Consider the following 142,910-nt stretch of genomic DNA (forward strand, 5'->3'; position numbering starts at 1 on the left):
CTGTTTTCTCCTTTAATGAGTCGACTCTTCTTGTACTTTCAGACCAAAGAACTACAGACTCTTCACAGCCTGCTCAAACTCTTGGTACAGGACCTCACCACACGGGTCAAGAAGGTTTCTGTCTCATTTCTACTCTGAAGCTCACCTTCTCCTGCTCAAACTGCTGACAAATGTTTCTGCTGCTCTAAAGTCTGGTCTCCGGAACTTCCTAAAAACTCTCAAAGTCTCTTCTGCTGCAGGTAGCTTTGTAGAACTGTTCCAGAAAACCTCACTAAACCACATGGAGGGGCCTCAAGATAGTTTTCCAAATGAAACCATACAAAAACCAAACTAGCACAACCCAAACACTAAAGTCTCCTGCAGCCTACCAGAGAACCTCTGAGAACAAAGAATCAGGACAGGAACTCTTACCTTTTGGACAACCAACGTTGGTTCTCAAAAAAGAATACAGAATGTGTCTGACCAAAAACCTCTGAAGACTCACTACAGCCAAGATAAAGACACAACTCACCTGCACCAAATCCACTAATCACTGCACACATTAGCACCATGTGCTAACTGTGGCTAAAGAACCTCATTTACCAAGACAACTATCCAGTACAAAGCCCTAAAATACACCAAGAAACACATTAAAGACGATTTTACTGCTGGAAGCTGCAAGCCAACGCCTAAAGAACAAACTAAAGCAATGGAGCCAAACCTCAGTGGTGAACAGAAGCAGAGGAAATGTTTGAATGCAGCTAAATAAAGCAGGAAGACACTGAGCTGCTCAGGTGTTCCTGATAACACCAAGCAGCCACCTGAACAGCCAATAGGAACACAGCTTACTGGAAGTCCAGAGGGCTGGCTTAGTGAAGGAAATTTAGTTTAAAGTTGAAGCAGAAAGTTAACAAAGAAAGTTGAAAACTACCTTCTGATACCTGAAATCTCTGAGTTTTCACACAAAGAACGCCTGAACATGTCAAACTGGTTCCATAGTAGAACCATCATTGTAAAAACGTCATAGTATGGTGTGTTGCTCAAAAAACATTACGACCCGGCTGTCGAGGGTCGCCGAGGAGCAACACAAAAACAAGACAAACGCTGGTTTCCGGGGGGTTAGGCGGGTATTTTACAACAACACAACATGTGAGCAGAAAAATCACAGTCTGTCTTTAGTTCAGCTGAAAATATTGGTTTTTGTCTTTTTTATTGACCAAACTTTTCAGGAAGTAGATGAAGAATAATTCAAGCTCTCATGTATAAGTCCAACTTATTTTGGATCCTTGTGGAGAGTTTAATCTTAGAGTTTGTAAAGCTGTTGAGTTTTTAGAGTCACATGGATTGTTTTGATATTTAATAACCGAGTCCTGAAATAAAATTACAGTTGTGGATTTCTGTCATTTAGTCTGGACTAAACAAATAACAGCAGCATAAATCTCAAATGTCCTTATGAGGAGTCTGGATTGAGGTTTCTCACTTGATTATGATCAAAACATGAAATTTGGGTTAGTTTAAAGGAATATTCCACCTTAAATCTTTGAATGCTGACCTAAAATGTTGGTTTCAGGAAGTACTCCACCTACAAGGTCCTCAAACATCCACCTTAAAGGAACATTCCACCAAAAATCCTTGGACATGCACCTAAAATGTTGGTTTAACCGAGTATTCCATCCAAAATCCTCAGAGACCTGAGGGAACCACAAGAACATTCAGTAGCTGTTGGAGTTCTTCCTGTCAGGCTCCTGGTAGAACGGATCTGAAGAATCTTGTACTTGTCTTATCTGGAACAATCTAACAGCCTAAACTGTTAACAGCGGTGTAAAGAAGCAAACACTCAGGCATAGATTAGGACTCAAACTAGATTTATTTTAGAAAACAAATCAACTTAGAGGCATTTGTTCACACATGTGGCTGAATAGGAGGCCGTCCAATCAGATTTGAGGTCTTCACTCTGTAGGTTGTTTGTTCGGTGAGACTCTTGGACCTCCATCAGCTGACGTGGATGTTTGATGGTCTTCCTCTCTAGTGCCAGATGATTCATCCATGAATTCAGCAGCTACAGACTGAAATGAAGCTCATGCTGCCGTTATTGAATTCCTGTTCCAGATCAAATGTTCAGAGCTCACCTTGAATGCAGCCATCTGCTGTTTGGATAGTTTTTCCTCATTGTAGTCTTCAATAAAGTCTTTTTCCTCATGTCAGGATGTGGTGAGACTCTTTCTCAGTCTCTGCAGACGTTCCTCATTGTGCATCTCCACAGAAGAAACAGAAAAACTGGTCACTGCTTCAGCATCACAAACGCTCTCCAGCATTGAGAGTGTTTTAGGAATTTAAAACATTTGGCTGCAAGACTAAAATATGCATCAATCTCATACAATGTTGACACCTCTTTTGTGGAGTTAAACAATGAGAACAAATGCAGACCAAAAAAAAAAAAGTGTTTTAGGAATTCATTCATTGTGATGTGACCTTTGAAGGAGCAGAAACTTTACAGCTGCCAAAGATATGAGCTCCAATTCTGGATGTTTTAGGAAATTAAGTTCATCAAATGAACACTTGATTTTTGCTGATAATGCTCATTAAATTACTGAAGAAATCTGACATAAAAACCTGTAAACTCTCAGGCAGCTTTTGTTAAAGTTTGTCTATAATTCTATCATCATGTTCTGGAACCAGGACTCTGCAGAAGTTCCTTCAATCAGACCCTTGTGTGTTTCTATTTAAGGCCTCAGGTTTGAACGTACAGCAGAGGATTAGAAAGGAGTGCTTTTAATGTTTAAATCAGTCCAGTAAATGTTTGGCGTGAAAATTATTAAAATTTTGATTTAGATAGATTTGTGTCACATAATATTGTAGAGTCTCACTTAAATATATCCAAATGAGTTCAGTGTATTTACATTTTATAGAATATTTGATTTCTTAATCTCAATACTGTAGGGTCTGACCCTAAATATTATAATAATGATGTCAATTTAAATAATATTTTAGTGCAGAGTCATAAACTTTAATCAGCTAAACTTGCATAATAAATATCACTGTACAATCTTAACCTGAACATTCATATTATTGAGGTAAATTTACATAATTCATGATATTCTAGAGTCTTAACTGGAATATTTCTAACATTAATCTTTTTGTATTGTGCTGATAAACAACAATAACCCGACTTTCAGATAATATTTATTGTCTGTGATTGTGAGACTAAATTCCTCCACATTCTGGAACTGGACTGCATTTCCCAAAATGGAAACATGGACAGAATTTAACACTCATGTATCCATGGCAACGCAAAAGTTTCTGCTTCTTACCAAAGTTCACAACACAAGTAAAGACTTTAATGTAAAACTTCAGGGATGACTGCTAACCATAAGTATTCTGATCAATACTTCATGATCAATATCAGGACAGATGTTACAACTCCAGCTGTTGCATTACACTGCATTTATTCACAGAGAAATTAAAACATCACATTCCTCATAAAAACTAGATGGGACTTTTATTAAATAAAGTGTTGGTGAATAAACAGTATAAAAAGTGCAAAGCAGCTCCATTAAATCAGGAGATGTGAGACTTCCACAGCATAGATCACCATCTGCTGTGTTGATTCATAGCTGAATGTCAGAATGAACTGAGCTAGAAAAGCTGCTTTGAGCTGCAACATTACGGTCTGACAATCCAATACCATCACAGTTTTCATCTGGTTGTTTTGCTCCAACATGCTGTGAAGTTCAGTTTTTACCTGAATCAATACAGAGATTCTATTTCCAACCAAGACTGGAATAAAAATTAGAATGTTATGAGGTTATTAATGCAACTAAATCCTTTCAGATGGAAGGATTTACTTCTAAGTTCTAATTCAAGTTTCAGTTGGAGCTCATTGCATTCACAAAGAAAAACAGCGATACCTTCACAGCAACATTTAATAAACCTAAAGCTTCCCTGTTGGCTCATTGGTGGAGTTTGTTACTGAGCATCTGAACCTTAAATCCAGTGAGACGACCATCTTCAGTCGAGGCCAGTCAGAGAACTTCAAGACCTTCCATCAGCTGGACCAGATGTGGCATCATCTCCCTCTGAACATCTGGATGACAGGAGAAAAGACAGAAATCAAACACAGATCACAGAAATACAATTTATTCACTTTCATCATTTTATAAAAGTAGCATGAACTTTATTAAAACTTGACAACATCAGTAATGAAAGTAAATGTCTTGTGTTGAAGCTAAATTTAAAGTCAATTGTAATGACAGTTTATCCTGAGTGGAGTGAGAATGGAGCTTTTCTTTCCTTTTTAGAATATTCCCTCAAAATATTTTGTTTATTATTGGCTTTAGAAGCATTTTTCTTTACTTATTTATTTTTAGATACCTCAGACTGATGCACTTTGCTGGTTTGCAGATAATTTCATGTACAATGACAATAAAGATCTTCTATTATAACATATTTTGCTAAAACAAGAACTGAAAACCTTCTCAACCATCTCTCAGTCTGCAAAATTCCAACTGCGACAAAGAATTATCTGATGTAGTTATTATTATAATCTTTACTGAACCAGCCCTGGAATTAATAAAAATCTGTATATGGATATGATTTTCTCTAATGAGACCACTATGGAAGCCGTAGCAACAATTAACTATCCTTTGAAGGGAAAGATTGGGTCTTCATTCAGGTGGGTAAAAAAATGCTCTCCCTTAAAAAAAATAAAATAAAATAAAAAATGCATACAATAAAGTAAATCTGCACTGCACACATACTACACTTTTGTATAACTCTGGATGTCAGAGTAAAGGCAGACAGATCCACCGATCAGCCACAACATTCTGACCACTGACAGCTGAAGACAACAACATCCATCATCTTGTTCTAATGCAACATTCTGCTGGGAAACCTTGACGTTCATGTGGATGTTTGACATGTACCACCACCTAAACCCTGCAGGACAAACAACCCCCTAGTCTCCATGGCAACAGCAGTCCTTGATGCCAGCTGCCACCCTCAGCAGGACAAATTAAAACTGCTCAGGAGTGGTCTGAGGAACACGACAGAGCTAAGCTGTTCACCTGGGTTCCACACTCTCCACATCTGATTGAGCATCTGTGGGATGGTCCAGGATCAGCCTGGTCTAGGTAGGACCCACCCTGCAACCCACAGAATCCACAGGACATTCCCAGAGGTTCTGATGAACCAGTGGATCAGAGGAGTTTTAGCAGCATAAAGGGACCAACACAGTATTAGTCAGGTGGTCAGAATGTTCTACTGTTATATTGTCATGCTGATTATATGATCAGTAAATGTTACCATCAATTATAACGTCCACATTGACCAGGAAAAAAAAAAACAACAACTATCAGTTCATTCAGAAACTGTGGGGTTAAACCTAAAAACACAGACCTCAACAGCAGTTTGTTTCAAAGCAGAACACCAGCCAGTTTTCACTAAAGAAGCTTTCAGAGCAACAATTAAATGACAGTTTTGTTCTCATTAAGTTCAGTCAGCCAAAATAATGTATACACACATCAGGAAAAGAAAAACTTTTATAAATATTTCATTTGTATAAGTGCTTCTACACATATAGATACCTCTTTCTAAGTTTGATCAAATCACGATAACTCTGTGTCCTGTTGTACGATGTTTTCCCAACAGATGGCATTACCTCATGAATGGAGCATCAACAAGTGACGTCTACAACACAACAGAAATGTCTGGAAGCCAGTGGCCACCACTTTGAGCACCTCTTGTAATTGTAGAGGCCAATGATAACTTTTATTAATCTGGTGATGTCTGAATAAATTCGGTATTGAAATATTTATGCAAGTTTTTCTTTTCCTGATGTGTGTAAACATTATTTTGGCTGACTCTGTATAATGGGTTTCTGACAGGTCACTAGTCAACAGCTATTTATAATAATGACAAACATACCTGCATTCTACAGGAGTGATTTTCCTCATGTGCAGGTAAAGATGTGTGAGGAGCTTAGAGATGACAGGAGCAGGAGTCATCCTCACTAATTCAGCTTCCACCTAGAAACAGAAAGACCACAAACAAACACACTGATATACTCTCAAACGTTCAACCTCACAGCCTCAAAATATCTGTTTAGGAAGTGTTGTGTTTCTAAATTCTGCTGAAAGCATTGACAGACATTCTCTTACAAGGTTGTGTAAAAAGCAGCCTGTCCTCTGAGCTACTGAGAAATCTTCCTGAACAAAGTTTCTACGTGTAAATCGGCTCAACGAAAAATAAAGCCTCAGTCAGAGATAACAGGTATTGCAAATTATAAACAACTTTCTTTGTTAACTCAGACTTTCTGCTTCAACCTCACATAAAAAGGGGAGTTTAACTCATCAGGTGACTGAAAATGAAACGGCTTGTGCAGTTCTAGATCCAAAAGTAGGATGTTTCAACTCATGTTTTACTATAAATACATGCAATAATAAATAAATACAACGGCTGGTTGTTAGTTTATTCACTATTAATGTCACTTTATATACTGGATTGAACTTGATCAGTGGAAGAGAGAAGGAATTTAATGAAATTATGGAGATTCAGAGAGGTAATGTTGAACAATGTTAAGGGCGGTTTAATCCAAACCAGCTGAATGTTAAACTTCAGTGCAGCTGAACAGGTTTCAGTTAACTTTAAAGTAAAATGCCTTTTTAAAAGCTAAAATACACAGCAGAGAAATACAGGTTGAGAATTTCATTCTAATAATGACGGACAGCTGTGGCAGCAACTAACGCAGGTGTTCAGCGGTAAGTTAGCCACCTGTGTTCATTAGCCCGCTAGCTAACTTAGCCGCTTAGCTAGCTAACGCGTCCGGACCAACTGCTCAAACACGACAAAACACAACTCTTCACAAGTCGCTGACTTAACGTACAACAAAACAACGCTATTGGTTAGAAGTATTTATCTTCTTACCGTGTTTTACTCCAAAAACAAGGTCAACAGCAGCCAGAGATGCTACCAGACTTCCGACCATAGCTATATATAGAAGACTAGATGCTAGCGCGCTTGTCTTCTGCAGATATATCTATGGTCTGACCAATCACTGCTCTCTGGCTCCGCCCTCTGAGAATCTTCTTGTCGTTTGGCTCCACACTTGCTGATGACCACTTCCGGTCTCAGAAAATGAAAAAAACCGACCTTTTTTCCGTTTCTCTCTTGCTGATTTTTTTTTTTTTTTTTTATTCTAAACATAAAATGAAAATGAAAGCATTTTTAAAATTCCGTATATCCCCTTTTGATCATGAAAAGGAAAAACACCTTGTATTTCAATTTTAATTTTTGTATTTTAAAACGAAAATCAAATAACCACTCGTTTTTTGTTTTTCAATACCCGTTTCAGAACGGAATATCCAATTGCCGGATAAATACACGGACCGTTCAGCCATAGTATGTTAGTATTGTTCTGAAGCTGTAAAAAATTTGGCTATTTACTAGAAAAGTGGGTTCTAGTAAACAACGTTTTTGCCAACTTTATTTTACTGTATGTACACTTGAAAGTACATGAAATTTGATGAAGCTGCTGCTTTGTTTAAACGGCAAAGGGAAAGGTCATGTGATGTAATTACTGAGTACATTATTGCATTAATGCTTCTGTAAACAGATCTAATACATACCCACAAAACCAACCCAAAATAGACAAAGAAATCTAAAGGTTACATTACTTTTGTAGCTTTTTTTTATCAGGATGATCTTAGTTCTATAGCTGACAGAAAAATTTAGGGAGTTTTTTTTTTTTTTTTTTTTTTTTTACTGTTTGACAAAAAGCAACACCATTTGCTGTCATCTGATACAACTATGAAACACATGAGGAATAATATCCTAAAGGTTCGTGTTCCATGATTTTAATAGGTGACACAGGCAAATTAATTAATCTACATCTAATAAGTCAGGTTAATACACACTTGAGAAATGTACTGCAGTTTTAAAACTTTGACAAACTTCTATACATAATGTCCTATTGTTAGCAAGTTTTGCCCCAAGATACAGATGAAATAAAAGTAAAAAAACAAAGGAGCCTAGTGGAGCTTAGTGATGAGGTCTTTATTAATCTGAAGCCAGTTTGCACATGTGCAATTACATACATATCCTTGTTGCACTCACAAACACACACATGCAAGCAACACCTGCTCCAGTCACCGCAAACAGTCTCAAATGCGACAACAGCAGTCGAACCTGTGTGTGTTTGGTTATCAAACCTGCTCCTCTCAGTGCTGAGTTTAGAGTCAAGTTGTCATTATCACACACAGAGGACACACACTGTTGTCCGTCATGTTTGAGGCTCACTGAGGCGCCTGAACAGGAGAAGCAAATGAAGCTTTAACACACCAGTGATATTTAAAAAGTACCACTAACACATAATAAATGTGTGCCTTCAGATTGAAGCATGTGGTTTTCTAAACGGCAATTTTCAAGTAACCCTAAACTTATTGATGACCCTGAATGAAAATGCTAACTCTACGTCCCTTACTTTTTCATACCCGTGTCAAAAATCTAACTTATCATTGTCTGCAGAGGGAAACAGAATAATCAGTGACAAACGCTGCAATAACATTGGTTCTTTTCGGCATTTCACAGCTAGATTTTTCATACCCAACAGGAAATTATTGTGCAAAAGACAGAGGTAAAAAGTGATATTAGACAATGCAGAGTTAAATGTCAGTATAATATCTACTCCTAAACTGTACATTATTTCATAATTCCAGTTTTGAGCTAATAATCGACCTTTGTCTGATGCTACAAAATATTATTTCGCTGGTACAATTTTTTTAACAGCCTCTAGCACATCTGCTGTCTCCACCTTATTACCAAACTCCTTCTCACGGTGCTCCAGGAGGATACCCTGCAAAACACAGCATGCAAGTAAATACAGACATGTACTAGAAAGCAGTGATAATCAGTTTGTGTAGCTGAGATGTTTGCTGGGCTACCTGATCTCCTGCTCCGATGACAAACACCCCCCCCAGGATGAAGCCCTCTCCGTTCATGTTGCCCTGGTAACCGGACCTCCAGGCCCGGATGAAGTTCTGCCAAACTCCCAGACGAATGAACCCCAGACCGCCCATCTTCCTCTGCAGCGGGCCGTAGAAATGTTTCTACAAACACAGTTTAAATTTAGTCAGACTAATCAAGGAAAATGAAACATGCAGCAGCAAAGGAGACACTCAATGTACTTTATCATTCAATGCAATGGATTTTTCCATTCCAAGAGCCACAATTGCTTTATTACCTCATTTGCAAACTCTTAAAGTTGATGGACTGAAAATGTCTCAATTGAAATTTGGATGATAAATAAATAGTTGCAGTAATATTTTAACACAAATGTCCAAAACTCAAAAGCTCAACATTGCTAAAAGTGAACAACAGGAGAAAGTATACAACAATTAGATTCTGCATGTCACTAATGGCTGACTGTTTTAAAGAAAGCACTTTTATAACCCCTATTTAATAAGGAAGTGCTTGAGATTAAAGCCCCCTTTGTGATGTACACTTGCTCAATATGGTCTTTGAAAAATTATAATTTTTCAGCATTTTCTGATATTCCATAGACCAAATACATGACAGTGACTGTTTTATTGCTAGGCTTTAAGACAGATTGCCATTACTACTGTTACTGGTCTTTAAAAAAATACAAAAAAGAAAGACTGGGTACTTGTAACTACGGCTCTGGTAGATCTGATGTTACTGGCAGGTGCTAACCTTTTCATCTATATAGATGTCGCCAGCAAAGTGCGGTCTGAAGTCCTGGATCTCTGTGCCGACGTTCTCTTTCACCACAGCGACCAGAGGGACCCCGAGCTCTTCCAGCTGGGGCTTCAGAGAGGACAGCTCAGCGGCCTCCTACGGCATGACAGAATTATACCATGAGGGAAAATGTAACTCATATGCACTCAAACTTGAAAAGAATAGACTTTATATTCATATTCAGGGAGCTGTAAAATCACCTCTCTGCACAAAAATCATCCAGGTCTTCTAACGGCCATGACCACTGCCCCGTTCGTCTCCCACAGACTCTTTGCTTTGATGACCTTGTCATCTGCAGACAAAACAACACAATCTTTCTACTACAAGTCTCCAAGCTGACACATTAGTGATAAAGTAATTCACAAATATTTAATGTATTTTACTGCTATAATAATCCAATGAAGTGTACAAGATAAAAGATATAGCCTTCAAGTAGAGAGAAAACTAAATGTCCACAGTCACATGGAGCATGTGTAGGACATGCTTATTTAAAACAGTAAATGGTTCTTCAGTGCTTTACAGTGATCTAATCTGTAATACCAGCAGATTTTAAAAAGCTGCTTTTCCTTAAATGCTACACAAAACCGCATTCACTGCATGTACAATACATGTAAACATGCAACAGTAAAGAAAATTACGCATGGCTGATTCTAGTGCTGATGTAACACTAATTTTCCTCCTAATGGGTTTAACAACGGCTGGTGTTAAGACAAGCAGGCTTAGTGGTGGGTGACATTACGGAACTGCATCAGAAAGCCGACCGACCATCTGTGGTGGAGCGCAGGTCTGCATCTTCAAGGTATTCCAGCGATGCACTGGCAGCTTTAGGAATACACAGATCAGTGTTGGCCAGGAGGATCCCGGCTAGGGCAGCTCCGACGGCGCCCAGACCCAGCGACCACATCCCCATTCCGAATAGCTCCCCCTCCAGCCCAGACTCAGACACTGCAGCATCAACACAGAACCAAAGAAAAAAATTACATATTTTTGTTTTAACAAATTAACAAATTAAACAAATTTCATTCACTGCCTCTTGTAGCTCTCAGATGTGGAGACTAGTTGATACTAGCATGTTTCATAGAAAAGCAGTTTCTCTTTCTTATCACTTCCACAGGAAGAACTCAAATCTCCATGAGGTCGAGACGCCAACAAGACCCAACATGCCAACTCTGAACGTGCTGCTGTATCTGTCTGTGAGTGTGGTACTATTTGCCAGCCTGGCATCTCAACTAAATATCAACAATGAGATTAAATACCTGACATTAAAACATGCATAAGCTCCTTTTGCGTGCAGCCAGTGTGTTTCTGATAAGCCACTCTGGGACAGCAAACTACTATCCAAATATAGAGATAAATAAAGATTACTGTTTGGTCTATAAAATGTCATGACAGCCCATCACAACTTCCCAGAACCCAAGGTCTTCAAGTGTCCACTTCATCTAGAAATTACTCCAAAAGTCAAAGATATTAAGTTTTCTGTCACAGGGAGCTAATTCTATTTTCTGTGGAATGAAAAACAGACCATATGGAACTCCACTCTGAAATTACTCCTAAATTTACTAACTTGATTGATAACTTTTACCCTCAACAATATGACTGTTAGTAAATTACACATTTATTTGATCTGTTTTCACAATGGTTGTTTGTTCCAGCACAAAGTTGGTGGGAACCAAGGAATCACTATAAACAGGTCACCACTAACATTGCTACTATAACCAACATGGAGTTTGGGTTGTGAAAAAAACAGCTGGCTGTGTAAGCAGTCGAATAGGTCCTTGCCTGAGGCAATCTTGTTCGGGTCAGGACTTGCTTTGGCTTTACTTTGGTGAAACAGAGCATTCTGGTTTCTTAAAATCGGGGGCCTGGCTGGGATGGAGGGCTGTCTGCTCATGGTAGAGTTCCCCAGAGAGAGCACAGAGCAGCGCAAGGGAAGTCTCCACCTCAAAGCGGTGGAACATCTGGACAGTGCCAGCATCGGGGATTTTGGAAAAAGTCTGATCCTCTGACTACACTCTCCCTCAAGGTTTCACTGAAAGACACAAAACACAGGTGTCTTCTAAGCAGGGTTAAACCATGCCGCCGTGCTGTAGAGCGTTAAAAAAATAATACAATGCATGTCATCTGCAAGCCCTACTTTCAAGGGTAACTGAATTGGCAGCTTTAAAAGAAAAAACATTCCGTCATGGCATTTAATTTCAGTGTTATACCTACAGTATTGTTAAACCGGTTAGTCGACTTTCACTTCTGTAGACTGCAGTGTATAAAAACAAAATGAAAAAGGCAAAAGTAAAACACATTTGGTTCTTATCTTAATATTTTACAGCATGACTGTTCTCCTTTTACAAATAAACTTCCTGTTTCTTGCACCCTCAGCTCTCTCTTGCATATGACAAGATGCTGACACATAAATTTGACAGCATACACAAACATATACATCACTTTACAAAACGCTATGCAAAAATATAAACAGCTTAAAAGTAAGAATGCCATATACTGACTTGTCTCCATTGCCAAGGAGCAAATAAATGCTTTCTCTCTTTCTCTAGCTCATCCAGGTTCAAATGACAAATTACCAAAATGTACTGAGCTGAGACACTTTATATCCCAGGGGACAAAGAAGTGAAAAAAAAAGATAACGTAAGCAGCCAACAGAGACAGACACACACGCCTGCAACACAAACAAGAGGCTGGGTTTTTGGAATGCATCTGCAGAGCAAGCTGTGAAAACAGCTGTCAGCATCGTTAAACACAATGTGGTGTTGCACAATACTTGTAAACGATGAACAAAGCTACTAAATTATTATAGAAATGAGATGTCTGGTTGGTTCAAGGCCAATCACAAAGAAGTCAGTCGTGTACCTAAATTAACTTAAAATGCAAGTAAAGTTTTTCAGTACTTTACTTGACTGTTGATATATGTTGTTACTGTATTTCCTTCTTTAAACCACTGCAAGAGGGAACTTCTTTTTTTATTCCACTTCATTGATGTGCCATTCCTCCTACACAGCTCTTTTACTTTTAAGACTATAAATACGTTTTGATGAGAAAGCCTATGTTGTTTCACTTGAGAATTTTAATTTTATACTTCTTTTCAACTAAATTTTAAGGGTAAATACTGCAGAAATTGCAGTAAACTACAGTTAATGGTTACTTTGAACCTTAAGATGTTTCACACAAAGCAGACATAGGTTTATAAATTATGGGTATTTATCTTAGATTAAAAAACAACAGTATGTAAAGAAGTTCAATTTAAACTTGTACTTAAACCACATTAGATAATATTACAGGCTTAACGAAAATAATCTGCATAATCAACCTCTGAGAACCATTTTGAATCAGTTAATAGCCCAATTTGTTGTTACAAGCATGGTAAATAGATACTGCGCAACACAGGTTACCCAACTCTATTTGTCACTGTCAGTAATGTGTTGTTATTTGTATAATAGCAGCTCAGTGAAGGTGTGTGATATTATTATTTCATACGTACTTGTTTTGGCTTAATATTTTGTGCTACTGACTTTACTGATGATTAAAAAAAACACTAACTGTTAAAGTATCCTGATATCGTAGTCAGAGCTGACATTTAGTCTGCTTGTGAAGCAAAAGGTGAGGTGGCACAAACTGACTGGTGACCGCCCCTTATGACAAATTATGCAGTTAATGACCTTGATACTGTAATTGTGTAACTTAACCAATGACAATAACTAAAGACTCCACGAGCTACACTTAAAATTGTAACTGAAACAGACTGTTTAATATGATTTAGCATTTTGAGAGCTGAGCTGATGACAATTAACTACAATAAATATGCACTTTGCGTGTCCTACAAAGTTGTTGTGGTTTGTCACAGATATGACGGCGACGGCGTCGTGGCAAACCGTCGATAAATTAGCATTTATTAGCATAGCGTGTGAGATAATGTCTTCGGTTGACTGAGTCATGGCCCGGAGCTAGCTAGGTTTGCTACTGCAGGAGCACGTATTTTGAGACGACTACTGGGACCTAAAGTTAATAGACTAGTTTCATAATAAAGGCGCACTCACCAGATTCAATGAAGCGACAAGCAACGCCTCTCCGACCAGACGTTTTGCCAACAGATTTCGGCGCAGGCGTACTAACCGATTGGGAGCGCAGGCGAAACTAATCGAACAAGATGGCAGTGAAAGTAGATTTGACCGTTGCCAAGGTGAGGAGCAAGCGAGACGAAGCCAAGCAAGTTGCACAGGCAGGTAAATATGTCGATAAATGGCAGCATATTGGTTTATTGTTAACAGTTAAATTCCATATGTTCCCCAGAGATTCAGTAAAAGACAACTACACTTATTTTTCATTCTTGAAACATTTCAGCTTTTATCCAAGAGGCTTCTTCTGTTCAAACTGAGTGATGGAAAATCCCAGGTTATGTATTCTCAAACCCCATTCACATGGCTAGTAGCCAGTTAACAATGTAAAACTGATGTGCCTCAAGGTGTAAATGATTGTTAAACTCCTAGCTGAAGAGTGACTCAACTTATTACTGGTGGTAAAAATGTACTGGGAGGAATCCCAAGACTGTATTATAAGTACCTGATAAGTTATACTCAGGGCATGACTCAGCTGTTCATCTGCATCGAAAGGTTAATGGACACTTCTTTTACAACGAAAATGTACAAATTCTGCACAGAGAAGAGTTAAGAAAGCCACAGAGTACTTACAACACACTCTTGAGATCCCTCCCCACACAGTCTTACCACCATTAAAGCCTTTAGTCACCCCTCACCTGGCAGTTTTGCAACCACTCATATATTGAGGCATGTGAGTTTTGACAATGCATGACCTGCAAGTCCCCATTAGTTAGTTATAACTGAACAAAACTCTTGCATGAGAGGTGAAAACTCCTCAAGAACCAAAAATAGAAATCTCCTTGTCTTCTACTAAAGCTCTTAGGATTACCATGACCTGGATGATTGAGAATCTAACAGACCAAGATGCTGAATACCCTTTATTACTTCAACGATTTATTCTCTGCCATGTAAGGCCCACATTTAGTGTTGGATTTGTGTGCTGTATAGCATCAGAACTGTTCTCTCAACAGAGTTTGCAAACAAATCGTCATTAAAACACACAAAACACAATCACACAATAAAGACCAGATATGCAGACAATAAACAGGTAAAGTGCCACATTTCAACCGCAGAGTGATGACATTGCCTAAAACATCAGCATATTGTAAATGCAGTCAAAATTAGATTAAATTCATGCTTCATGCAGATGCAGTAGAAGTAGAGTTTAACATGTTAGAGGCCACAGAGTGATGTAGGAAAATCCTGGCTGAGACCAAAGTCATGCATATAGGAACAGGCATGCAGCCACTGTTACATAATGTCACACAAGAAGTCCATTCATTCGATCTATCTTGCCATGTCATCTCTTATGTTGCGGGCTGTTCTGAGTATGGCCAGCATATTCACTTTATCCCCAAATTCCTTCTCACGGTGCTCCAGTAGAATACCCTGCAGGGACAAAACACGAATGTTAGTCCATGAAAACATCCAGATTTACTTATCCTGAAGTATTTAATCTGTGAGTTGCATCCTACCTGATCTCCTGGCCCAATGACAAAGACTCCTCCCAGGATAAGACCTTCACCCCTTAGGTTTCCCCTGAAGCCCCTCCTGTAGGCCCTCCACAGGTTCCTCCACACACCAACACGCAGAAAGGTGGAGAGGAGCATCCACCTCTCTTGTGGACCATAGAATTTTCTCTGAGAGAGAAATGCGAAAGCAGTTTATTGGCTTAAGTTTTTTATTACTCAATTTTTCATTGAATAACTTTAAAAATTTTGCCCGAGCAGACCTGCTGATCCACGTAGACCTTCCCAGAGAAGTACTTCTTGAAGCAGTCCAGCTCCTTGCCAAGGTTTTCTTTCACCACAGCAAAGAGAGGCACTTCAAGGTCCTGCAGCTGAGACTTGAGAGAGGACAGCTCAGCAGCCTCCTACAAAGAGGAGGACACAGAGAATCAAATAGCATGAATGAAAGTTAAACAGTTCTCAGCTCACAGACAGGCATTTCACTTCATACCTCTCTGCACAATAATCATCCGGGTCGTCGTACAACCATGACCACGGCTCCAGTCTTCTCCCACAGAGTTTTGGCCTTGTGTCGCTCGTGGACTTAAAAAGACAGCAGATTGTTACTGAATCCTAATGAGTGTAAATATTATTCAGATGCTATAACTCATATATTTCACATGAATGAGTTATGTAATGCTGTCCTACAAAATCTCAGGCACCTAGAGCTTAACCAGTCTAGCTTCACATTAGTGTTATCAGGAAGTATAACTGGGTTTTGTGTCAAACTTAATTGTAAGACATTCAGAAGGAATAAAATTTAGCTTCACATTTTTTCAGTTGCTAAATTCATTCCTACAGTTCCTACTGGCCATGAAGAGATCTCTTCTTGATACATTTCCGAAAGAAGTGATGGGAGACAAAACATGCAGGTCTTGTTTTGTGTAAAAATGTATTCCAGAGTTGCACAAATCAAGTTCTTGCCATCGTTTTAGTTTAAACTCCCCTGTTTTACCACAGACCGGCAGGCAGTTTCCTCATTAGGCTGCAGTAACACAAATACAGGCTTTCATACTAAAAAAGACTCTAAATTTGAATTGAAAAAGTGCAGCAAGTTTGTTTCTGCTTTCTGACTCACCACCTCCAGTTGTCTTCAGCTCTGTGTCCTCCAGCACTTCTAGTTTGGCCCATTCTGGTTTGGTCTGGAACCAGTCTGTGATGGAGCTGATGAGCTCTGCAACAAACAGGCTCAGCACCTTCAGGACTGTGGTCACAGTCACCATGATCCTAAACTCGCTCCACAGGCCACCTACAGAGAAAACATGTGACAAAACTGACTTTCAAAAGTGCTCTCGCTTCACAAACTTTTAACAAAGATCAGGATGCTTTAACCTTTTTCTGTCAGCTCAGTGTACCGTGGTTATTATCTGTATCTTAAACTGGCCGTGTGCATGAGAAACAGATGCATGTGTGGGGTTTGGTAGTTTCTTTATCTTACTGATGTACACGATAATCAATAGATTTTACCCTCAAACATCAAGAGCTGTTAAGAAATTTCATGTTGTTTTCAGATTCAGAAAGCAATAATTTCCTCTTCTGTGTGTCCCTTTAGCAGTTATTTAGACTTTGATTGGATTAACAACATGCATGAAGTCTGTACGTTAGCAAAAGACAACTGCAATGAGATAAAATTTTAATGGCTGAACATTTAGCCTAACATTTAATAGTGAATAAAAGTTGATACTCACCGGTCTGTGCTTGGCTGCCAGTGTGGAGGAATCTGATGTTTCCAAGCCGCCCCTTAAGCCCTCTAAACTGAGATCAGTCCAATCACAATGAAAGCCTTGCTTATGTGAACAAAACATGATAGGAATTCCTCAAAGATTGCTGGCTCAAGTTGAGCCGAAGCCTCGGTACCAGGTTCAGCGTGGTGCAGAGTGGACTGCTCATCAAACAGCCTCAGCAGTGTTAACAACATGTTTGGATATTTATTTAATCAGTTATGTAGTCGTAGTTCATCTATAAATGTAATAAATCACATTTACAATGCAGCTTTTTAGATGGATGTCAACATACACAATCCTTCTGTCTCAACATTTTTTGAAGGGAAATTGACTTGCGTCATCTGAATTTTTTTTATTATTTACGTTACTGAAATTTGCACCTATCAGCAGAGGTCACAATAAGTGTTTCTTTGTTTGACAGCAGAACAACCCCCAGTAGCAGCAGAGGCCCAGAGATCAAGTCATGGCTCAGAGCAACACTGACCTCTGCAGGAGATTCGTGATCTCAGAGAGCAAACTTATAAAGTCTGCAGTGGAGGACTTAAGACCTGCAGGTAACAATAGTTTCATTTACTTACTTATGAATCTCACAATTATTTTCTTAGTTAATGTAATAATTGTTGTTACTTTTTCAGAATATAGCGATCATAATTAACCTTATAATTGCAATATTTTATTATCACATCCAGTACTACTCCATTACTTCAATATCATTGCCAGTAATATTTCTTACTTCTTCTATTCTAAACTATTTTAACTTACTAGTTTTAGTTTAAATATGGTATTGCACTCATATTTTATTGCTTTTCTGGTAAGCACTGCATTAATTGCCATGTCATTGTGACTTTTTTATGACCAATATCTGGCACAAGAATTTCCTTTCGGATATATTAAGTTCTGTCTTATCTTATCTTTATTTAAACAGTTTCTTTCATCCAACAATGAGGCCAGAAATCAAAGCTACTCGTACATGACAAAGATCAAATCCTTACGTATCATTCATGAATTGACCTTGCATGAACGTAAAATTACTTCATTTAATACAGTGTTTGAGAACATCTTCATTGTTGTCTACATGACAGTGTTTCCATTTTTTCTCATTCAATGTGGCTGCTGTACCAGGAGTTCCAAGTTTATTAGGCTCTTGCATAATAATTCAGTTCAATACAGCAGCCAGATAAATCTTACTTTAGTGACAGTTGCAGTGTTCAGTTGTGTTAGAGAGAAGGTGAGCTAACTCTGCGGTCTTGAGGCCTCATGTAGTTGGTCAGTGGGTGTTTTTTATAGGGAGAGTTACAAGTAATGGTTTGCCAAGAACCTATTTATACACATATAAATACAGTTTTTCAAAATAGTGAAAGACTTAATCTTAGAAGAGAAATGTGTAACATTATATTACATAATATGCATTCATTACATAAAGTAGCAGTGGTTCAAAAACATCCTGTGTCTGTTTTATGACCTTTTTATTTACAACCACCACCCAGTGACAGCTTTATAAGAGGCGCTATTGATAAAACCACCCCGGAACATTGCAATAAAGAGGGGATCAAGATGTTCAGGAGCTCAAAGTGCATGCCCTGAATGAGTTCAACTGTCTCTAATCATACTTTTCTGCAACGTATCATCAACACACAAGTCAAATGAGGACATTGTTTTCCCCCTGCATAATATCTGTGAAGAAAGTTAATTGCTAAAGTGACATGGTGGTAATATTTCACTCATTGGTGGCAGCTTCACAGAGGAATGTGCTGAGGGTCCCAAATGGGCTGGAATAGATGGGATAGGATGACACTCTATGAGCCCAGCAGCTGCTCTCCCTCTGGCTGATCTGTGCAGCCATTTGCTGGGGTGTGGGTCTGCCTGGATGCTTAGTTGCAGAATGAAAGGCTACTGGTTTTTGTGAGAAAGTGAAACTCGTGCCTGTGAGTCAGTCCCTCATCAGACAATCGGCCATTTGGAGTAAAAAATATGCTACTAGGAGTCAGCATACTGTAATCATTTCACACCTCACAACGCACAAAACCCTCATTTGTGAGATTCAGTGGAGGTCTGGGGTTGTTTTGGCGCTGGTGTTCTCATCACACACAGACACACATGCAAACGTATACACAAATGCAGCACAGTCTCCTCTTGGGCCTGCGCTGTTCCAGTGGGGAGTGTGTGGGACTCACAGCCAATCACAGCTGCAGCGCTGCACCCCACCTCCTGTGTGGTGTTTGCGCTCACAGACATTGGTTGACATGTCAAATTCTTATTGTGCAAGTGAAGCCAATCAGAGAGCAAAGTGTGCAGTAGTAAAAGGACTGCGAGTATGATAGCAATTACAGTGCAACTTCATTTGAGAAGAGAGATCTGCTTATGGATCTGTTTCAAGCAATGTACAGCTTCCTTTTCTTTGCTCTGAGAGAACATCAAGAACTCTGAGAGAAAAAAAAATTGGTAATATAATAAAAATTTGCTTAACAATGCTGTAAAATTCCTGTGAAACAAGAAGCCAAAACATAAACACAGTAACAGATTACAAAGGCTATAAAAGTGTGTAAAAGTACAGTCCAGTAATGATAAGAAGAAATATCAATAATCATATATAAATTATTCTGGTGACAGGCTTCATGCATTATCTTTTGCTTATTGTAATGCAGCTGCTTATGTAATAAGTTGGACACACCAATTGCTCCCCAATCTTTCCCTGTTGCAATAAAAGTTCATGTCTGGCAAGATCCAACTTATTCTGCCATCTCTGAACGCCATCCAGATGAAACTGGTTGGTAACCAGATGAGCTCAGAGGACAGAGAGGCAAGTTATGGAGGTAAACTGTGTGTCCTTGAACCTGGGACAAACAGGTGTTAACAGCTCCTGAGGCCGCCAGCGTTTGGTTATCTCATCCTGTTCTGTCAAGTTGAGTCTGACTGACCCTCGGATCCCAAAGTGACCCCGAAACCCTGACTTTGGCTTGTAAGTTGAAACACACTGGGGTGCAGTGTGACACACATATCACGTAGCCAATCGGACGCTGTCACGTGGCTTGATTTTTGTCACACTGACTTGAGACTGGGTTAGATGATATGAACATAGATGATGATTTAAACACACTAGAAACTTGAGAAGTTGCAACACAAAGTTCATCTGGTGTTTATCATCCTGCTCCTCACCTTCCAAAGGCCTCAAAGGCTCTATGGGTGAAGGTTCAGGGGGATTTGAACTTAAGACTTTATCTAGAGGGGATCTCCAGTTTGTAGGTTTCATCCGGCCCACCACTGTACACTAACGTAATAAACATCTGACGCTTCTTCCATAGGATTATGTAAATTTATTGATTGCTGAATGATGTGTAGTGGACATACACCTCTGTCTTGTCAGGATACAGTAGATCTTAAACTTAGTGTAGCTTAACTCAGAAGAAACCTGGTAATCCTCCATGTTGTTCTTTTAGTATAATTTATTTGGAGTGCAGATGTAGTTTCTTTGGAATCGATCATGCAGCACAAGCAAAGCACGAATCACTCCTCAGATTTGGGTTCTTGAAAGTAATGGATGCTATGTAGAAGAAAAGAGAGACATTACACACACTTTACTTGTAAGAGCAGGAATATTAGAAATCTACATCAGCAAACAAGAACGCCTGCACAGTGACTCTGATCAAAATAATCCTTTAAATCCACAACTTTTCAGTCATTTTAACCTGTCATTGTTCAAATTCAAGTTGGGATGTGGTCTATTTAAATGATAAAAAGTGTGGTATGAGGAGAGAAAAAGTAAATAACATTAGATAAAAGAAAACTATTTTTGTGTTGTAGGTTCCATTTTAGGTTAACTTTGTCACTTTTTTTTTTATACAAAATGCTTTTTTTCCCAATATTACATCTAACCTTAAATCTATAAAGATCAATAATTGGCACATGCTTGATTAAAATGGGCTTTTATAGGTGCAGAATTTGAATGAATAAATGAATAGCTGATCCAGCTATACGATGGTTTGCTACCACCTCTAATTTACATTTTATTCAGGCCTTCCCAAAAGAAAACTAACTAGAACAAACTGAGTAAGAAAACTACACAGTAGATTTGCTATGTGGAATACAGGATGAATAATTAATTAAGAGATTTAGTCATAATTATCCTGAATTAATTAGAAAATCATTTCAAGAAGTCAGTATAGTCCCCAGCACATACTTATGCTTTTCATGCTTCAGGCTCACATGCTGTCAGAACCCTGATAACAGTTATCTTTCAACATGACCAGAACAATCTTGTTGTTGTTGGGAAAAAAAAAAAATCATTTTCCTGGTCAGTCATTAACATGTGCTTAGAGGCAAACCACACAAACTCAGAAAAGCCCATCTCTAGTGCACGTTCACGTGTGCACATGTAACAAGTGCGGGCCTTGAGTGGTTTCCTCCTAGCAGACTCTGGTCAGGGCAAAACAAACAGAGGTGTATCGTCCAGAGTTCGTTCTCTGTGCCTTCAGACTGGGTCTTTGCTCTCTTCAGCATCAGGCACGAACTTTCATGTCGTCTCCAGTTTGATCTAGTTCATGTTTGTTGCATTGAAGCACCTCTGGCCTCGGTTTCCCTGTAGACAGCTGTGTTTCTGTGCCATACAACAGACCAAATATATCCAGGTTTTGAATTTGGAGTGTGACAGCTCAAGGTGTGACAAAATACAGTGTGGCACAATATAGCAGAAAAAAAACACATATCTACATATATCTATATCTATATATCTGTATCTCTCTCTCTCTCTCTCTCTCTCTCTCTCTCTATATATATATATATATATATATATATATATATATATATAAACTATTCATTTATTGATTTTTAGTTAATTATTTAAACTCTTGATCCATGTTTTATAGTCAGTTATTGCAACTTCTGACTTTTAGACAACTCTTTAATATTTTTATTACTATTTCAATTGTTAATAAATTACTTTCAGTTAACTATCAACTATAGTTAATGACTTTTATCTATCATTGTTAACAGTAGTACATTACATTCCATTCAGCAAATAATTTTAATAGTTTATCCATTACTATTAGCTAACTATTTTAAATGTCAAACCATTACTTTAAGCTAACTTGCATTATTTCAAATGTTTATCTATTTTTTTAGCTAATTATTTAAAATATTTACTTTTAGTTTACTAAATTGACTCGTATTCAATATTTCTGTTACTATTTCAACTGTTAATAAATTACTTTCAGTTAACTATCAACCATAATCCATGACTTTTATCTATCATTGTTAACAGTAATACATTACATTTCATTCAGCAAGTTAATTTTAATAGTTTATCCATTACTATTAGCTAACTATTTTAACTGGTAAACCATTACTTTATGCCAACTTGCATTATTTCAAATGTTGATCTATTATTTTTAACCAATTATTTAAAGTATTTGCTAAATTCGCTCAATTCAATATTTCTGTTGTTATTTCAACTGTTTTAAATCACTTTTAGCAAACTATCAACCACTTATCCAGTACTTTTATCTATCATTGTGTTACATTACATTTAGCTCAATGTTTATACTTTCAAACCATTACTTTTAGCTAGCTAGTATTATCTTAGCTGTTTATCCATTATTTGTAGCTAATTATTTCAACAGTTTACTTTTAGTTAACTAAATTTATTAACTTTATTAACTATCAACTACTTATAAATTACTTTTATGTATCACTGTAAACAGCAATGCATTACTTTTAAGCCAGTTAATTTTAATTTTAATTTTGTCATCTTAAACAACTATACATTGGATTTAACTGGTTACTTTTAACTGTTAGTGATTTACTTTAAACTAACTACTACTGCTCTGCTTTCCTGCAAACTAGATTTTTTCACATTATGATGTTCTGCCATTCTTCAAAGACTATTATTTTCCTTTTTGCTGGAGTGGTTGTGTGGCCATTGTTTTCACTTTAGAAACTCGTGCGTGTTGGCAATGTGCTTTGTCATGGTGGAATATTCCTCTTCTGCCAAGCTTCTGCAAACTGGGAGTCATTTTGCAAACCACTGTTTTAGTTCATCCACAGACATTTCCGATCCCATCTATAAATGTCATCTCCCAAACACCGTTTGCAGTCATGCAGCCCCACATCACATCACTCCCACCTCCATGCTTCACTGCCAGGACGATGCATTTACTATGGTAGTCCTGACTAGGTTCATGCCAAACATGCCAGATCTCATCTGAGCTGAACAAATTATCATTATCTCATCCCAGTATTCATCAGGCTTATTTTCATGTTCTTCGGCAGAGTTTAATCTGGTGGTTTTGTGCCAGAGAACATGCAAGAATTTTCTTGAATGCCACCTATATTAGGTGGACATTATGTAATGTCCTTGTCACTATCTGAGCTGAGTCACAGGAAGGGATCACTATGCCAAGTCTTAGGGACCTTCCCATCTGTGTTTCAGAGCTAGATTGTTGAAGTACTATACACTATCCATGACATTATTTTAGGAGGCCAGCCATTGTGGCTCTGATTAGTGGTAGTGTAGTGTGATTTGTTCTCCTTCTCCTCATTACTGTTCAACTGTGTTTTAGCTGATTTTAGTTGGTCACCGATCTTCCTGCATCCCTGTGAAGTGACACAATCACATTTTTCAATTTCTCTGGCAATTCTTGTTCATGTGGAGCCACGATGCAGATCACAGGTCCACTTTTCTAATGTTTAATGTACATACTGTAAATATTATTACTACTATTTTATATTATTTTATTACTATTACTATGTTTATTGCTACATAGGCTGCTGTAACAATGTGACTTTCCCCTGGCGTGGGGAGAAATAAAGGACTATCTTATCTTATCTTAAGGTAGCTTTTGATTGTTCATGAGAAGAAATACTGTACTGTTCAGCTTGGAAATAATGTATTTCCTGAGAGGTGATAACGTTTTGAATTATTTGAAATTTCACTGATTTTGTACAGCAGCACAGTATACTGCAGTTGTATGCTAATACATCTGTTTCTAATTTTTACTCAGAATTATCCCCTCTGTAATTTCACAAACTCTCATTTAGTGCTATAATATTGTGTACATGACCTGTGGTTCAGCCAGAAATTCATTTTATTAATTGTTTTTGCTCCACATTTCGTTATGTAAATCACACCTGCAGAGCTTTTGTTTATTGTCTGAAAAAAATAAGTTTTTCCACCAAAAGCGCTCAAAGGTCCTGCAGCCTTACTGTATTTTTACCAATACGTTGAAATACAAATGGAAACTAGCACATGGGATCTCATATTTCAAGCCATTTGCAGACTCTCTACAGAACTGGAGGAAAGAAACGAGTTACACAATCACTGCTTCCCCTGACCGTATGGGTAATGTAGCTTTTTGTTCTTCTGGTCAAATCTCCTTTAAATGAGCCTTAAAGCAGTCAGGAAGAGCGGTATTTTATTCACAACAGAGAGCTAGTTAAAATTCTCGTCTCATTTCACGAGGCCAACTCAACACCAACTGAAATTAGAGCCAGATGAGGGAAGGATGGATAGAAGGGGTTTGTCCCTCTGCACTGTTTACACTACAGTAAAGAGAGATTTGTTTATCTCTCACTGCATGCAGAGCTTGTATACTATATGGAAAGGTGTATATTTGTACATGCACTTACGTCTGTCTGTGTGTATCTGCTTAGAGCATCACTTTCGCAAAAGGTCCTATACAGTCCCCGATTTTCTGCAAAAACACAGACGCACTGAGTCACCTGAAAGGCCATGAGATATCACAGAGACACATCTTCATTATTTGATCTGCTCCCTGGAAATGGCTTGATATTTTCTGCAGTTGTGTACAAAGACAAGAGCCTCAGGCAGGGATTTGGAAAGAGATGGAAAAGAGCATTTAGACAACAGGTGACCGTCTGCTCTAAACTTAATTACTGCCAGTGAGTGAAAGTAACTAATTACATTGAACTGTATTGAAGTAAAATTTTAAAGATTTTTTTCTTTTATATGCTGCTGTAAAATTTCTCTTTGATTACATTTTAAAGATTTTTATTTTTTTTTTAAATTAAAGTTCCAATTTCTGCTTTGTTTCCTTCAAAACACAATGGTTATTCAACTCATACATTGTACACAGAGATTCCCATTTTATCCCATGTAACAATTATTTACAGCTACATTTCAAAATTAATGTTTCACTTTTTACTGAATTACTTAGTAATATGATGCAGTAGTCAATAACAGCAATCCAGTAATTTAACATAATACCATTTTGACTGGGGACATTTTGAATAATGAAATCTTTTGATACTTGGGGTATTTTGCTGATAAAGCCTGTCATTTCAGTGTAAATCTCTCTTTACAAAGACATATTTTATTTTGTTCACTAAGATACACAAATGCAGAAGTAAACTACAGAAAGGCTTTTATAACAGTACTGCAATAATAAGTATTGCATGGGTTTGAGATGTATATATTTGTATACACATGTTCTAATCAGATCTATGGTCATATGTTTTTCTTTATAGTATTATAAGTACAGTATGTCCAGTTTTACCTTCTACGCATTTTTTAGGGTGTGACATTTATTTTAATCACTGATTAATGTGAGTATTATTTATTTAACTAACGGAAGAATCATCTGGTTTATTAATGATCAGAAAATAGTCAAAAATACATGACTGATAATCAAGAGTTAAAAGAAGTAATTAGATAAATTACTTCAGTAAATCAATGCAATGAAACACAAGTATTAAGAAGCACAAAATCTAACCTCTCATGCCCAGTACGAGTACATCAAAAAAGTAATTCACTAAATGTACTCAGCTATTTTTCCAGCACTTCAAACGATTAAGTTATCATATAATAAGTTTCATTCGATTACTTTTCTCTGACTAGGTATTGTGACGCTCCATATTTTACATCATCATGTTTTTTTGGTCCCTGTTTAGTCACTTCCTCCGTGTCTTCTCTCATTACCACTGAACACCATCGCTTTGCTCAGACGATGTAAACAGGTGTAACTGCATCATTTTCGCTGTTGACAACAATAACCTTTTCCTCTCTCCCTCTGTCTATAGGTTGTCCCCAGTCCGGCCTTGTCCGAGCAGACGGAGCTGTCCCACCAGTGTGATGATGGAAGAGAAGGGGACCCCCTGTTCATGATGCTCCTGCTTTCACCCAGGAAGCGTCGCACCCTGAAGTGGAGCAATCAAACCAGGTGATGACTGTAAACACTCACTCAGGCCTCACGCTGTACACAAGGGGTTAACAAGCAGCTTCCCCCAGCTGAAATGCCCTCCCTTCATCCACTCCCCCCTGGAATGGACTGTCCCACGGATTCACATGACATATGTGTGTGTGTGTGTGTGTGTGTGTGTGTGTGTGTGTGGTGTGTGTGTGTGTGTGTGTGTGAGAGAGTGACAGGATGTGTGTGCGTGCGCGTGCGTTGCCTTAGCCATATATATTGGGCCATGTGGACACAGACGTGGAGTTTTGCAGGATAGACTTTGTATTGGCTGCAGGGCTGTTGGCCTCCTGTTCTTCGTTTCTGTGGTGAAGAGAACCAGCAGGAATATAAAGCCGCCTTCAGGTCTTTCTGGACTGCTCGCTGGTGGGAATTGAGTAACCTCGCAGAGTACCTGGCACCCGTAGAAAAACATGAGTGATCACCTGGACGACGGTTCTTTCATGTTCACCTCGGAGTCCGTGGGAGAGGGACATCCAGGTGAGTCTTTAATCAAACATAGCTATGTGTGTGCACGCTGAAAAAAATGTACAAAAATACACCACAGCTTGTCACACATTTGCACTTTTGTTCCCAAAACATAAAACTTCACACTTTTCCTAGTATATACAAAGGAAGAGCTTTTGACATTTCTACTGTAGCTGCAGATATTTTTTTTACAGAAGCATAGACATACACATGAATTAACCTGATACAGGTGTTACTATCTGTCCAAAATAACTCCCCAGTGCTGCGTATTTACTCTCCAAGCATGGTCGGTATTCCATTCACAGCCACATGTGTTTACTGCCCCTCACTCTCACTCATGGGTAGCAGGAGGTGAATGTGTGTGTGACAGGCTGGTGTAAGGTTGCATGCTGAAGGAAAAAAAGAAAAAAGAAGAGAGATCAGAGTGACATGATGGTTCTGGAGCAGACATTTAATGCTTATGTTTGGAAGCAAATCTAAAAGGAAAAATAAAAGTAATTGCTGCTACAGAGCAACCTTGTCCTTTACTTGTAACCTAGTTAAAATGACAATAACAATATCAATTTCCCTGTCACCTGGCAGTTTTTTGATAAGACATATTCTGATGGTGTAGACTGTAAGCAGATTTAAACTTAAATCGACTCATAGATATAGATTTTATATATAACTTATATGTAATATGTAGTAAAATAACCCAATTGTAAAAGTTAAAGTGCACTCTGTCCTGTGCACCGCTGCCTTTAGCCCCCTCCATCAGCCCACCCCTGTCCATGTGTTGTAATCCACAAATATGTAACTTACGAAGTGCCCTGTGCTCAATCGATTATCAGTAAATGCAGCAGACGAAACCAGTTGTGCAGCTTCACAGATAATGTCAGAACTTGACCATTAGCCCTCAGTCTTATGTGAAACTGTCCCGTTAGACAATAAATTACGCTGATTTTGAACTTGAAAAGTTTAGATTAGTGTCGTTGTTTTTTGGATTCAAGTTTAAATTGATTTTCGAAGACAAGATGTGATCGCATGAGAAACTTTTCGTAAATACATAGTCACATTAACTCTACAGATCATCGAGAAATCTAACAAGTTACTCATTCAACAGTTTCAAAGTAAATCCAAATCTCTGTTAACAGCAGGCAAGTTGTGTCTCTGTGTTAGAGTCATGCTGTGAAAAAAGAAAACGCAGAATTTTGTAGAAAAACTTGAAGTAACTATAGTGTTTGGTATTTTTTGTTAATTTTTTCTATCTGATCTCCAGATTTCCAAATGCTGTCTTAGTTATTACAGTAGATTCTTTTTTTTTTTTTGAATAATCTGTATTTTCTTACTATTAAATATTAGTGCAGACTATATGAAGCCAGATTCTAGTGATAAAGTTCACAGGATTGAAACTTCCCTCACACACTTTGTACATTCAAACATTGTGCGGCCTTGGCAAAGGGCTACAGTACACACCTTTTGATTTGATAACACACCTCGAGGTCTGGGCTGTTCCCACAGATAGTGGCCTTTTTTTTTTTGCCAGACCTGTAAGTAAGATACGTGGCTTCACACCTGCAGACTGGAAACTAACAGCAGAGTCAATCTGAGTCAAAATGAAAACCATTTTCTATCAGAAACCAAATGCTGATGCTGTTTCTGATGCAACTTGTGTGGGGGATTGCTTAGGCAGCATGACAGAGTGGTTTGTGAGGCATTGTCCTGCTGCTGCACGGAAATCAAAAGGATACAACTAAAATCCAACACGCTTCCTGTTTAAAATATTAATGTGCAACCTTTCAGAGAAATGCTCAAACTATCATCCTCTATTTTTATTTTTTATGCAAAACATACAGTTGTAACTCTAGAATCACTGCCTTAAATGCTAATGTCTAATAAATAAAGCCTAGAAATCATAATGCAACTTTAAAACTGTCTTTGTTACTTAATGCTTGTTGCTTTTCCCCAGATAAAATTTGTGACCAGATCAGCGATGCTGTCCTGGACGCACATCTGAAGCAGGACCCTGACGCCAAAGTGGCCTGTGGTGAGTGAACCAGAACTCAGATTTAGTCAGTATCACAAAGAAACATATATGTCAGTATCACCTCATCAACAGCTTAAAAATGACTCATCTCAGCTTGTTTATTACATTCTCCAAAGATAGACAAAGAGCAACATGTGGTCAGTTTTTGCCGGGTATAAACAAACTGACTTACTAGCCTGAATTTGGAATGAAGTCATCAGCAATGTTGAGATATTTCAGTATTGACATGTGACCATCAAAGATGACCACTGTAAGCCCCTCAGCATGTTTGTTTTAGCACTGCTACAGCTAAAGGATTTTTTTTTTTAAAGATCACAAGATAATTAAATATCATTGCTTATATTATGTGTTATTCATATTTGCAGAGACGGTGTGTAAGACTGGCATGGTGTTGCTCTGTGGAGAGATCACATCTCGGGCCAATGTGGACTATCAGAAGGTGGTGAGGGACACCATCAAACACATCGGCTACGACAACTCTGACAAAGGTGGGAGAATAACATGTAAAGCAACAAAAATAGAGGTTCTACAGTATGTGTTTCCTTTTTCATCAGCTTTCTCTCTCTTTGTTCACTTTCCTTCTGTAGGTTTTGACTACAAGACTTGTAATGTGCTGGTGGCTCTGGAGCAGCAGAGTCCAGACATTGCTCAGGGAGTCCATGTGGACAGACTGGAGGAGGACATTGGAGCAGGAGACCAGGTAGGACTGTTGCAACAGGAAAATGTGTCCTTTGAAAAAACAAATATCACAGTTGGTCTGACTGCCATGTTAAAGAATTCAGGCAACATCTGGTGAAATGGATGTTTTTAAGGTCAGAAGTGCTGGGAAAAAATGCTCAGATTTTTTTACTTAAGTAGTTATAAGTAAAGTTTCAACATTTTAAATCTGCCTCAGTGAAAGTACAGAAATATTATCAGGCACGTGTGTTTAAAAACACTTATTCTGCAGAAAATTGTCCCCTGTGACTGATATAACATTATACACGACATTGTTAGCTTAGACAGACACCGATTACTCTTCACATTTTACTGTTGTAAGTGGTTGTGTGAGACTTGTTTTAACTCCTTCATACACCGTTATCAGTGAAATCACTGTACAATATTTTCACTGAAATGATGTGAAGTACAAATATAAAGATGTTTAAAATTGTGCATAAGTACCGTACTTAAGTAAAAGAGTGTATTTCAGTCAGGAACACCATAAAAACATTCACGGTCCACCAAATGAAAACAAATAACTGATGGAGTTATATAAAATAGAGCTGGCCGAATCAGGATCTTCTTATAAATCTCTTCCCAGAACTTTATCTGCTAGATATATTGGGCTTTATTTCACCCATAGTGACAAAGGTTTGCTAATAATTAAGGAACATGTTTGGAATAGAGATTTAGGGTTAGAGTTGTTTTTTTTTTTAATCACATTATTATTAAATGTCTCTAAACTGCTTTTGATGTCAGGAGTGTCGGACGGAGGTGGCTGCAGTCAGATAACCTCACCAACAAATTAAATACACTGTACAGGGAAACTGACCACTTCCTTAAAACTATGCCCTGATCAAGATTTAAAATCCAGGAAAAAATACTCAGTAAAATCCAAACACCTGATGGGATGAAGCCTGCTGTCTATGAGACTGATAACCTTTGTTCTGTAGAATTGTGTAGCCAGTACCAAATCATCTTTTAACCTGAAAACACCAATCAAAATAAAGGTCCAAAGCATAACTTCATCTGGAAGCATCTTATTTTACTTGTTTTATTGATGGTTTTTTTTCACTTTTTATTTTTGCTTTTATTGCATGTCTTCTCTACATTCATAAGTAAAGTACTTCAGCCCTTTTCATAGAATATATCTTGTCTCGGGTATAATGCGGATAAATGATATATCAATATAACTCTAGTGGATTCCTTACAGGCGACGTTGTTGCTCTGTGCATATTCACATTTTAACACTGCCTACCTTTTTGTTGTGCTTTGCTTTTTCCCTGCCGATGATGATTTGTGTCATCAGACTTCACTGTCAACAATGTTTCCGATTCTCTCTCTCCTCTGCAGGGTCTGATGTTCGGCTACGCCACAGACGAGACAGAGGAGTGCATGCCTCTCACCATCGTCTTAGCTCACAAACTCAACGCCAAGATGGCTGATCTCAGACGCAATGGCACCATCCCCTGGCTGCGTCCTGACTCCAAAACACAGGTGAGATTATGCATTACAGCCCTAAAACAGAAACAACTACAGCCGTCTCTCTGTGAATTAGTTTTTTGTTTCTACACTGGATGTCTTCCAAGAGATTATTTTTATGCCAGCACTGAAAATCGGATCAACGGTGGCTATTGCAAGTATTTAAGTTAAATCTGTCTACAGAAATAATCGACTTTTTGGCTGATTTAGAGGCAGTTAGCTGCTGACTGCAACTTTTTGGTAGAAAATTGCTGTGATTTTGTCTTCAAGGTCAAATGTAGATTGTTAGGTGAGATTTTAAATCAGGTATTTGAAAAGAGCGTTTTATATTTACCTTTAGCTCTACTAAAAAGTGATGCGAGGAACATAAGGAGGCAAAGACAGAAAGTGACGTGTGTGTTGTTTGAATAAATCATTATGATCCTAACTCTGTAATTACCTGATCGTAACACCAGCCAACAGAAGCTTCATAAATCACAGGATATTGGAGATGTAGTACCTTTTTTCTGTGATGTAAGAAGATAACCAGGAAAAAAAAACAAAAAAAACCCTGAATATATCCCCTTTGCACCCCACAAGTCTTGTCCTTTTCCACAGTATGAGCTGATCCGTTCCAAGTGTCTGAACATGATGGAGAGCCAAGTTTGAATCATTCTCTGGAGTCGTTGAAACAGCAGCAGTGAATATGATAAATTAGAATTAAAGAAAGGGAACTGAACATCCATAACAAGAGCCATTTCCAATGTTGCATACCAGCTAGTGACTTTTCCTTTGTCCCACAGGTGACTGTACATTATGACCAGAAGGACGGAGCTGTGATCCCCAAAAGGGTCCACACCATTGTGATCTCCGTCCAGCACGACGACTGCATCACTCTGGAGGAACAGCAGAATGTCCTCAAGGAGAAGGTACAGCCTCAGAAACACAGATCACTGGCCCCCGACTGATGTCACGTTCAGCAAATAAAGTCACATATTTGGTTTTAACGCCGAGTTGTTTCTCTCAGGTGATCAAGGCCGTGGTTCCTGCGAAATATTTAGATGACAAAACCATCTACCACCTCCAGCCAAGCGGTCGCTTCGTCATTGGGGGACCACAGGTGACCAGCACACACAAACGGCTGTTTTAGTTAGAAAAAATGCTGGTGACAAATGCTCATTTTCCACTCTTTTTTTTTTTTTTTCCCAACAGGGTGACGCTGGCGTGACAGGCAGGAAGATTATTGTAGACACATACGGAGGTTGGGGAGCTCACGGCGGTGGAGCTTTCTCTGGAAAAGACTTCTCAAAGGTGGACCGCTCCGCTGCCTACGCTGCTCGCTGGGTGGCCAAGTCTCTGGTCAAAGCCAAACTGTGCAGAAGAGTTCTGGTTCAGGTGAGTGCACAGCTCCAAACATGCTCAACAACTACGGTTTTGATGTAGATTACCAGTGTTGTTACTGAAAGTATTTCCATCGACGTGTCTGCATGTTCTACAGGTGTCTTATGCTATTGGAGTGGCCCATCCTCTGTCCATCTCCTTGTTCACCTACGGTTCCTCCCAGAAAACAGAGACAGAACTGCTGCAGATCGTCAACAAGAACTTTGATCTGCGGCCAGGCGTCATCGTCAGGTAAACAAATGACTCTGACTTGTGTATTTGACAAATACAGAGGAGACTGTTTCTTCTAAATCCGCTGTGTGTAGTAGAGGTTTAATCAATCAATCATGTCAGTTGTTTTTCAACTGGAAATGAAGAACTGCTGCTTCTTTATATCAGACATATTAAAAGACAATGAAAACTACTTTTTGGCATTTCATAAACTTAAAGGTAATCAGAATATCACATGCTTAACAGTTATTGCAAGTGCCTTACACGTGACTGACAAAGTGGTAAAGTGATGAGAATTTTGATTAGGAAAAACAGAAATAATTTAAATTTAACAATACAACCATTATTTTTATATATATATATATATATATATATATATATATATTGTGAATTCCTAAGGCCAGTAACCTCCTAAATCAATCAAATAAATTAATTAACTATCAGAGGATTACTGGACCAGCTCTCCATCTAACGGGTCCGGTTCCCGTAGCCCATATGGTACAACCCAGATGAGATCTGAGGAACGTTTAAGCTGGTAAGCGAGAAAATTCGCCTAGCTTCTAACTGCCTCCATCCAGACGCCTATCCTGCTTCCTCTGATAACTAACTCAACTGAGTAGCCACTTTCGAATGGTCAAATTAATTACCAGTCACGTCTGTTAACGGCAGCTTTTCTCTCATCGGATTCTGCACTTGGTAAGTTGCTAGGTTTAAGTTTAGAGGTTAAGGAATGGATAACCCCAAGGATAAGTTTAAAAAAGGCCACCCTCGGCCCCAACGACTAGGTAATCTGACAGAACCAGTTTTAGATGTAATGCACACAATAACCTGACTTTTTACAAACTGAGAAGATATATGTGATTAATTCATTATCATGATAAAAATAAATAGAATTTCCAATCTGTTAACTTTAATTGCAGGATAAATGTTTTATTATAATTTCAGCAAGGGCGTAGCATAAGCTCCTAAATCACAACACTCAATTAAACATTAATTTCTATAACAATCCTCTAATATGACCCCTAACTGGAACTATGCTTTTATCTAAGAAGAGCAATAATCACCCAAATTATGTAATTTGGAGGGGGAGAGCAGACGGTGTGATCAGAACCGGCTGCTCACCTGAAGACCGATGCCCCGCTGGGGCTCTGCTCCAGGGAGGAGGTGGAGGGGGTTCGGTCCAGATTTAGATCTGCTTGTATCCATTTTTGTTCTTTGGGCCAGTAAAAACTTTGTTAATCCATTCTGGTGTTAATCCTTTGGAAATAGTAGAGTTCAGTTATATTCCTTCAGTCAGCGTTATTTTTAGATCACAGTCTTTTGTAATCCTCAAACAGTGCAGAAAGAGCACTCCTTCAGTCCATAATTCCAATAGAACAGATATTCCTTTGCAGATCATGTTGAATCCCCCGTCCGAGTTACGTGGTAAAATCCCCTTTGCTCAGAGCATTTCTACCCTGGCTTGCAACGAGTGACCACCTCGCAACGACTCCCAACTCGTGTCTCGATCCAGTGCAATTTATACAACAACTGAACCTGTTGCATATGCAAGAACTGCACCCTTAATTAACATACGTGATGACAGCATCCATCCCCCTCCTTACTCGTGCACTGCTCCCATCCACTGACCTCATGGCCTCTGCGTGCTCTGGGGGAACCAAAACCTTGGACCGCCCGGCCACCGCCCGGCCCCCGCGTGCTCTGGAGGAACCAAAACCATCTATTCTGGACTGTTCCACCAGCCCCCCCCCCAACTCATCCTAAGACCCCTCCATGTTTGAGGAACTGAAACTAACTGTTTGGACTGTTAGGACCCTTCCACTCAGTCTCACTTCTCTGTTAATGTATTTGTTCCATCTGCAGCTCAGAGCAGGCCTCCGGTCAGGAAACAGATGTCAGACTCACAAAAATCCCTGACATTTATTTTGAGCTTAATAACCTTCACTGTGAACACTTGACCCCAGTTCACCTCAGCTCTTGACTTCTCACTTCATTACTAAGTTAAAAACCTTAGTTTAACAGTAATCAAAACTCTTTCTAAAACATCTCAGTTTCATAGTAATCAAACTCTTAAAAGCATTTCCATTCAATAAAGCATTAGTTCCTCATATTTGTCATATCAAAAACATCAGTTTCCCTGGTAACCAAAAACATCACTTTTCACAGTGAGTTGCTGTTCTGACTTAGTTACTTCTTAAACAAAGATTATAAAAATAGGTATTTGTGTTAGCTTTAACACACTTATTAGGTTATAGCATGAATCAGTTACAAATCACAGGTTATAACATCACAATGTTCCCTTATTTAGCTGTTTTCTGCCAGAGTCTCCCCCTTGTGGCTGATTCTGGGATCTCATACCTCCATGTTTCTCAACATGGCATGGTGTTGCTCTGTGGAGAGATCACATCTCGGGCCAATGTGGACTATCAGAAGGTGGTGAGGGACACCATCAAACACATCGGCTACGACAACTCTGACAAAGGTGGGAGAATAACATGTAAAGCAACAAAAATAGAGGTTCTACAGTGTGTGTTTCCTTTTTCATCAGCTTTCTCTCTCTTTGTTCACTTTCCTTCTGTAGGTTTTGACTACAAGACTTGTAATGTGCTGGTGGCTCTGGAGCAGCAGAGTCCAGACATTGCTCAGGGAGTCCATGTGGACAGACTGGAGGAGGACATTGGAGCAGGAGACCAGGTAGGACTGTTGCAACAGGAAAATGTGTCCTTTGAAAAAACAAATATCACAGTTGGTCTGACTGCCATGTTAAAGAATTCAGGCAACATCTGGTGAAATGGATGTTTTTAAGGTCAGAAGTGCTGGGAAAAAATGCTCAGATTTTTTTACTTAAGTAGTTATAAGTAAAGTTTCAACATTTTAAATCTGCCTCAGTGAAAGTACAGAAATATTATCAGGCACGTGTGTTTAAAAACACTTATTCTGCAGAAAATTGTCCCCTGTGACTGATATAACATTATACACGACATTGTTAGCTTAGACAGACACCGATTACTCTTCACATTTTACTGTTGTAAGTGGTTGTGTGAGACTTGTTTTAACTCCTTCATACACCGTTATCAGTGAAATCACTGTACAATATTTTCACTGAAATGATGTGAAGTACAAATATAAAGATGTTTAAAATTGTGCATAAGTACCGTACTTAAGTAAAAGAGTGTATTTCAGTCAGGAACACCATAAAAACATTCACGGTCCACCAAATGAAAACAAATAACTGATGGAGTTATATAAAATAGAGCTGGCCGAATCAGGATCTTCTTATAAATCTCTTCCCAGAACTTTATCTGCTAGATATATTGGGCTTTATTTCACCCATAGTGACAAAGGTTTGCTAATAATTAAGGAACATGTTTGGAATAGAGATTTAGGGTTAGAGTTGTTTTTTTTTTAATCACATTATTATTAAATGTCTCTAAACTGCTTTTGATGTCAGGAGTGTCGGACGGAGGTGGCTGCAGTCAGATAACCTCACCAACAAATGAAATACACTGTACAGGGAAACTGAGCACTTCCTTAAAACTATGCCCTGATCAAGATTTAAAATCCAGGAAAAAATACTCAGTAAAATCCAAACACCTGATGGGATGAAGCCTGCTGTCTATGAGACTGATAACCTTTGTTCTGTAGAATTGTGTAGCCAGTACCAAATCATCTTTTAACCTGAAAACACCAATCAAAATAAAGGTCCAAAGCATAACTTCATCTGGAAGCATCTTATTTTACTTGTTTTATTGATGGTTTTTTTCACTTTTTATTTTTGCTTTTATTGCATGTCTTCTTTACATTCATAAGTAAAGTACTTCAGCTCTTTTCATAGAATATATCTTGTCTCGGGTATAATGCGGATAAATGATATATCAATATAACTCTAGTGGATTCCTTACAGGCCACGTTGTTGCTCTGTGCATATTCACATTTTAACACTGCCTACCTTTTTGTTGTGCTTTGCTTTTTCCCTGCCGATGATGATTTGTGTCATCAGACTTCACTGTCAACAATGTTTCTGATTCTCTCTCTCCTCTGCAGGGTCTGATGTTCGGCTACGCCACAGACGAGACAGAGGAGTGCATGCCTCTCACCATCGTCTTAGCTCACAAACTCAACGCCAAGATGGCTGATCTCAGACGCAACGGCACCATCCCCTGGCTGCGTCCTGACTCCAAAACACAGGTGAGATTATGCATTACAGCCCTAAAACAGAAACAACTACAGCCGTCTCTCTGTGAATTAGTTTTTTGTTTCTACACTGGATGTCTTCCAAGAGATTATTTTTATGCCAGCACTGAAAATCGGATCAACGGTGGCTATTGCAAGTATTTAAGTTAAATCTGTCTACAGAAATAATCGACTTTTTGGCTGATTTAGAGGCAGTTAGCTGCTGACTGCAACTTTTTGGTAGAAAATTGCTGTGATTTTGTCTTCAAGGTCAAATGTAGATTGTTAGGTGAGATTTTAAATCAGGTATTTGAAAAGAGCGTTTTATATTTACCTTTAGCTCTACTAAAAAGTGATGCGAGGAACATAAGGAGGCAAAGACAGAAAGTGACGTGTGTGTTGTTTGAATAAATCATTATGATCCTAACTCTGTAATTACCTGATCGTAACACCAGCCAACAGAAGCTTCATAAATCACAGGATATTGGAGATGTAGTACCTTTTTTCTGTGATGTAAGAAGATAACCAGGAAAAAAAAACAAAAAAAACCCTGAATATATCCCCTTTGCACCCCACAAGTCTTGTCCTTTTCCACAGTATGAGCTGATCCGTTCCAAGTGTCTGAACATGATGGAGAGCCAAGTTTGAATCATTCTCTGGAGTCGTTGAAACAGCAGCAGTGAATATGATAAATTAGAATTAAAGAAAGGGAACTGAACATCCATAACAAGAGCCATTTCCAATGTTGCATACCAGCTAGTGACTTTTCCTTTGTCCCACAGGTGACTGTACATTATGACCAGAAGGACGGAGCTGTGATCCCCAAAAGGGTCCACACCATTGTGATCTCCGTCCAGCACGACGACTGCATCACTCTGGAGGAACAGCAGAATGTCCTCAAGGAGAAGGTACAGCCTCAGAAACACAGATCACTGGCCCCCGACTGATGTCACGTTCAGCAAATAAAGTCACATATTTGGTTTTAACGCCGAGTTGTTTCTCTCAGGTGATCAAGGCCGTGGTTCCTGCGAAATATTTGGATGACAAAACCATCTACCACCTCCAGCCAAGCGGTCGCTTCGTCATTGGGGGACCACAGGTGACCAGCACACACAAACGGCTGTTTTAGTTAGAAAAAATGCTGGTGACAAATGCTCATTTTCCACTCTTTTTTTTTTTTTTTTTTTTTCCCAACAGGGTGACGCTGGCGTGACAGGCAGGAAGATTATTGTAGACACATACGGAGGTTGGGGAGCTCACGGCGGTGGAGCTTTCTCTGGAAAAGACTTCTCAAAGGTGGACCGCTCCGCTGCCTACGCTGCTCGCTGGGTGGCCAAGTCTCTGGTCAAAGCCAAACTGTGCAGAAGAGTTCTGGTTCAGGTGAGTGCACAGCTCCAAACATGCTCAACAACTACGGTTTTGATGTAGATTACCAGTGTTGTTACTGAAAGTATTTCCATCGACGTGTCTGCATGTTCTACAGGTGTCTTATGCTATTGGAGTGGCCCATCCTCTGTCCATCTCCTTGTTCACCTACGGTTCCTCCCAGAAAACAGAGACAGAACTGCTGCAGATCGTCAACAAGAACTTTGATCTGCGGCCAGGCGTCATCGTCAGGTAAACAAATGACTCTGACTTGTGTATTTGACAAATACAGAGGAGACTGTTTCTTCTAAATCCGCTGTGTGTAGTAGAGGTTTAATCAATCAATCATGTCAGTTGTTTTTCAACTGGAAATGAAGAACTGCTGCTTCTTTATATCAGACATATTAAAAGACAATGAAAACTACTTTTTGGCATTTCATAAACTTAAAGGTAATCAGAATATCACATGCTTAACAGTTATTGCAAGTGCCTTACCGGTAAAGTGATGAGAATTTTGATTAGGAAAAACAGAAATAATTTAAATTTAACAATACAACCATTATTTTTATATATATATATATATATATATATATATATATATATATATATATATATATATATATATATATATATATATATATATATATATAAAAATAATTTTTATATATATATATTTATATATATATATATTTTTATATATATATATATATATATATATATATATATATATATATATATATATATATATATATATATATATATATATATTTACTTATTTATTTATTTATAATCGTTAATTAGAATTCTATAGAGAGTTAGAAAACGCTGTTGTTGTCTGCCTTTTTGGATTCTACCACTAGGCGGCACTAAAGTTGGACACATGGTGGCTTTAATATAGTATCTATTTATTATGCATCTGCATTTCCACTTCATAATCTATTGCTAATTTCAGGTTGATTTGTATAGGGACAAATACTTTACCAGAGTCACATAACACAGTTCTTACCTTAGTGAGCTGCACTGTCAGTCAATAGATCCATACAGATCAATATATAATTGAGGGATTTTTGAATTGCATGTAATATATCTTGCATACATTTTTATTAACAGTAAAAAAATATATATTTTTATGTTCATTATGATCATCTCTTTACAAATTCCATAGTTATTTATTATGGAAACAATCACTTATTAATAAAAAATGACTGAATATCACTAAAATGTTAACTAAATAACCATCCCAATTTAATAAAACCACCTTCTAATTAGCTAAACAATAATAAAATGAGCTTATTCAAAAATTGTTTTGATTGTGTTCTTTTTATTAAGTTGGGATAATCATGACAGACGTTTCTTTTTTTGGCAATATAGCAAATTTTATATGGAAAATAACAAATTGTATCTGTGTCCGAGAAATCACTTTCAACCACATTACAAAAACACCTCAAGGAAGTGTGTTAATTCCAGATCACATGACCTGCTCCACATGATGTCATTTCCTCCTGAGTTAAAGACTGGCAAGACTCCAAGGCTTTCTGAGTTATTTAATATAAAGTAGTGTGTGAGTCAAGTGTAGATTTATCACATATCTGTTACGGGGGGGTTGGAGAACCCAGGCGCAGGCACAGATATGACAGACAGGTGGCAACGGAAACAGGTCTTCGTTTAAACCAAAACTAACTAAACCAATACAGAAAGGGGAAAAACAAACCAGGAGATAAACTAAACCAAATCTAAGACTAGAATCACCTACAAACTAGACCTACAAAAAACCCACAGCTCAACTACAAAAACCAAATGGATAAACTAAACCAGACAACAAAACAATGTACTTACAAAACCAGGGGGAAAGCAGGCAGGCTCAGGGAATCCAGAAGTTAGTGGGGGAACAAAACTGGCAGACAGAATGCTGAGGAATATCCATGAACAGGTTGGAGCAAAACAGAGTCCAAGTGGAGAAAAACCAGGATGGGGGGAAGCAGGAGAGTCCAAGGAGCTGAAGCAGACGAGGGGTTCACAGGGCTTGGTATGGAGAACTAAATCCAAGGGGGAAAACAGACTGTGACGGAATGTGAGTCGATGATCCAGCAGGGAACGAATGAAAGGACAGAGCTTAAATAGGTGGAGGTGAGGTGGAGAACAGGTGAATGGAGTGAACTGATTACTGCAGTTAAAACTCATTGTAGTAATCAGCAGGTAGCAGAATGCAGGCAGGTGAAACAGGGAGAGAGAGAGAGAGAGACATGAGGAAGAGGTGACAGACAGAGGGAGCCAAAGAGACAGGTCAAAACAGAAACAGATCAGGACCCAAAGGAGAAAGGAGGGAAAAGAGGAAGAAGGGGAAAAAAGGACAGGGGCTGGAGCAGGATCATAACAATATCAACAGGTTTACTACGATATCTTTGTAAATAACTTTCAATTTCAATTTTACTTAATTGTGTATATAATATTTTAGAATTATCTTTCTCTAAAAATACCATGTGGTGTTTGGTTGTAGGCAGCCATGTTGATTTTAGGCCTGAAAACAGCAAAAATGTCAACTATGTTACAAAAAGTCCCACAATTATATATTGACCCATACCCATAAGAACTGATTATTCATTGCTAAAAAATATTACTATTTGCAGTTGTAGCCATAATACATTTCCAGTTCAGTGGGTAAATGTTAATGATATAAACATCATTTCATTCAGACAAGAATGTAACAAAAACGTTTACCATCTAATATATTCCCATCTAAACCATGCATGATGCAGCATTTTTCAAGGAACAATTTCTTAATGAATGAGTTTGGTCATAGAAGATCACTAAAAGACAAATACAGTTGGGGTTTTCTAAAAAAAATAATGTGTCGGACAAATATTTTTCTCTACTTTATACAGTCTGCTGAGCTCATAGGACTTTTATTTATACAATCCTGTATTGTAATCTGCAATCTCTCCTTGTTTGGGTAAACTCTGTACTGAGCACATAAAATCCAGTTGTCACCTTTATTTACAGTATATAGCATGTTTAAAACAGACATTGACCTTAAGTGCTGTCCAAATGAGATAGAAGATGACCAAATATGCATCATTAACATAAGTAGACATACTTATCTCACGGTGCTTTAAATGTTTAGGTCAAGTCGACTTAGTCAAGACAATACAGTTTTATGGAGAACAGGTAGAAGGTGAAAGTGGAGATGACAACTCTCTTTTAAACAGGAGGAAACCTCTGCTTCCAGGGTCATTGGTTGAGCATCGTCCTTACTTGGCGTTTCATTGATAAACCCTCAACACCTCCAGAGGGCTCAGTGGTGACATATGGTGACCCTGCTGCACCTCCCTCCGCTTTTTTCCCTCCTGTTGTCTGCCCGTCATCCTGCTGTCCAAACATGAACTCTGAAATTGTGCTTACAGTCTTTTCTCACTTCTAATGTTGCCTTTCTTCTGTGTCCTCCTCAGGCAACTGAACCTGAAGAGGCCGATCTACCAGCAGACAGCCTCTTATGGCCACTTTGGCCGAGCGGAGTTTTCCTGGGAGGTGCCCAAAAAGCTTGTCTTCTAAATACTCCACCTGCTTGTCCTGATGCCCGCCCGGAGGCTGAACAAGACGCCTCTTCATGGGCTGTAACTGCCAGCTCCATCAACTGATAGGACGTTTTTTAATAGAGAGAATAAAAGCCAAAGTTAGGGAGGTATAAGTCAGCTTTAAAGAGGTCAGAAGATGATTATATGAAAGACGTGTAATGGGAGATGCTCCCAATGAGAAGAGACATTTTTTCCCCTTTGTCCTCTTCCAGGCCACAAAAAATCAAATCACTGGTGCTTTATAAATGTATGTACAATCTATAGCCAAAGATCTTCCCTGATAACAGCAAATAAAACCCTCTGAAGATGCATACTTCTGCACCACTTGAGTGTTTTACCTCCAAGCTGTTTATGTTGCTTTATGTGACCAGTGTGATGCATTGAAATAAACTCAGTGCTTCTTTTTCAAAGGGTGCTATTGACAAAAGTGACTACCATATTAATGTTCGGAAGTGTAATTACTGCTCAGCCAGAGGTTTTCTAAAATAATTGAACCCTTTCGTTGCGACTGTAAAATGTCTTCTCTGAGTCTTATTTTGTAATGTGTGCTACAGCAAGCTGTTCACACTGTTACAATCACCAAGTCAGGTCATTGAAACGCGGGGAGAGTTCTGATCTCTGAGACATAAAATATGTTACAATCAGTCAGATGTAAAATAGCCTTGCAGTTTTATGTTTTCACACTGCTCTTCTTTGCTGTCAGACTCAGCTTTGGGATCGTTTTTTACCTTCTGCTGTAAATGTGAGTCATTTTAGCAAAAATTAGAAGTTTGAATCCTGACTTGATTGTGAATCAGTCTCTTCTCACTTTGCTCTTAAAACTGTTGAGACCGACGCATTTATTGGACCACTGATGTCTTAAAGTTGCAGCTTTTTTACAATGTTAGAGGCTTGTGCTGACGTACCTTGTTGAAGATATAAATTTCTCATTGTATACAGTCTGATCCTCTTTTGAGGTATTTTAGCTAATTTCGTACTAGTTACACTGCAGCTCTGTATTGTAGAGTGTAAATCCAGGGATTCAGAGTGGAGAAAAAAAGGGAGTGTTTATTGAAAGATTTCCCATAGAGCATTTAGAAAATGTAATTTCAAGTCAGCTTTTGCTATTGCTTAATCACAAAGTATTTAATTCTATCCTTCTGATGGGATTGAGGAAGTATTAACATGTCTGTAGAGGTTCAGGACTTTTGTGGTGAGCAGAACAACTCGTGCATACTTTTACAGCCGACATTGTTTTTGTAATAGGAGTCTTCCTCTAATTAACGTGTTATCTATCGGTGTCATTTTCTGTCAGCTTTGTTGGCAGAGAAACTGATGAATGTAAATAATTAAACAATAAAAAAATAAAGATATAAACCACTCTCTGGCCTTTATTCATAACACGCTCATGGTCATTTGTGCAAATACGTTTAAACATTTGCTTTTTTCAGTTTTTCTTTATTGAACATTAAGGCATACATGTATACAATCATGACTTTTCATCAAAATAGAATTTGCAACCAAGACATCTTTGGTTTTCATTATCAAAATAATACATAAGGCACAGGGAGCATTTCGCTGTCCGACTGAGAGTGACATTAACATTTCTGTGAGGTTTACTAGAGCTGTTTAGTTTGTCAGAATGCTCTCACCAGTGATCTACTGATTACACGAGGAAGCTCATTTATTCTTGCCGATATTTAACCACGTTTGCGTGAGCAGCATAAGCATTCTCACAAGCTAACATTACAAGAATGCTTATGTTTTAAGCTTTTATTTGATTAACAAAAACGTTCTATTACACCACGGCTAACCATCAGCCCTATAACTGTGAAAAAGCAGTTGCACCTATACTACACAAAACAAATAGACACGAGTCCTCATCATCAGAAGGCAGAAGCAAACGGAATCAAACAACGTAGCTGGTGTTGTAACATTTTCCTGAGAGCGAAGATCAGACAGATCCATAAACAAGAACAAAAGACAGAAAGTAGAGATGGTGGCACAAAATAAAGAGAAAGATGTGTAGCAGGCAATGCAAAATGTCAAACTGTTTAGCGTTAACCGGAAACAGGCATCAATGATGTAAAATTAAACACTTTTAATAAATGTCAAATGACAATATGTTTCTTGCTAGAGCAACATGAGCAGCACCGTCATTTGGCTAAACACACGAAACGCATCAAATTTCCACTGTGATTTGTTAGAGGAATGCATATTGTAAAAGTAGTGTATCATCACAGGAGACCTCCCTACTTGTTATGACAGTAACTCCATATCTGCAGATTTGACCTTAAAACTGTCGCCAACTGAATATTCTTGGCTGTGGACACAAACATGTAGAGTTTTTTTTCAAGTAGAAAACAAGACGTCCCGTGAGCTGAGATACAAAACCACAGCTCTGACTTTTACACAAACTCAAGCAATAAGCTGTTCGACCAGTAGGGAGAAGCAAGTGATCAAGCGGCGAACCTTCCAGCTCGTTCCACGTTGCAGCGTCCATGAGCTTCTCCTGTTCAGTCTTTTTGAACGTATACATTCAGCCTGATGGTGAATTACCACATTTCAGTCCATTAGTAAAAGATTGTGAAACTTGAGTGAAAAGTTTGCCACTGAACCACTTTTACTGGCACTATAACCAAACCTCTGCCCAACATGTGGCCGGCTATGGTCTGAGGGCGTAATGACGGCCAACTAACAAGAGTACGACTGTTGTAAACCTTCTGTTTGACCTGGTTTTCAGCTCGGACCTCAAAATGTGTTAATATTACACTGAGATGTTAACAATTTCCTAAAAATATGAACTGTGTTCTCTCAGCAGGGAGCATTTCTCTAGATACTAGTCTTTCTGGCACTCACAAGGACCTTCTCTATGCAGGCTGTAACTGATTGACTATGTCTCCCCTTATTGCTTTCATAATCACAACTAAGAAAGGTGGAAGATGACAGAATAAGGCCTTTTTGTGTTTTAGCACCGATGCCATAGGCAAATTGATATTTGGCACATTTTAAACAGTAACACAGAGTCAGGACAGTGCATCTCAGTCTTACATTACAAACCTTTTCCCTTTATCCCACTGCACCAGCTTGACATGCTGAAAAAAACTCCAACTACGCAGAGCTTTAAAGAAAAACAAGCAGGTAAAGCAACGAGCACATTCTCCTCCTTCTTGACGGGGCATAATAAGATGCAGACCTCCATCCATAGAGGACCTGAAAGCACGTGTGATGCCTCGTCACTAAACTCAATAAAGTCAGAGCTCTGGCTTGAATTAGCTGGCATGCATTTGACCTCTGGACACTCTGTCACCCCTCTTTCATATTCTTTTACAGAGAGGAAACTGAATCCAATATTATTTCAGGTTTATCATCAAGCTAACAGTAAGAAGGAAAGACAAACTCATTTCTAGATGCAGTTATGATTTGAATTTATGACTTTAAAACAATGAAACCTCAACCAAAGCAGACAGAATAAGACCCTGTGTCCAGGGACTAGGCTTGCATATTTGGAGCTGTCCTTTAAACATAAATGACGCATACTTTAAAGCTGCATTAAGGTGATTTTAACTACAAAACAAACCAAAATAAGTTGCCACAGCTAACACCTACGTACACACCCATCAGAACACCAGCAGAGCACATTATTCTTCTAATGTCAACCTGAAGAACATGAGCCCAACATTCACTTTCCATTCAGCTTTGGCCAACCAACTCCTGAGACACATATCTGGGTCTTCGGCTTTATCATTCACTCATCTTTGACCGGGAGGTAACATGCAGTCGAGTATGCAGACTGAATAACTAAAATGGTCAGATAAGAAAAGCAGCTGAAACCTATGTAGAATCACGTGTTAATAATCAGAGAGTTATTTGATATCGCAAATATCGCTTAAAGGAGATTCAAATGATTGTAAAATCTAGACGGCTGCCTGGTTCTGACTAAAACATTTCTATACTTTCTATGTGACAGACCGTTTCACTGAATTTATTGCATTCATCCAAACTCTGGCAGGAAAACAAGCCTGAGGTCTGACCTTGCTCCCACTGAAACACTCATAAACACCTTCTCACTGTCTGACTACTGTAATACTGTCAGCTAGGCCGTCCAGCAGCCTTCACTTCTTTACATACACTGAAACCATCATCAGTCACTAAAGAGGACACGGTCCAAGGCCACATATTGAGATAGTTTACAGGAACTCAAGGGGAGCAGCACATTATAATGATCTGATTGACAACTACTTCCCTGCTGGTCACTGACGACAGGACAGATTCGGGAGAAAATTTGGTTTGTGCAATGTGCAAAATGCAAACAATGTTCTTTAGCTTGATATGAGCACAACACCAACCGAGCTCTCCGCTGTGGCGGCAGATCTGCACCCGCTCGGCCATGAACAGCTGCTTCACTGGCCTGGTTCGTTTCAAAGCTTCAGGCGAACGTGGCTGGAAATGAATAATTAAACTCATCCAGCAACCAGAGTTTGAAAGGAATAAACAAGGCAACTGCGTGGCATCGAGACGTGCCAGGAGGCTACAGGATGGACATGTTTTCAGGTTGGTGTGCATGTGGTTGTGAGTGCGGACCAAGCCCTCCCAGTGCCCCCAGTGCTCCCAGTGCGTCCACCTTGTGTTCTCTCCCAGCGGGTCCCAGGGTCCCACCTCGAGCTAGAACCACCATGGTGTCTCCTGACATGCTGGCAAACTCAAAGGCAAACGTCCCGTAAAACAGCATGATGATGACGCAGAACACCCATTCAAAGATGGCAGAGGCGTGCTGCAGGACGAAGCTCTCCTGACAGAAAAACACGCCACCTGAAAACACGGTTAAGGAAAAAAACAGCAAACAGTGTGAGAGTGAAACTGTCTACACATGACGGGCAGCCGGAGTTGTCACCATTCTGCCACCTTAAATTATCTCTAACTGCTCCTATAAAGGCTGCAAAATTCAAATCTCAGCCCAGTTATTTCAAAACTCAGATAAAAGAACAGAGTTTGTTTTGATTATGAAAGAAAATGTTCTCAGTGTTCTCATTAAAATGCATCCTGATGTCTGTGCTTTCTGGTCTTCTGAGAGTCCCTGCTGGTGTTAAAAATGACTAAATCACTGCACCCTGCCAAGAAATAGTCATGAACATTGCCCTCTTTAACACTGTGTACTGCAGCGTTAACACTTCTGTTTTTGACCAGAATAAAGAAACAACACTAATGATGACCGGCTCTTCTGTCTGTTATTATGGAAATGTTCGCTCTATGGGTAATAAGATGGAGGAGAGGTGAAGGACTTGCTCTGCTTGTGAATGACAGATGGTGTAACCCTGCACACGTTACCATCAAAGAGCAGTTCCGTAGCAGGACATTGACCTGTTAGCAGCTAGTCTGAGATCATACTATCTGCCACAGGAGTTCACTGTGATTGTCATCATTGTTGTTTACATTCCTCCTTATTGCACACACTGAGACTGGAGAGACCAGGTTGACCATCTCCTCCCACCCTCCTCCTCCAACCCAAACGTCTACCTTCATCCTCTCAACCTTACCCCTCTCCTACCAGCTCTGAGACCTCCATCAGCTCAGTCCCACCTCACCTCACTCCTCCTTCTCTGTTGTCTTGGTAGTCCATGTTAACATGCTGCTGTTGCAAATTAATTTCCTATTAAGGATCAGTAAAGTAAGTGTTATGGACCAGCTACCAGATACAATAATGTAAGTAAAAGAGTGAATGATTCTGGCCGTTTTGTCTTCGCAAAAATCTAAAAAGAGATCAACAAAACAACTGTGGAGTGTGTGAGTCGCACCAGGAGGACAATACGCATTATCTGTTGTTTGTAGCCTGCCTTTGGTTCTGCCATGTTGCTTGCGGGAAAACACTTAGGGATCCAGTTGGTCAACGCCACAGACACACTGTGGAAGTTATCATATAAGGAGAAAGCAGGTTAAATAACTCTGTCAAGTCTTTTTGTCTTCGTCCAAGATGTAGCATCTGTGGTTGTTTGCTATTGTACACTACATCAGATAATCGTCATGTCTGATACTCATTTTAGGTCCAGACATCCCACGTCTTTCTGATCAGGTTATTTTTGAGCCAATATCTAGCAGTCTGATTCCAGAATAAGAATTTCGGAGGCTTTACAGCACTGAGTGACATGTAAAACAGATCTAAGTGCTTGACAGCATGTCCTCTATAAACACTTGGATCTACTCTCGTGTACAGCGATAAAAAAGTAAGCCACAGACAGCACACAGCATGTAATAGTGAAGACTGGAAGGAAATAGTTCCTGTATGTCTCTGTCAGCACTTGCAGTACAACACACTAGTCTACAGCACTTGACAGCACTGAAGGCTGCCATCTGTTATTGGCTGGAGAGGATACTGAGCACCAAGGCTACGAAGGCCAGCAGGGTCATGCAGAGCCGGAGGTGGGCCAAGCTGTACTCCCCCTGGGTCTTGGCCAGTCGGTAGGTCAGCGCTGACTGCAGGCACACAAACAGCATACTGGTGGGAAAGGCGATGCCTGCTCCGACATAGTGGAGAACTTTGGCATTATCAACCTGTCAGATAAGGAGAGAAGATGGGAGAGGAGGGTAGGGAAGAAAGAGGGGCTACATTAAAATGGGTAAGACAAAATCAGCAGTTTAGTCACCACAAGAACACTAACAGAAAATAATAACACTATGTGGGAACGATCAGAAGGGGGCAACATCAGCTAAATTCTGCACCGAGCTGTTGGGTCTGATCATTCAATAGAGGGTAATACTCTGCTTGAAGGCCAGTTTAGATTTCTTTAAGTAAGAAGGCACAGAATGATAAGTGAATGAGAAGCGACCACATATAGGTTATGAAGGGAGCAAGCAACACAACAGAATGCCTCCTTTTCCCTGCTGGTCACAACAATGATAAGAAACAATACACAAAAGAGCTGCTCACAAGCACGTGACCACAGCTCCCACTGAAGAGTGTACACACACTCAGACACACACACACACTCACAGACACACACACACACACACACACAGCTCAGATGTACTGATCTGAACAGATAAGAGATTCAATGGTGCAGTAACCATAAGTAGAAACACATTTAAGGACTAGACTAATTTATTCTGATGAAAAAGAACTGCTTTTCTTGGATTTTCCAGCCATTTTGGAATAACAGTATCCTTCTGCTTTACATAGTTCTCAGGGATCATTAGACCAATAACCTAGAAGTTATTTAGTCTTGGGTTCTAAGCCACTTGTTTATTGACCCGGCTAGTGCATGCTGAACATTCTTGTGCAGTGGGCTATTCCTGGAAATGACAACGTAAGATTTCCAGACAATTCAGCAGGAGTAGCCCATACACCTCTGTCTCCCAAACCGGAAGTAAAGATGGGAAAGAAATCACGGCCAGGTCTTACACATTTTACATTTTTTGTTTCCAAAAAGCAGTGCATTCTTTCTTGTGATATTCCTGTTTTAATCTAGTACCTTACAGAGTAAACAGGTTATTTCACAATCACATTTCTTCTCCTGCATCACCTCTACAGTTACTGTAACCACATCCTATTGGCACTGTTAGAATTGAGGGCTGCCAATCTGTTACTCAATAAACCAGGCATAATAAAACACACACATGCATGAACAACAACCATATGCTTGTTCTCTTGGCATCTTCATCATCGTGTTCTAACTGATGTAACTTCCTTCCATACTAGTGTTGAAACAGTTTGTTCTGCAGAACATAAATCTGCACCTATTTTGATATGGAACATGACAGAGATAAAATTTCTCACTTTCAACTTTAAGAAATCTGAAGAAGTCACTGGAATTGAGGAGTAAGGGGGCTTTTTAACCATTTAGTCCACGTACCACTTAATAATCTGTATTGATTGTGTATTTGTGTCTTCTGCCTGGTGTTGCAGATTAAGTCACTAGCTGCAGTCCTTACCTGCTGCCTGAATAATGCATCAAGGCATCAAGTTATCTTTTGATGCCGTATGTTTTCACACTTTATACAGCATACAAGCACCCTGAGGCATGTCAGCAATGTATATTGAGATAATGGTAGGGTGGGGTTGGGAGAAATAAATACAAGATACAAAATACAAAATAATGACAAGAATGACAAATTAATAGATTACAAGAGAAATAAGAGAATAAAAAGAGAATAAAAATGTAAAACAAGGTCCATAAAAAAAAGAGCAGTAAAAAGAGAGAAATGATGAAGAGAAGACTGGGCTGCATTAAAGAGCAACATATTTTATTACAGCTGCATGTGTTCATCAGAAATTACTTTCCTCCGAGCTCCTGCCTTTGGTGAAATTATATGCAGATACATCAGATTTTCTAACAATTGGTCATGTCTTCTTCACTGCATTTTTAAAGCGTTCAGACATGATCCTCTGCAGTGTTTGTCACAACATGAAATACAGCTTGATGACTAAACAAGATCAGCTTGATAAATCAGTTCCTGCAGGCTGACACTGACCAGCAGTTCGCCTGCATAAATGAATAGTAATCGCGTTCACATTGAGTTCACACTTGCTAAAGAAAGGAGTCATCTGCATGTAGTTGCAATGGTTGTCAAATACAAAATACATTACAAACCGAAATCTAATTATCTACAGATATATAATCTTTCACAACAAATGTAAGGGGCTGGGGAAAAGCAAACCAGATCTGTAGCAATTTTTAGCTGTCTAATTGTTGTTGTTTTTTTCTCTTACACCCCTTACGCATCATGAGTAATGTATTTTATGATGAGTATTTCATTGTACTTCCATGCCTATAGTTTATGGCAGTTTTATGAGAATGAAAGTTGTGTATTTTAATTGCACATTGTGTGTATAAAAGCCCAACTACAGAACTGAACTGAGATTAGAAAATGAGCAAAAACTATAAACTCTCCTTGTAACACATCAGTTTCATGCTCTGTATAGGATTAATGTTAAACTGCAGCATCCATATCAAATTAACAAACTAATCTAAGCAGGTGTGTGTGCATTTCAGGGATTCTGAATATGTGCAGGCTTTACTGGCAAATCATCTAAAAGAAACAGTTTTACTGAGTGTTACATTTAAAAACACTGTTTTTAAATGAGTGTGTATTGCAGCGACACAACATGTGCAGAGTAATAAGAGGGTGAGGATGTACATGTGGGAACAAACACAATTGATCATCTTTCTGTTAGTTTCAGTTCTGACTTTCTGGAAACAGAACTAACAGAGCTGAAGTAAGTCTTTGACGTCCAACCATTTACAACACACCTTCTGTACCAAACGCCTGCCAAAATCTGCAACGGAGAATGTCACCACAAACAATTACAAAAGCCCTTCAATCAGACTTTGAGCAGTATCCAAAATGACAATTTTGGAAAAACGATTCAACAAAGTTTTACAGCTTATGAACTTTATTGGTGCTTATTTTCTTAACTTTAGATACAGCAATGTTAACTGTGTGCACCCTGTTTCTTTTGCTAAGCTTCACTGCGGGCTGTATTCAGCGTACACATAAGTGTTATCGATCTGCTCATCAAACGCACAGCAAAAAGTGAGATTAGCAGTCCAGCCATCTTTTCTTGTCCTCTATCTTTCTGTCCTCTTCCTGAAGGCAGCTTTTGACCCAGCAGTGTAACACTCATGGACCTCTATGTGGCAGCAATGTGCTTTTCCATCACCTATTTATGTGCGTCTCTGCCCAAACCAGCAGACCGCCTGACAGGAAAAGCCCCAGTGGCCACACCACAGCTGTACTGCCAAAGCCTTATGTAACACACGACTACAAACTGAAGCAGTTGACACTGCCGAGTACGTTACCATGTGTTCCTGTATTTCTGGTGCTTTCACTCCCTTTGATCTGCTGGATTTTGACTGTCAGATGCCTGCTTCAATTCCCCCTCTGATTCCGTGATTGTGGTGTGGATCTAGGGTTCATTTGCTTCTGAGACTGTGAATTTGGGTCTTTGCTTAATTTTGCTGCATAATTTTGATGCTTTCATGTGGTTTCCACAGTTTATTCACTATCGGTGTCATCTCTCTTTGCATCCCACTGGAATGTCCCCGAATATAAGAAAGGGCAGTCTGCAAATGGGCGGCAAGGATCGTGCTCGTGATTGGTTAGAGACGGGGCCTCTGCTGCACACACCCAGTCTGCCCAGCTCCTCTCCATGCATGGCCAGACTTGATGACTCACTTCCCCCTGGCTCTTCCCGTAAAATTCCTCCCAGTTCTGAAGAGCGGAGGCCTCGGAGGAGAAGCGGGAAGAGGGTGAAGACGACCTCCTTGCACTCTCACACAAGCTGCCACATCTGCACATCTGTTCCACACACTCCTGTCCAATGATTCTTTTTTTCTCATCGCACAGCGACCTTCAGACATGCATAGTTTAACTAAGATGTCATGTCATCCGCAGAAAACATTAAGCTAAGCATCCTTCTCATCTGTAGCACACCTGACACACAGAATCAGTGCATCCCCATATGAAGGAGCTCTGGCTATTCAGTTCCACACCAGACAATATGCTAAAATACACATCATAAAGTTGTAGAATAAACATATATGACAGTCAAAAAATCTGCATCCACTTCTAATAACCAAACTATCTTAAGGAAACAAAAGAAAGTATGTAAGTGGAGAGGAAATAGTGCCAAGATTTTAATCAAATACTGAAAGCTTTAACACTGCTGACAGAGGCAGGTTTCTGGTGAAGACATGCTAAGAATGTCAACAGATACACACAAAGTGACATTACTCTACTTCATAAGAAAGCGTGTTTTCATTCAAAATAGACACTTTTATCACTGGACTTATCTTGAAATAGAAATCAAAATATGAAGAGGCACTCGCCCACTATTTCTGATCAACGGTGAACAATTTTACAATGTTTTAAAAGCTGAAGGTCAATAGAAGTTTCACAACAAGATTTCACTGCAGTATCAGGTCTGTCGTCAGAAACCACGTCATGTCTGTTTAATCTCTGACCAAATTCCTCATTTTAAGAAAAATTCCAGAGAGGTCTCAATAAAGCTATTTCTCTATATTTTCTCTTTCGTTCTTACAAAGTAACACACACATCATTTCAGAAGACATTACAGTGATGTACACTTATTTCCTAATCTAACCTTGAACCAAGACTTAACTAAATTTTAACAATTTACATTATGGGCACTTGCATTTTGCGCCAAAAAAGGGAGATGGGTCCCAACAATGGACAGATTTATGTCCCTACAAAATAAGTAATACAAGTGTACACACACTCAGACACACACACTCTCTCTCTGTTTCTGAGTCTAGGCATTTAGCCAGGGCTCCAAATATTTAAACTTCAAGAAATTCTTTCCCAAAGAACAAATACCTACAGAGAAGGAATTCAAGTTGGGTTTTAGCACTAAACTACTACAACGAGCAGTTTTAGTCTTTTGTCCATTAAGGCAGAACACAGTTTAAGTAAAGCTGATGGATATGTGCACTGGAATACAAGGTGTGTGTGACAAAGAAGCAGAAGAGAAGGGGTCATTAGAAGAAGATTAGAGCAAAAGCAAAACAGAAGCTGAGTCGTGTACACAGGTCAGTAAAATGTAGTTCTGTTTAATGCTGCATTGAACAGTTACTTGGATTATTAATACATCTGCACATGATTTTCTTGATTGAGCGTTTGGTGCATAAACCATAAAAAAGCTGTGAAAAAAGCAGAGTATAATATCCTAGAATCCCAACGATATTCCACCATTAAAGTGACGATCCTGATTAAGGAGATCACAAAAAAGCAAAAAAATCAGCACAATAATAAAACTGGAACCTGAAAATTTGTGGTAATTTGCCTGAGAAATGGATTCAGAAGCTGTACTTCTGATTAACATTTTGCCAAAGTTCAGTTTTATATTTCAAACTGATGATTTACAGTCACAGTCAGCATCTCATATGCACGCATGAATGCACAAACGGTAATACTTGGATTTGTGACTTACTTCTCTTTTCCCGTTCAGTTTTATTACTTTGTGCTGTTACTATGTAAATATGCATCTTGTTCATCTTTTGCTGTAAATCAGGGGTGTCTAACAAACGGCCCGTGGGCCAAAACCGGCCCACCAGAGGGGCACATCCGGCCTGCGGGACGACTTCACAAAGTGAAAAAATTATGGAGAAAATATCATATGCAAATTTTAAATTTGTAAAACCCTAAATTTAAAATGATTTCTACATCTTGACAAGTTGTTTTGATCATAAAGTGAAATATTCTATTGTTCTGATGCCTGTAATTAAATGTTTTATGCTTTTGAGATTCGCTGTGATCTGTAAGTTGTACTGCATAAATGATAAATTGAGGCATTTCTTAAGAAATTTCAGATTGTTCATAATGTTTTGTAAAAAGATGGTTCCTTAAATGTGAACATTTTCATAATATACTTTTTTGCACTGAAACAAACAGGAAAAAAATTGATTGGAATTGTTGTTATTTATAGGTTATTATGCTCTGATTTTACTGGTCCGGCCCACTGTAGATCAAATTGGGTGGCCCTTGAACTACAATGAGTTTGATACCCCTGCTGTAAATGATGATATTGTATTTTATCACTGCGTTTGTTTTACTGGGGGAATAAACTAAAAAAAACGTACCTGAAAGTTGCCCACCATGATGAGTCCAGCAGCACAGATCCAGCCTGTGGAGAGACTCGCCGTGTTGAGAACACAGTTTTGATGCTTCTCAATAACGTGGGCATAGCGGAGCAGCACAATCACCATAACTGCAGAAAGACAGAGAAATAAAGAGAGGGTCAGCTGTATAGATTACATGTTAAAATCACTACACAGTACCAGTGGAAGAGGAAAGTATCACCTTGCTTATTTTTGGAACAGTACCATGCACATGTGTCTGGCTTTAATGTAATGCAAACACTGGCTCACCTCACTTAGCCAAGAAACACAAGAACTCATTGGAAGCTTAATGAGACTTACAGGAAGTCAAATTTCTCTGACTAACGAGTGAAAATATGAGCGGCAGGAAGTGGCGGGAAAGTGTGAAAGATACTTTTGTCGGGGTTGTCCAAGTCCTGAATGAGATTAAAAGGTGAAGGGAAACTAAGTACAGTATATGGGACAGATGAGTGCTGATGTGCTAATAGGCTGTGACTGGGTGCATTGTTGGTGCACCGAGCAGCTGACCCCCTCTTGGTTTCTCTTTGTTAGCTCCTCACTGCTGGTGCTTGATGAAGGTTGACTGGGCTTGGTGAAAGCGAGGGACAGAGGGTGAGGGGAAAAAAAGAGGCTGAGAGAATCGGAGGGGACAAGGAACCCCTCTCATGTCTCGACCTGAAGCTCATATATTGTCTCAAAGACTAAACTGTTGTGGTAACTCTCTCACCATCTCTGGGCGAGAGGCGGGCTTTAAGAGGGTCTGTGCTGCTAGAAGAGAATAAAAATGGAAACCAAAGTCACAGAGAGGAAAGACAAACGTAACAATGTAAAGCTTTGTCTGCATTAGTCAGGGCTTGGACATGTTGTGGTCTGTCTGGCTGTAAGCCAGCGTCTCAATGACAAGACAGATTTCATAATCTGGCCACAACCTCAGCATGAAACATTAACCATTGTTTATTCTGGAACTGGCTCTGTATTCGTAAAAACATTTTGTGTAGCAGTTAGCGGTATTAAATAAACATTTAATTTATATTTGATATTGTTGAGGATTTTTACAATAACAATAAAGCTTCTTAATGTTTGTTTTTCTTTCAAGAAATTTTTTTTGGCATATTTTGTCGGCATTGAAGAGAAAATAAAGGAAATATGGGGTGAAAGACTTAAAATGTAATGGGTCCTTTCTTTGCATATCCTCAGCCTCTTTACCAATTCTGCCTGGTAGTTTCTATGTAATGTTGCTGACAGGCAAGCCAACGAACAGCTCAGAAGACATACCTCCACTGAACTCAGACCGTATTCCATATACAGTATATTTATCAATACTGTTAACTACCTGAAGTATACATGTAGAGTTAACTATGATCTGAATCTATTTTTTTTAATAAACACAATCACTGCATTTCCCACAGAGTTTACCATGTGCTCACTGAAATGCTGCAATGAATTAAAATGAAAACAAATGACATTTGTTTAACACAGACCATGCAGACAGACATTACTACATACAGTTAGGAAATGCAGCTAATGTAATAGTAATAGGTCCTCTAGCTGAAGCTAATGTAACAGATATCACAATGTGAAATCTCTACTTATTATTTACTTTTTTTGTTAAAAACCTCATGGCTGTGTATCTGCATTTATGTGAGCTTCCCTCTGTTTCTACAGAGCAGAACGAAGTACTAAAATCATCATGGCAAAGTGATTTCAGTTGCAGTCATGGAAAAACACACAGCAGTGTCTGCAGGCTCGGAAACAATCCTGTCATTGTTGTTTTTCCAGCTCCTTTTAAAATGGAGAACATACTGCGTTGCTGAAAGGACAAGAAAGTGAGCTGCAGTTTATTTTATTAGATAGCAACATTTGTTCTCCCCCCTACTGCCGTGGAATTTTTTTCTGTTTGGACAAAATGACTGTTTCATCATAACAAATGAGCATGTTTAAACTTGCTGGCATTTAACAGTCAATATGAAATGATGAAAGCTAGGCCTGAAGGTTAAAGACAAGAAAGAACATTTACACATTTTCTCTACAAAGCAAATCCATGTTTCTTCCACATTTATCTTTTGGGCACTCTAATGGTGAATTTGTGTCAGCTGTTTTCTGCCATCCTACTTTGAGGATGCATGTCACACATGTTGAGGTCGAGGGCTGCTCCAGCAGGGTTTCATGTCTGATGAGTAAGCAGCATAGCTGACCTCCACCTGGCCTAAGATGGTCAGGAGAAGCTGCTGTCTGACAGCTCAACAATAGGAATAATTTTGCATAAACATGCCACCACAGCTTCTAATACTGTCCCAGTATAAAAAAAAACCAAAAATACAAAAAGCTATATTTTACAGTTCTTATTCCTTTTCTCTGAAATCAGGAAGCTGGGAGGAGGAACTAAAATGTGGGGACTAACACTGTTGCAACCCTGTTTCTCTTCCATCAAAGGGGAAGCATGGACATACTGTAGTATGCACAACCACACTGCCACAAGTACTGATTCGCTTTTGCATTCACACACATAGAGCAGGACAAAAGCTAGTGCACATGCACACACAAGGGCATATTCCCACAAAAGTCACACCTCACAGTAAAACAAACTCCACCGTCCTCATAAGGGGATATGTTACAACCCAAACACCCTGCCGCATTCTCTCCCACAGGAGGCACGCAAAGAAAGAATACATGCATTGTGTTAAAACATCGAGTGTGTACACTGGCAGAAAGGTGGGAAGTGGGATGAAAAGGAGAAGAATAATCATGAGGCAGCATATAGTTCACTGAGTCCATGTTATCCCACTTAGGAGTGAAACCCTGAGCCAGCTGTAGCAGGCACCGTCTTACAAGTAGGGCATAAATCAACAGGCTAACAAGCTAAGAACAGATTATTTACAATAGTCTGTTGTATTGCTACATACCATACCAACTTAACCCACTTGGTAGAGCCATAATAACTTGCCTTACAACTGGTATTAACATCTGCTTAAATTCACCCAATTTGACCTCAAGATTAAAGCAACCAAAGCACCTAAAGAGGTGCTCACATGTCCATTGGCCAGATGCAAATGCAATTGGACTCAGATGTGAGTATGATGTAGTTAATCATTTTTGAAACAGTGCAATTATAACACAGTTCATTCAACAAAGAGCGCAGAGAAGAAGATTTTTCCACAGTCACAAAATGTCTCACTTATTTAACCTAAAAGCAGATGATCTGTATCAAGTTTTATGTAGGGCTGCAGTGACCAACTATTTTTACTGATAAATCTAATAATACGGTAAGTCATATAATCATATTAAAATGAATCGTGTGGTCTGATTAACAGTCCAAAATCCAAATATATTCAGTTCGCTATCACGGAAAACAAAAAGAAGCTGCATATCTTTCTATTCATAATGCTCCAACTAGTACATTTTTGCTTGACAAAAACTGATTACCGGTACTTGCTTATCAAAATTGTTGCCTGGGATTTTTCTTTTGGTTGATTGATTACGTGGGTCATCAACTATTCATTTCAGCTTTAAAAACAATAACTACTGGCTGATTTTTGGTTATCTGATTTTCTTACTCCCCCACATATCAATAGCCACAACTACTACAAATATTTGGTGACAAGCAACAATGACAAGAATAATATTGCTGTTAACCTGTGAGCTTAGATTTACAGTTAAGCCAAGCTGTCCCATACCGAAAATAAACCTTTATCGTAATGCTGTATTCAACTCTGACAGACTGCTTGCTAAGACTTCTGAGTTTACACACTGCTGTCTTGGTGGTCCTGTTCAGAGGAAAACATAACAGAAACTAATCCAGTTTTCTGAAAAGTGTTTATCATTTGCGAAGGGAAGAAGTGGTGAAGGAATGTCATTATTTCACAGTTATATTGCACACATGTTGTGTAAGAAGGTCTTTGTAGGTAAACATGGTGCACTGGAAGATTACAACACAATTACCTCTAAACTGAGTGAGACGTCAACTGCCATCACAGTTGAGCAATGAAGTCAACAGTGGAGACATCTTGGCTTTTAGTTTGAAACCTTCATTGTTTGGTTGCCACAAAACCAAACGCTGAATGAATATTTCTGCAGAACAGTGCAGAAAATGCATTATTCTGCATCTTAGTTAACAGTATGATCAGGTATTCAGCAGGACTGAATGAGATGCAAAAAATTATATCAGAATTAATTTAACAGACATCGCAACATGAGTCATGATTTAAGAGAAAATAGTAATTTTTGCACTTCTTTTCCCCTGACAAAAACCACAAAAATGGCAATATGATTTTTGTGCCGATCTGTATTAACCCTTTGATGCGCAGTATGGGTGAGGAGATACCCATTTTCCATTGGATTTGGGTCACTTTTGACCCATATTGCACATCAAAGGGTGAAACAAGCATGTTTCCTTACATCTAGAGAGTGTGGGGTTTAGCAGGATTGAGGATATTTCACTGCCATTTTACAGATTTTGTTAAATTATCGGTCATATCTAAAAGAATCACAGAAGAAACTAATTTACTTGCCAACAGTTTTTACAGTTTTTGAACCTTATAGTATTTATTTATTTCTAGATTTTCACAGGTTTTTGACTAGGTTCTATTTTTTATTTGTTGTTGTTTACTGTGTAGGTCATACTACAATTTTGCAAATATTTCAATTCATGTTTCAACCAGGTGCTTAGCCTTCCTTTTTTTGTCTTACACCTGTATGTATATGTACACAGGGGTCATTGTTGGCTCACAGAACTGCTCCAACACACTGGACTTTCACTGCTGCCTAAGCAGACTTCACACTTAGATGCAACAGTCTAGTCTCTCCAATACAGCACAGTATACTTATGTGTAGTCTCTCTCCATGTACAAAAACACACGACACAGAAAGGCTCTCTCATTTTTGCCGTAGGCAAAGAGCAGAGCTGTAATTTGGCTCAACAAACAAACTTACAGTACTGCACGTTATTTTGGAAGAAATGGTCCGGAGTCAGCCAATCAGCCTTAAAGAGCTGCTAGAAGCATGGGCAACAAACAAGACAAAAAAAACTCTCTCCCCTGCTTTACACACACATACACCTGGGAAACATTAACTAGATCGGGGTAGTCAGAGCCACCAGTGAACACAGGGCAACAGCACGTGTAGACTTACAAAAGACATGCAGACCAGCACATGGTAGATCATTCTCTTTTTTTTAATAACACATATTTTCCTTGTGCCCAGTAAAATACAGACTCTGTGCATGTGACCTGAACATATGTGCAGAATTCTGCAGTGTATCAACTCTAAATCAAATTTGTGCTTATTTCTGCCTGTCTTCTTTTCAAAGTAACCACATGCAGGGCTTTCACTGGCTCTTAGGGGTTGTGTGCATACTTGTGTTACTGGGTCATAAATATGCTTACACAGTCGTATTGGGAGGATTCATCTCTCTTTAGGGAAAAAAAAAACAAGTCCTGCATAATATAAATGATTGTATTTTACTAGGATATGGTAAGGATAAGGTTACAGTCAGAGTAGGTGTCCAGGCAATTAATGCAAGTCTGTGTAATGTCCACTGAAGTGATGGATGTGTGTGTCTTACCCATGAATGAGCCTGTGCTGCAGATAAGGCTGAAGAAGCAGCTCTCAGGGGGGAGAGTCCCACATTTGCTGCAAGAAAGAGTAAACAGACATGAATCAGAGGAGCACTGTGAGTCAACTTGTGCACAGCAACTTCTTCACTCTGAAATACAGCATGCTGTCACAGTTGAATTTCTGTTCGTGAAATGCAAGCTCGATGTACCACGATTCCCAACATCCCGTCGTCATGCCTTTGACTTTTCACCTACTACACACTGCCTCTCTTCTAGGAATGGGAAATGTTTGTAGGAGGGGAAGCCAGGAGACAGTCAACACTGGCTGTCTGTGCCCGAGTTCCTGCTGCCTACAAAGCCAAAGCCTTCTCAGCTGACTGCAGTCACACACGCATTCTTCAGAACATGGATGGAAATGTAAAATTCTTCAGACTTATGATTTTTAATGGATTTTTTGAAGGATGGCTATGAATAGTTTGCTAGATTTGCCACAATAGCACTACATTTAGCACTGATTAACAATGTGAATCTCTTGCACCTTTATCACTTCAACTGATTATGCAACAACAGCACTACCAGGACAGTTTCTCTGTTAATCTGTAGCTACACATTGAGGCTTGAGTTTGAGGCGTCTTCCTAGATACATTATTATATAATCTGTATTTAGTTAAAAAACACAGGCAGGGATTTATTGCTTCCCTCCACATGTTTTATGCAAACCGCAGTATTTATGTTCTACAACTGGCCTTTGATGTTAAAGGCTCAGAAGGCCACGAAGCTAAACAAAGGAGCAGGAGTGTCTTGATTTCCTCCCAACTGTAAGCCGACTCCTCTGCACGTGTGTTTACATGGTTAAGTGTAGACCCATGTTCTGCCTCTGAACTGCCACGGTGGCAGGCAGGATATTTCAGCCCAAGTTATTTTCAGAAGGCACACACACAGACACACTCAGGAGAACTGTCTCCTTCAAGCTCACCCGCTTTTTATCAACACCGTGCTGACAGGGGTCATGTGAAACAATGGGACAGTGTTCCTGTTTTTAAATCAGCAGAGAAACAGAGACAGACAAGAGACAGAGGAGAGGCAGAGCTGTAGTGGTTTAGGGTGGGAATCTTACAGACCTGATCAGAGGTACGTTGTCCAGCGTGCAGCACAAGGATGGCCCGCTCTGCAAATACAGCTCCTCTTCACACGACTGGTTGTACAACCTGGAATATCAAACATACATCAAACACGGCCGCACACACAAAAATGGTGCAAAGGAAAATCTTAACAAATACATGTGGTGCAAATGAGAAGCAACCACAAAGACATATTTCTGATTATTTTGTAAGTTCTTAGATTTTCCAGTATAAATATTTATTTATGTGGTATAATAAATGTCTTCAGTCTTTAGATCACATTACAGTAACAGTATTGTTTTTGTTTGAGAGCCATTTTGTGGGAACACAACCAGGCTTTCTTCAGTTTTTTTTTTTTTTTTTTTTTTAGGGCTGGTGAGTCAAAGTGTCAGAAAACCACTGTGTCATCAAATAGTAGCTCTGCTGGTAGAGACTAACCTCAACTTCTCTGACAAAACAAACCCAACATCCAGAGGACTGGTCAGTTACTCAACAACAACATATTAACTGACAACAGCAAGAATAATAACAATAAATGTTATTGTTCTCAAAACAGAGCATATTTTCTGCAGTTTATTCTTTTGGTTATGTGAGTTTTGTTGAGCCTCTCCAGTCTGTTAAATGACTGAAAAGGAAAGATTTCCAATACTTTATGTAGCAAAAGAGGTAAAAGATTCTTAGATCAAGGTAGGTCGAATTACCCTGATCAAGCTAAAGTCTGAATGCAAGGGATGAGCACACAGAGATTAACACAAGTATGGTGAAGTAAAATGCAGGACAGATTAAGCAACATACCAATTATCCACGGGGCAGACGTGCTGGTTGTACAGAGCCATGGCATACCTAAAAGACAAACAATATGATAAGCCAAAATAAGAGCCAACAACTGTGGTTTATTGTAATTGTATTATTACACTGTTGTCTTACATGATGACTCAATTCAGAATAAAAACTGTTAAATTCACAAAAAATTCAAGCAACAAGCAGTGAGAAATTCACTGTCAAAACCCTCACCAACACAATACCCTCATATTACTGAGACCCAGGAGATGTCACACACAGCGAGCATAATATGTGTAGGCGTACATCCTGAACAGAGGAAAACAAAACAAGTCTAATTTGTTTCAAGCCTAAAACCAATAAACAAAAAGTCTACATAGGATCATGTTTATTATCACACATCTAGGTGCTTATGTACAGTGATGGTTGTGAATTACCTTTAAACACTTGGGCTATACTTTTACATGTTTTATGCTACTTCAAATCAGTCACATCTAAAAACACTTAAATCCTGCCAGTCTGACCTACCACTGAGATGCATCTGTTCAACCTGACAGACCAGGTGACCCGAACATTTCTTATCGCTCTATCCAGTTCTTAGAGGGTCAAAGACAGAAAATACTGGTTTGTGTCGGTCAAACTGGTTTGACTGTAGCCAACTGAAATCCATCTGTACTGTTGATTTGGTTGGGTCACTGACCAGCCACATCCAGGGAGAGGTCAATGACCTGAGGGTGAAAAGACAGAATCTGTATTTCACAAGCTCAGGACCAATAATATACTTAACGCCTATTTTATATTCGACATGTTATCGATTGCTATGCATGTTTTTCAGTGTCCACAGCTGAATTAAACATTTCACAGTGAACAAAAATGGTAATTCTAGGTGTGTAATTCAAGATTGAAAGAAAAAAAATCTCTCAAATGTTTTTTTTTTTTAATGGGCAAAAAAAATATAAAATCTGCAGGATTCACACTGACACTATTGTTTTTGAGTTTCCGTTTGAAAGCAAAAACCAACAAAAAGTGTCTTAGTGAGGTGTTGGGCTACCACATGCCACTAAAACAGCTTCAGCACACCCTGGCATTTATGCTACAATTCTCTGGAACGCCACTGGAGAGATGAACACCATTCTTATGAAAGATATTCCCTCATTTGGTTTTTTGATGATGGTGTTTGTGCTGTCTAACACATCAATCCAACATTTTCCATAGATATTCACTTGAGTTCAGATCTGGTAACTGCAACAACCACAGAGCAGGAATTCTATCATTTTCATTCTCGTCAGCTATCCAGTGACGCCCTCATGCCCTACAGAGGAAGGCACTCTCGGTCAGGAGACCTCTCCCATCAGGATTAATATGCTGTCTCATCAAATGATAAAGCTAATCACTCAGATCAACTTTGTATTGATCTGCAGTGAACATGTGGACCCAAACAATGCTAGCAAAAAAAATGCCACCAGATCCCCACATTGTAGGAGTTTTTCTTTAATTTGTTACCCATCTTTCTATTACCGTCAGTCTTGTTTCCAAAAGCATTGGCCTCAAGGATCCAATTTTGCTTAGGCTATAAATAAAACTTATCACAAGAACGTCTTGAATTAGGCGACAATGATCACATGTTTTATTAGCCTGAAGATATGACTCTGGTTATTTGCTGCCTAGAAGAACTTCAAAACAAAAATCTGATGTTTCTCGAACAGATGTTTTTGGGAAACTCAATGATACTGAGGTGCTCTGTAGGGGCAGATTTGTTTCTGGCAGTGAGCGAGTTGTTTTGGGCCGATGAAGAACCAATGAACAGCTCACTTTTAGACAGTGGTGTCTTGGATCCTTAGTGTGAGGCCCTTAACTATTTCCCCAACATCGACATTTGCAGCTTAACTGTGTCTGCCTTGTCCATACATGCATGAGTCCTACAAAACAGCGTATGTAAATGAGACAAGCATGTAGACGTCTGCATATTTGATGGTTGGCTGCACTGCTCAATATGAAGAGCAGACGAAAAAATGTTGGTAGGACTGTCAGGGTTCTAAGGGGCTCATACAAAACCATGTTTTTAATGGCAACTATAAACAACATGTACAATTACACATGACAATTTTAGCCGTGTTTCTGTCGACTCCTCAAGAGGGAAAAAAGGATATGCAGGAAGGAAATACAATTACTACATTATATAATTGTTACTGACACACAATGATAAAAATAATATTTCTAAATGCCAGAAAAAGATGGGAGGACAGACAGTCAGAGTCAGACAGAGATACTATTTGTCTTGATTTGTGAAATCCGTTGTAGTTCAGGAAGAGGTTAAGCGCCAATTAGGAATGTTTTCCAGGGTTGATAGTATCCTACTCACAAACCAATCTTTAAACGACAGGGATAAATCAGAAACACGCATACACAGCTGACACCTGGAAGTCACTAACAAGCACATCATATATGTGAACACATGTACACACTTCATGCCCATAAGATTCAGATTTTTTTTCCCCACTGTCTGCTACAGTTTCATGTCTTTTCATTGCACTCAGAGAGCTGTAACACCAACTCCTAGGCGCAAAACACGTTAACAATTATTTGATTATTGATAGATGAGGCTGCTGATTTTGAGAATTATTGAAAATTTGCATCTGTAATCATGACAATGACTTCTACATTTAATTCTGATACATTTAAAGTGAAGTCAAGAGCACAGTTGCTGTTGGAAATATGGAGCATCTATTTGTGGTTCATTTCACTTATTCTCACAAGTCCAAAGTTACTTTTGGAGCTAGCTAACACTGGTCTTTGAAAAACATGAAGCAAAAGAATCACCATGTGTGTAAAGAGTGCATCTCTAGCATAATGCAGCGAGGAAACCCTCTAGTGTAACTGGAATATGGCTGTCAGATAGAAGGCCTTCACAGCTCCAGCCTTGAACACTTTAACCACAGTACAATAACACCAACATGACAAAAACAAAACAAACTTCCAAAAAAATCTAGAAGAACACGACAGAGTCTCACTGGAAAAACACTGAAAATTAACTAAAGCCAGATGAAAATTTATGTTTCTGGTTTTCCATAACTTCTGAGGCTCATTTTTTATATATTTGGTCATCATCCAAAGACAAAATAGCATCAGTGCAGCTCTGGGACATTTCTAAATAAAGACGACTTTTTTTTAGCAGTATGTGAAACTGAACCAGTGCATTATGTGCTCGGAGGAGGTCGAGTAATAATAGGTTTGTTTATATAATTAGCCCTCTATCAAAGCTCAGCAGCAGCTGTAAACTGTAATTGCATGCCTATGAGCAACATATACGTGGGACAAACCATAGGACTGAACAAGAAACATTTAGAAAAGACTTTCATGGAAAAATCAGGTTTGCACACAGAAAATTCCCAAAAGCTGTGCAAAAATAACCTCAGGAAAGGGTGTGATGTATAAATCATGGATGAATTGGGGGAGTATAGGCTAAACTCCAGTTGTTTCCGTCAATGGCTGCTGAAGCACATAAAACTTGAAATATGTTTTTGAAAAACTATTTCAAATTTAAATGGCAAAAAGATTGCTTTTAGGCATCATGGAGCCACGCTGGTTTTTCTAAGACATTACTTAACTCATAAAAGGTCAGCAATACAATCGATGCCAAAACTCTTGGGTGGGCACAAGCCTGGCTCCAGAATTTTCACATACTGGGCATGGCCACCAGATGCAGAGTGAAAATTCTGCTTACGCTCTCTACTACACCCTTCCAGTATTTACCTTACTCCCACCCGGTCACCCGCACTGAATAAAGAAGTTATGCAACATGTCACATCCTTTGACATTCCACTAGTCGGGAAAAAGACCCTTCACTACTCTTAGAAACAAGGCGCCCTTGTCAAGGTAACGGGAAGGAAACGGGTTTCAAGGGTATGCCCGTCAGCAGCGTTTGCCAATCTTAACTCAGATCAGCTTTCAACCTCAGAAATAAATGCCAAAACTAGGAAGAAAAGTGTAATGCTAGCGCTATTGTAGATGTATAGGCGTACACCTGGATACACACTGATGACTGGACTGTGAAGAAGCCGTGATCACAAACACTAATTGGTAAACAAGTTCTGAGATTTGGCACCTGATTAGTCTGCTTACTCCCCGCACATCTTATCACACTGATGTAGCACATAGCCTAGATACATAACTACGACAATTTGGAATTGGGCCATCTGTCTCTCTCCCCTTGGGGTTTACATTCCTCCTCTCAAAGTAATAACAGAGAGAAGAGCTGTCAGCCCAAGTATAACCAGGAGGTGCTCATTCTCTTCTCTCCGCTACATCTGCTCAGATACTGTACTTCGGATAATTAAGCTACGCTGCGAACCTGCATGTCTCACTTTTAAGAGAGGGGTGAAAATCCCAGATCTTTCCTGGAGGGAGTTAATCCACATGTAATTGCCATGGCTCCCAGGAATTTAGAATAAATATGCAGTGTTGTTCTCCTGAAGACAGGAGAGGCTGTGGTATTGAAAGGATTTTGTTACAATACGAACAGCTGATTTGGAATTTGGTAGAATATTGCTTGGATATCACTATGTGTATTGTACGAGACAGATCATTTGAAAATTCTCATTTTTATTATGACAATAATTTGTATTTTCTGCTACATATACTGCAATATTTAAGAAGAAAGGAAAAAAACAGATATAAATGCCAAATAAATCCAGTTAAAGATTTATACTGATTTTTTTTTTTTTTTAAATTGCAATCAAAAGAAATGTGAAAACCTAAAAATGACTGTAATGGTCATGTGGCTATGCAGGCAGAATAAATGTGAAATAGGTGAAATATGTTTTTCGTAGATCTATTAAGCAATAAAATGGTTTACACAGAGTTCCACTGTGGGCCATTTTTCTATTATTGCGCTATTGCACATAGATACAGTGATTGATAGTGATGTGAAGAATATATTGTTTCTGTTGCGTATACACTCATATATCTATATTAGGAGTCTGCAAGGGATAAGTATAGGTAGTTTTTTTGTGCCTGGTTGCCTTTAAAATAAAGAGTGTGAATGACCAAATAATGGTCTGACTGTCAGAATTTATATTTCTATGGAAAATATGGTTTCTTAAATTTTTTAACGAGATCTACTATACCAACAAAGACTCTTTTAAACCACAAAACTCTATTTTCCTCCTATATTGTAACTTATGTATTATCCTTGACACATACTAACCTAAGCATCACTACTCACTGTCAAAGTAGCAGGCAATTTTACAAACCATTTTGGTCTCATCCGATATCTGGCTGCATATGGCTTGGAGGTTTTATATTCATACACATTAAATAAATGGATTTTACAGTTTTCTGCCGTCATTTATTATGGTACTTACACAACCCATATCCCAGTGATGGTCAGGACTGGGAGGCTAACAGGCAGTATCATCCAGAGAGACATCTTCCAGCACCTTGAACAGTCCCTTTCTTCTTTTTCCTCTTCGGCCAGCCGAGCGATATCTGCTCAAGTAACATTTAACTGAGTGTCAATGACATCTGCATTGCCACCGAGTGATTCATGTTTCCTGCAGGTGGAGGATGGTCGATAGGACGCTGGCACGACAGATGTGTCCTTTTAGCCTGGGAGTGACACGAGAAGGGCAGTGAGTTAGGCCAGGATCACTCATATACTAATCAGACAGTAATCATCATCATACTTAGCGTGCTCACACCACACTGTCTGTACTGTTCACTGCATTAATGCTGCATCATACAGTATAAACCAATGTTGTATATACCACATACATTGCTTAACATCTTGAGCATTCACATATCTTGGATATTTAGATGCTCATATGGTGCGTATCTTTGCACATTTCTGCTTTTATGTTGCACTCCTGGTCAGACGTTAAACTATATTTTGTTGTCTTGGCGCAATGACAATATAGTTTAATCGAATTAAATTTTATCATAAACATCATTACTAGTTGGAGTCATCAAAGCATGTGCAGCCAGGGATGTGATGCTCACAGCAATTTAATGTGTAGTAAATAGAAGAGGTTCTTAACTGTATTTTAGTCTCGTATGACATCACGTTGCTTTTATAAAAGTATTGCTTTTCAGTTTTTTCTTCAGTTTTCCAAACAACCACTTGCTTCAAGGTGTTGTATGATGTTGCACTGGGCTTATACCGTTATATCATTTGATTTTTGCGATGGAAAAACACAGCTTTAACACTCTGCTTTGCTAACCAGTTAATTTACCAACAATGACGGTTTTTTTTTTTCTCACTTTCTAGCTAGCAGCAACGACGAGCATCAAAGGCAAGTCTGCGTTAACTACTCACCTTCTGTTAGCTAGCAGGTTTGTGCAGCTTTTTTCTGGAAACTTTGAGTACGCCGACGTGTCCTCCACGGCTCAGGTGGGCGGAGGGGAAACTACCACGGTCCAGCCTTACTTTTATATCCTATTTTTGTGTGTTTTCCCGAGCGGCTGCGGTTCCGGTTAGCCGTCCTCGCTGTGAGAGGAGTTAGGGGGAAGCTCGTTTCTCTCAGCGGTCTGTCTCGGTGCACCGCCGCCACGAGACACTCCACAGTATCCAGCTGTTTGACTCCGCCCACCGGGGCGGGGCTACAGGCAGGTTCGTCTACTGTACTCACTGTTTTACTCACTATTACACTTTACTACTATTAGTATACCTAAGAAAATACAATACATGCTATAAACACATCGCAGCTTTAGATATTAGCAGTTTAAACGTGTCCAAGTTGATTCTTCTGTTACTATGGGAGCCGGACAAGAGTGTAGCTGTTTCCTAGCAACGCCACTGAACACTGTAAACGGTACAACACTCGGAAACCGGAGCCTTCTGGAAAAAACAACTCTACAACGCTACACACTAAAACCCTCCTTTTTGTTCCTTTCTTCTGCTGAAGATGGCACGTTTTCTTCCCTCACTGCAAAGCCACACTGCTCGAGTTTTGTAGTGGATATAGAGAAAACAAAAAAAGGAGAACTGTCTTAGTGTGTGCATGTGTGTGAGACAGAAATAGAGATTTGAGAGATAATGTCAGTCTGTGCAACAAAAGTTGTTTCTGCTGCCCTCTGGAGTTTTAAATGATCACTTTACCTGTATTTCCTAATGAGAAAATCCCAATATTAGTATTAGCATTAATATTAGTATTCCAGTGTTGCTTGCCACCATCTGTGTTGTTGTCTTAAGGGTTTTTCATCTTCATTTAAATTATCCTTATGTGTTAACATGATATGGTGATATGATATGAAATTAACTGGACTCAGGGAGTACTGTATTTAATGGACTGATAAATTAACATCAGTGTAAACAGCAGCACCTCCATCTAGAGTAATTTTGAGCTGCTTTTCAGGGTATCAAGGACAATTGTCAGCTATAAATAACAGTGTTGGGGTTTTAGAATTTGAAATTTTATTTACAGACAGCATTTCCAACATATCAGTTTAAAATCATAAAAAATCTGCTTGAACATAATAAAGGAAAGGCTAGAAAAAAAATTCCCTACTAAAAAATTCTAAATATCTTAATTTCCCCCAAAACAACATTCAGTGATCAAAACAGTCATACAATAAAATTCACATATGAGGAAAAAACAAATTATGGAAAAAAGTGAAATAAATCAGAGTCAATCAAACTGTTGAAGATTTTGCAGAGAATGTTGTCTGAACCAAATGACTGTACTTTGGCACCTTTTCTACAATCTTATACTGGTACCAAAGCCCCACACACTGAATGCAGGGTAGAGGGGCTCTGTGAAGGTCGTCTGGACTCTGTGCAGAAGTCGCATGTTTTCAGAGACACTGTAAAATGCAAGTGTCCCCGCTGCATGATCCAGATAGACGCCGATACGAGGAGACGTGGGAGCTTGGATGTCTTTGCTTTTGTTGTTGTGCACGAAGGAGAACTTGGAGTCGGAGCAGTACAGACTCCAGGACCTGTCGTTCCAGCCCAGGCTGCAGTCGTTGCCGTTTCCTTTACGGCGGATTCCCCTGTAGGTGACGGCCACATCTATCTCTGTTCCCTTCCAGTCCACCTCCCAGTAACAGCGAGTCCCGGTCACACTGTCCCTGCACAACACCTGGAGGAGGATGGAGAGCCAAAGATGATAGTTAGAACATAGAAAGATTGATTTCCACTAAAAGCTCAATTTGGGTTGCAGTTTTCAATCAATAACAACAAAAGACCTGTGAAAAGCACAAGGAAGACAAAAAAAAACCCACTAAAAATTAGTAAAGCATTATGCTAATATAATTATTTGATCATGCTGGCTCTATATCATTCACAATAGATCAGTTTCCTTCCACTTCTTTACATGAAAACAGGACTAAATTCTCACCTGCTGCCAGTGGTCAAATCGGTCTGGGTGGTCTGGATAGTTCTTGGGTTCACTCTTCATTGTAGCTGTTCTGTTGCCTTCAGACAGGTGAAGGTTCGGGTGGACACTGTTCACATCCAGACTCAGCTGGCAAGCATCTACACAGAGCATAGAGTTATGAAATACTGGTCGTATTTGTCATCTAATTTAATGTATATATATCTTTTGGCATTTGTGTATCATTAGATTCTGTGTTTTTTTTTAGACTCTATGGTGCTTTTTTTAATCATACATCCCCCAATTTTTTACACTACATTACATTATCACTTCTTTTCTTTCATTTCGCCATCTTCCACATGAATAAATCACCTAAACTAAATACTCTACAGTTTCAGTAACTCCCATGAATCAGCTTGCTTAAATGCTTCCCGCATGTAAGTAAAAGCAGAAACACCTGTGTTTGCTTAAGGAAAACTGAACAGTACATTTGCTTTACTACATTTCACCAAACCGGTTCTGCAGGCAGAATACCTTCCACACAAGTTTCAGTCATTTCACCACACAGTGCAGTCATTCCATTGTTAGCCACTGAGATGTCTCTCGTACATGAGGCCATGACTTGTACTTTTAGAAGCGCGGATTGGTGGATGATTTGGTGCCATGTAGCCATGCAAGGCCAGTGCCAGAAGTTTCACCGGCTTTTCTGTAAAAAAAAATGTATGTAACAACTCACATTTCAGGAAATCTTCTCTTGTCTTTGGTTCTTCTCTTCTACCTGGCCTCGGTTCTTCCATCAAACTTGATTCCCTCCTTGTCTTTGTCTCAGCTTCTTGAGTGATGTACACTTCCTTCACTATGAAGACAGATAATAAAAAACAAACACTCACACACTTAGCGACATAAGCAATAACAGACTAAAAACAACCATTAACTGAAAAGAACTCCTCTGCAGAAACTCCTCAGGGAGATAAAGAAAGACAGATCTGTCCACCTGCTCCTGAGATTTTGCTCATTTCTGTCTTGCTGACTTCTTCTATTTGTAATCTCATCGCAGAAATGGCTCTCTTGGTAGAATCAAAGTTGTAATTTGGAACAACGCTGATGTTGTTGAGGTCTTCATATCCCGAGGGTCCTGACAGAGACTGCCAGCTCTGGGAAAAACAAGAAGATAGAAATGAGAGACATGGAGCAAATAGCCTACATATTGAGTGATATAAGACTTTTCTCCAAAGACTTTTGATTTTTGGAGCAGTATCTCAGTAGAGAACAGCCTCACCTGTAGGAAGTGTATGTGATCATCTGTGTGTGAGAGCTTCTCCAGGTCATTGTGTCTCTTCTTCAGCAGAGTGATCTCCTCCTCCAGGCGGTCCAGCAGTATCTCGCCACGGGTCACGGTGCTCTTTTCATGGGAACGGATCATCTCCTTGACCTCATTGTACTTCCTCTCAATGGAAAGAAGAAGCTCTGTGAAAATCCGTTCGTTCTCATCCAGGACCATCTGAGCCGAGTGCTGATGCGATGCATAAGAAAGAGGGAGAAAGAGGTTGTTAAAATAAAATAAACAAGGAAACGTTACTATTTCGTTTGTAGCATGATGCTATGTTTGGATTAGTGCGAATTCACTTACTTTAACTGCATCAACAGACTGTCGCAGATCCTGCCACTTTTTAATTCTCTGGTCAATCCTGTATTGAGATTTGTGCAGTGTGACACCAAGCTGTTTCTACAGAAGGAAAGTACATTCAAGTTGTCATTAATAACAACTCATGCTGCAGAAAGGGATTCAAAGTACAGATTAATAAATTGTTTTCAACGCTTACTTGTTTCTCAGTCCTCTCAGTTCCAGCTGGTACGATGTCGTGGTGCTTGTGTTCGTCCATCATGCACAAAACGCACACTGACGTCTCATCAGTGCGACAAAAAGCCTCCAGCAGCTTGTCGTGCTGTGCGCACATCTTCTCTCTCATCTGACCTGTAGCTTTGACCAGCTTGTGCTTCATCAGAGCTGGGTACTCATAGTGAGACTGGAGGTGAGTCTCGCAGTAGGACGCCAGGCACACCAGGCAGGACTTCTCGGCCTTCTGCTTCCTGGTTGTGCAGAAGTCACACAGGGGGTCCCCATTTCTGGCCTGGACCCTGGGCTGACTGCGACTGTTGGACCGACGGGATTTATCCAAGCTGCTGTATCTGTCTAAATCCAGAGTGCTAGGGTGGGACATTTTCTTACCAAGAGAGTAAAAATTATATATATCCAGCAGATATGAAAACAAAATTAAAATCCACAGGTAACTTCTTCAGAAACTGTGCTAGTCAACAGCTAAAAAGAAGACTCAAATAAATGTAAACAAGTACCAGCAGAGAAAGAGAGCTCCTGAAGTTAACAGCTCCACTGAAACTGTGTGACTGATGCTGTGTGTGACAGAATGTTTGCTATGTGGTCTGCTCTCATTGTAAAACCAGTACTCCTGGTTGGGTATTTAACAATCCGAATGGGTGTTAGTGCCTGAAACAAAGAGAGTTGAGACAAAGGAGAGGGAAAGATGAAACTAACAACATAAAGGAGTCCATACTGACTAATTGTACTTCATAATAAGTGTGCCATTACCTTTATAGATAGACTGTAAAGGTATTTCCTTCAATTTATTTTATTTGTATCATCACCACATTTGTGTTTTATTTGTCTTTACTACTTCAGACTTGTACATTACATGCCAACCATTCTACCACTGACAAACACTGGTAATAGGAAAACAGCATCATCTTGTGGGACTAATCATTATTGCACAAAGTACAGTAAATACCCCTCTGCATAGCTTACATCCTTGACGTACTGTACATGCACTTGTTTGTTTCCATATAAATACCTAATACAAACAGAAATATGCATCTTTTGTGCAATCTACAAATGTATACCTTACCATATATCCCTTTTTTCTACACTCAGCAATGTTTTGCTATCCCGTCCAGTCGTTGCACACTGTCACACATTATATTGTTTGCATTTTATATTATTTCTGATATTACAATTTGTCTGTTTACATGTTACACCATAGCTCTAGAGACACTGAATTTCGACCCACTGTCTACTTTGTTCAGAGTACGGCTGAGATAACAGTAAAAAGGAACTACACTTAAGTTGATCCTTTTAGAATCTGTACTATTTTAATTGTACTTAAGTATATTCCTTGTTTATTTTTCTGCTACATTTTTGCACTTTCCCTTTGCTGCAAGGGCAAGTCTTATCTTAACAGGAAAAGATTAGTTAATTCCTTGAAAATCTGATTACATGTTTTGAAGTGCACTTTTACAGTAATACTTCACCTTTTCCAAATTCAACTCAAGTGTGATTTGTTTCATACAGGACTTTTTCTTGTAAATGAGTATTTTATTGCTGTGTTGGTACTTTAAAGGTGTGAGTACTTCTTCTATGGGCTAATTGCTGCAGTTTGCCTATCTCTCTATGTAAATACTGCACACTAATAGAAATGGCATAGTCACATATGGTGGTGGTGCAGTGCTACTCCCGGCCTGTAGGGGGGGACAATGGTTTCCGTGCTGCATTGAAATGACAATGATTGCTTTCGCTAAAGTGCGTCGGTCGTCCAACGTTGGCGCCAGATGAGCTGTGGCGCCAGCTATACACACAGGCAGAGAGAGAGAGAGAAAGAGAGAGAGGAAGACACACAGCAGTTTGAGGCATATAAACAATTCTCTTTCTTTCTTCTCTCAGCAACCTGAAAGTAAAAGGACAGAAAGGTGGGTGTGTGCATGCACGGCTTTTGCGATCGACGTGGTCCGGACTCCTGATGATTATTTCATCATTTAAATTCGACTTGCTCTGCCGTGAATAGTGCAACGTTGAGGCACAGGGTGTGTGTGCTCAGCTCTATGCAATCTTGGTGTTTATGGCATAGTTAGCCAGCTTATTGGTTGTATATTTTTCGCCTCCAGTTCTGAACTTTGTGATGGAAAAATACAGGCCCTGACTCGCGCTGGTTGTATCATTAGGTTCTGCTTGAAAAACACAAGCACAGCAATACACTGGTATAAAGGACTATTTCTGCCCTGAATCACATTCCTGTTTGTTTTAAAACGTGCTTGTTGTGGGATCTATATTGCTTAAATCAACGTCCAGTTTGTCTTGCATGCGAAACCAGACTTAACATGGTCGGTTGGGCGGTTTAGCTAAGCTTCCGCTCCAATGTTGTACAATCTACAGGCTCGTACTAAACTGGAGAGCAGGCTTTAGCCGTGCTAGCAAGCTGGATTAGCTGGCTCGTTAGCTTGGCACCATGGCTATTTAGCCAGCACGCTAATATTGTCTCGGCTGGATAGCTGCTAACATCAGCAAGGCCGCCATTGAAGTCGTGTGTGCGGTTTGTCGGGTGCTGCCGCAGTAAATGAGGGCTTCGGCTCTGTAGCCAAGATCCGCCGTGCGCTCTCAAACAGCGATTAAATACTTGATCTCATCCTTTATTGTTTGGTTAATGAATTTAAACTGCATCTGCTGTGGGATTTGAGTCTTGAGGAGGTTCTCTTGTAAGTAAAAGACGTCCTTTCCCGGGCTTTTCGCACATCGTTTCGCCGCTTTCACGGTTAGCCATCTTTGTTTCACCTAGCCAACTCCTGGTTGGAATTACGGTGTGGCTCTTAGCCTGCTAGCCTGCTTGCTGTTAGCCTACGATGTCGTCTGTAACGCTACGATGTGTTAAACGATCACATACGATCGTCTCCATTGTTTCTGAAACAGATTTAAGTGTGTTTTTTAACTTCGGTTCACTCAGAGATCGCTTCGGGCCAGCTCTAATTCGATATGTTGTGAATGGCGGAAGCTAAAGTTAGCTAGTGGCAGCCATCTTAGGCAAGTATGTAATCTTGGCTAGCTGGAAGTGCTGGTGTGGCACAACAAGATGGCCTGTTAATACTCGCACAAGGAGAATATCCGCGCCGGTCGTTGTCATAAATTGCACGAAATTAATCCATCCGTTTACTGGTCTTAGTGTAAGTATTTCGTTGTTCATTAAGCTTTGATTCATAAATACCAGTGTGCTGGTTTCTCCGCGAAGCTAGTTAGCTGGCTAAATCGTGAACGCATTAGCAGCTAACACAATGCTCTCTTGTCGTTAACCAGTCCCCCATCGACCATAGCCAGCTAACTAGCGGCTATGGAGGCTATTTGTAGCTGTAATGGAAGGCTAGCAACCATCAGTTCAGTGTTTAATAACAAAACATTGCCGTTTAAATGCATTTACATACTTTATGGTGTATTTTTAAATAATGTATGGTGAACTGCGCAGTCAGGTTAATTGTGTAGGCCAGACGGGCTGGGCTTGTGGATTAAGCTAGAATTGGAAGCTTGATTATTGTGTGGTTCACTTTGATTTTATCAATCGTGTTAGCTAGTGAAGTGAAGCTCGTCTTGTGGGCTAACTTAGCTAGCAAATTGACCACTTAGCTTGCTAAGTAGTATTGCTCAGGTGAGAGATGAGGAGTGCAGTTATTTAAAAAAAAAAAAACGTTTTATTGTTCCAGTCCTACATCTGAATTCGGTATGAATTATGAATCCTTAGCCTACCATGTCTCTCATAAACTCAGTTATTATTTCACCTGAGTATCAGGCAACAGACAGATCTGTGTTACACCAAATGACCATAGGCCAGTGGCTGTACAATGATATAAAGTAACCTGGATCTAATGTAATATTAAGGACTTCCCTTGTCTCATTGTTCACCTGTTGTGTTAACCGAATATGCCACCAACCACCGTGTGTGCTGTTGTGTCACCAGCTGAGGGCTTTTTGTGTGTGTGTGTGTTGGCTTAGGTTGTGCATGCGTATCCTGAGCAGGCAGGGCTCCTTCTGCAGGGGTCTGGGTGGCAAACTTGTGCTGAACAAGATATTTAAATTATCTGATCATATGACACAGTATTACGAACACAGCCTACATAAAGATAATAATCTCCTATTAAAGTCATCTTGCAGAAAGGCCAGTTGTGTCCAATTCAGTAGATATCATGTCTCCCTATCTTGTATCACATAATAGATATTTATATGGTAGGATTAGCAGTGTTAATTGGTAATGTTAATCACTTATGTAGACGTAGGGAACATTCATTTAAAAGCTTGGAGCCAAATAGGAAATATAACCCACACTGCCTCAATATTTTTCTGCCGCTTTTGTCTTGCCTTTGTGAAATTAGCAAGACCATTTGTATACTGGTCATACATCTATATGGAAAAACCTGCTACACTGAAGCATGCAAGAAAAAGGGGGAAATGTGTGAACAAAATCAGATTTTCAGGAATGAGTTTGCAAATGATGGGAGTCTATGACAAACAAAACAGAAACTGGCTTTAGGTCTCTGTCACATTTTATTAGGTTTGTATGTCTGGGACAACAGTTTAGAATAGTGTAGCTTTAGTTGTTCACTTCATCAGGTTGCCTTATCCCAGACCAGTATATGAAACTGTTAAATGAAAACATTCAAAGCACAGTATGTATTTATTTTCTTTATTGTTCTTATCTTTTGCAGGTCTGCTTACTGACAAGAGCACCAGCGCGGCCCTGCACAAAACAAAGTGTTATAACCCCGATTCCTACTAAAGTCATCGCCCGGCAGGAAAACGGAGGTCGTGGGGCTGGAGTGTGTTCTCATGGCCGAGTCAGAGACTGAATGTGACACACCCGGCCTTGACACACTTGGGTCGGAGTGTGTCATAGCCCACAGCCATGTCGACCTTCACTATGGAGCAGAAACGGAGATCATGACAGAAGAAAAGCATGGATTGGAGCTGGAAATCCATGGCTCAGACTTAAAGATCCAGGGACTGGGGACAGAGCTCGGAGCTGTAGCCTGTGTGGACACAATTGTAGGGACAGACCATGATTACATTAAAGTGGAACATGATGATATACACTGTTTCACAGGAGCCGAAATCAAGACAACAGGAAACGAGGCGTTGCTGGGAGAGGTGCTGATCAAGACAGAAAGTGAGCATGTGGTGAAAGTGGAGTCTGACCATGGTGGAGAGTTGACGGTGGAGTCCGAGAATGGTGTAATCATACATGAAGCTCACGGCCTGCAGTGCAACGAGTGCGGGGAGATTTTTGGCAGCATTGCTGATCTTCACCAACATTTTGAGATCCACAGGGACCTCAACCCTTATATATGTGTCCACTGTGGTGAGAGCTTTGCTGTGGAGGCCAGCCTCAAGCAGCACATGAAGATTCACATGAAAGAAAAGCCCTATGTTCCCCCGGGTGTTGAGATCATGGGCAATGATGTTATCGATGCATTCAGCCTTAAGTCTCATCAGATGATTCATTTGCCAGACAAGCCCCACAGATGCTCAGAGTGCGGTAAGAGCTTTGCAGCTGCCATCACCTTGAGAGAACACATGAAGATGCATTCGGAGGACAAGCCCTACAAGTGCACCCAGTGTAGGAAGAGCTTTGTCCGCAGAAGACATCTGAAAAAGCACCAGGAGGTCCATGCGCGTGAGAAGCCATACACTTGTGGCCAGTGTGGCAAAGGCTTTGCTACAACCTCGAACCTGAAGCAGCACCAGAAGACCCATGCTGCAGTGGTGCTCGGAGACAAGCCCCACCGGTGTGCTCAGTGTGGAAAGTGTTTTGCAGCTGTTGCCACTCTGAGAGAGCACCAGAGGATCCACTCGGGGGAGAAGCCGTACAAATGCAACATGTGCAGGAAGAGTTTTGTGCGCAAACGTCATCTGAAGAAGCACCAGCAAGTCCATGCCGGAGGGAAGCCCTACACCTGCAGACATTGCAACAAGGGCTTCAATCACTCCTCTTCTCTCTCGCGCCACCATAAGACCCATCTGCAGAATCCGGTGTTTTCTCCACCACAGCCTGGGAAACCACTTACCTTCGGCACTCCTCCGAAGCAGAGGGTGCATCAGCAGGGAGACAAGCCCTACATGTGCCACCACTGTGACAAGGGCTTCAATCATTCCTCTTCTCTGTCGCGGCACCAAAGAGTCCACTCAGAGGGAAAGAGTTACATGTGTGGTCACTGTGGCAAAAGATTCAATCACTCCTCGTCACTTGCAAGGCATCAGAGAGTTCACTTGGAGAACAAGCAGCAACAGCAGCAGCCAGAACCGCCACAGCCAGAACCGCCGCAGCCAGAACCGCAGCAGTATACCCCCATCCCCATGGGGAAGGGATTCCCTAACAATGCCTTCCCAAAACAGTGTATCCTGTCTGTTGAAAAACCATACAGGTGCTCTCAGTGTGGCAAAGGCTTTAACCATTCTTCTTCCCTCTCCAGACATCATAGGATCCACGTAGATCAGTGAGCACCCCTTCCTGACCTCACAAGTGGTCCCATGCAAGCGCACACATCTTTGTCTCCCCCCCGTTTCTGTTCTACCCACGGTCCCTTCATCGATACCACCACACGAAATATCAGGCCAGCTTCTATAGATGAGAGGTCAGGTTAGCACATTAGTATGTTGAAGTGGAGCAGCTGAGAATAAATGGACAGTGACACAAGTCTTCAAAAAGAAATGGCTCAGCCTGGAGGACTTCACAACCTGTAATTCAGAGCTGAACCCGGGGCTTTGTGCTCAGTTTAAAGAGGGTATAATAATAGATTGTGAAGGAGTCTCTATTCTTGTTTGTGGTTGTGCTTCACATGCTTCAGGACCTCTTTTGAACATTTTTAAAGAAACACAAAATGTGATTTGAAGATCTACACGATAAAATTGTTACCTGGGGAAAATATGCTTCACCCTGTGGTTAGTCTTTTTGATAGAGCAGTTCAGTTAATGTTCCTTCAGGTGGGCACGTGCTTTTCAGCTGCAACTTTATCCAAGGCTACAAACACAATTGGTGAACAAGTTCTGTTGTCTCGATTTAAATAGGTATTTCTTTTTCACCCACATTACCCATGTGAAGCAAATATCGAAAATCCAATGTAAATAGTTATTGATTTTCTTTTATATATATATATGTATAGGTGACTAGTGTGCTGTTCCAAAAGATTACATTTTTGATAGTAAGATCCTCTTTGTCTCCACATTTATTTTTTTTTTCATTTTATCGCTTTCATTTGTTTTAAGTGTTGGAGATAAACATGTTGCAGGTGTTCTCATGCAGCTTGTTATTGAAATTGGGCTCGATCAAACACGAGCCATCTTGTATATTTATGAGGTTGTTTTTTGTATGTCTGCGATGGGTTAGTACTGCTGCATAGACTGTATAGAGAGCAATACTGGCTGACACCCTGAGTCTATTATGACATGCGATTTAGCCATAAAGCAATGCATAATAGAAAATAAAAACCTACTGGGTAGCATATTGCAACATGACCCGTGTCCTAATTATTTACTGTGCGGTTTCCTCTGTACCCAAGCACCAAATGTACATGAAATACAACATCACACTTTACTGCTTTGGAGACTAATTTAATTACCTGTGTATAGAATATAGATAACTCTTACTCGTTGACCTTCACAATTTGATTAAAAAAAAAAAAAAGTTGTGTATACTAAAAGACTACACGAGAAAGTCTCGCTTTTACAAGATTTTTCCGAAGTCCAATGGATTGCGATCTATTTACTGTTCTGTGTAAAATATCTTTTACAAACTGATGTATTTTTTTAGATATGGCTTGGGTTATATGAAAGGGAATGAGAGATACAGTTTTTATGAGTGAACATTTTGGTGAGCAATATTTTCTTTTTATTTGGATAACAATTGTGCTTCAAACTGTAGCATAGGTTTCTTCCTTGTGTTATAGGTGCCTTATTGCATGCTATGTAGAAATGTATGCCGAGCTGTTATTTGAGAAAAAAAAAAGTTAGGGTTTTCAGGAGTCTTTTGTTCTTATTCATACTAACTTACCCTACATTTTAATTTGATGTCACTGACACCTATTGCTTTTTTGCTTTCATGTATATTACCATGTGTTTACACTGTTACGACCATATTGTCTTTTTCCCTTCATTTTTGTCAATGGCCTGTTTGTAGAGAGAAAAATTGTTAAAGATCCATATAGACTTCTCTTAAGGGCAAATCCTGTAACACCTCTTCCCAGTTTCTGAGTGGCACATATATGGATAAATAAAGGTTGTTGACTCTCTTGTGGTGTTCAGTCAGTGGAGTCCTGAGGAGCATTCAACCTTACAGCTAAAAATAGAAACCATTAGGATAAACCCTAATGTTAACGTCTTGTAATAAATAAACGGCACATGATGGGTGCTTAATGCTAACGAGGTGATTCACATGCCACCACTGAAAACAAACCTTAAGCTTTCTCAGAGGGTTGTACTGTCACAGTGTGTCCACATGGTGTCGCTCTACCACTGCCCATCAGAAGTTGCACCAAATTTAAAGGGAGATCCAGATGTGGGGCAGTTACTAATGGTCCAGAGTTGAACATCAGTTTAATAGGACTCCTAATCCTCCTACAGCTGCAACATTTTAGTCTTCACGTGGGATCTAATCAAAGCTGAATCACTTTGCAGGAGTAGGAGAAGCCCAGTTAAAAGTGTAATTTAAAATATAAAAGGAAACGCTCTTGGGCTTTGCATGTGACCCTTGTAAAAACATCACTATAATGTCTCCCACACTCGCATACACTCCGCTGGTTTACATTCCTTCACAGCTGGAGGTTGACTTTTGTTGCCTGTTGAGGCAGAAATTCAAAGTTGGATCCACTGACACTGGAACCCTCAGCAGTAAGAGGTTATCAGTGATGCTCTGGTTTACATCACTATTATTTACACTAGGGATAATACTTAAACCCTTCACCAACACATACTGTATATCAAGTTGTATATATCATGTCTTTACAAAAATACAGACTCAGTTTCTGAAGCCTTTTTATTGAAATCTAGCAGTTTTTTTTTAAGTGATATCCTCTAATGAAAACACAAATATGTCATTCAAAATTGGATAAAAGCAACAATGTTGGCCAACATCAGAGGTGGAAAAATCTCATAAAACTCTGATTTTGTACACAATTAATCCCACAGCGTAGAAATACTCTGTTACAAGTGAAAGTAATGCATTTAAATGTATACTTTAGGAAAAGTACAAAAGTCTAGGCATCAAAACTTAAAGTAACAAAAGTAAAATTATGCTAAAACATTGTTTTTAGAATAATATGTTATTACTAGAATTATTGATCACTAACATGAAGCTGTTGAGATGATTTTAACTGTTTTATATAGTATATCTTCTGTGTAGCTTAAGAATTTTAACTCTGGCATCAATAAAACTTTATTTAATCTATGCTGCTGTTGCTTCATAATTTATTTGCTGATTGTATTATGTATTTTTAAACCAAATCTGCAAAGTAACTACAGATATCCAATATATTTAGTGAAGTAAAAAGTAGTGTTTGCCTCTGAAATATAGTGGAGTAGAAATACACATTAGCAGAAAACAAAAATAGTCAAAGTACAACTAAATCAAAAGTATGCTTAAATGCAAAGCAATATCATGACAAAGTAAAGACACCTTGATTGATATACATCGTTTTATTTGTGGTAACAGCTACATGAAAAGAAAAAAAGGCTAATGCTAGAACATGTTACTGCTGTTATGAACATTTTAACCAACGAGACATGTAGAGAAAGAAAACTGTACATTTATATCACATAAAGTGTAATTTACCATTTAACAACTCATAGCCAAGGTAGTCTATGAATGGATAAATCATGGAATACTACTTTAAAAATTATTTACAAAAAGAAAATAAACATATACTGTACATCTGTACACAGGTTCCTGTTGTAATTGATATCGATATGCAGAAGTAAACAACCAAGTGTGAACAATAACGGCAAAGATTAATTGATTAATGGATTAGTTAACTGTCAAATTAGCTATTTTGATTATCTGTTTGAGTGATTCCTTCAGGGAAAAAAAAATCTCTGATTCCAACTTCTGAAATTTGAATATATTTGTTCACTATGACAATAAATGGAATACTTTTGGGTTGACGCCATCTCTTTCACCATTTCCTGACCAAACAACTCATCGATTACTCAAGAATTCATTGTTATAATCCTTAGTTGCAGCCCATCGGTTGACCCCCATTATTGGATATATGTCTGACCATAATAGCTGCATAAAACTCAAGATCTAAGCACATGGTTTACCAATCACACTGATCTGTATGAAGCGATACATAGGCTCCAACATAAAGTGACAGTGTCTTCCAGCCCGCTATACGTTCATGACAGGCGTCAGTTGCAGCAGAGAGCTCTGTGGTCGAATGGCACTGCTCTTTGAATGCAGTTTCTCCAAGTTTTGTAAAAAGCCTCGTCTCTTGAGACCCTCGAGTATGACAGTGTTGCTGGAGGCCAGACTGACTCGGGTCCTGTAGGGATGAAATATACCATTTGAATAATGTGTTTATGCATTCCATCTTTACATACCAGGGTCCACGGCAAGTTCAGTGTCTGAAAAAGAAGTCTATTCTTGCTCTTTGATTACAACATGAGCATTTAAGTGCTGCACAGCAATTACACATAATTATCAAAAATCACTCCCTTCTGTCCAAATACTGGATGCTGTAATTGGTCATGAGGTGTTTGTTCAGCTTTATTGCAATTTACCTTAAAAGAAAAAAAACAACTTGGGAGTAAGGCCAACCACAGACTTGTAACCCAGAGGTTAACTAACCTCAGTGCTGTGTTTATTTTGCCTAAAGCACCTCCAGAAATGTGGGGGGATACAGTGTGGTGTGGGCAGAAGAGATAAGACATGAGCCTGGGGTGTGAAAACTAATACAAACACTGACCTAAAGAGGATGAGCATCTGGATGGAGCGATAAGGAGCATTTATTTTTTATCTTCATAAAAATCTACAGAAAGCCATTTGATCAGTCTTAACATGTGTTAGCTGTTACTTTGAGTAACATGAGAAAAAGTAGTAAAAAGAGAGTCACTCACCGAGGAGAGTCTATCCCACTGTCTCCCGTGATGCTCTGGTTCTCTCCCATTTCCACCATTTCCCCAGCCTCAGCACTTCTGGCTCCACTGGGCATGCTCAGAGCAGCTCTGTGGGTGTGACGAACCCTCTTCTCACTGAACTCATCCTCCTGCACTTCCTTCACCTCGGCTGCCCAGTGAGCGGACTCACCATCACCCTCGTCAGCTGACTTTCGCACAGTCTCCGTGTCTGATTCTATCTCACTAGTCTGGCAGTAGTCAAAGATGCTACTGTCTGCAGCTTCACGTGCCTCAGAACAGTCTAAATCACATTCAACTTCCTGCCGTCTTTCCCCCTGGATCAATGCGCCTCGTCTGGGGTTGGACTTATTTTGGGTGTCTGGTGATCTTGTCTTCTGATGGTGAAGTCTCCAGCTGGTCTCTCCAGGTCTGGAGGTGCTGAGGGAAGATTCCCTCTGAGCTGTAAGATCTTCAAAGTCCCCTGAATCTTGAATTGAGGCGACTTGTGGTTGGTGAAAGTTGGATTCATAAAAGTGACTGTGGAGTCCCTGATACTGCAAATCAGACTCACGGCTGTGGTAAATCAACTGGTGGCCATGATAATCTGCTACATCTGCTCGGTACTCATTTGCAGCATCAATAATCTCTTCGTCATTTACACACAAAGAGCTGCAGGCGTCATCATCCTCCTGCTCAGCTGCTCTCTGATAGAGTCTATAGTCGTCCTCTATGAATCCATCAGCGTCTGTTAGTAAAGGAGTGCTGTCAGCTGTCAGTTCCAGTCTTTCTCCCTGGCTCATGGTCCTTTGCTCTCTACTAGTGATCATGACAGGATGCGTCTCCTGTTGGTCCTGGGCCGCTGCAGTTTCAGAGAGCTCGTCGGGCTTCTGAATATCGTCCCTTTGTGGGTTAGAGAGTCTGAGGGAATGTTTCCGCTGTAAAGAGGGTTTGGGCCAGGGCAGATTAGGCTCATACGAGTGGCTCATGACAGGCTCATAGGGGTGGGTAGGCACATTAGTACTGGGGCATTGCTGGACGTTAGCAAGACTGTCAACTATATTTTGGCTATGGTCTGGTACACTGTTGAATTCCTGTACATCCTGAAAAGGCCCATTTTTACCCTCTCTGTCCCAACTCTCCTTAACGTTTCCGTCCCTTTGATGTCGGACCTTGTCTTCTATCCGGAGCGTACTGCTCTGTGGGTAGGCCGAGCTGTAGTCCAGTGGCAATTCTCTGTTGAGCTTCGTGTCAGATTGAAGCAGATGAACAGCAGTAAAGTCCCTCTCATGGATGCAGTCATACCTGTCCTCAGATGTAGGAAATTTCACTGCACTCTCTCCATCTGCTGCCATCACTTTGGCCCGATGTGGGTCCCATGATTTGGAGCGGTGGCTCGATCGCTCCTTCCTCCCCAGCCCCAAAGCCTTGCCATCTTTCACCTCTCGTCTTCTATGCTCTCGAGTGGCAGGAGCTATGGTCTCAGCGTCTTTGGTTGGATGGCTCTGGAAAGGGTTTTCAATGCGTTTCTTATACAGAGACTTTCCCTCAACAGTTCCACCTTCTTCCACTTGATCTGGTTCATCAATAGGGATTTCCACTCTAAGTCGGGTAGGGATCAAATCCTCCCCCTCTGGATAAGTGTCAGCACATATGGGAGCCTTACTCTTAACCCTCTCCTTCTCCTTTTCCTTCTGCTTTTCTCTGGATGAGTGGGCCCTCCTCTTGCTGCGAGAGGCCTTTTGAGCAGATCTTTTCCCTGCTGTTGCCTTAGCTGAGTGATGATGCCTGGGTTTTGCGAACATTAGTATCTCGGTAGACATTCCCTTGTCGACTCCCTTATCGTCTTTATCCAGAGCCCTGTCCAACACTCTTTCTATCCCCCTCTCCCTTCTCTCCTCCATCTTCTTCATCAGGACCGTGTGCCGTGTCAAGTTGTCCACAGTCAGTTCAGGGTTGATGCGTTTGATGATGGCGTGCTCCAGGTCACGGGGTAAGTTGTTCAAGTCGTCCTCATCTCTTACTGGCCACTCCTCTGGAGGGAACTGGCCTGAAAATGATGCATACTCCTTTTTTGGCTTTTCCTTTTTACCTCCATTCCTCCGGAACAAACTGAGACCAAACTTCCGCCCTGGCTTGTTGTCTTTTTCTTTGCGACCAGTGACATTTGTTGTGGCTGTGGTTTTGCTGATCTCACTTGCTTGACAATCTGCTGCTGTGGAAGTCGACTGATGTTGCACTGAGGGTTTGTGATCTAATGGTCGGGGCCATTTTAAGCTCTTGCCTGTGCATTCACTTATGGACAAGGAGACAGAATGGTGGTCTGGGACAGTGGAGGGGGGGACAGTGGCTGTTGCAGTAGTGGAGGTGATATTAGTGGAAATTTGGAGAGGACCAAAACAGCTGCAGGACTTGCAATGGGCCACTGGGAGCGTTTGAGTGCTCTCAACACAGGCGTCGTTGCTCAGTAGGTACGTAATGGGAGGAGGCAAAGGAGGTTCATCTGCTGAACCAGAAGTCCACCAGTTCTTCTCTCGAACCATGTTATTAGTGATGAAATAGGTCTGAGGTGTGACGATGAAGTAACCCTCGCCTGTGTGGTAAATCTTGCGCTCCTTGATCAGAGTGCCCAAAGCATTGTAGAGGATGTCCTGAGTGGGGATAGTTATCCCTGAGACACAAAAATAATAAAGGGGCTTAAGGACAAGAACAAAGGAAAATAACAAATTGTGTACATTTAATAATTCCAGTTTTCTAAAGCAAATGTTAAAATTTTTTTGGAAAACACAGCTACATAATTACTAGACAAGAACAAAGGTAACACTCACGTCTGTCCATTAACTATGAATCTTCAGTCAGCAGTCATTTAGCTTAACACAAATACTGGAAACAAGGAAACTGCACTTCTTTCTCTATCTAATGAACACTTTAAAGATTACTACTTACCCAATTTACTGTGGTTTCTTGTTTAATTCAAGCCAAAACACAAAGCTTAAGGGTTAGGGTTAGACATTGTAGTTTTGCAGAGGATTATAAACCAGTGTGTTTCATGGAAGTTACTGCATTTGGTAAAAACACAGTCTGGCACATGAACCCTCATTAAACTACAAACTATCATTTTTATGTGTTGGTTTTTGTAGGGATTAAACAACTTCAATATGTTGTGTTAATTAGTTTGTAGAGGTGCTGCTAGGTAGATTTTATAACATTTAGGCAGAGCCAGACCAGATGTTTTCCAACCTTTCAAGTCAATTTTGCAAATGTGAACGTATCATCAATCTCTTTGTCCAAGTCTCTGCCAGAATGTCAAACTATTCCCTTAACAAGCAAGCTGAGGAATTATTTCAAGGATTACCTGGATGGGCTTTGCTCATGTAGTTGACAAGTGCTTCCTGGTTGACGGTGATTTGTGAGGAGTTCATATCTGAGATGACCGAGCACAACACCTCAGCCAATGGGATGAACTGGGACTGGGGAACAGGGGACATCTGCACTGGGGACAGGTCACCTGAAACACAGACACATCAGCAGTGAAACAGGTGTGGCAGCTGCAGGAGATATAAACACACCTGGGTCAGAGAGGTCTCTCTCTGACTGGTGCTGCCAGTGAAAACAACTCAAAGTACTGAAGTTGACATTCCTGCCCTAACCACCTTCTAAATCATGGCCGAGGTGGTCTATTTATGTGAGTTATATGAACCATGCCTGACTGCTTTTGAAATTCCATCGGTACTGGGACAGACCACAGAATTCCATTACTCCCACAGAAGTGACCACAGGTCTGCCTGCTGGGCAGATCAGATATCCTGCCCCCCATATCATAGAGCCCTACACGTCTCAGAGCTGCCCTAAGACAAACATGTTAGTAAAAGTGAGAGAGATGAAGAAAAAAATCTTGGAAACGTTTGTCTGTGTGAAAATATATGAACCCCACAATGCAATCCCACCAATCTGCATGATTCCATGGATAGACAGTCATCCTTTGACATGCAAACAAACTGTGGGAGCCCATTAGACAGAAGCCACAAACTAAGCTGCATCGAAAGTTAACCAGAAATTTTAGGGACATTTCGGTTCAGTATCAAAAACAGTCAACATGAGTTTCACACATGGAGAATGCTAAGTGAAGCAACATGCAGTGGTTGAGTTTTTTCAGGAAAACAGGGTTTTTCTGAGCGAAGCCTATAATGAAGAGAACAGTGGCGTGAAGCTCATAGTGCCATAAAGACTCCTTCACATCCCAACACTGTATAACTTCACTGGGTAACCTAAAACCCAGTGTAGGTTTATGTCACTTTTTTAATTTCCTTTTTCCAAGAAGGTGAGGCATCGTCTCCACTAAAACCCAAAATCCTGGAAGGAAAATAGAAAAAATTCCAGTAAAAATGTCCAAAGAAGGTACCACTATCACATCCGACCATAAGAGATGCAAAATTTTGGATCACTTTAAGGTTTTGGTTCAGAAGTCGGCCAAACCAGACGACTGTGTGAAAGGGGAATATTACAAAAGCCTATTTTGAGATATAAGCCTTTAAGATTGATAGTTTTAGCTATGTAGTGACATTTAGGTTAAGTTTAGTGATGATTGGAACTGGGCCTAGCTTGGATGTGGTTAGGATTAGTGTAAGAATTAGGGTTTTGTTGCAGAGTAAAACTAAATGGGATCCTAAGAATACTCGCAAACCCCTAAGTGAAAATATAAAAGCAAAACTGAGACATCTGAGAAATGTTTGTCTAGCTCCTACAGCTCTTATGAAATAGTTGCTGTAAGTGTTATACAGAGGTCATTATGATCTAAAATACCGTCGTACTAACAACACTGTTTGCTGTTATGTCCAATTCTCTAATCAGGAGTACATTCAGTGAAAGGACAAAAATTAACCAAACTCTGCTTCTGATGAATTATTAGCATCTGGGCTAGGTTACCACAAACACAAACTCTTCCCCATTAAACCGCAGATACAAGGTCATGAACTTAACCTTACCCACAGGCCTGGAAAATTGCTTTTAGTTAATCAGCTACATCACTTCGATGAAAGAAGCACAAAGGAGTGAAAAAGGGGATACCAGATAAAATGTGATCCCCTCACAAAATGCAGGTTGATTGTGAAATAATTCACCTTCATAACTAGTTGGAATTTGTTCTTGTTATTGACAGAAACATTATCCCCCATGTAAATTCAAGGTTCCAGCTGTTGTGACAACAGTTTGTGTGCACACGTGTGAATTCAGGCTTTAGCTTAAACATGCGGCGTGTGTGACTGTGAGTGATTCTCCCATCAGCCTCATGGCATTTAGTGAAAACACTGCAGAGCTCACACTTGATGTAAAATAAACATTTACAGCCCTCACACTTGAACTCCTGATGTCTGAGACAGGGGAAATAAACAACTAATTAAATATCTGACACAGTAAGGCGTGACAGAACGCACATGTATGAAACATGCACTGGCAGGAAAATCTATGAATAACTAGTGTTTGGTGAGAAACATTTTGGTTCTGCACATGTGCACTAGAGGCACAGACAATGCTGCCAGATTTGACTGAAAAAGTAGCCCAATCAGAATTAAAATCTGTAAAATTTTCCTTAAAATAGCCCAACACACACAAAACATGGGCTTAAATATTAGTAAAATAATGCTTTTTTAACACCTTCACTTATCTAAACCAATGCAAACTTTAAAATCCATTTGTTACCGAGTGGCATAAATGCTGTGTCTAGTTGTAATAAATGAAATTAATAACTGCAATAAGACAAACAAAGGAGAAGAAGGGGGTAAATGTGTTAAAATAAGCCCTAATTTTTCACAGTTCACAGGCGGAAACCATCCACATGGTACAAAACATCCCCCACACCTGCCCCAATCTATTTTTACTTGTCCAAATAAAATTTTTTAAAAGTATGTTAAAACGCTCAATCTGGCAGCACTGACCACAGAACTACTTTTCTTCCTTCCTGAAATGACTTGATTACAATATTACTCATTTTGTTTTAGTTCAAATAAAAATGTTTTATTCTTAGTAAGGACTCAGTCAAGCAAAGTCGGTAAAAAAAACAATTATGAGAACATTGAGCTCACTTAAGGCTCATGAGGTTCACAGACAGGGGTCGTTCTTTGTAAAACTGATCTGGAGGGATTGTGAAAGAAAAAAAAACATCTGCCTTCCTCTGGCTGAGACAAGACGTTAAGCTGACTAAACCTCAGAGCGGATATCTCAATAGCAGTCTCCCTGGGCAGTGAATTAGTGCTGCTGACTTTGCTCTTCATTGTTATTAACTTCCTATAGGAATGCCTGGCAGGCTGTCCACATAGCAACCACTCAGAACCACTGTCAACAGGCAAAAGGTCAGCGAGGATATGAGGGGGTCCACGGAGCGGAAGGCAAATAATTAATGTCCTAATCACAGGGAATCAATAAACTAATTCTCTCTTTGCACAGAGGTAATTTAAACTGAGATTGATCCTCTCGAAAGCTGGATATCCTGGCGGGCACCTGCTAGCATGATCTGTCCTCTTAAGGGAGATAAAAATGCAAACAGGTTCAAGGAATTACATGCAATTCAATTAATTCTAGTTGGATTGCAGCACTGATGAACAAAGACAAATATAAGCGTGAGACAAGGCGCAGAAAAAAAACACCTGTGGCAGTTTATTTGTGGGAAAAAGTTGGTGTAACAGAAGCAGGATTAGTGTTTGCTGAGTCTAACATTAACAGGCGTGACCGTCGGGGAGGTTCACTGTTGTAACCGTCTTCTCTCCAGGGGGAACAGACCTCTGTGTTCCTGTAATCCAAGACCACGACACCGACATTACACCCTTTGTCATACACAGCATGAATACCCAAGACTGGTGCCATGGCAACAGAACCCTATGCCACAAGGACGAGGGAGGAAAACAGCAGTTTGAGAGTCAAACAGGAGACAAGACCAGTGTTATGATGAGTTAGAGAGAGCAGCAATTCCATTTAACCATTTAAAGGGACGTTCTACTGAATAATTAGCATTGGTTCTACTCAGCCTGTGTTGTATAATGGCTGCTTTGGCTCTCAAGGAGCTTTGTGAAGTCCGAGAAAATGACTCTGATGATGTCACCATGATATCATCTCACCTTGAGTTGCACAAAGTGGAAAATTTATAGCAGATGGATGTTAAAGCTCACAGTATATGTAATCAGAACTGCCAGTCAGATGGGCAAATAGCTTTAGAAACTCTTTTTTAATATACAAAATCGACAAGCCATGTCAGTCACCATGAGTGAAATGAGGCAGGGTTTGAACATCTCTCTCTTACTTAATTGGTTGCAGAAACAACAGAGTGCAGATAAGACTGCTCCATTATCCCAGTCCTTCCAGTGAGGTCATTCCGAACAATCAACCCATTTGATTTCCAATGTGGTTTAGCTGCATGTCCAACAAACTGCTTCTTTTTGAGGATACCCTGATAATATCAGATGCTACTGAGATGCATTATGGCAAGTGTTGGATAAAGTGTTTTTGGAGCTTGACAAGTACTAGGAACTTAAAGTCATGATATCGCAGCATCTGGTGCACAGATTGCTTCTTGCACGACCCAAATGCTGTGTCAGCGTAATACTGAGTCAAAGCAATGACTTGTGGCCCGTTGTCACAGACATAAATAAGCAGACAGATAAATAGTTTAGGCAAAGAATATATTTTCCTTGCCAGATTGTTAGAATTGGAACAGGAGCAGAAATTTTCTTTTATTTTGTAAATCTCATCCTACAACCTCCAAAGATATAGCCAGTGAGAATCTTGGGTGTAGTAAATACTTGAAACTGAAAGATCATCGTGACTTCATATGACTCGTCTGAAATGTCATTTTAATATTATTTACCACAACATAAAGTGACAAAGCCCAAACTATGCTTTCTGTCCCGTGAGGCACTACAAACATGCATTTCTTCCCATGTCATAAACCCTCCATGTGAAGATAAACTGCTGCCTTGGGGAAAAAATGAAAAATGCCTGAAGCTGACTGTTCACATTGCGAAGATGATTGACAGAGACCTTGTCTCCTCTATCCCCACTGAGATCTTTTTGACTGCTGACACTGATCAATGCCACATGTATTCACATGGCCTCAGAGCCACATGACTCACATTTCATACGTGATTGCATTACCTCGAGCTTCCTGGAAGAAAAAACGGACACACCACGCTATACAGTACATCCTGTAGACCAGACCTGGGCATCCTATGGCCCGCGGGCCACATCCGGCCCGCCGGATGACCCTGACTGGCCCGTATGAGGTCACTGGAAAATATTAAAAGTCAATGCAAATATATATCATCGCAATACATGCAAGCAATACGCCTGCACTGCTTTTATTTTGAAAGGTCTGCTAAGTTAACGTTTTTTCGCGCGTACTTTCCATACTTAGCATAAGGTTTATGCGCTGATTGGTTTGTTGGTCAGCTTCAGCCCAGGAAGATGTCAGCTAACGGCAAAAAAAGAAATATTGATTCCGAATGCAGAGTTTTTAACAAGGCACGGACTTCCAAGTATTTCTTCACTGAAGTCAGAGGTAAAGCTGTGGACTGGTTTGTGGAGAACAGATCGTGGTGCTCAAGGATTATAATCTGAATCGACATTACGAGACCAAACATGCGGAGAAGTACAAACATTTGACTGATGCAGAGCGGCGAAGATATCTGAAGGTTTGCTAGCTAAACTGCTAAAGCAGCAATGACTTTGTTTTACCAAAGCTCATATCAAGGGATGCAGCAGTCAAGACGAGTTTTCTATTATCCTACAAAATCGCCAAAAACAGTAAGCCATTCTCTGATGGAAAGTTTATAAAAGAAAGTCTGGTGGACTCTGCAGCGTTTATATGCCCGGAGAAGAAAGGAGCGTTCGTTAATGTGACCCTTTCCAGGCGAACCGTAACGAGGCGGGCGGAGAGCATCGCTGAAAATCTGGAGCTTCAGCTGCACAACAAAGTGGACGATTTTGACGTTTTCTCCTTGGCTCTGGACGAGAGCTGTGATGTACGTGACACAGCCCAGTTACTCATCTTTGTACGTGGACTAACAAAAACCTTTGAGATGACGGAGGAGCTGGCAGCTGTGCAGCCAATGAAAGGAACCACGACGGTGAGTGATTTGTTCATTGAGGTAAATACACGCATGAACAAGCTGGGACTAAAATGGGAGAATTTGGCTGGTGTTACAACTGATGGCTGTCCAAATTTGACAGGGAAAAATGTTGGACTTTTGAAACGGATGCAAGATAAAGTGACTGAAATAAACCCAGAACAGAAACTGATATTTTTGCATTGTATTATACATCAGGAGGTGCTGTGTAAGTCAGTGCTAAAAATCAACCACGTGACTGATGTTGTAACTACAGTAGTTGACTTCATCAGGGCAAGAGCATTGAATTACAGACAGTTTGTTGTCTTTTTGGAGGAGATGAGAGTGAACATGGTTACCTTGGTTACCAGACAGCTGTCAGATGGATCAGCCTGGACAAGGTGCTTAAACGAGTTTGGGATCTGAGAGCAGAGATTCAAGAGTTGGGCATTGTACATCATTGTATTGTGTAATTTACTGTTTTTATTGAGATATATTGGACATTGCTGTAAGTGTAGTGGGTAGCTGTTGTCTTTCTTTATGCTTCACAGTCATCTTAATGTAGATTTAGAAAAACTGACAACACCTCATAGCGTTCATGATGAACAGAAACTGACATGATAAGGCAAGTTTCAAATCTCTGCCAGCTGATGGTCATATTGTTGTAGAATAAATTCTGAGTGATGGCTTACTTACTTTGTTTGTAAAAACAGTGACTGCTGAAAAGTAATTAAAGCACTTGGAAAATCAGTTTCACATTTTAAGTATGTCTTTATGATAGTAAATATCTACAACTCAATAGGCAGCAATCATAGTTTGAATGGAAAAACTAAATCTTTCATTAAATAGTTGTGTTCTGTGTTCCACATTTTCATTATATCATTGTATTGTTTCATTTACTGTTTTTATTGAGATATATATTGAGCAGAGCTTTTAAGTGTACTGGTCCGGCCCTTAACAACCGTCAGAGTTTCTCATGTGGCCCCATATGAAAATTAATTGCCCACCCCTGCTGTAGACCCTCCATAAGCTGCATGATGCTGATCATTAAAATGTTTTCATGTGAAGTCCTACGGCAACACAAAACCCAGAACTGTTTTTGACAGTTCCTACAGAACTCAGTCTGCAGCTGATTGGATGGGGCATATTGTAACACTAATATTTCACATTTAAAGGCCAAAGGTACCTGTTAACCTTCACCAAACTCACCTTGGTAATAAAATGTGACACAGAGATCTCCTCTAATCAAACATGTGGTATATGATGTTCTGTACATAATAAATGATTTGACCACAAATATGCAGTCAGACAAGCGACCACACACACATTCAGGCACACAACTGAACAAAAATGACAGGCTCTACATGACAGCATGTACATCATTTTCTATTTCAACCATTTTGCTGACATTCCTAATATCTGACATGACATTTTGCATATTTGACAAGTGCAGCTCTACAGAAATCTTCTGCTGCAGGATCATAACCACTTGCACGTGTGAAAGCCGGTTTTAATTTGTTCTGTAAAATAGCACAGCAACATTCCTGTTAATTTAGAACGACTGCACATTAATGTAAAATGTTGGTTATGATTACAGCCTAATAGATATCTTGGTCGCCCATATCACAGATATAAGGTATATATCGTGGGTGTATGTGCTGTCTGATATGGAGCAATATGGAAGCTTCTTTACTTATTTGTATTTTTATAATTTTAACTCAAAAAAAATGTCTTGGGCAACCTACATAGTCACCATGTAGTTAGCACAGCAGCTCCAATTTTATTGTTTTTACCAATCTCAGCACTGTGTGCAGCGCATGTAGCAGAGTACTGATCACAGCTGAGCAGAAGTTGATGTGAGGTCAAGTCATGGAATACATTGCGGAAAAGTCAACAAAAAATGGTTCCATCATTTTCGGTTTCAGTGTTTGCTTTTTCTCTTCCTGTACCTTTTGACAAGTATTCCCAACTCCAGAGCGGCATTTTCCTGGTCTGTCGTTGCTGAGCTCACCAACCTGCCCCATGTTAATTGTTGTCTATTTCTGCCTACTATTACATTATAGTTGTTCAGTGGGAACTGTTAGGTTACTTTTTATGAAGTCTTGAGCTTACTCTGAAGTGGCCATTACTTGTCTATACTATATACTGTATACTGCATATACTGAAGTTTAGTGACTTATTAGCCACGCTGTTTTGAGCCTCTAATAATGAAAATGCTTATTAACCCACAACTCCAGACTAAAATAGTTATCTCAACTACTCTTGAATGGATTGCCCTCTAGTTCCACCAATAGACCGATATACTTCCAGTGAAATGTCTAGATAACTACTGAATGAATATATTAAACACCAATATTCCAGTTTAGGACTCAATACCTGTGACATTCCCATAGACTTCAGCTACACTTTCAGATTTGTGCTAATTCACAACTGTTTGCACACAAGCTCGCTAAACTAGGCGGGGGAATGGGGTAAACATTATACCTGTGACCGTGTTAGCACGCTCATCGTCTTGTTTACATCAGAGTGTACAAACCAGCCATCACATGGTGGTGGAGGGGTGATATGGGAGCAACCTTGCTGCTGTGATCATTCCATCACATGCAGATAGTCATCGTCTCTGCAATTGTACAGACCACCAAAAAAGCATAAAAAATCTTCTGACTAAATCTAGTCCTTGGCCTTTCACCTTTGTGCTGTTGCAGGTAAAATCTAACTGAAATACCACATTTGTTGCAACAATCCCTCACCCCATGGCCTCCCGGGAAACGCACACCCACAGACAGACACCGTCTTATCACATACTGCTATCGTCTAATCTCCCAAGCTCCGGTAAGCAAACAGGCTAATCTTCTCTCTCCCTCATTAAGGACACACTGCGTGCCATTCAACATGAACCTGAGGCCTGTCCAAACTGCAGAGTCCCTCCCTGTCTCCTCTCAACTAAGACCTTGTGAAGGACGCGCTTCAGTGAATCTGTAGGCTGTACGCAAGATTTGAGTTAAATCTCTGGTGAGACAATGTCAAACATTCATACAGTCAGATTTAGTGAAACGGGAAGAGATGCCAGTTGTAATTTATGCCACGGCTCCCTTCCAGTCCCACGACCACTTGACTTTGTTTTGGGTATTTTGGACCAGCAGGCCTCCGCGACTCTGCCCTCCCTTTCCTATATTTCTGCGTGTCTGTGTGTGTGTGTGTGTGTGTGTGTGTGTGTGTGTGTGTGCATCACATTTTTTCGAAGCGCTTTACGAGTTTGTGTCTTTCACTCCCATAGAACACACAGATGTGGGCGTTGCAGTTAAATGGCCCAATAAACTGAGTGAAAAGGTCTCTTCAGAAAGCAGTTACAGCCCCAAATGTCCCAGCAGCCAGAGCTTTCCCAGTCTGACAACTTTGCCCTTTCCTGCTCTTCCACTCTGAAAGCACTTTGAACACATTATACTGTATAAAAATGTCTACAACAAATATCTAGTGTCGAATGTCCTTCATATGTCCGGCACATGACCTTCCAGTATTTAGCTGGCAGAATTTGCCTTTTCTGTCCCACTTAGGAACCCATCAATAAGCAATAAAATGTAAAGGATGGGAAGTTGATCATTTTTCAGTTTTCTTGATGGATTCCCAACTATAAAACCGGCCTTTCTGGCCAAACTTTAGGCATCAAGTCAATATTTAATCTGACCCATTGATGGTTCAGCATCTCAGAGTGCAGGTGTTTAAATATTAAGTGAGGTGGGAGGAAAGGAGTCAGATTTGGACTGTGTCCTCTTTGCAATCAGTGCTTGAGCGAGTGTGTTTTCTGGCAGATAAACATGGCAATTTAGGCTCATTGTCAGGACTTCGACTGAGACAAAGAAAATCAAAACGCCATGGCTGAAGAAGATTCATGAGCTAAACCGCAGAGCAGTGAAGAGAAACACATGCCGGGTTTGAGTTGACTCACGTCACCATAGAAACCTTTACTGTGGCAGCGACCTGTCACATGCAATACAAAGCCAAAGAAAAAGAAGAAACAGCAATAGAAATGTATTGTGGGTATCTACAATCCAGTTGTAGCCTTGAGACTCACTCTGCCAAACCAGCACTTTGACATTTAATGTATGTTGGTAAGAACACACAAACAGACTGTGACTAAGCTTTTCAAATTGACATTCTCAGAGATCAAAATGTCTATGCTCACATAGTCTTTCACCACAGACCTTGGCTGCAAATCCCCGCAGCTGTAATGCGATTAAATAATGTTTTTAAAATCTGATTCACGGTAAGGACAATTTAAAATGCGATCCAGCTCCTGTTAAAGACACGGCATTAAACTAGTGCGCCAAACCCCTGTTATCATGTTGTGGAATGGAAAACACACCTGAGCAGGTGTTGAGGAGAGGACCAGAAAGCAGTGGAAGGTACACAGGACCGTATTGTCTTGTAAAAACCTAAAGTTCTCTGTGTAACAAAACTTCTCGATACCCACCGTTCATGACGTATTTGTCCACATGATATGGACCCCACCCCTTTTTGCCATCTTTTTACATCAAACTCTCCACATTTAATGGACCACATCCCAACGTATTTGGTTCTTGTCTGCTATTTTTCACCATAGTGCATTTCTGTACTTCTTTTTCCATACACATGCCTTCCAGTAGAATCTGTACATTGTATAGAAAAGTAGGCCTCTTTCACCTCTCATTCTAAATTTGTCATTTATCTCCTGAATTCATCTCACCTTTATTCCAGCCCAGATGTGATGCGTTTAAGGTTAAACCTCAACATTTCATCCAGAGATTTGTGCCGCACTTCCATGGCAATAGGGAACTTTTTGGAGAGCTCATACGGGGCCATAGAAAATATTCCATCTTTCAAAATTTGAACAGCCGTTTTACAAAATCATAGCCAGGTGGTGATTTGTTATTCTTTAACAGGATTGATGACATTCCCACTCATAACTCCACAAATTGCCTACTGGACATAGCTATAAATATCATTGTAATGAAAAGGACAGAACCGAAAGAGGCGATTATTTATCCAAAGCGTTTGTCCAGTTGAAATGACTTTATATTTGTGATCTTTATTAGTTATCACTGCAGACTATTGTAGTAAACCCAGTTTTAATTTAGGCTGATAAGGAGATAAGAGACTTAATGCAGATCTGTTTTACTCAGGACAAAAAAAAGATTCAAATCTTTGCAAAGATGATCTGTGTGTTGACCCATCTGACTGTTTAGCCCTCAAATCATAAATGCAAACTACAACTCTTACACAACCTGAATAAATTATATAAGCTAGCAATAAATTTAGGCAATATTGTTAAATATTTTTTTATCAGCACTGAAAGGCGTTGATAGCTGCTCATGTTCTCCCACTGGAAAAAGCAGGAAATCCTATCATATTCCTGAAGGACGACCAAACCGTAACCACCAGCCCATCTCTGAGATATCTGGTCTGATCACAATTCTATAATGACGAGTACTGTAAGTGATAAACTCAATATTTTTCTCCCCATGTGTTCTCTGTTTACTTCTAATCAGTCTGGCATCAGATCAAGACAAACATCTCAGTCACTAACTTATAATATGGTGTCTGTGGTGGACAAAAACCAACACAATGCTGCTCTGCTTGCTGATCCTTTACTAGCGATTGATTCAGTTACTGATTAACAGATGCTGTCCAGACTTTTTTGGCTGTGATCCAGCTACATGGCTGAGTCCTATCAGAGAGAGAAAATGTCCTGTATTCAGCCGTTTTCATGTGTAACAAAACATGTCCTGCAAGGTTCAACATGAGGCCCCATCTCGTTCACTATTTAATCTCATAGCAGACAACTTTTCATTAACTTTCTAGGCACCTCTATGATACTCTTGCATTCTTTCAGTGATGATGAAACTAAGCAATGCTCGAAATAGACAGTGGTGTCTATTTTGCCAGACATTTTTATCATCCTCCTCAGACATTGCGCCATTAAAACATATATACGTAGAGTCTAAGAGGGTTTCCAACAAATCCATACCCATTAATCAAGTCTGATAGCAGTCATTGGTTACAGATGAAGCACATTTCCTCCAGCTTAACTGAGCTTAAGGTGCAGAAGATCCCTGTGTTTATTATCCCAATATTTAGAATGAAGCTCCCGTCCAGTTTTTGCCATATGATCTATCGCTTTTTAATGCTTAGCGTACTGATCTGCTCGAGACCATCTTTAGCTGTTGAAATAGAATAACACGACGCTCTGCTCTCACAGAACCAATGTTAGCATACCTTTGCATTTATCAATGCTAAATGAAGCAAAGAAAACATCCTGTCAGGAAACTGAAGCGTAATAGTAATCCCAAACTTAATGTAATATAGTCCAATTCCTGTGTCAACCCATTTGTCTGACCAGAGAATGAATAAAGATAAGTCCCACAAGGGAAACCCAAGCAGCTGCTGACAGCGTGTATAAGCTGAGGGATAAAGAGGAAACTCCTCAAATGTTATTGTTGGCACCGGCCCACTCCGCCGCTATGGGTGAGCTTAGTGTTTGGGTCAATACAGAGGCCGATACGCCTGATTCAAAACGGGGGTCAGCTTCCCGCTCAATGGGAAAGGATGTGGCTAACAAATGATTTGCAGAGAGGCTTGCACGCACAGTTTCTTACACATGTGGAGGGTCACTTCAGAGAATAAAGGTCAAGGTTTCATCATATCTGAACCGTAAGTGAAGTTTTTTTTTTTTTTTTTTTTTTTTTTTTACAAGCGCAGGGAAAAGGAAGAAAGACCCTCAAGATAAATGCAGGAACACAACCTTGGCAGTGGCACCGTAAAAGATAATAAGACACTTGTAAAAGACTCTGGCCTAATTATCTGACACCAACAATGCAATTTGAAAAGCAATTTAAAACTTCAGCAAGCTACACATAAATCACAGTGACCCCATTTTCTTGCCATCACATTAAGTCAAAACCTTTTATGTTAAAATTTAATAAAGCTCCACTCAACTTCTCTAAATTCATGGATATAAATGGAATAAGGTGTTGTTTGATCTACAAAACCAACATTGCAGTCAGACATAAGAACCTCAACAGTCGTGGTTTCCTTTAAATACATTCTACTTCTATTTTTTTGAAAAAACAACCACTGTCACCACATGGAGCTTGACAAATAGCAGCACATGTTTTGTGTAGCATACAATTGGTGTCAAGGGAGCTGGAGTGTCATTATTTTTAACCCATATAGTTTGGGGGCAGCTCAAATGATAGTTGAGAATGACTTGAGCAAATCTCACACAAATGTGCTTCTGTGAGTGTTTCCCTTCATCTTTCTGACTTTAACCAGAAATAAACTAATACAGTAACAAATCATGAGGGTTCTGTCCTCAGTAAAGACACGTGTGCAGCCAAGGGGTATGTGGAAAGCTCAACTAACTCAACACCAAACAGAAATTGTGACTTGATTAAAATACACTGAATTATAACAACTTTGATTGCAGAGGAAAAGCTAATTCCACTAACTCAACAAAGTATGTTGGCTGAACATAAATTCATCACAAGTTGTCATAACTCAGAAAAGACTGATGCAAACTGTTGCAAATTTTGTTGCCCAAACACTATTTTTTAAGATGATGCATATCAACAATATTGTAGGAACCTGGACTTCAACTGATGGTTATTTTCAGTGATTATTGTGTCAGTTAGGTTTTAAATGAATCAATTAGTTGTTTGGTGTACAACATGTCAGAAAATAGTGAAAAATATGGATTAGTAACTATGACAACCTTAAATGTCTTGTTTTGTCTACAACATAACTCAGAAGATTTTTGAAAAATGAAAATATTTAAAATTCAAAAGCTGGAATCAGAGATTTTAGATTCTTTTTTTCTTTAAATCTTACTCAAACCAAACAATTGATTATCAAAAGTATTGTTGAATCATTAGTGTGCTTACATCTGGTTTACAGTCCATTCAAAAGAGCTCATTTGGAACATGGCGGAAGAACATAAGTAGAACTGTCCAGTAAGCACAGAACACCTGGATACTGTATTGATGTATGTTGCTCTGTTTTGCCCTGAAAAAAAACCCTCTGAAGCTAAATGACCTCAAGGTGGTTTGTTAGCAGGAAGGTTGTAACCTCTGACCTGTGTTGCTTAGTTAGGACAGGGTGGGCCATTTAAAGCCGGTAGGGCCCTGCAAGGGGGTGTCATGGTTAATAAGCTAACATCTGGAAGAGTTATGACCATTAGTGGAGCGCTTTGAGACTTTGACAAAATACCCTCATGAAAGGAGACACCCCTTGTGTGAAAATACGACACTTTCAAGTGAAAAGTAAAGAGCAGAAATGAGGCTGCGTGCTCAGGAAATGATCTCAAGAGTAAATGAAGCATTTCAGGAATGCTTCACCACCTCATGGTATGGCGAGCTAAATGAAACATACCATTTAAAAAGAAAACTTGGCCTAAAAAGCACAGTGTGGCCGTGCCCTAGTGCTCCAAAAACACACTGAGGGAGGCCTACAGTAAGTCCTACAATAAAGTGGAGTTTTCCATGGCGAAAGTGAGAAGACTCATTCACGTCCATGTTCAAAGAGGATGAGGACAGTTTACAGAGGCTAGTTGTCAGAAGGACACAGGACACCTCATTACACCAATGGCTGACTCCATATAAATGTTTCAACTCGTGGATCCATGCTCATCCTGCTGCAGAGACAATAGTGACACTAAATAATGCAGAACCAGCAAACAGTCACTATGAAGCCTCTAGTTTCAGGAGATCCTGGACGGCTCACGAAAAAGAATTTGAGCCTTATTTGAAGACTGTGGGGCATTTTTATAAAGACTGCTGACAAGAAGAAGTTGAAATCAGATTAAAGGAATAGTTTGGGAAATCTCCTTATAAACCTTCTGGCTGAGAGTTAGATGAGAATAATTGTCTACAGAGCAAGAGTTGGGTGGAACTAGCCTGGTCTTGCCCAGGTTAAATAAAATATGCCAACAAGCACCAACAAATTTCACTAATTAATGTGTTTGTTTGTTTAATCTTGACACTCAAGAGTTTCTGCTTCAAGTCTTTATGTAAAACATTCCACCTCTAGCTCCATAGTCAACACAGAGGTATGTCAACGATGTAAATCTTATCTAACTCTCTGCAATCACGTGAATAAGAGCATTTCTCAAAGTGTATTGCTATTCTTTTCAGGCAATACACTGATTATTGCATGTAAACCATCTCCAGACCCTTCGATTGAACTGGATTACCAATCAATTATAGCTTGCAGCTTAGTTTCTGTACATGCAGCAAAAAGAGCAGGAAATGAGCCGGATATAAAGTAACAAGAGGTGGAAAATTTAATTCAGGTGCAGAAGAAAAAGAACAAAGCTCTTGAATTTCCATCCTCATGTTGTGTGTTTCCTGTAAGATGCCGCATGTTGATTGTGTAAGCCGTATCTACGTCTGATTATTCACAGTGCAAAGAATACTTCCAGCAGAATCATGTACATTTTACGCATGCATTAGTCATTACTGTCATGATTTTGCACTGGTTGGATGAAGAGATCATTTCAGAGCAAAAGAAGAAGAAAAATCATGAACAACCTGCAGATGTTCAGGAGTTGAAGCCGAGAGGTCGACCTCAGTACCAGCGGGGGCCATTCCCACAAAGATAGCAACACAGCCTGTTCATGCTCACCACCATCCCCTTCCTCCGTTGACCCTCCTCACCTCCTGCACACCTCCCTTCTTCCATATCTCCTTTCAGAAGAGGTGGCTGATGAACCCACAGAACAATCTGCTTACAGCTGTATCTGCTCTCATAACCAGACAGGACCAATGAGGAGTCACCACTAATTATCTAAACCGATTCTGTCTGTTTGTTTGGAAGATTTGTTGTGCCATGGATGTCTCTTTTGAGTTACCAAACAGTGTTAACTAACTTTTGTCCACATCTGGTTAGTGTCAGCTAAACATCCCCTAAATTAGCCCCTTAACTCTCCTTTAAAAAACCTCCTTACAGCAATAAAGTCACGTCTCAACCTTGCTCTGACCTGAGAGAGGAAATAGGGCCGTTTGAAATTCACTGTAGCCCATAACTCATAACATTTCTGTTTTCTAGCTGACATATTTATATCAGGACAATGTCAAGGCCTTAAGTCCATGCCTGATATCAATCTAGGAGTCTGACTTCCACAGTCCCTCACTGGCCATGAAACGAAGGCACATTAATCCTAGGTAACAGAAAAGCGGCTGTGGTCGGCCGCCAGTCGCTCAGTGATTCACTGCTGACCGATTCTCAGTGAGAAGGCAGTAAACCAGGCTCTGAAAGCCTGCCAGCGCTGATTTCCATACAAATTGCTGCAGTCTGAGGTGAAGGATCTGCTAAGGAGGAGACGGAGGTGCCATGTCCACACATACACGTTTGCTGACAAGTTTCTGGTGTGAAACTCAAACACGAAGAGTCTGCTGAGATGCTGATGCCTGACTGTGAGCTCATGCATGTCTGTGTACACCTTTGGGCCGACGCAGTGCATAATAATAAGCTCGGCATCACCTTTGGCCCATATGGTGTCTGTTTGTGTGCTGAGTCGGGGCTTAGGGCCAGAAACTGTCTCACAGCAGGACGGCATGTCAGCCTCCACCTCCCCCCCGACTCCTCCGTCACTCCACGCCCTCCCGGGGTCTCCCTCTGTGTGGTCTCTTCCTCCCCTCCACATTCCTCCATTTACTTGTCTGTGCACTGCTCAATCAGGCAGAGCTGACGGACTGATACAAAGTCCACAGGTAGACGGCGGCGAGGCGCACATCCAGACTAAACACACTTTTAAACAGAGCGTGAGACACCGAAACGGCAACTCCGAGCCAAAGTGTGTGTGTTGCTGGGAGACTGCTGGAACAACTAACAAGAACCTGCCACTCCAAGATCTGGAAAACACACCTCTTAGTCTCTTGCATCCTGCTGTTTCAGAATTTCATGGATAATTGCGCACATTTTGAGTAGAAGGTGGTGCTTTGTGACATCAAAAAATCAGTTTCCACACGTGTATTTGTGGCAAACTACAGTTTTAAAGTCCGAAAAATATGTGAATAACCTGTTGTATCTGGTAAAAATACTGTCATTAGGCGTAAAACCCACACAAGGTTGTCATTTCCTCCAGCAGTCGGTGCTGTCAGACATTTACAGCCCATGAGATCATGCTATAGGAGGCTGCATAAAGGTTTCTATTTCCATTGTTTCTGTGCAGCTATGGACATACAACACAGCCAGGGAAGCGGAGCAATTACAAGTGCAAGGAGCTTTGTTAACAAGCACGGGTAAACATATCACAGTGTCGACAATAAAGAGAGCATGAATGGTCATGCAGGCTTCTCAAATGCACATTTGGAGGGACAGAATCTTCAGGGAGTAATTTCAGAAGCAATAAAACTGGTGAAGCTGGGAACATTTCACCGCTCATGGACACAAAATCTGGTCTCTTTATAAATTTGCACAAGTCCTAATAGCCATTGAGGTCTGTGAAAAGATGTGGTCAATCACACCTCTGCACTTCACACATCCAAGAAATAAGACTTTTTCTGTTTTTCCAAACCTGCTGTCGCTAATAAAAGGCCACACTGTAAATAAATCACTACATATTCCAAGTTTACTACTGATTTTGGGTCAAAACTAAACATTTTCCCATAAAATTTAACCAAAGGTTGTGGTTGGTCCAATGAAAATCTTCAGGAAAAAAAGAAAAGAGGTGTCAGTTGTGTGTTAATCAGTTTATGGCTTTCACACATTTCTCTCAGTGTGGTAAACAAATGTTGTGTGACTCCACTACAGTCCCCTAAAAGAAAAAACACACCTTTTGCCCTCACATGACTGTAGTAGTACAGAACACAGAAAGCTGCTTCCTACATTGTGCTCTGTATAAACGGACTTCATTTTAAAAGTTGCATCACCTCCATTAGATGCTTCATGGTAAAACTTTATAACGACACTTGTAAGTGAGATAACATACCGACAGCTTTAATGATAAACCCCTTTGGAGACCTCAGAGCTCTGCGCATCCACGCTTCTCTCAGCACCTCCAAGTTGTTCGCGTTCCCTTGAATGAAAAGCACCGAGTTTTCCATCCATCCCTGAAAGTACACTTCAGCTATGGCCTTAACGAGCCTTTTATTCCAAAAACTGCGCGAGTTTTGCGCTTTGAAGTCTGCAAAAATCTCCTGGCCGCTTGTGGGGTTGGTGTTGCATTTCCCTCCGCCGGCGCGTAAACTCTCCTCGTCCGGGCCGAAGACGACGGCGAGCGAAGCCGCGGAGAGCTGCACGAGCCGCTGCTGCTGAGACATTTTCTTTAACGCCTTTACCGGCACCGGAGGGGGACTATCATGCTCGAAATGCGCGCATTAAACGACAGGTATTCCACATAAACAGCGAGTTGTGCCACGCATTCCTCCAGTGCGCGTCCGGATCCTGAAGCGGAGACGCAGGAGGACGTCCGACTGGTTTCTCTGCGCGTCCAGGGAAACAGTGACGGTGGCAGAGAGGAGGAGGAGGAGGAGGAGGAGGAGGAGGAGGAGGGATCATCAGACTGCTGCTGCTGGGACACACAGGTGGACCTCCCACCGACTCTTCACAGGTGTGTGTGTGTGTGTGTGTGTGTGTGTGTGTGTGTGTGTTTCCTGGCAAGTGAAGTTTCTTTCTCAGCCACTGAAAGGGAATAGCAATAATATGACAGGATGCTCTTAAGGTGGAATCCTGCAAACGGATCAAAGCTCAGGATCTGCTACTGAACGGGATTTATGAGGGTGGCAGTGAGCCAGTGCTCTGCTCAAGGGCACTTCAGCAATGCCCTACATGCACAATTATAGATAGATGCCTTCCAAATGGCCTGTGGCACACAAGAGGGAGTCTGTCATGTTGTTTTGTTTTCCAATGATTTGATTATTTTTAATCCAGCAATTTCTGAGGTTGCTTAAAGGACGATTTAATGAAAAAATGAACTCAGTAATACCAGCAAAGTAGGCAGCAAGTTGCGACACAAGCACAAATCTTATTTGACATCGCTGAGGACTCATAAAAACACTTCCTGCAAAGAAAATTGTGTTTACATGAATGCCATCAAATGATGTCAACAGACAGCACAGCCTGAAAGTAACTTTTATTGAGTGATTTAGAATTTGTTCATAAAAGTTTCATTAATTCCCACCCTTGTGCCACACATAAATCACTTAAGATGCCAGAGAGTGGCCTGGTTTCTGTGGCAAATGCCGATCTCATGAGAAAAATAAAAGTCCTGTGGATTTTTATTCACATAACACAGACTTGAGTTATTGCATTTCTCAAAAATAACTTTGCAAGAAGAATGCTGGTTCAATAAAAGTGCATGAGCCTCAGCCACAGGGAACACATTTGCCACTAAAATGAGAACCATACCCTCATGTGCTCTCAGAAGAGGGACCCCATTAGGCCCGGCTTTTACTGACGCTGTAACAGGCCGAGTCCGAGGCACAGACAGACAGACACCTCATATATCACGGCCTCAGAAGGCCTGTGGCTTTAGTTTCAGGAGCACTCAGGCTCCTGATAGGCCGGGGGCCAGTCTGCCTCAGTGTGGTACTAGAGCTCATACGGGAACAGGATATTATGCTTCCTCTGTACATGAAAAGAACACATCACTTCAGTCTGCACAGGGTGAATTATGTGCCCTCCTCAGGAAGGCAGTTGGAGGGTAGATGAGAAAACCTCAAAGACTGTTTTTAGGATTAAAGCATTTTATTAAGAAATAAAATGAAAAGATTGCATTGAAGCTTTGGTTAGTATTATTAAACATTACTAGTTCAGACCAACCTTAACAGTCAATACATCCTCTCCCAAACTTTGTTCAAGTCTGCAGAGCATGCAGGAAATGTCAAAGTTGCTACAGATACAAAATATATCAGGTTGATTTTGGAAGGAATCTGGTACAAAAATATGAAAAATACATTGACAGGTAAAGTGAATGACATTAATCATCTCATTACAATCTAATGTTCTACTGGGAAACATCATGTCTCTCAACTCGTGGATTTTACTTTGACATGTACCATGATCTGACCTTCAGACTCACATTGTTTCATTGTCAGAGAGGACAGGACGTCCCCAGAAGTCCTGGTTCTGCCCCAGTGGTTCAGAGGTGTTTAACAGTTGGTTTAATGTTGTGACTGATTGATGTAAAAGTGTTTTGTTTACACATTTGTCTCAGTGAAACATACTGATGAAAGAAGCTGATGCAGAATATATCATGACATTAGTATGTTAACCACAAGCATTTTTTTCCTTTTTTTTTTGGATTTTGAGCAAGACATGCTGTGTATTTGACATTTTAAGGAAATACGCTTTTCTGTAGTTATTTTTGATATCATTGTCATGCTTGTGCAGAAAATGTACAGTCAGAACCCTAAAAGTAGTGACAATCACAAACTCCCATAATGCGCTGGTATTTTATGTGTTTTGTAGAGAAAACTGAAAAATATATAAAATCACAGGCACAAAACCTTGTAAAAATCCTTTGTTCTCTGTGCTAACCTACAAGCTCTGTATAATTCCCAAAATACTGAACAGTTCCATTACTAATTTCTGTCTTCATTTCCTTATTCATCAGTTTTGAGAGGCTTTTGTGCTCTTTTGCTAAATATAAAGTGACCTGTGGCTACTACTCCCACAGTACTGTAAACATGTAGAAACACACAAAACATTTGTAGTGCTGTTTGCATTACATGGAAGTCTGCAGAAATGCTATCATTGTTTGATACTGTTGATTTCCTCCAGATAAAAACTCCTGCATGCACTTTGTTTAATCAGAGCGTAGACAATGGGACCTGACCCGAGCCAGCCGGACCTGCATTTAAATCTGAGGGTTCTTTCTTCCAAATGTTTAGTCTGCCGGTGGGACTGATTATCAGGAAGCAAAGTTCACCAAGTTACCGTAATGACGCGGAATTCTGTACTCCGACCTCTGATTTCCAATTAGCATACATATGCCTCCCTTTTGCTGTGCACCAAAGCAAATTCAAAGTAGTATCAGGTGTCTCTGAAGGACCAACAACTTTGACGTGATCACAGTGTATATTTTCAATATGATAATTTCAACGAACCACAATCCTGAACCTAAAGTTTGTGTCTCTACATACAAACTGAAACATCTGGTCCTGCTAAAAACGCTTGGCTCTTGGGACACTTTCTAACTAAAACAACCCCAGAAGGCTTCCCCTTTACCTCCGTGCCAAGAATAAATATGACCCAAATCATCCTTAAACCTCAGCACAATCCCTGCACATGTGCCAATATGTATGCAGTACAACATCATCATCAATAAAACCTTCACTTCTTTAAATCTTACATGTGTTTTGTTAGGGCATGTCACCTCTTTGTGAGGGTTAGGACGGCAATGAGGCATTTAGTCGTAACAGAGCGAAAGCAGAAAAGGTCACTCCTGCATCACGTGGTGGAGGTCAAAGGTGAAGTGGAAATGATTTGTTCAGTTACCTGTCAGAACGGTATTTCAGAAAGGATATCAGGATTTAGGCACTGAAGAGAAAGCAGGTTGCAGCTGGACATGCTGCTTGTCATCAGCACACTAAAGTTGGACTCACTGGATGTAGATTGCAGGTATGAGTCAGGGATTTTTTCCACTCTATAGCAGAATAATAATGGGGTGCAGTCAGACCATTCTACACTGTGCCAACAATGGTCTGACTATGTGAGACTATCAGCACACAGATAGACTACTCTCGAGGGAATTTTAAAAGGAGCTGATTGACATTGTGGGAAATGCACATATTAGTTAAATGAACAGACTGATACAACTTGAATTTTTGACAGATACACGGCATCAGCTGGCTACCTTAGCTTAGCATCAACCTCGAAATAATGGGAAAAGGCTAGCCTGTCTCAGCTCGCAAATAAAATTACAGCATCTCTTAAGTTATTAATAAACTAGCTGTTTCTCTTAGACTTATGCTAAACTAGGCTAAAAGGTCGCTTTCTGAAGCATGATATTTACTGGACACATGGGGCACAATTAGCTTTTCTTAGCATTTAACAGGAAACAGACAGTTCGGTACATTACAGTACAGTGTGTTACTTAAATTTAAAGGTACTGGTAGACAGACAAAGCTCCTACTTCCAGTCCTTATGTTAAACTAAGCTAACCACCTTCTAGCTGTAACTAAAATATTAGCTGTGTCTCATTGCAGAGGATGCATCTTTCGAAGGACGTAAAGGGAGATTGTTGGTGAATGGAATGGTTTGGTCTATGGAGAACTTGTATCGTTGGCTATTCACCTGAGTTGAAACCCTGTACTTACTTCTAAATATGTACTCCTGAGCCACTGCTTAATTTGCAGAATCTGCCACATTTTGGAAAAAAAATCCAGTCGCCACTGGTGCACAAGGAACTGTGTTGCTCTTGTCAGAATCCAACAGGTGGAAAGAAGGCTGCATTTTTTGGCCTTATTTGAAGAAGCCTTTGAAACTGGACAGCTTTGTCGCACTGCTCTGACGGTCTCCAGATGCAGCCTTCGAGACAGAGCTAAAATATCAATCCTCTTATCTAATATTCTGCTGGAAAGAAAAGTGTATTTTCCCAAAATGTAAAACTATTGTTTAAACAACATCTAGTTGAAGCTCGGCCAAGAAAGTTTGTGAATGTATTTTTTGGATCAAAAATGTAATTCCTTCATCAATCCCGCTTGTTAAGATCTTTTTCTTTTTTTAAACCTTGTCGTTTAATCTTTAAGCCTGAGTGAACATGTCCCAGCATCAGTCAGGGAACTCTGTTATTACAATTTCATTATTTCAGCACTCTGCCATCGCAGCCAAGATCAAAGGCAGACCCGGCTGGTTTGTGTTCAGTCTCAGCAGAGTGTATTGACATTGAAGACAGTAATGTATGGGCGCTTCCATATGCTCGAGTGCTTCAGAGCACAAATCAGTGCACATCTTAAGTAAAATCTGCAGGATCCACTCACTTCACAGGCTCAGTAGGCACCCAGACAGACATAATGGTAGTGGTTTTGCCATAAAACATGATTACTTAAGTTGGGACTATAATTGAGTCATGTTGTTTTAATGTGTAGGACAGAAAGGGAATCCAGCAAAGCACTTAGTCTACAGAGGCCTTTATAATGTTTTTAGAAGATATTTTGCCAAAGGAAAAAAGAGAAAAGGCAGATTTAAAGTTGCTTTGACTGCTGTGTAGTGTGTTAGAAGGTGGTGAGTGACGGTTTACACCCACATCCTTATGAACAACACTCACACAAAAACCCTGTGGACATGCAGGAGATCACAGCCATATGAGAGATGACTACAGCTGCACTTTGAGGCTGTGTGCGAGCGAACGAGGCTCTGTTGGTTTAGTCTCGTCTTTCTTCTGCAGTTTGTGCACTGAAGCAGCACCATCCATGTACACACTGCTGAGTTCACAGGTGTAACGGACCCTCATCAAACACTGGCCTCCGTAAAGCCATAACCACTGTTCCTTCTAAGCTGCGCGTGTGCGCAAATGCGCACTGCTGACACGGTCTCCGCGCACAGAAAATCTGCCCTGCGCACAAAAAAAAAAAAATCCAACCTAAATTGTAAATAAAATAAACATGTAACAATTCATTCTGTGCTATTTTTCAGTGTGAGTCAGTGAGTGACCGGTGACTGACTGCTGCAGCCAATGATGCGATTCACATCCGTATTTACCATAGACTGTATATAATGGTATTTACGCAGCTAATCAACGTCAGGCGTCCTTATGTGCAGCCATCGTTGTTGTCATAGATATGAATGAATAGATAGGACACGCCCCTTTGAGCTGCGCGCTACAGCGAGGCTAAGCTAGTGGGGGCAAAGTTTCAGTGCATTCCGTTGATGTAGACGGTGTGAAAACGGAAATAACAAGTATGCCGGCTCACTGTGCTGCATACAATTACACACTGCGTCGTACGATTGAGACAAGGAAACTTGGAATGACTTTTCATAGGTAAGAATATGTAACCCACTGGAAATAGCCAAAATCTGGATGAACTTGTTTTCAGTTTTTAGATGTAATGGCCACTTTACGCCAGCAGATGGCAGAGGGTAGCACCGCAGCTAGAGAAAGGGTCAACGACAGCGGTAGGAGAAGCAGAGAATGAAACGGAGCAAACCAGACCACACGGAGTTTATTAGCAAGAGAAACGAGTGAACTAAAGGGCTCTTCTGAACAAACTGTATTTTACAAGGAGTTACAAGGAGTAACTGGTCGAAGTTTTGTCGAGGATTGTCGAGGATTTAGAGGTTTTGTTTTCCTATTCTCCGGTGAGTGTCGTTAAGAACTTTACATGCCGTGCTAGCTAATGTAGCTTAGCTGACGTAGCTACTGTATTACAAAGAGTGATATGGGATTGGCATGGATAAATGGTATTTGCTTGCTGTTTTCTGTTGTTGATGAATATAGTTTGAAAGTTGCTGAGAGGACTTATTAAAAACCAATCGGAGTATGACTTATGTTTTGCAAACTAAAGTACGAATCAAAGGAATGAAGAAAAAGTGCTAGTCATGTTGCTCTGCATGATCTACATGTTTACAGCAAGTTAAATTGAATGTATTGCAACTTTATACCTACCGTAAATAAATTATTTTAGAACACTGAACAATATAAATTCCAGATCTGGTGATGTATGAGATTATGAGAGGATGATTAATATCACCCTGCTTACGCAGGTTGGTTTTTTGTTTACCCTGACAAACTGAGGGGGAGAAAGAAGCTGAGTTTATTGTGCAACCCGCCGATGGACATACAGACGGACAAAGGACGTGCCACAGACAAGCAGAGAGTACATGGCAGGTGTGCTGAGGATCAGTCGCCGATTAGGAGGACGACTTCACTTCACGTCTTTCAATTCATTGTACAGATAAGCGCTGAACAATCATCACACCACAGCCAAAGGGAAAAAAACACACTACCCGGGTAGATGGACTTTGGTTTCGATTTATTTAGTTTGTTATTTTATCAGAGCTCTGATTTTATTTTGTTTCTTGTTTAATTTTCTCTACAAACTGAACTGATTGAGAGGTCAAGGAAAATCCGAGTTTCCCCAACTTACAGGACAATAAAAAAAGGAGAAAGTCGAGTTTCCCAACTTAAAGGACAGTATAAGGGAAAGGACAATTTAACTCTGAATCCTAACAACTGAATCCTACTGGACTAAGGAAGGTTTTGTATTCACTTGAAGTGTGGTTATTATAAAATTTCACAAAAGGTATGAAACTGCATAAGGTTAAGTGTTATTGTTAAATAAAGGCCGGCTATATGTTCAAACAAGCGTTCAAATATTTTCCTCTACCCTTCCTTGAAAAGTACCTAGGTTAAGTGATCATGGCGCTTCCTACAGTGTACAAAGGAAGTGCTACAAATAGTTTTTGGCTCTTTTTTCATTATGAAATCTTGTTGAGAGCTTCCAGTCTATGAGAGCTAACTAGCTAGCCACTAGCAAAACGCTAAGGCGAGCTAGTAGCTTGACAACCAAATACCAGACGATTAATAGTAGCTGTAGTATAGTTGTACAAGCAGTAGTAGTAATACTAAAAGTACAAACAGCAGTAGTAGTATAAACAGCTGTTAGAGTCGTAGAAGTAGTATCAGTATTTGTAATAGTATTACAAGTTGTAGTAGCAGTGCCAGTATCAGCAGCAGTAGTTAATGTATTATCTCTACTACTAGTAGTAGTCACATTGCTATTACTACCACCAATACTACCAATAGTAGTTATAAAGCCTAACTCATATATATCCAGAGTACCATCTATGTTCTTCCTCCAAACCCATTTTATGATTGGGATTACAGGCAGTTCTTTAGGACTGCTCTCAAATAATTGAAATGTTACTAAACAAGGTTATACTTATCAAATTAAATAGCTCTGGTCTCCAGTATATTGGCGAATTCGGTTCTTTGTACTTAATTTATTAGCATGATTTCTTTTTAATATGTTGTGTACAGACTTAATTACTTCTCTGTCTACTTTTCTTACTCCATGTAGGTTTCCCAGAGACTATGGGTTGAGGAGGAATTGGAAATTTGTCGGCTTAGACCTGGTGTCATTCCATCAGTGTTAAACTTCCAGGCTCATCTTGGAAGAGTACGTGCCAGAAAGACCACGACTAAGCAGCCTTGAGATCTTAGACAGCGTCTCCCTGAGGTGGGTGTCAACGGTGTTCACAGTCAGGTCTGTGGTAATCCCTTCAAAAAACAAAACAGAAAAAAATCTAGATTATAAATCAACATGTAACCAAAGCACTCTGTATATAATGCCATAGTATAGGATGTAGTTCAGAAAATGTCAAAGTATAGTATGCTTTACTCAAGAATAACATAGTATGGCCTGTAGTTCATAGTACAGCATGTTGGCAAGAAAAAAAACCAAAACATAGATTATTATTTCGTTCAAAAAGCGTAAAATGATAGGATGTTATCTAAAATTGTCATGTATGATATGTGGTTCAAAAAATGTCATAGTGCAGTATATTGTCAAAATAGTATGTTATTCAAGAAAACATCAGAGTATAATATGTCATCTAAAAAATGCCATAGAATAATAATTTCATTGCACAAGTAAAAGTATAGTAACTTTTAAAACTGTTCGAATTCTTATATGTTGCTAAAAAAAAACAAAAAAAACAAAAACAAAAAAAAGTCATAGTAATATGTCAGTTAAAAAAGCCTATAGTATAGCGTGTCGCCCAACAAACATCATAGTATAGCATGTCGCTCTAAAAACGTCACAGTATAGCCTTTAGTCCACAGCTGTCAGTAGGTGAGGAGCAACACAAAAACAGTCCAAACGCTGGTTTCCAGAGGGTTAGACGAGAATTTATTTGAAAGAGTAAGTTTACAACAACACAACATGTGAGGGGGTTGAAAACAAATGGGTGTTAGTAAAATAAAAATAAATCAACAGAACTAAAAGTGAACTTCATGTTGACATTGATGGGCATTCCAACCAGGAACAAAGTAAAAGATAATCAGTACGAAAAAAAACTCTTCCTGTTCACCTCTTAAAACCCCAAAACACACCGCAGTAGCACCCTAAACTAAAACTACCCATGGGTTCCCCGTTTTCCTTTCTGAACAATTCAAAGGTCCCTCTCTATCTCCCTACATATCCACCAACCACTGGAACACATCTCCAAAGTTCTGCCGGGCCAGCTCAGCTTCCCCTCAGAAGAAGTGCCGCCACCCGCCAGATGAAGGAGCCTTTTGAGAGGCAGCTGGCATCGTGATTGGACTGTATTTTGGTCTGTTCCAATCCAGCTTCAGCTCCAGAGACGGCAGGCAGGACGAGTCAACGGAGGCTGGATGGACGAAGGCATGCAGCTGAGTACAATCCAGAAAACAACAGAGGAGGAGTGCAGCAGCCCAGGGCCAGAACAAACACAGTAGCATCGTATGTCTCTTAGAAAGCATCATAGTATAGCATTTGGGATGAAAAAATGCCATCATATACATCATATATTGTACAAATAACAAGTCAAAGCAAAGACACATACATTGTAGAATTGTAGTAATTGTGGGCTGACTGGCCTTGGCAATGGTCGTCGGAATGTGAATAACACTGACCACACCTCACAGAGGTTATAAGCTGAGGCAACATCAACCACCACCAGAACTGAAGCAGAACAGCCGCTTGGATGAGAGGTGAAACGTCTTCAAGGAACCTTCTTAAAGTCCAGTTGGATTGATTTAAACAACTTTGGATGACTGATTTACTGATTATCAGTATTTTATTTTTTACTGATTTACAGTAATAAATACATTTAAAATGGCGCTACTTTGGCTCTGAACCTTTATCTGCCTGTGGTCGCTCTGTCTTCTGGAGTGATTTGATTGGTTATACGTAACGAATAAAACTCCTTTAACTTAACATCTGTAAACAAAACAAAAACGTATCAACAAAGTTTTCTTTTAGAGTTTGTGTTCTTCTAAGTTTAACTCCAAGATTTTAAATACTTTCATTTACTGCAAATGAATATCTACTCCAAATGTCTCACTAATAATCATTATCAGCCTTACAAACCCACAAAACACCCCTTTATACTCGACGACACTTAGTGCAGTCCGGTTCCCCCTTCTATAAATCTGCTTGGAATCTTCCACTTCCTGTTTGTCAAAGTGGCCCTCTACCTGGACAGGTTTCGTTGGAGCTCATGCAACAAACATTTTGGGTAACTGCACTTTAATATGGATGGATGACACTGAATTAGAGTCTGTTTTAATGAGACTGAGTTAAGATATGTAGCTCTGTCATTAAATAGTAAATTATTTCTCAGAATTCACAGAGAAAAGTCTGAAATGTTTGCTAGGTTAGCATCCCACATGTTCTTTGGCTCAGCTAAAGCTAACTCTCTCCAACTTCTGGATCTCTAGAGTTGCTTGTTGTTAAAATATCTTGCTAGAGGTGCTGAAGCTCAGAAAGTCTGAGATGTTTGTTCAAAATAAGCTAATTCTCAAGTCTTATCTGAACTCTTTTGTTTGAACTTTCCCTAAACTTAGGAGTTAATGACAGAGCAGCACATCCAGACTCAGTCTCATTTATGTAGAGATTAAACTTCAGTGTCATTCATTGATGTTAAAGTGCAGTTTTTCAAATGTTTGTTGCACATGCTCCCGACCAAACCAGTTCAGGTGGAAGACGATGTGAAGAGAAAGCTCTAGAGGATGAATATCACACATTTCGTTGGAAATAAATGTCCTTTAATTAGACATTGTCATGCAAAAGTTGGATTTCCCTTTAATGATGTTCAAATCTTTGTTGAGTGTTTTGTTGATGTTGGTTTCTAAATGTTTTCTGACACTCGGCCCCAAAGATTAAAACCTTCTACGGCTCACAAGCTGCAACAGTTCACACATTATCAACTATCTTTCTGACTAAACTAAGATAAAAAGTGAAAAACTGCCTGATTCCTGCATCATGAATGTAAATCTTTTTGGTTTTTATGACAGTAAACTGAATATATTTGGGTTTGACATTTTATAAACCAAAACAAGAAATGAATTACTGGAGAAAACAATCAACAGATTAATGGACAAACAAAATGTGTTTTCCAACATATATGGCTGAATTACTCCAACATTACAAGATACATACAATTTGAATTAAATTTTATTTATATAACGCCAACTACAGGTCAAATTGTCTCAAGACACTTTATGTTTTTTGTCATATTTAAAATATGACAAAGTAAGAAATTTAAACCTCTTGACTAATCCAATTTATTACTTGGTTTTTAAGAGACTAATCGACAACTAAAATAACTTTCTCCACTAAAACTAATAAACATGAGGTCAAATAGAAGGAACAGTTTTAAATACTGCAGTCCCACGATGACAAGAATAAAGTTTGTCAACAAAAACTAAATCTGCTGGTGGATTCCATTAAAGTCCTAATAAATGATAATAAAGTGTGATACTAAAGGTTTGTGGTGCTAAAAATCTCCAAGTAAAGATATGTAGTTGAACATCTGGATGGAGGTTGATAAAAGTTGACCTTCCTTCATTTCTCTGGAGCGACTCCATGGATTTTATGGATGGTGGTTAAAGACCTGCTCTTCTAGTCGTCTTCCTTCTAGTCGCTGTAAAAAGTCAGTCCATCCTGGCCGACTTCAACACCTCTTCATGACAAGTTGTTCTGCCTCTGACCTCATGGAAACTCCAGAAACTCGGGAAAACCTGTCGAGACTTGAAGAACTCGTGGAGACTCGAAAAACTCGTCGGGCAGGGGAAGGTGTGGTGGGCGGTGGGGGAGTAGAGGGGGGAGGCCGCCACCCACCTCCCCGCCTACTCTCCACCCAGACTCCACCCAGACTCCGCCTTGGCTCCACCCATGTGGTCACTTCAGGAACTACGATGCCAAAGGGTCGACGAATTTATTTCTTTTCATCTGATCTGTAGCTCAGTGAGTTAAGGATTTGCCTGTGGAGCTGCAGATCGCTGGTTCAAGACCAGACCCTTCTTAAATTTTCTCAAAATCCTGGCAAAGACAAAGAAAGAAAAATGCCGGTGGTGGGTCTTGAACCAGCGACCTTCCAGTCACTAGTCTGTCTTCTTATCCCCCTGAGCTACTCGCTCAGATACTAAATATTCTTTTTTTTGCGCATTTATCATCTATTTTTTGTCGTTTTCGAGTTTTTTTTTTAACTCGAGTCTCGACTCGACCGTTTTTATCGGGAGGTTGGGCTTCAGCCTTTGTGCTGGAGGGTTGAACCCTCAGTTCCAAGACTTTCCAAGCCTCCACACCTCCCGAGTCCTCAGGACCTGAGCTTTCACACAGTCTGAGGGCTGAAATTTTCTAAGTCCCACAGTAGTTCTCTGTTAGTTTGAACCTTCAGACAGTCTGAGGACTGAAATTTTCTCAGTCCCACAGTAGTTCTCTGTTAGTTTGAACCTTCAGACAGTCCAAGGACTGAAATCCTCTAAGTTCCTGAGTAGTTCTCTGTTAGTTTGAACCTTTAGACAGTCCAAGGACTGAAATCTTAAAAGTTTCTCAGTACTTCTCTGTTAGTTTGAACCTTCAGACAGTCTGAGGACTGAAATTTTAAAAGTTTCTCACTACTTCTCTGTTAGTTTGAACCTTCAGACAGTCTGAGGACTGAAATTTTAAAAGTTTCTCAGTACTTCTGTTAGTTTGAACTTTCTGGTTTACAGAAGCCTTAAAACTTGTGACCATGAGTCTTGATTTTACATTGAGATCATCCATCTGAGTTCTTCTCAGACCTTCACCTGTGGGTTTTTTAGAAATCCTCAAAAAACTATGATTCTCTTCACTGAACAGTAAAGTTTATGGAGATCAGAAGGTAACATTAGTTTGATCAATGCCTTCAACTACTAGTAGACTTTATCTGGAAAGCAGTTTTCTGAAATGAGTTCTTAGTAAATCTGTCCACAATCAAACCAAGAACATAGAAAGAGGAAATGTTTGAAGAAACAACTTGATGTTTTCATTTCAGACTAGAAAACACTTTCAGGCCTTTATCTGTTTTTGCTCTTTTTGATCGTTTTATTGTCTCTTCTGTTTAATTTGATCTTCTAAAGTCTAACTGGTGTCTTTTCAAATGTTTTGTCTTTAGTTTGATTCTTCTTAAACATTTAGTTTTGCTCTTTTCTCACCTTTTATTCTTTTCTAATGTCTGATTTGATTTCCAAATGTTTTGTCTTTTTAATGTTTGTTTTTTCAAATGTTTTATCGGCTTGTTTGAGTTTTTTTTCCCCCCAATATTTAATGTTTCGATTAAATCTTTAAGGTTTTTCTTTTTAAATGTTTTACCACCTTTTAATGTTTAATTTCCTTTTTAAATGCTTCATTGTATTTTGTTTAATTCCTATTTGAAGTTTTATGGTCTTTAAGATGTAATTTTCTAATTAAACATTTAATTTTTTAATTAAATGTTTTGTCTTTTTAAAGGTTTAATAATCTAATTAAATGTTTTGCATTTTTAAAAATGTTTAATGTTCTTCTTGTTTAATGTTATTTTTTAAATGTTTAATTATCGAAAATGTTTCATCAGTATTCAATATTTTGTCTGTTTAATAGAGTTAAACAGTAAATACAATTAAATTATATTAAACAGACAAAATATTGAATTAGATAATTCAACAAGATTCAATACATGTCATTATGAAATTAAACTAAATTTTTAAAATACAAATATTAAAAATTACAGATGAAATATTTTCGAAAACATTTAAAAAATACAATTAAACAAGAAGAACATTAAACATTTTAAAAAATGCGAAACATTTAATTAGATTATTAAACCTTTAAAAAGATAAAACATTTAATTAAAAAATGTAATGTTTAATTAGAAAATTACATCTTAAATTTCTTAAACCTTTTTAATAATAAAACTTTTTAAAAGTTTTATTGTATTACATTTTTTTCCTTTGATTTAATTGCTTTTTGTTATGTAGTTTATTTCTTTAATCTTCTTTTTCTGTCAAGATTTTAACCCCAACCTTAAAAATGAAATAAGCCCTTAAATCGCAATGAAAATACTTCTGTTGTCACAATCATGAGTTAGTCAATTATTTAGTTTATCAAGTCAACTTTATTTGTTTAGCACCTTTTACACAGATGACAAAACTAAACAAGCAAAGAGAAAAAACTATCCTAAAACTATGATTAAAACTCAAAAACATTTTTTAAAAAAAGATTTAACATGGTAATAAAATATGTTGTGTCCAGGGGATGGAGGGAGTTTATTGAAGTCTTCTTGGGCTCACATGGGAAATCATTTAAAATATAAACTTGATATTCAGTCTAAGGAAACTGCAGAGCGACAGAAGAACCAACAATATCTCCTGTTTTCTCCTTTAATGAGTTGACTCTTCTTGTACTTTCAGACCAAAGAACTAGACTCTTCACAACCTGCTCAAACTCTTGGTACAGGACCTCACCACACGGGTCAAGAAGGTTTCCGTCTCATTTCTACTCTGAAGCTCACCTTCTCCTGCTCAAACTGCTGATAAATGTTTCTGCTGCTCTAAAGTCTGGTCTCCAGAACTTCCTAAAAACTCTCAAAGTCTCTTTTGCTGCATGTTGCTTTGTAGAACTGTTCCAGAAAACCTCACTAAACCACATGGAGGGGCCTCAAGATAGTCGTCCAAATGAAACCGTACAAAAACCAAACTAGCACAACCCAAACGCTAAAGTCTCCTGCAGCCTACCAGAGAACCTCTGAGAACAGAGAATCAGGACAGGAACTCTTACCTTGTGGACAACCAACGCTGGTTCACAAACAAGAACACAGAATGTGTCTGACCAAAAACCTCTGAAGACTCACTACAGCCAAGATAAAGACACAACTCAGCTGCACCAAATCCACTAATCACTGCACACATTAACACCATGTGCTAACTGTGGCTAAAGAACCACATTTACCAAGACAACTATCCAGTACAAAGCCCTAAAACACACCAAGAAACACATTAAAGACGATTTTACTGCTGGAAGCTGCAAGCCAACGCCTAAAGAACAAACTGAAGCAATGGAGCCAAACCCAGTTCACTGGTGGAGAGAAGCAGAGGAAATGTTTGTCTGCAGCTAAATAAAGCAGGAAGACACTGAGCTGCTCAGGTGTTCCTGATAACACCAAGCAGCCACCTGGACAGCCAATAGGAACACAGCTTACTGGAAGTCCAGAGGGCTGGGTTAGTGAAGGAAATTTAGTTTAAAGTTGAAGCAGAAAGTTAACAAAGAAAGTTGAAAACCACCTTCTGATACCTGAAATCTCTGAGTTTTCACACAAAGAACACCTGAACATGTCAAACTGGTTCCATAGTAGAACCATCATTGTAAAAACGTCATAGTATGGTGTGTTGCTCAAAAAACATTAGGACCCGGCTGTCAGGGGACAAACATGTAAGAAACATGAGAACAGAGAGAACCCAACCAGTAGGTCACAGTTTATCATCATCTAATCATCTCCTGAAGTCCATATGGTGAGAGACATCAGTATCTGGTTGTTAATTTACCAGAGGATGCTTATAATCATGCTGATGTGGTCTGTACTCTACAGTATTTTAGTGACTCAATAAATGCCTAAGTTGTTTTTTTTAAAATGCTTTTTAGTTTTTAATAAACATTTAACAGCCTATATGTAATCAATAAATGGCCTTTGCCTATCTTAAGAAAAATTCACTCAGAACTCTGATATGTTAACAGTACTAAATAAATCAATAAATACATGCATACACACAAAAATAAGTTAATACATTAACTGTGTTAAGATAAGATTTAGATTTTTTTTTTTAAAAAGTTGTTTATGTTTTTGCAGAATCCAGTATTACTCACTGGTTGGTCATTACATTTTATTAGTTTGATTTCACTGTTTAAAATGATGCCACCTCTTTTCAGACAGAACCTGTGATAATAAAACAATACAAAATTTTTAGTTCCGTGTTAATAAAGCACTTAAAGCTTTAAGTATGGCTAAATGCTTTTTTCAGAATTAAATATATCACTCCTTAGGTGGTAGTGGCCCCAAGTTCAGTAAAGTTGGAAATATATTCACAGATTCGGGCTTCCAGCATCAATAACTCATTAGATATAGGTTGTCAAAACATAAACGGTGCCTCTTTCCCATTGTTGCAAGGCAGACAATGTGCTACAAGCCCAGTTTTATCAAAAGTAGCTGTCTTTCAAGCTACAGGAATAACATTGGTGTCTATGGAGTGAACAGGGTCCGTCTGCAATTTGCAAAACCACTGCAACAGTAAAGAGAGACAAATATTCAATAACTTCACTCTTCTACATTGTAGTGTCACTAAAATCACTGCAGCCTTCAACTGGCTCCTGTTGACAAAGTGTTTTAACAGAAATGTAAATGCTGTAATTTGATTCTTTTAATGAACCATGTAACTTGAATGGATGTGATGCTGGTGTGACCACAGTGCACACGTCTGATGTTGCTCACAGTGGTCCAAGGGACGCTCAGGGAGTTTGTGTGTTTGCTCAGACTCAGGAAAAATTAGAGGGAACATTGGCCATAACAGTCTTTTTTTTGTTACTAAATGGCTCTTTGCGTTCCCAAGTGACAGATTTCTAATGTCCTAAAGTGGTGGTGAGCTGACAAAATACAACAGAGACAGATGTTGGTTTATTCCTATGATGAAACAACTGCTCTTTTTATGTGAGGAAATAGTGCTAACATGAGCTATGCAATGGTTCACCAGAGATTAAAGATTAATTATCTGTCCGTCATTATGGTCTGTACAAAAATGTCATTGTAATACATCCAATGGTGAGATGAGGCATTTCACTCTGCACCAAAGTTGTGAACAAACAAACCAACACTACCATAATGAAATATGTGAAAAATTCCAGAACATTTACTGGTTTTAGCCTCTAAAATCCAAGAATTGGAACATTTTCTCTCTTATGTCACTGAATTTCTTTGGGTTTTGAACTACTGGTCTCACAAAACCTGCAATCTGAAAACATTACCTTGGAAATTCTGACTAGTGATTGATACTTTTTTTAAATGCTGAACACACAGCAAATTTAATCAGTTTGTGAAAATTAGATTGTGTGAAGGATTTTGTTAGTAGAATATTGTATTGAAACCCTGTCTGTGTGGTTCACATTGAACTATTCTGAACAACTAAATGGATCTTGTGATGGAATTTTGGGATTGTTTTGGGGTCAAAATGGACTTGCAGCCTTATTGCTTTGTAGTTCTCTGTTGATTCAGCAACTTCACCTCTTCAGTTTACTTATAATTTTTCCATTGTGACTGATTTTTCTGAGGAATACCAGTTCATTCCTTCATTCACTGGTTGGTTGGTTCATTCATTCATTCATTTCATTTTTGTGCCTAATAAAAAACGGCAGGTTTGCAGTTGAATTTAGACACCAACCAGCCACACCATGAAAACTGCATGCCTAGTATTGTGTGTATTGTGCCTCCAAAACAACTCTGACTCCACAAGACCTGTAAATGTGTTCTGTGGTATCAGGCACCAAGACGCTAACAGATCCTTCAAGTTCTTTATTTTGCAAGCTGGAGCCTTGCAGTTGTAGGGTTATAGTTGCAAGGCCCTTCTTCCAATAGTGCATTCTGCTGCCATGTTATTACCAGTTAAACAACACACATGGACCTGGCTGTCTAAACGAAAACGTGATTCGTCCAACCAGGCGGCTGTCTTCCATTATTCTGTAGTTTATTTCTGTAGGCACTTTTGATGGTGTTTGTGCTATGTAGCTCTTCTGTTGGAACAAACCAAGTGGGTCAACGGTTACTCATGTTTACTCATCAATAAGCCTTAGCTAATTGTGAACCTGTCATCAGTTTACTGATTGTTCTTCCTTGGACCATTTTCTGAGCTACTAACCACCGTTTACTAGGAACATCCTACATGACCTGTTTCTGATGTTTTTGATACGCAGACCCAGTCGTCTTGCCATCACCATTTAACTTGTCATAGTCTCTAAGATCCTTATGCTGCCCTTTTCCCCTTGCTTTCAACACATTAATATCAAGAACTAAATTTTTACTTGCTGCCTAATATATCTCACCACTTGACAGGTGCAATTGTAACAAGAAAATTGTGTTATTCACTTCAGCTCCTTAATGTTGTGGCTGATCTGTGTATGTGTCAGCTTCTTGGCTTTAGACCTGTTCTTTAGATGCAGCTAAAATCGGACGCCATCAGCAGATTGGTAGACTTCGCCAACATCAAGGCTTATCCCGGTCTGTGATGTGTCACCTGTCACCAAATTAGCATCCAGGCAGCCACAAACTCTATTAAACCAGAATCTAATTGACCGAAGCTTTGAACTGAAGAAGCAGAGCCTGAAAGTCTCCATGGTAATGTGACATCAAAGACGCATGCTTCATTAGAGAAAGAAAATACCCACTGGTGTTGAGCCAAAGGAAGGTACATGAACCAGCACATGCTCCTGTCATAACACAGCACATGCAAGAACACAGGGGACACTGTTGCTAGGAGGAGCATGTTTCCACTGTTCCCAGCGACCCCTGCTTCAAGGTGATGTAAAATATGCAGGAAATGCCTCGTGGTGGTTTCCTGGCCTTTTTTAGAGCTCCGAGAGAGGAAGACTAGCAGGAAGGAGAGCTGAAGGATGTTCAAGGCCGAGAGGAGTTTCCTCAAAGGTCGTCAAGTGCAACTTGGTTGAAATATTTAGGGCATGTTTGGTCTTTAAAGCAGCTATAATCAATTAATTTATTTTAGTAATGAATCTTTAGGGATACAATCAATGTGATAACTAACAAATTCTGTGCTCATGTGTCCTATTAACTGGTTCAATCTCCTCTTAAGCATTTGCTGAAATAAATTGCGGCTGGTTGTTTGTGTGAGCTTTGGTTTGTTTCAGGCAAGTTAAGACACCTTCAGAATCTTTAGGGCTAACTGCTCGCGTGAAAGACTTAACTCATCAAACACACCTTAGGAGTAAAAGTAGGTCAGTTTGACAGATTTAAGTATTGATAAATGTATTTAATTGCCCAGCTCTAGATCACGTTATCACTTGACTGTGAAATGTGTTGCCTGTGATGATAAACCCACAGGTTTTGAAGCTCAGTGTGGGAGCCAAAATGAACTAATAGGTAAAGTGTGAGTGAAGCTGAGACCGGCCAAACAATCTCTGGTCCATTGTTTGTCCTGTGGTGGTCACAATGCTGTGACTTTAACAATGCATTACTGCAATTTAAACAAGTCAGTCACAGTTCACTCTCCATACAGTTGTTAGGGATGGTAAGATTAGCTATAGAAACCAAAACTGTTTTTGTACAGGGATGTAAACATATTTATTACTGTTGTGCAGTCGATCCTTATACCATGGTGGTCTATGGGGCCTCAAGTGGCCATTCAAGGAACTGCAGCGTTTGGCACTACCTGCCAGCGCAAAAGTGTGTGGCTCCCTGATTTGTTTTTGAACTTTTTTTTTTTTTTTTGGGGGGGGGGGGGGGGGGGGGGGGTTATAACTTTGAGTGCACTGTCATGTATCAAAATATAAATGTAGATGTCTGCATGCTCACCAAGCAAAACTGTCTGATGTAGTGGTAATTTGACGCCAGCAATCATCTCTCTCTCAGGGTTCAAATAGAAAAAACTTGTATGGGGCCTTCAAACAGATTAGAACATGTCATGAGATAAAGTTCCACTTATCTAAGACAGGGAAAGAAAAATAGAAATGTAAATTAAGTATGGATTCGTATGTTAGACATTTGGTTCACCACATGTGAACTGGTTTGAGTTGTTGACCTGCTGACCCTGCACACCTGCAGCTTTCTACTGACTGGTAGTTAATGTACCAGCTGACCTGATGGAAATGCTTCCTGTGTTTACCACACACACACACACACACACACACACACACACACACACACACACACACACACACACACACACACACACACACACACACACACACACACACACACACACACAAGCTTTGTTTTTCTGAGTATGTTTTAACAAACGCTTGCATGCGCCATCTCTAAGCCAACTCTGCAATTTTACAATGGAAATGTTTGTTTTTGCAGATTGCAAGCTGGTACTGGCAATCTTGGGTTCCCACTGTATGATTATCTTATTGAGTGACATACTTTCCTTCAGGGCACCATGCAGTGGCAATTAGAGAATATCTGCTTTTCCCCCCAAAGTGTAGATGCTGAGCGCGGATGAATGCTGCGCTTTGTGTAGCTATTGTTAAGTGGGGAAATGTGAAACCTGCTTCAAATTGATGTGAAGTGGTGTACAGTTGCGTTAAAGGGCCACCTGATTTTGCAGCCCTGTAATCCATGTCCTTATCATTCACACAGGCACTCCAGACTTCAGTGGGATACTGTGGACGCTCTGCTGGTTCTAGTGGTGTTGTGACGCTCGTCCACGCTGCTCAGGTTCGTGTGTTTCCGCCCAGAGACGCCCCTAAGACATGCTGTCAAAAACAACCGTGAAACTTTCTCACACTGTAACCCAGTATTCCCAGGGAAAGGCCTTTGAGAGGGGGATCGTTTCCTCAACAACTACACCACTTTGCTGTGCCGCTCCCGAGGAAGCCGGGTTCCTGCAGCTCCGGCTGAACAGGGGCCCCTCTCTCTCTCTCTCTCTCTCTCTCTCTCTCAGCTCCAGCAGGGGCCCCTACAGGCTGCTGCTCAGACAAGCAGGGCTGCTCAATGGAGCCTCTCATGGATCAATTACCTGAAATATCAAACAACACGTAAGAGGGCGGTCGACTTGTTTGTTTGACTTTGGTGGTCAGGAAGATTTCTCAGAGATGTGAAAAGACTGAGCAATAGTTTATTTATGCCAGAGGATGTGTGAGGGAAGCTGGCTCATTTGTCGTCTGAAAGATTTATCTCTATCGCCCTGGAAATCCAATTCTTTGCTTCACAATGCCACCAGACAATAAGGAGCAAAGAATAAATCTTGTACAGTTTTTGAGGTGAAAGAAAGTTCAGCAAAAACAGAGAGAAGGTCAGGGTTAAGTAACTTTATATTCATTTGGTTTCCAAAGCTATAATGGGCCTTTTTGGCACAAAAGAGGATATTGTTTTGCTACTTTTAGGTTGCTTTTCTGTCTAATCATCCTCCATCATAGGTGGGATTGTCCAGGAACAATGCACAGAGCTGACAAACAGCGACTCCTGACAGGTTTTGAAAAGCCGACCCATTTGGACGACGCAGGCTGTGTGTGAGGCAGAGGGAAGCTGCTTTTGTCATGATAACTACGTCTCTGAACTTTTGACATGCACATACGATGGAGAGTGTTAAAGGCGGAGAGGGATTTGCCAAAGTGCTCATGTGGAAGGGAGAGAATTTAAATAAATCTACAAGCGTATGGACGAGCAAGATTTAGTTCAACAAACAATGAGATCAGTGTAATGTCATACTACATCTGCACATGCTCCACAGCCGCACCCACCGACTTCAGAGGTCTGATTTACATGAAAAGCGAGGATCAGCGGAGGGGGTGAAAACGGCAACATGATCAGTTACTAAACCAAACTGCCTTTTTACCAACCCCGTCTGCCCCCCACCCTGGAAACTCCGACCCGCATTGAAACGGCCTGATTGTCGGCAGACCGGCCTGCGAGTTCAGCAGCTCTTTGATAGCAGTGGGGGTTAAAGAGTAGGGGCGGGGAAGTGACCACAAAAGCCTTCTGTTGCAGCCTCAGAGTGAGGTTACCTGCCCTGCTCTCTGCGGTGGGGTCTAATTTCACACGTCACATGTGCATGCAGACGCATAAGTATGCACATGCAAGTGCAAACCTCCCTCACACACCCACACACACACCCACACACACACACACACACACACAAACACACACACACACACACACACAGACACACACACACACACAGAGCTGCCAGTGCATGTGGTTCCTCGGGGGACAAATGAGGTTTGTTTGTCGAGCATTCAGAGCACGACACCGGGACAAAAGCAGCCACATAACCAAAGTACTGGGTGACAGATAGTTATTGTTCTCTAGGAAATGACATAGACAAGCTGCTGGAAACAGACAGAGATGTTTCCTGCTATGTAAAGGTTTTTATGTGAACTAGATCTCATTCTTGGTGGGAACGAATTTAGCTGTCGGGTTCACAGCTGCATGTCCTCTCTGAAGCACTGTGGGATACACTGTAAAAAAATGTTTGTAATTTTACAGTGAAAAACTGTCAAACCATGACGGTAAACTCTAAAACAGTTTGATGCAGTTTATATAACACTAAATCACCGTAAATAGGCTAATCAGGAGAAAAGTGTGTTTTTAGATTTCACGACTCCTGCACAGTTTTTAATGGAAAAATGGCATAATAAGTATAACAATACTGTAATTTTAGCATTTAATTCTCAAAAAGAATAGTTTTTTTTCCAGTTGAATGTACATATTATTGTACTGGTAATAGAAACATGCTGCAATATTTATAACAAGTATCATGGCAATTTCTGCATTTATTACATGTAAAAAATACAGTTTGTTACCGGTCAAATTGATGTACTTTTGTGTTAATAATGGACATATGCTTTAATATTTATGACAGCTTTAATTGCAAATTTTTGCTAAAAATATATATATTAAATGTTAAATACACTAATTGTTGTGCTGATAATGGGAAAATGCTGTAATATTTATAATAAGTCACACTTTATTTCATATGGTATTTTTATGTAAATTTTCAAATTTTTAAAGGTTAAACCTTTTTTTAAAGTAAAATATGGAACGAAGCATGTTTTTTAACCCTAAAATCAACAATACGAGTATATTTCTTTACCGTAAATGCAGAAAATATTTTACCGTAATTTTGCAGAAGCATTCTGGCAACCACAGCTGCCAGAATTTTACAGTGTACTACAGGGGTAGAATTAAATGGAAATGCGGGGCAAAATCTCAATTAATAGCACTGGCAATTAAATCCAAAACCAGAATCTCTAAATATTATTCTGCGATTTTATAAATTTGACATCTAGATGGTGTGTTTAACTGCTTCATAGCAACAGAAATCTATAAAATACAGAATAACAGAAAGACTGATAGTGTGTCAATAAATACAGGAAAAAGTATGAACGAAAGTGTGTGAAAGGAGTGGTGGGAGAGGAAACAAGCCCAGCATTACACTGACAGGAGGTCAGACAAGTCCAACACCTCCCAGACATAAAAGACACATCTGAGGAAACAAAAGCTTCAAAGGTAAATGATCTACAAGAGGCTGAGAAGCAGGAACCACCCCCACAATAAGTGACATAATTAATATTCCTTATCTGAATTGTGTCTGGCCACACTCAGAGCTTTCTATCTTTCTCTAACTGCAGGGATGCGATTCCTGATAAATGGTGTGAATTCTTTATGTTACCTTGTGTGTTAGTGTGTGGATGTTTGCCTGCAGAAAACCTGGGTGTGCTTCCTTGATTTCTAACCTCATCAGCTTATCGGAAAGTGAAAGGTTTACAGCGCTGCTCTCCGCCCAGATCCTACGCCTGATGATGTATTCGCAGAAACAAGAAACCTTTTGTCTCAAGGAGCTGAAAAGAAAGTTGCCTCCCATGAAAACAAGTGTTCAGATTAAGGTTTGTAGGCCTAAAGGCTGCTTCAGCGTCTTCTCCATGCCACCAAGTGAATAGACTATTCTATTAATTTGTTTGTAAATAGTTCAGTTTTAATACATTCAGGGCTTTTCTTGCATAGAGGAAGATTTGGCACCAGCTTAGAGGTTTAAGGCATGCCTCAAATAGATTTTAGCCTGCACCAGTGGATAAATCACCAGCACCAAAAGGACTGAAAATGTATTTTTAACCACACTGATGTTTCATTTAGTCTGTCATAATAGCCATTTTCGTTCATTTAATGGTGAGAAATAAAATGCACAGATTATAATGTAACAGAGACTCATTGTGCTTGAGCCAGTACAACATGACTGACTGGATGTTTTAGCTTAAAAGGCATCTTGGATGAGAAGGGAAACTTCCTAAAGAACAACAAGAAACACAACTGACCTCTACTGACGCTCTAATGAGTTGTTTGAAACTTTTTTCTGTTCTCTCCCCAATTCACCGCATTGGAATTTGTCAGGTTTCTATTATTTTGTATGGCCTCCTGTATAAAGTGCCTTAAGATGACAGGCTGTAATTCATAGATAACGTTCCAACAAGGGCATTTAGGTGAAGTTAATAAAAGATTTGTTAATATCTGCTTATAATAGCTGGGGGAAATGGCAGCTGTAGGAGGTCTCATGGCTGTATTAGGAACTGTCAAACCTTCCAACCATACAAAGTAAAAATGGCTACATATAAAGTAGTACAAATAGTAGTTTTGTCAGTCAACTCGCTCAGAAAGAAGACTATGCAAAAAGCAAAAAGGTGCTCAGAGAATCTACCGTAATTTCCGGACTATAAGCCGCTACTTTTTTCTCACGCTTTGAACCCTGCGGCTTATACAACGATGCGGCTAAAGTATAGATTTTTACGTGCGAGCTTCATGCCAACAATACATTTAGCCTCGTCACATCAGACCAATAAAATTACCGAACAGGTCACAGTGGACCAATGAAACTGTTCGAATTAAATCAAACACACTCACACTAAATTCTTCAAATCAGTCATTTTGCGCTTCATGCACACACCCTCATCATGGAAAACACACAAAGAAATGCATATGATGCAGCTGTTGCAGGCCGAGTCTGCTCTCCTTTACTTTCGGCAGGTTGCGATGTGTGTGAGTGTGACGTGAGGAGGAGCGCTGCAGGTGTGTGTGTTGCAGAGATGAGCGTGGAAGCGGAGGCATAGTGAGATGCACCATGATGATACAGCCAGTTATACAGGACAAGAGTGGGAAGCCAGTGCATGTGGACAGTTGCTGCTGGTTCAATAAAGTGCCTCGTTCTCCCCCTGCAAAGTTTGTCCGGACTTATATCTGGCGGATACCATTAACGAGCCCCGCTAAGCTAAGCGGGCTAGCGCTACCCGAGGCTGCCCAACCGCTAAGCTAAGCGGGCTAGCGCTACCCGAGGCTGCCCGACCGCTAAGCTAAGCGGGCTAGCGCTACCCGAGGCTGCCCAACCTAAGCGGGCTAGCACGACCCGAGGCTGCCCAACCGCGGTCCGGCGGCCGGCAGAATCGGGTCGGAAACACAGTTTTTAAGTTAAAGGCAACCGATCTGCCTGTCGAAGAAGCAAATAGAGCGTAAGCTTGATATCAATGAATCAATGGTGAGACGTTGGAGTCGGTCGCGTGAACTGACTCAATGCGTTTTACTGCGATGTTACAGGCACTGTTCGGAAAAAGCATACTTTAATTTAAAGTTTTAAAAAATCTTTCTGTGTAAATATCTCATGTTACAACGTGGACACCTGCGGCTTATAGTCAGGTGCGGCTTGTATATGTACAAAACTTTTTTTCTTTTTAAATTTAGTGGGTGAGGCTTATATTCCGGTGCGCTCAATAGTCCAGAAATTACGGTAATACTGAGGCAGGTAATTGCTGCTTTCAAATACATGGTAGTTCACTAGTCCAACATGTGCAGCAGCTGTAGACTCTGCTGCCATCTGCTGGTGAACAGTGCAGCTCAGCAAAACAAAACACCAGCTGCTCCATCAAATTGTTCAGCTTTCATCACAAGATCTTTTCCTAAGAAGACATTTTAATATGTCACTATTGGAGTAAATGTGTAAATATTAAAATGAACGATGGTCAAATTCCAATTCATAGCTTCAGCATAAACTGAGCAGTCGACAAATTTAGAAGCTACACCAGTACTTTTCCTACAAGTCACAATGCCTACCGTGAAAAGCTAAATGCAGACACACTGTTGTGTTAAAATGGACCACTTTAATCTTGCACAACACATCAATAGAGTACATTTTCAATAGAAAAATAAAATTGCCTGCTTTGGAGCACACTTTCAGGTAATTGTGCCTCTTTTTTTTTCTTTAGAACAACCCAAACCAACTCACACAGTTCAGAGATGGATCTCAAAATGTTCATTCCTTCAGCAGAACACACATTCATTGAGCTTAACTTTTGGTTCGTGTGTATTTTCCTTTTTGGAAAACAAGACAAACGCTGGTCACAGTAAAACATGAAACACTGTAACTGGCAGCGCAGCCGTTGGTGGATACAGTCAGGAGGTGCAGACAGAAAAAAAAGGTCAGAGAGAGGCAGGAACCATGCATAGCCATGTGTTCGAAAAAGACAAAAACAAAACCTCAGAAACCTGTCAAACCAGCCGAATAGAAGAAATACAAACTGAACGTTGTGTTGACGATTTATGAAGACATTCTGCCTGAACCATATGAAAATCCTCCCATCTTTTTCCATCCAAAATTAGTTCCTTTTAAATATAGTTTATGACTTCTCTCACACATAAATAGCATCATTATTGCTCATTAGAAAAACAAAATCAACTCAAGTATACCTCAAACATACTGGCATTAAAATCTACAATGTGGCACATTATTGGCCATAACAAAGCTAAAGCGATGGCAAAAAAAAATGTTAGCAACTGAACTTAATTTACTTTGAAAATAAGCACTTCAAAGCTTTGTCACTGTTAAAATTAAGTAAGAAAAGTCACTCCTCAAAAACAACAAGGAGGTCAAATGAACACAAGGGAACCAATTCACGAATTAAATTATACATGTAGTTGGGAGACAACAGGTTCAAATAAAACATGTCAATTACACCAGTTTAGTAAGTATTTACAGTTTAAGATTATCAGTATTACAGATTAGCTTCATTGATTTGAAAGGTGTCATTCATCAGCGCCGTTTGTCTGAGATGTCTGAATGTGATCACCTGTGACATCATCCCCAGACTCGTCTACTTCTTGATCCTAAAGAAGAACAACAGTGAATTTTAGCTTATTTTCTGCCAAAACTTAAAAATCAAACAGATTAAGCAGCTTTTAAGCATGGTGTACCTTCTTCAGCACTGCCAGCAGCCCTTTGACGGTCGACATCAACGAGCTGGCCGACCTGCTCATCTGCTCGTGATAGATGGTCTTCTGCTCGTCTGCGGCCTTCAGAGTCTGCTCAGTTTGGCTCAGAGTACTTTTCACCTCCTCCAGCTCTCTGGACAAAGCTTTATTGGCTTGTTCCAGCTGAGCTTTAACTTTTGCATCTTCATCTGAAATGAGACAAAACAAAGTCAGACGGAGGATCACACTGAAGGTAGATCAATAATGAAGCACATGAAGAAAACACAGCTCCAACAACACGTTCTTGCAACTCAAACAAAAGTATCACACGCAACTGAGAAAACACTGGTTTAAATTCTTTCTTAATCTACTTGAAGTTCGTTGAAATCAAAAAAATATACTACGCCTAAACTTGCATAATAGGGGAATTTCTGAACTTTTAAAGTTAAGCCGTTTTGGTCATGGTTAAACATACAATATTTAGCTTGCCTGCTAAACTAGACAAATGATTTCAGTCTTCAATTGATAGAAAAGCATCTGGGGACATACAATAATTACACAGAATTGTACCATTTTGGATTCTCTCAGTCTAAGAGAGAGCGTTCTTGCCTTTAACATCCTAGCCTGTTATGGTATCCCGACTACAGCAAACAAACCGACCAGGGTTGTCAAAACAACAGTGAAAATTAGAGACCACCAACAATGATCACTGTGTGACACTGCTGGACTCAGGAAAGAACCATCTATAATTAACAACATTCAGCTTCCAATCAAATCTGAATTTTGAGATGAGGCTAGCTGGGACGATTCTACAGAACACCTGCAAAAATATAAGAGAGTTCCTTTGATTTAAGACACTCCAATGCTGGAAGATTGTCATTAGACAAGTTGTTTACACTGCTGTACATATACTGTTGTGACCTAGTTTGGTTTATTGTTCTTTATTCGTAAGAAAGGGGCAAATTCCCTCTGAAATGTCAAAGTTTAGTCCCTTACTTGCTTTCCATTTAAATAAAGGAACGTTAAAATCCATGCAACGAAAACATTAAAAAGGACTAAAAAACGCAGCACTAAACTGGACAGTTAAGCTGTTTATTATTCTTGTATTAGAGCCATGCTCCAGTGTTTCACTCTCATCCTAGTGATCCTCAGCTCTCTATCACTGTGGCTGTTAACAGAATCAATCTTCCTTTCTTCATCTAATCATCATTCTAATGCCCTTAACACTACAACGTTATAAAACGTAGAAGGCATTAGTATCACTGGTTCTACCGCTCAATCACGAGTTCCTACACCTACTACAGTCTACAGTTTGCTAGCTAGTTATGCAAATCTTCCCTGGATACCTGAGTTTGTATAGCAGCTCGGTCTTGAAGATCACCACCAACACTGCAGTGACCACTGTACACCATGCACTTTTGGAAATTTTCATTAGAAACAACTGGGATTCACGAATAATCCACTACTGGTGAATGAGGCCAAACTGATTATCTCCCTCCCAGAGCTTCATCCTCATGTCATGCGGACATCTGGTGCCACCAGGGGAAGCACATGCCCACCAATGAATGTAAGTTGCCTTGTGTGCTGAGATTATAGAAAGTAACTTAGTCCACAGCAGCAAAGTGACAAAAATATTCCACATTTGCAGAGCATGTTTGTGATTTCACAACCTTTTTCCATAGTTTTGCAACCTACTTTTACGTATTTTGTGATTTCTTTCATGATTCAAATTCATCTTGGTACTTAATAACATAGTTTTTTGTTGTAAAACAAACTCAGAACATACATGTAACAACTTTACACAGACTTCAAGTCTGTCACTTTAGCCTTTTAACTAATTTCTACTCTGGATGCACACAGTCAAAAACAGTGTTGCTGAGCACCATTTTATACTCCGCATGTTGCAGATGGAAGCAATGTGTCAGTCCACATTTCACCAGAAATCACAGAAGACTCCTGAATGAAATGAGACTGAGCATCTCTGTAGCAAAGCTCAAATTGAGCCAGATCATTGTCCTGAAGGACTACTGACACAGAGTGTAGCTTGCAACGTGATAGAATCAGTCCAGAGAACAACATGTCGAGTAGAATACAATCCAAATCGTACCCATTTTGGCATCTTGCAGCATGAGCTTCTGTTCTATCTCCTCTCTCGCTTTCTCACTCTTCTCCAGTTTCTGCATCATGCTGCCGATGTCGACCATAGCTCCGTTATACACGATCAGATTACCAGACTCACTGGCCTCTGCCTGAGCCCGAGCTTTCGGAGCAGGAAGTAATCCTCGATTGCCTGACAGAAAAACAGATTACTTACAGCAGCTCTCTGCCATATTGTATTTGTAGATTATTTCATGATTGAAAGATTTTGCTTAAAATACATTGTTAGCTCACCTATGAGGTTTTCTATCAGGGCTTCATTAAAGGAAGGAAGAGGCTCATCCTTTCCCCTATCTGTCAGTTTTCGGTAGTAACAAGACTCTCTGACAACCGGTTTGTTCAAAAGCTTCTTTATCTGAAAACAGACCAAATCGACATGACAGTTTTACTGAGCTGCAGGCGGAAGTACACGTCCTCAGGATCAGAGACCAACATCAGTCGGCAGGCAGCCAGTGAGTGAGCAAAGTGAAAAAGACAGTGTGGCAATCTAAGAATCTGGGATGCACAGAACCAGAAACACACCACGAATATTTTTAGGTTTGTGAGTGCTCACCTGAGCACGAGAAAGATGCAGCCCTAATGTGTACAAGATCTCCTCCAGATCTCTCTCCAGCAAATAGCCACAGTGGCTCTGGTCAAAGTAGACAAATGCCATCAGCAGCTCCTTGTTGTGCGTGACCATCTGCTTCTTCTCCTGGTGTAACAACAAACATTTTTATATCAACACCTGTGTTCAAAATACACCACTACTTCAATAATATGTCTATAACAATGAACAACTAACTTTGTCTTTAGAAGATCTCTCCTTTGATGACTTGCGGTCATCCTTGTGGTCTTTCCTGTCTCTATCGTTGGAGTCTTCATCATCTTTGTCTGAAAAAAAAGTAACATAAATATTAAGTTAGATGATGAGTATGTGTCTTTAATCAGCATGCATACAGGAAGAATGTCAATATCCCAAAAAAGAACATATTTTTCTACACTTAAGGTCTCAGAAACTGTGGAAATGTTATCCATCACAAGCTCAGCGTGGTGCATGGTTTCTCATCACTGACCACATTACACTGTGGGAAATTCAGAGGGAATGAAGCGGTTGCACCGTTTTTTTAAAAAGTGAGAGTGGACTACCATCATCCTCGTCATCATCTGCATCTTCAGCCTCCATGGGATCATATTCTTCATTATTGGTCATGCTGCTATCATCTTCATTCTCCTCCTCATCTCGTGACTCTTCCTTTTTCACAACTTTTTCATCGAACTGGTTAAACACAAAAGTCACACAATCACATTAAAACACACATGATTTGCTGAACAAATAACAGATTGAAAAAACGAAGGAGAGATTTGAGAGACTTGCCTTCCTCTTCTCCTCATCATCCTCTTTGGTCTTCTTTACTGCTGGCTCTTCATTCTCGTCTTCTTTTTCCTTCTTAATTTCCCGCTTTTCAGCCTCCTTCTTTTCTGCCTCTTTTTTGGCTTTCTTCTCTTTCTTCTCCTCCTTGGTAGGAAGAGCAGCGAGGGCTTTATATATGCGGTAGCCAAAATCTCTCTGTAGCATCTCGTTGAAGAGCTCAGCAAACAGAGAAACCTGTGCAGAAAGAAAACAGTATATTATCAAACTACACAGACCAAAATGTCACACTCTCAGGAATTTCTCTGTAACAGTATGAAACAAATACTGCGACTGGTAATTCTCACCTCAAAAGAGTGCTCCTTGTTGTCTTCCAGTCTGTAGTCCAACAGCACACTCAGGGACATGACACTGCAGTCAAATTTGCCGTTCTTGGCTGCCCAGTTGGGATGTACGATGATGGTGGGCTCATCAGGGAGGATGTAGCGTCTTTCTCTCCGCTGACGCTCAAGCTCCTCCTGCCTCTTCCGTTCCTCCTCCTAACAGAATTCACAAAAATTAAGATAAACCTAATTTCTGAGAAGGTTTTACAACAATGAAAGGATTATTAAAACTATGAAATATATCTTTTCACTTTGGATAGCACAATTGGATAGCTGTTTTTTTTTACAATATGAGGTGACATCTTGATTTATGTTGCAAGTATAAAAAGAGACATCATCACTTCTTAGTTAAGAACATCTTTTTCTACCTCTCTGTCATCTTCAGGGCGAGATGGTTCCTCTTCCTCTGCAATTTTGCACTCTGGTTTCTCAGGCTCCTTGGACTCCTCCACCTGCTCCTCCACTTTCAGCTGCTTGGTGAGACGTGCTATTAGCTGTGATTTTAACCCCTTTGAGCTGAGAGAGCGACAATCAAGCTCCTTGCGCAGGTCATTTACCTGCAAAGGGAGAAAACATGGAAAAGCTTGAGTTGTGACAGGAGCAGCACACAACAGCTGAACATTTCTAAAACTACATGTTGTAAAATGGTCACTGCAGTGTTGCTGGTGATCCTCAGCTATCCATCAATATGCCTGCGAACAAAGTCAGTCCTACTGTTCTCATCTCATCATTCTTAGGAAACTTAAAAAAGACTAAGCTGCTGTTCAAATTCTGCTGGCCAGGCTAAGATGCACTATTTTCTGTATGTAACTGACTTCAACATTTCTCTACACGAAAAATACCAGAATCCTTTCCTAACTCCGCCAGCTCGGAGAGTGTCTCCTTGAACCTTACCTTCATTGATTTCGGGTCAAGTTTAGCCCAGTGAGTGGGAGTACTGACGTCCTTTGATTCATCGTCATCCTTCTCCTCTTCCTCCTTGACAGGAAATCATTAAAGACAGAGACAGGTAGAGGCAGAGAAAGAGGTGGGAAAGCAAACAGTCAGCACACCACTCAGTCTGCGTGAGCTTCAAAGTTGATCCGTGCAAGAAGCAAGGTCTCATCTGTCTTTCATTGTCTCGTCCTAGTGAGCTCTCGACTGTGTTTAAGTCCACTGCTACTGAAGCGTACACAGGGAAGCTCTCTAGCTCTTATAAAAACCAACAGAAATGCCCCCCAGCTGCCAATCAATCAATCTGTGGAACACAAAAAAGGTAAAAATCAATGAGAGGTGTGTCCAAAAGGTGTGTAGGTACATCAGGTGAACTGAAGCTGGTCTCCAAACGGAGTGAGGATAGGGTGGCCCTACCATGCTCTATGACTGGGATATTGCCATTTATGGGTTTTATACACCTACATCAGATAGGAGCCATCTGTCCTTCTGTCCAACCAACTGCCCTGGAAAAACCAAATTCTACATATAGTCCAAATGAGAATGTAGAATCCAACAACAAGAACAGACAAGAAGCAGGACTTGGGGGAGGTTCTCTTTTCGAAGTCAGGCGATTTCAAATTGATGTGAAAAATCATATAAAAATCCACATTTCTACAACAAAGACATTATTTTCATGCAACTGACTCCACAGATTCCAGCATGTTTACAAATTCTGGGTTCCAGTGTTAAAAATTGACCACTGGTTCAATTTTGACATTAGTTCGATAACATTTTGCAACCATCAAAATTAAAAGCAGGTTATGCACATGTAGTTTTAAATAATTCACAACAAAATACCAGGATTAACTGAAAAAATTACACCAAATTAGCACTCAATTACGAGGTGTTTGAGAAACTGGAAGCTGTTTTGTCATTTGCGAATGGGGCCTACACAACACAACCTAGTCTCACTGCTTCCACTGTATGTGTCTGCTGGATGTGAGGGAAGGTGGGAGTGCTGATGGAGGAATGGAGGAGTTGGAGCAGAGGAACAGGGGACAGGTGGAGTAAACAGAAGAAGCCTAGGTGAGGTTTGGTGGAACAATAATATGCCTGTGTTCGTATCTGTGTGCGTGAAGGGTGAGGTGTGCTTTGTGTCTGATGTGTATCTGGGGTTTGTTTTTTTTGTAATTCCTGTGCCTTCCTGTGAGAAGCGGAAATGAGAAGAGAGGGATTAGCGGTTCAGTGCCTGTTCTCCATCCGCCTCCTTTCGCTCGGCCGACAGCTTCTCAGCCAGCTGCTCCCGGAGTCGCCGTGACAGCACCTCCCACTCTGAGCGGGTAGGAAGACAATGCCAAACATCCGGAAGAAACAAAACCACTGTCTCCACATGAGCAGGGACTGTCCGCCCCTTGTGTGTCTCCTCCGGCCGATGATAGCGAATCTCTGCAAAACGATACCTGTCGCAAAGGAAGAAGGTGCATTGGAAAGAAACATTCTGGTCAGGGCACAGTATAAAAGGCAAGCCTTGCTAGGGCGAGCCTTCTACAGCTACTCCCTCCCATTAGGTCACTGAATGAGCGTACACGTCATTACAGTGACCGTTCTCCCGCACAACACACAGCATAGACAAATGGACCCAGTCTGCAGCTCTCCAACTGTTGGCACAGGTTACGGCAGCCATTTTGAGAAAGTTGACAGACAATCACAAATAAAAAAAAAAAAAAAGAATCACACCCCCAAATTCATCCCCATTATAGCTTCAGCCAATTATGGATGAGCGTTCTGCATTTAACCTAGGATACACTTAACGCACTACATTAGGGTTGTGCGAAGAGAGACAGAGTCAACAGGACAGTGAAAGCCAGTTAAATATGTAAGATATTTAACAGAGAGAATAGAAAAATTAAAAAAAAAAAAACAAAGAAAGTAATGGTAGTGTCTTCTGGTCCAGGCTACTGCTTCCAGCCACAAAGTCCATGCGTTTGGTTTTGTCATCACAATGAAATGTGTGTGTATATGAATAGAGTGTGACAGAAAGAGAGAGCCAAGACTACAACACACAAAAGGCCAAAAAGAACATTGCACAACACAAGAAATAATAATAGTAAATAAAAGATTGCAAATTAACAACACAATAGTCATTAATATAAAAGGAGAAAACAAAAAATATCACCCAACATGTCAAGGAGAGATTTTGTATCGAGGTAGTATATATCATATACTCAAATTTGGGATTTTAGTAACATGGTTAGAAGCATTTAAACAGAAATACAATGAGTGAGAAAAATAAATATCAATGAGATTAGCAGGCACTTACCACTGAGTGCACAGACTAAGGTCTATGCCTGTGAGTGCCTTGCAACAGCGTATGGCTGTCTTAATAAGGACTGAGGGATCCTTCTCTGGGTCAGCTCCATCCAGAGAGGGAGACCAGTGACCACCAATGGCCATGGCCTCATCTTTACCTCTCATGCCCACCAAAAACTAATGGAGAAAGACAGACAGGTACAAAGGAGAGCCACAGAGTATTGGTTAGATGGAAATGGGGAATGGCAGTGTGGATAAAACGGGCATGGGAGGGTGAAAAGAGCAAAAAAGAGAATAGAGACAAAGAAAAAGACAGAAAAGGGTCAGCTGCATGTTGAAATAATCATAATTTAAGCGGTTCCATTACCAAAAGAAAAAACATAGAGCTAATTTACACAATGGAGCCGACATCAGTAAGGATTCTTCAACATTGTGAGTACTCAGCAATGGAATAGGGTCATTACATCACTGTCAGCTCCTGTGCATCGTACAAGCATGGAAAGGGTTTGTTGTACCTTAATGAGTCTAGCAGGATGTTGGAAGGAGTCTCTGACTTCTTGGGAGTCCTCTGCCAGAGCACAGGACTTGTGATAGAGCTCCTCTATGCTGGGGTTAGCCAGCAGCATCACCTGAAACAAAAAGAGATCACAATAAAGTTAGACATTAATAAAATCAAAACCTATTTCTAACATCATTTTCTTTCTAGCTAGTAAAGTTCCTACATTCAGCAATCATCTATTCACATAATAGCTTTGTATTATTGCTACAGATTCAGATTTATTACAAAAGAACAAGAACTTACTTCACCTCATGTTTTACTGTTCACAGTATTTACACAGACCAGAGCTGTACTAAGTTTTTGCTAATGCTGTAGAACATTTCCTACTGCAGCAGCTTAATATTTAAAGTAAAAGTGGCTACAACACAAGACATTTCTTTTTTGCATTTTTTCATCAGTAGTTTAGCAGCTACAGCGAGCCGTTAGATGTTGAGTTGTGGAGAACAAACTGCACACATTTAATTATTCTTCGATTTTACTGTACCCTGGGGTTTTGCCTCATGTGTAATCAGATCACACTTATTGCTGGGCAAATTGTTTAATAAAGCAAAATAAATTTGGCTCGTCTATTACTGGCAAATTACATACACAACAAATATAGACTGTTACATAAAAGTACATGGCTGTTGCCATGGCAACTACTAATTTCTCCAAATCAAGCAGGACTGGCATCCTAAGGATTAGAACTGTAACTTTAAGCTTAGTAACACAAAGTATGGTTTGTAGTAACAGTAGATCAAAGAAGTTCCAGTTTCCTTTGGATTATTTCTGACTTGCTTGAATTTTATGGATTACTGTTAAATTGCAGAGTGAAATCTAATTACCATTTCTGTGTTTCTTCATTTATTTCCTGTCTGTAAATCCCTACATTGGAATGCTATATAACTGAAATGCCCACCACATTTAAACCAAATCTGAAGACAGTGTGGCGCATAATTATTTAGATGGGTGTTAAATAAACTCTTGGTTTATAGCCTTTCTTTTTGGCTGAACACCAGTACCTACAATTGTAACTGTGAGGAATAAAAATGATTTACTGCATCTTATCAGTTCTGAAATGGTACAACGTATTTATCATTGACAGTCATACCTTAGCACTGTAGGTGTGGTTGGCATCAGGAGGGTCCAGAACAGCCGTGTTCTTGACTAGAGGATCCACTTCTTTGTGCAAGATGTGAAAGTTACAGGCGTTATTAAGCTGAAAGGGACGTGTAAGAGGAAAGGCATCCACCCAGGTGAAGACAGCATCAAAGAAGTCACTAGGAATGTAGAGGCTCTGATACCGCCTTCTCAGCTCCATCATGTCACAGCTGGAGCTGGAAAACATAAACAGAACAGTTTCGACCTCAGCAACACATTCGTGACATACTGTTGAGTATTACACTAGAGTCTAAGCATATCTGTCTTCTACGATCTTCTTCCAACTTAAAAGCATGAAACACTGAAGAGACTATATTTACCCGTCTAAGCTGAACTTAGAAAACTGGACGGTGTAGCGAGGAACCACCCTGCGAGGTCGTCTTGGAGAACGATCTCGTCTTGGTGAGCGGTCTCTGGAGCGTTTGCGTGTGGGCGAGCGTTCTCTTGATCGCCTGCGCTCACGGTCCCTGTCTCTGCTAAGGAATTAAATAAGAAAATTACTTCTAACAAACAAAAGGATGATTTTTTTGTTAAAGGGCTACAGCCAGCTGAATGCCTATAGTAGTAACAAGTATTCAGTTATCTCACATGACCAGCATCTCACCTGCGTTCTTCTTTAGACCTGAGGATGAGCTCTGGGCCTCGATCATTGCGAGTGGGGAAACGAGGTGGAGGCTCAATTCGCCGGACAGGCTGTGGCTGTGGCATCATTCTTACGGGGGGCTGAAGCAGACCACCAGGAAACACATCTAGAGACAAGAGATATATTACTTAACTATTTAACATATCAAACAGACAACCTCTATTTTGCATGTTATATTGTGTCAAAAAAGCTGCCCAGCAGTGGTAATCATATTTAGCTGACTGCTTTCCATCCAGATCTACTAGATAAATGCACTCCTCCTGACAAGTTTTTTACCTTTGGGTGGAGGCTGTGGGAGCAGAGGCTGAGGAGGGTTTTGGAGGAGAGGAGCCAGAGAGGCAGCAGATAGCTGGGCCTGCAGGAGGGAAGGAGGTGGAGCCTGGGACGGCACACTGAAAGTGGTTGGGGGAGGTAGCGACTGCAGCATGGTGGGACCTGCCTTCATCATGTTGGGAGGTTGAGGCTGGTTCTAGAGAAAAAAGGAAACATGAAAAGAAAAAAGGAGAGGTGAGTACATTTTTGATGGCTGACCTGAAACAATTGTTAACATGTCAACAATTGCACAACAATAAAGTTAAATTAGACAGTGGGTGCTTGAAAGAAAGAAGATGGGAAAAGGTCTGAATATCAGCTTGAACTGAAAGAAACTGTGGAAATCCTATCGGAGGAACCTTACACTTTGTTAACTAATCAAAGAAAAGCTGATGCAGCCCTAATCTCACAGTTACTTCAGATGAATCTGCCAAAAGCTATATTTTAGATTTTCACCAATTTGAAGCAAAAAAAACTCTCCACCCCTTTATATACGTTTTTGGATAACAAAAAAAAGCCCATGACTTAGCAGTGTCTTTTGTGATATATATCTTAATTGAAGCCATAAACAAGCTTTTACATGCTAATTAAGGCTGAACAATAATTAATTTAAAATTAAAACCACAATGTGAAGTAGCACGCAAAGGCTGCAACTTAGAACGTGGTATGCAGCACATCTGACCCAGGACTTAAACTGTTGTTTTATAAATTTATGCTATCCTCCCTGTGTGACACTCACGCTTTTAAAAAGTATCTCATGTGTCATGCTCCACCAGGTTTTAAATCTATTACACAGCAGAAGTGAAAGTTGAATATACGAAAAGTATATATTAAATCCAATCATAATCACATTATCTGCCAGAAAAATTACAATTACATAGTTTGCCCATATCATTCCTTACTAATGCTGATGTGTAAATAACATCTTCTTTATACATTACAAGTCTAGACATCTCTGTATAATTTAGTAAGCCCTTATTTTAAGCATAAGTCAAACTGGTGATGCCTGGTAAGAAGAATTTGTGACCATCTCTTAGCTTAAAGTCGGGGTCAGTATTAAATAGTATTTTTAATAGTATTTTTACTTCATGTAGTTTTCAAATTAAGTTTCTTTCTGGGAGAAATAGCAGGCTATAAGAGACTACATTCATACTGAAGTTGAATGAGTAATTTTAGGTTTAATGTCTGACATACAGCCTGCAGTCAAGATTAAAACAAAGTTCTAGCAGCTAGCTTTATCAGCACCAGCACTGTCCCAGGAAAACATTTGGCTGAGATTAAATCTGAGCCTCAGGCCTAAGTAGAGTAGGCTTGTATCAGCCTCACACAGCCATTACATTTATATGTAATACATGAAAGAAACTGAGTAAGGATGAAGACAGCGTGAAAGAAAAGAAAGCGTGTGTTTCAAGGCTAGGGGGTTACATTTTGTCTGTTGTCCGGAGTGGAGTGCATGTCTGAGTAGCGCAGCTGCATCCCTGGCTCATTGTAAAGGCTGCCAAGCTGTGGGGAAGCTTGAGGTAAAGGCTGAGGCTGCTGCTGATGCTAGGAAGGAAAGAAAACAGAAAAATCAATATCAGACAAAGGGACAATGGATAAGATCAAATTTGAGAAAGACAGGACAAAAACACAAAATTATATTAGTACTCTTGTCAGACTAGGGGAATTATGCAGGGTTGAAAATGATATCCAATATTCAAATAAACATGTTGTCATTTTCACCACGTAACTTTAGTCACTTCCTATATTAACCCAGATCAATAAAGCTAAATAAACTGAAGCAAACAGACATGCATAAAGTACAAAGTAATCAAACCAGTTTCAAATGATGAAAGGATGCTTCCTGTGTTTCACAGATGAAGAAGCTACAATGTGGATATTATTACATAGCAAAGAAGGACGAATTAAATCCTTTATAAGTACTACAGCTTTTGCAATTCTAAATTTGAAAATCAAAAAAATCTATAACATTTTAAGCAGAAATCCATATACTGCATTACCGTGCTCAAAATTATTATTCTTGAGTGCAACTGAAGGGTCTCACCGATTGATTTGCTAGCTGAGGTAAGGTCTGGATGCGCTGGGCGTTCCACTTGAAGGGCATATTCGGGTTGTACACAGCTTCCACTAGGACTCTGTCACCCACCTGGGGAGTCTTCCCTTTCACAGCACTATAAAAATTATTTAAAAACCGCATTCAGACATGTCCAGAAATCTGTGTATATCATGTCACACCAGTTTCAAAT

General features: G+C 39.9%; 8 protein-coding genes, 2 long non-coding RNA genes and 1 pseudogene across 21 annotated transcripts in view; 4 read left to right on the forward strand and 7 right to left on the reverse strand.

The window, feature by feature from the left end:
- Positions 1-8,007: 8,007 nt before the first annotated feature.
- Positions 8,008-13,911, reverse strand: LOC111564381 (peroxiredoxin-like 2A). Of its 4 annotated transcripts, none has more exons than XM_023263909.3 (7): positions 13,773-13,894; positions 11,509-11,758; positions 10,495-10,674; positions 9,930-10,021; positions 9,685-9,825; positions 8,916-9,080; positions 8,008-8,827 (listed from the first exon to the last, which is right to left on the reverse strand). In XM_023263909.3, the coding sequence occupies exons 2-7, from the start codon at positions 11,702-11,704 to the stop codon at positions 8,732-8,734; spliced, it is 870 nt and encodes a 289-aa protein (XP_023119677.1). In that variant the 5' UTR covers positions 11,705-11,758; positions 13,773-13,894; the 3' UTR covers positions 8,008-8,731. The 4 variants fall into 4 exon arrangements, with proteins under 4 accessions (XP_023119677.1, XP_023119678.1, XP_023119681.1 ...); XM_023263910.3 differs by lacking the exon at positions 13,773-13,894 and adding an exon at positions 12,228-12,328; XM_023263913.3 differs by lacking the exon at positions 11,509-11,758 and having other exon boundaries at positions 13,773-13,911.
- A 786-nt stretch (positions 13,912-14,697) lies between these two features.
- LOC111564395 (peroxiredoxin-like 2A) lies at positions 14,698-17,139 on the reverse strand (annotated as a pseudogene).
- An 813-nt stretch (positions 17,140-17,952) lies between these two features.
- On the reverse strand, positions 17,953-30,854 carry LOC129350843 (uncharacterized). 2 transcript variants are annotated; one of them, XR_008604404.1, is made up of 5 exons: positions 30,713-30,854; positions 26,950-27,118; positions 26,069-26,778; positions 24,685-24,749; positions 17,953-20,605 (listed from the first exon to the last, which is right to left on the reverse strand). It is a non-coding gene; the product is annotated as an uncharacterized LOC129350843 (long non-coding RNA). The 2 variants fall into 2 exon arrangements; XR_008604403.1 differs by having other exon boundaries at positions 26,069-27,118.
- On the forward strand, positions 26,599-32,607 carry mat1a (methionine adenosyltransferase I, alpha). Its single transcript, XM_023263877.3, has 9 exons — positions 26,599-26,741; positions 28,678-28,755; positions 29,121-29,243; positions 29,343-29,455; positions 30,808-30,951; positions 31,719-31,844; positions 31,943-32,035; positions 32,128-32,310; positions 32,414-32,607. Exons 1-9 carry the CDS (start codon positions 26,675-26,677, stop codon positions 32,549-32,551), a joined length of 1,065 nt encoding a protein of 354 aa, XP_023119645.2. The 5' UTR covers positions 26,599-26,674; the 3' UTR covers positions 32,552-32,607.
- A 2,289-nt stretch (positions 32,608-34,896) lies between these two features.
- On the forward strand, positions 34,897-42,996 carry LOC129350842 (S-adenosylmethionine synthase-like; the record flags this gene model as incomplete). Its single annotated transcript, XM_055018779.1, has 8 exons — positions 34,897-35,008; positions 35,108-35,220; positions 36,571-36,714; positions 37,482-37,607; positions 37,706-37,798; positions 37,897-38,079; positions 38,183-38,316; positions 41,511-42,996. Coding segments are annotated over 8 exons (1,008 nt in total), but the record flags the coding sequence as incomplete, so codon positions are not given.
- On the reverse strand, positions 42,981-68,242 carry zgc:154058 (Transmembrane protein 150A-like). 3 transcript variants are annotated; one of them, XM_023263879.3, is made up of 8 exons: positions 67,993-68,237; positions 67,043-67,286; positions 61,695-61,742; positions 60,900-60,986; positions 59,787-59,854; positions 54,209-54,336; positions 47,987-48,164; positions 42,981-46,427 (listed from the first exon to the last, which is right to left on the reverse strand). In XM_023263879.3, the coding sequence occupies exons 2-8, from the start codon at positions 67,105-67,107 to the stop codon at positions 46,147-46,149; spliced, it is 855 nt and encodes a 284-aa protein (XP_023119647.1). In that variant the 5' UTR covers positions 67,108-67,286; positions 67,993-68,237; the 3' UTR covers positions 42,981-46,146. The 3 variants fall into 3 exon arrangements, with proteins under 3 accessions (XP_023119647.1, XP_035801192.1, XP_035801191.1); XM_035945299.2 differs by lacking the exon at positions 42,981-46,427 and adding an exon at positions 46,434-47,244 and having other exon boundaries at positions 67,993-68,242; XM_035945298.2 differs by lacking the exon at positions 42,981-46,427 and adding an exon at positions 46,434-47,247 and having other exon boundaries at positions 67,993-68,242.
- Positions 68,243-69,067: 825 nt separating this feature from the next.
- On the reverse strand, positions 69,068-72,404 carry ftr14l (finTRIM family, member 14-like). Its single transcript, XM_023263948.3, has 7 exons — positions 71,815-72,404; positions 71,622-71,717; positions 71,271-71,504; positions 70,986-71,145; positions 70,728-70,847; positions 70,016-70,152; positions 69,068-69,757 (listed from the first exon to the last, which is right to left on the reverse strand). Exons 1-7 carry the CDS (start codon positions 72,211-72,213, stop codon positions 69,374-69,376), a joined length of 1,530 nt encoding a protein of 509 aa, XP_023119716.2. The 5' UTR covers positions 72,214-72,404; the 3' UTR covers positions 69,068-69,373.
- A 1,187-nt stretch (positions 72,405-73,591) lies between these two features.
- si:ch211-198a12.6 (uncharacterized protein LOC563253 homolog) lies at positions 73,592-80,101 on the forward strand. 3 transcript variants are annotated; one of them, XM_023263934.3, is made up of 2 exons: positions 73,592-73,750; positions 76,526-80,101. In XM_023263934.3, exon 2 carries the CDS (start codon positions 76,647-76,649, stop codon positions 78,312-78,314), a length of 1,668 nt encoding a protein of 555 aa, XP_023119702.1. In that variant the 5' UTR covers positions 73,592-73,750; positions 76,526-76,646; the 3' UTR covers positions 78,315-80,101. The 3 variants fall into 3 exon arrangements, with proteins under 3 accessions (XP_023119702.1, XP_023119704.1, XP_023119705.1); XM_023263936.3 differs by lacking the exon at positions 73,592-73,750 and adding an exon at positions 74,358-74,533; XM_023263937.3 differs by lacking the exon at positions 73,592-73,750 and adding an exon at positions 74,853-74,995.
- Positions 80,102-81,488: 1,387 nt separating this feature from the next.
- stox1 (storkhead box 1) lies at positions 81,489-104,488 on the reverse strand. Its single transcript, XM_023263929.3, has 4 exons — positions 103,974-104,488; positions 86,275-86,427; positions 82,923-85,590; positions 81,489-82,348 (listed from the first exon to the last, which is right to left on the reverse strand). The coding sequence occupies exons 1-4, from the start codon at positions 104,302-104,304 to the stop codon at positions 82,195-82,197; spliced, it is 3,306 nt and encodes a 1,101-aa protein (XP_023119697.2). The 5' UTR covers positions 104,305-104,488; the 3' UTR covers positions 81,489-82,194.
- Positions 104,489-110,126: 5,638 nt separating this feature from the next.
- Positions 110,127-113,769, forward strand: LOC118469864 (uncharacterized). Its single transcript, XR_004846837.2, has 3 exons — positions 110,127-110,284; positions 110,690-110,813; positions 112,006-113,769. It is a non-coding gene; the product is annotated as an uncharacterized LOC118469864 (long non-coding RNA).
- A 16,018-nt stretch (positions 113,770-129,787) lies between these two features.
- The window catches only part of ccar1 (cell division cycle and apoptosis regulator 1), a 16,959-nt gene continuing 3,836 nt past the window's right edge, over positions 129,788-142,910 (reverse strand). For 2 of the 4 annotated variants that reach the window (XM_023263922.3, XM_023263923.3), the window contains exons 7-26: positions 142,709-142,835; positions 142,090-142,209; positions 140,629-140,821; positions 140,314-140,458; positions 140,030-140,185; positions 139,660-139,885; positions 138,526-138,639; positions 138,021-138,187; positions 136,950-137,160; positions 135,680-135,763; positions 135,154-135,342; positions 134,750-134,941; positions 134,409-134,639; positions 134,180-134,309; positions 133,836-133,924; positions 133,605-133,745; positions 133,286-133,406; positions 133,002-133,184; positions 130,898-131,103; positions 129,788-130,810 (exon numbers count right to left, since the gene is read on the reverse strand). In XM_023263922.3, coding sequence (XP_023119690.2) covers positions 130,730-130,810; positions 130,898-131,103; positions 133,002-133,184; positions 133,286-133,406; positions 133,605-133,745; positions 133,836-133,924; positions 134,180-134,309; positions 134,409-134,639; positions 134,750-134,941; positions 135,154-135,342; positions 135,680-135,763; positions 136,950-137,160; positions 138,021-138,187; positions 138,526-138,639; positions 139,660-139,885; positions 140,030-140,185; positions 140,314-140,458; positions 140,629-140,821; positions 142,090-142,209; positions 142,709-142,835 — 3,106 coding nt within the window. In that variant the 3' untranslated portion in view covers positions 129,788-130,729. The remainder of the gene's footprint in view (positions 130,811-130,897; positions 131,104-133,001; positions 133,185-133,285; positions 133,407-133,604; positions 133,746-133,835; positions 133,925-134,179; positions 134,310-134,408; positions 134,640-134,749; positions 134,942-135,153; positions 135,343-135,679; positions 135,764-136,949; positions 137,161-138,020; positions 138,188-138,525; positions 138,640-139,659; positions 139,886-140,029; positions 140,186-140,313; positions 140,459-140,628; positions 140,822-142,089; positions 142,210-142,708; positions 142,836-142,910) is intronic. The other 2 variants (XM_055018700.1, XM_023263927.3) reach the window with 2 other exon arrangements.

Source organism: Amphiprion ocellaris, chromosome 16 (genome assembly GCF_022539595.1).
Source record: "Amphiprion ocellaris isolate individual 3 ecotype Okinawa chromosome 16, ASM2253959v1, whole genome shotgun sequence".
In the NCBI taxonomy this organism is placed as follows: domain Eukaryota; kingdom Metazoa; phylum Chordata; class Actinopteri; family Pomacentridae; genus Amphiprion; species Amphiprion ocellaris.

What these genes read in the sequence shown, in the direction of transcription:
- mat1a (XM_023263877.3), top strand. Translation starts at nt 26,675, where the DNA reads ATGAGTGATCACCTGGACGACGGTTCTTTCATGTTCACCTCGGAGTCC. An exon ending in CTACGACAACTCTGACAAAG is followed by an intron (nt 29,244 to 29,342) that starts GTGGGAGAATAA and finishes TTCCTTCTGTAG; the next exon opens with GTTTTGACTACAAGACTTGT. An exon ending in TCGTCATTGGGGGACCACAG is followed by an intron (nt 32,036 to 32,127) that starts GTGACCAGCACA and finishes TTTTCCCAACAG; the next exon opens with GGTGACGCTGGCGTGACAGG.
- zgc:154058 (XM_023263879.3), bottom strand. Translation starts at nt 67,107, where the DNA reads ATGTCTCTCTGGATGATACTGCCTGTTAGCCTCCCAGTCCTGACCATC. An exon ending in ATCACTGGGATATGGGTTGT is followed by an intron (nt 61,743 to 67,042) that starts GTAAGTACCATA and finishes TTTGTCTTTTAG; the next exon opens with GTATGCCATGGCTCTGTACA. An exon ending in CAGCACAGGCTCATTCATGG is followed by an intron (nt 54,337 to 59,786) that starts GTAAGACACACA and finishes GTCTTTCTGCAG; the next exon opens with TTATGGTGATTGTGCTGCTC.
- ftr14l (XM_023263948.3), bottom strand. Translation starts at nt 72,213, where the DNA reads ATGTCCCACCCTAGCACTCTGGATTTAGACAGATACAGCAGCTTGGAT. An exon ending in CTGAGAGGACTGAGAAACAA is followed by an intron (nt 71,718 to 71,814) that starts GTAAGCGTTGAA and finishes TTCCTTCTGTAG; the next exon opens with AAACAGCTTGGTGTCACACT. An exon ending in ATCACATACACTTCCTACAG is followed by an intron (nt 71,146 to 71,270) that starts GTGAGGCTGTTC and finishes TGTTTTTCCCAG; the next exon opens with AGCTGGCAGTCTCTGTCAGG.
- si:ch211-198a12.6 (XM_023263934.3), top strand. Translation starts at nt 76,647, where the DNA reads ATGGCCGAGTCAGAGACTGAATGTGACACACCCGGCCTTGACACACTT.
- stox1 (XM_023263929.3), bottom strand. Translation starts at nt 104,304, where the DNA reads ATGTCTCAGCAGCAGCGGCTCGTGCAGCTCTCCGCGGCTTCGCTCGCC. An exon ending in GTTTATCATTAAAGCTGTCG is followed by an intron (nt 86,428 to 103,973) that starts GTATGTTATCTC and finishes TCTGTGTTTCAG; the next exon opens with GTGACCTGTCCCCAGTGCAG. An exon ending in AGTGGGATAGACTCTCCTCG is followed by an intron (nt 82,349 to 82,922) that starts GTGAGTGACTCT and finishes TCATCCCTACAG; the next exon opens with GACCCGAGTCAGTCTGGCCT.